The sequence below is a fragment of the Castor canadensis genome, chromosome 5, assembly GCF_047511655.1.
Source record: "Castor canadensis chromosome 5, mCasCan1.hap1v2, whole genome shotgun sequence".
In the NCBI taxonomy this organism is placed as follows: domain Eukaryota; kingdom Metazoa; phylum Chordata; class Mammalia; order Rodentia; family Castoridae; genus Castor; species Castor canadensis.
Window position 1 is genome coordinate 130,147,550 of NC_133390.1, and position 144,179 is coordinate 130,291,728.

At 36.7% G+C, this 144,179-nt stretch overlaps 1 long non-coding RNA gene across 2 annotated transcripts; it reads right to left on the reverse strand.

Moving 5' to 3' along the window:
- Positions 1-21,131: 21,131 nt before the first annotated feature.
- LOC141423107 (uncharacterized) lies at positions 21,132-53,734 on the reverse strand. 2 transcript variants are annotated; one of them, XR_012447763.1, is made up of 4 exons: positions 53,658-53,705; positions 30,536-30,590; positions 22,400-22,540; positions 21,132-22,014 (listed from the first exon to the last, which is right to left on the reverse strand). It is a non-coding gene; the product is annotated as an uncharacterized lncRNA (long non-coding RNA). The 2 variants fall into 2 exon arrangements; XR_012447762.1 differs by lacking the exon at positions 30,536-30,590 and having other exon boundaries at positions 53,658-53,734.
- Positions 53,735-144,179: the final 90,445 nt, after the last annotated feature.

Genomic DNA, 144,179 nt, shown 5'->3' on the forward strand with positions numbered 1-144,179 from the left:
TGCTAACCTTGAAACCTCCTTATACTCATTAGCCTTTGGTGGTTTCCTCTTATTTCACATTATTTCTCTGTTGTTCTATTAAGGTTCTTGTTTTCATTGCTCTGCTCTGAAAGGAGTTGTTTTGCATTCTAAAAGACAGTTATTCTTTTTTATTTTTATATTTTTAAAATTAAATTTCTTTCTTTTCTATTTTTTGGAGAGGGTGGTAATGGGGGGGTTGAAGTCAGGGCATTGTGCTTGCTAAGCAGGTGCTCTACCACTTAAGCCATGCCCTCAGTCATTGCTTTTTGCTTTGGTTAATTTTGAGATAGGGTCTGATGTTTTTGTTCCAGCCAGCCTGCATCATGATTCTCCTACTTGCAGATTCCCTGTAGCTGGAATGACAGGCATATACTACTACACCCATCTTCTTTTTATTGAGATGTGGTCTCCCCTGGACCATCTTTAAACTATGATCCTCCTGATCTCCATCTCTCAAGTGACTGGGATTACAGACATGAACCACCATTCCTAGCTTAAATTTCTTTTTTCAAAGGTACACAAAAACATAATATTACACATGTTAATGAGCTAACATAAGCTGTTTTGATACATGCAACATACTTTGTAATGTTTAAATTGAGTTAAACACATCTATGTCCTCAAACATTTATCATTTCTTTAAGGTGAAAACATTCAAATTCTTTTCTTCTACTTTTTAAAATTTACAGTATATAAGCATTATCTATAATCACCTTACTGTGCAATACACACAAGTACTTCTTATTCCTATACATTAGTGACACTTGATCAACCTTCCTCCCAATTTCTCCCCTCCTCCTACTCCCCAAGACTCTGGTAACTAGCACTCTATTCTTAACTTCTACGAGATCAACTTTTTTAGGTTACACACATGAGTGAGACAATGTGGTACTTCTCTTTCTGTGCCTGGCTTACTTCACTTAAGAGAATGCTTTCCAGTTTCATCTGTGTTGTTGCAAATGGCAGGATTTCATTATTTTTTATGGCTAAGCAGTATTCCATGGAGAATATAGACCACAGGTTCTAGTCATTCATGTTATAATAAAAGCCTCTCCTTTGATAGCATTCCTTGAGTTTCTAAGGTTTGACACATCCATTCATGGTTTCCACGGTTCCTGCCTCTGCTGAATCAACAACTCATATCAAAAATATTAGAAAAATGGCATCTGAACTGATGTTTTTCTTGCCATTATTCCCTAAACAATGCAGTATGACAAGTATTTATATAGCACTTACACATTTAAGTTGTATTAGGTGTTAAAAATAATTTAGGGATGGTTTAAAGTATTTGAAGTGTGTAAAATGAGTATGTGCAAATAGTGTTTCATTTTAAATAAGGGAATTGGGCATTGACAGATTTGCTATGTGCTAGAAATTTTGGAACCAGTGCCACACAGATACTGAGGGACAACTGTAAACATTTGTGACATTTAACTAAGTATAATTGCTATAACTCTTTAGGTTGTAATAAATACAAGAACATTGATAATATAATAGACTGCTGAGCCACCATCCTTTTCTCCACTAAATGACTTATGTAAAGGAATGTATCTTCACAAAGAATCTTAATTTCAGAAAATTTTAAACTAATGGGAGGAAAAACATTTTATAATATCTTCAATATCTGCATTAAGGACTATTATGAAGTTCTATTTATCTTAAATTCATGCAATCTGACGTTTAAGTGCTCTTTGGGATGGCTATGTTTAATGGATACAATGAGAACAGAATGTTCTTGACCATGTATAAATTTTGCTAAAGCACTTACAGCAGCGTTATTTAATTAGATTAAATATATGTACTTAAAATATTGCTGGTGCTTTTCAGTGGACTATGAAGTAATTTTAAACTAAATAACAGACACAAGAAAACCTAAATACAACTCAACTTACACTGATATCAATCAAAGGGATGACATTTTGTCATTTAATTATGCTTAGCCCTATAATGCTACCACTACATTTTAGTCAGAGTATAATACTAATGTTAATTAATCAGTAGCCATGTGCCCTACGTCTTTTCCAATAAAACATTTATTACATTTCCTATTTTAGATTGGAAGCTTTTGAAAGTAAGGAAGTCTTTTTTTTTTTTTTTTTGGCAGTACTGGGATTTGATTTGAACTCAGGATTTCATGTTTGCAAGATAGATGCTCCACCCCTGAGCCAGGCCTCCAGCTTTCCCTCCCACTCCAATGGTTATTTTGGAGCTAGGGTCTCACTTTTCCCCTGGGCCAGCCTGGACTCTGATCACTTCCTGCCATAGCTAGGATGATAGGCATGTGCATGTTATGCACCCAGATGGTTGGGATGGGATTTCACACACTCCTCCATCCCCCCTCTTCTCCCTAAGGCTGGCCTTAAGCCACATTCCTCCTGATCGCAGCCTCCCAAGTAGCTGGGATTTCAGGCTTGAGTCTCTACTCCTGGATAAAATAGGGAAGTCTTTAGCCTTTTGTTACAACTTTAATTTGGGGAGAAATAACAATGAAGTTCGTTTGACAATGAAGGTCTAGTTTGACATTTAGACAAAAGACTGACAAGTACCATGGTGCCCGCTCTCTCAGCATCTTGTGGAGGGGAGTTCTTGTGTAGGACTGTACTCCACTCAAGGGATCTATGCCTTCCTTTTCATGGGACAAGCATGACAGCAACCTTGCACCATGGATTTCGGCACTGAGCAGTCTGAAACAACACACCAGTAGTTCAACAGTCATAAAAATTACTAGACTCCGAGCACAACATGGAAAATGTGAGTGTTCGTGTCCCATGGGATTTGCCTCTGGTGCAGCCCTTCCCTCTGAAAAAGGAAGCCAGACCATTCATTATCAGGCAATCTGGGACAAAACCTGAGGTAACTCATTAGCAATTCTGGCTGCCAACTGCATGAGCACCTTCTCTGTTCATAAGACCTTCCTATTTTCCTGAAGGCTGAGTTGAAACTGGGTTCAAAATACTTTTTTTTCTTTTGTTAAGGAACTGAATAGAAGGTGGACCAGAAACTTAATGTGTTAACATTCAATCAGAGGAAAAAATTGATCTTTTAATGATATTGTGTAGATGAAAACCAAAAGGAAAATGACAAAATAACTATTCCTTTTGTGAACACCTGCTCACACCAGTTACATCGTCTGTTCCTTTACGATTCCAATGAAGTGGTTTCATTAATCATCTTTCAAAACCAAAAAGATGAGAATCAGCAATATTAGATTAGTGATCTGAGGCATCACTACTCATCAGAGGCAGTCTTGTCAATTCTGAGTGCAAATTTATGTAGGTCACTTCAAAATTGTCATGTACACAAAATATTTTGTTTTATGACAACTATACATGTTTATATGAATGATGAAGTGTTATTGGCAGGACCTTGCTTGCTACTTTTTCTTAACTTCCTCATATGATAATCCACTTCAGTATATTTGCTCAAATTCTAATTCAATAAAAATCACTGATTTATACACTTTTTCTTAATTAATGGATCCACTTTTAAAATTACAGTCTGTCAGGAATCCAAAATATGTAGATAATCAAAGAGGAATCACCCTGTTTGAATTTGGGATGGAGGTTCCAGAGACACACTTTCTCATCCTCAAATATGGGCTGCCATTGAACAATTTTTAGAATACTGGTGCTTCGTAGATCATGAGGATGAAAAATCTGCCTTAGTAAGGAAGTTTTTAGTAGGAAACACATGACTGTGTACAGCTAAGTTTTCTGGTTTCCCAAAGACTCTGTCTCAGACAAAAAGACCACACCCTGTGGGATATAAGATGGCCAATCCTGATCTTCTGAACTGCTGCTGAGGCAAACAGAGGACAATATTTTCTCTATAGTTTGACAAACAAAATAGGAAGCTAACTTCATTACCTTGGATACCTGTTGCTAAACCCAATTGGATTATGTACAAATGTTTGTGCCATAAAAATTATGCTCTCTATATATCATGTTGAAAATTGAACCAGTCTCACCTTTACAATAAGCTCTTATGAAATCACATGAATTTGCAGTGAGTGCATTTGTCATTTTGATCCATTAATAGTGCATTTATTATTCAGTGAACCCAAAATGATTTGCTGCTGTTTGTTTTCAACAGTACAGGTGACCAAGGCCATGACATTAGCTAATAAATCTCACGATGGGGCAAAGACTGTGAGCAGGAAAGAGGGAAGTAGAATCTCTGGGAGAATAAGCAACTCTGCAGAAGGTCACACTCAACAGAAATGCAATCACTGGATAAACTCACTTTGCTGTAGTATGTTTCTGCAAGCGTGAGAGACAAATGCAGCTTCTCAGGCACTGACAAGGAGTCAGTGTTCCTAGAGCCTAAGATAAAAGTAAATACTATGTTTGTTTTTATAGTTTGAAGGTAAGAAAAAAAACAACAGGAGTTTTGTGGTACCGGCATTGTTTTGGCTCCAATTTGTCCTGTAAATGCAACAAAGATATTATGTCCCTTCAATTTGGTGGGTGAATCAGTTGTTCATTTCAGAAACTGCAGCGTTGACATCATATCTCCATGGCTTTCTCAGCTATTGCAACCCATTTCACCGTTAAAGCAACATTGAAAGCAATTACAACCATCACAAACCTTTGACTTCTCTGTTCCTCCCATGCATTGTCTAGTTTCTCATTTCATTGTCAAGCAAGCCATCACTTGATTCAGTCTCTACAATGACACAGTAGCGTCACCTTCCAAACAGTAGCAGAGAGCATTACATCAGGAACTCCATGGAGTCTCTTAGGATTTCATACAGTTTTGACTTGGACTTGAACTTGTCTAGAGTTCATGGAGATAGGTCAGAAGCTTTCATGAGACAGAGAGACCATATCCAGGCAGAAGGTCTAACTGAGACAAGGGTTTTAAAGTGGAAACTAGGCAGAGCAGCACAACATGACTCTAGGAAGAAGCAGTGGGAAGAAAACCTGGGGTCCAGATGTGGAAATTTCTCCAGTCATTACAAAAATTCATCCACATGAATGGAAGCAAGGAATGGGCATTGCCACAGGATTTCCTAACATTTGTAGACTTTACTCTGGGGTAATCATTACCTGAAGGTAACAGTCTTAGGATTCCTAGAGGTAATTGAGGTAATTCGGATATGGTCTTCCCAGGTCCACTGGGCCTACAGTCTCCTCATCTCATATCACTGCTGGTTCAAGCCACCATACTACTGAAATCACTCCTGGGATTTTTAGCTTTCTTCCTCCTATAAGTTGGATGTTGAGAGTCCTTCAGTGGTCCATATGTGAAGGTCTGTGTCCATATGTGAAGTATTAGGAGGTGCTGTGGACCTACAAAATTTGGGACCTGGTGGGAAGTGCTTAGGTCATAGGGAACATGCCTTCAAAGGCCATTATGGGACCCAGGACTCTCTGCTCCAGTTGGAGATGTGAATATTTCTTCCTAGCTCATTCCTATCGTGCTGTATTGCTGTGAACTAAATAAAATTCCCTTTACTTCATAAGTATCCTGTGTCAGATATTTCATTACAATTATGTAAATCTGACTCACACACTTCCCAATAACTTAGATATCCACATTTTCTTTATAAATACATGAAGAAATTCTTCACAAAAAGTTTTCTTGGTTGCTGAGATGAATTTCCAGTTTGTCACACATTTTTCCATGAGTATAGTGTTGGTTACTTCAACATAAATTTCCAAACATAATGAGGGAAATAAGTCAGCAATAAAGCAATATTTTATAAACTCTATTTTGGATAATATCCACATTGTTCATTTTTTTTTTTTTTGTAATCCTTTTGATGAGAGGAAAAAGTTGTGAGAAGACATCCTGTTCAAGGAAACTGGATGAGGTATCAGCATTTGCCCACACATTAAGTGCCAACAGAATTCTTGTCCAGAAAGAAGGCCAAAGCTATGACCATTTCCCCTTCTACCCACTTTTAGACCTCCCTGCATAAAGTATTATAATTTTTAAAATGGATTTTACATAGTATTATAGACTAGATTCAAGAATAGCACTATCCAATTTAACTTTCCGCAATGCTGAAAATACATAACTCTGCAATCTAATTTGTTGCCCCCACTCACAAGAGGTTTTTAAGTTCTTGAAATGTAGAAACTGAAAAAAATAAATTTCTAGTGTTTGTAAATTGCTCAATCTCAGGTATTGTGTTCTAACTGCACAAACTGACTAAGCGAAGTCTTCTCACTATCATGTTTACAACAAAATTCTGATGGTGATTTAGACATTCAAGAATAGAGTACCAGTGGAAGAGACTACACCATTGTGCAGGTAAAATTACAGTGTGTATTGTTATTTATTGAGCCCAAATTTGTTTACTATTAGTACATGCAAACGGGAGACTGAATAATAAGAGCCAATGTGTGATTCCATTTTTATCTCTCTGTCTGTGTTTATCTGTCTCTATATCCAGAAGCAGACAAATCAGTGGAGCAGCAGAGCTCATCACTGGGTGATGAAATTATGGGCATATCAATTAGGGATCTCTGTTGGCAAGCACACAAACCAATTCCAGTTCCATTAGGCAAGCACTGTTTATTTAAGAAGAGACTGAAAAAATAGATTAGCCCATATTGAATGGAACTGAAGTCAGAATGAGAGACAGAGGAGACAAAATGGGAAAGAATATACATCTAATTGTGTATAAACACATAGAAAAATTATATGATGGACAGCTCCATAGCTTATGACAATAAATGTATAGACCTAGAGGCCTCTTAATGGCCTAGACATTAAACCTTTGTTGCTGCACTCTGTGATGGTCCAGGAGTTTTTTGGGAAAGAGTCCAGGTAGCAAGAGTCAGCATTTGGGGAAGAGTTAGTAACTATGTGCCAAACAATACAGAAGTATTTCAATATTTCAGCAACCAGTAAAATTCTACTACCATAAACACACTCTCAGCTGTGCATGGGCCTATGTCTACATGCTTCATGTGTATCATTTCTCCTCTTCATGAGGTCTCTATTCTGTTTGTTTGTTTACTTATTAGAAGCATGTTTCAAATATTTTTCTTAAAGACAGCATGGGATACGTGAATTATAAAACCTGAATAAACCCTCTAGATTTCATTCACTACACTCACTTTTTGTTGGCTTTTAAAATACATTGTAAGTACTTTTTAAATACCACAATGTACCCCCAGTATGACAATAATATGATAATAAAAATAAAATTAAATTTAAAAATTAAAAAATAAGTTAATTAAATAAAATAACCAACTCTGGGACTGGGGGCATGGCTCAAGTTGTAGGCCCTGAGTTCAATCACCAGTGTTGTCAAGGAAAAAGAAAATCTCTGGTGATCACGTAGTTAAGCAATATTTTATCAGTCTCCCACTAGCTTTGCTGTAGATAACCCCTCTGGCGTATGGATCACAATGACAAATATTCCCTAGGTTGTTTTACTGCAACTTTTGAGACACTGACCCTTCACTTAGGTCTGCACAAGTGTCCAACTGATGATTTTTGTTATTTTGTTTGTTTGTAGATACTGAGGTTTTGCTCTCAGGGCCTCGTACTTGCTAGACAGACTCCCTACCACTTAAGACACACTCCCAGCCCTTTTTGCTTTATTTTTCAGGTAGGGTCTCATGCTTTTTGCTGCACAGACCAGTCTTTGACCTCAATCCTCCTACCTATGCCTCCCTGATAACTGGGCTCACAGACATGCACTACCACACCTGGCTTGTTTATTAAAATGGGAATCTCACTAACTTTTCTGTTAAAAAAAAGAAAAGCCTCAGTCCTCCTGATTCTCCATCTTCTGAATAACTGGGTGATTTCTCTGACACCAGAGAGTCACTCTGCCCTCAGGTCATCCTAACCCAGCTAAGAAAATAGATTGCATATGCAGAGAACACCTGTTACCTCATCTTCAGCCACCTTCTCCCCTTCTTAGTCACCCTGTTTCTTTATCCCATGAACATCTCCCAATCCTATCTCAGGGAGGTTAAGTTGAGACTTGCTCTTTTGTCACTATGCTTGGTTGTCTTTTTTTGTCTTGAGTAAAACTTTCTCTTTTGCAAAGCTTGTAATTTCTGTGGTTGGCATATTACAGGACAAGCAAAACAAGCCTGGCTTAGTTACAATTATTCATAAGAATTCTTTAAATTTCTCAAAACCTACCTAAACAGACAGACATGTAATAGACGTAGATATAGATATATTTGTCAAAGAAAACCTTCCTGAACTTAAAACCCACTAACTGTAATTATTTTTAAGACATCACATAGGCTTTTCCCACTGACTTCTAAATGTGTATTCTGCAATTGAGGTATCTGAAAGAAGTCAGATTTTTGTCTCTTTGTTTTAGGTACTTCAGTCTTTTGACTGGAAAGCTTTTATATAGGTTTAGTCTTACAAATGACAGATTTTATCAGGCATGACTTAAAGTGTGATCTTTCTTTTTTACAGGCAATTTTTCTCTATTATCGGTTTAATTATTGCCTCTGCTTCTTCTTTCTTCTTATTCTAAAATGCATATGTTGGCATGTTGCAATTCTAGGTTATCCAAGGCTCTTACCTTCTTCCTTATGATTTTCAGCTCTTTTTTTTCTACTTGGTGCCATTATTTTTTTATTTTTATTTCAAGTACTTGATTAACTTATTTAGCTATTATTATTATTACTTGCAGTGCTGGGTATTGAACCCAGGGCCCCATGCTTGCTGGATAAGCACTCTACTACATAGCTGCATCTGCATTCCTAACCCTCCATTCAGACCAGTAGTTGCAGTCTCAAAGAACAACCTCTTATTCAATTAATCTAGAAGGTGTTGAATTGTGAACCCATCATTTATAGTCAGTCTCTTTGCTGCTATACTTGGTCCACTTAGATTCTTGAAAAAAAAAAAAAACAGTTTTTCCTCTGACTTCTAGCTGTTTTGTTTCACAGGTTCTGTTTATTTTTCTTTGTCTTTTCTCTCTGATCCCACTCTATTATAGATAGACAAGTAATGACTTCTGACAGCCTGCAGGACTAAACAATGGCTAGGGAGAGCCACAAGTGCTCTTTCTCCCCAGATCTGCTGTGGGGGACAAGACATTTCTCCAAAGATGGCGTAAGGTTGCAAATTTCTCTACATCTTTTATCCATTTTGAAATTGGATTATTTGGGCCTTTACTGTTGAGTTTTGAAGGTTCTTTACAGATTCTAGATAGCACCCCTTTCTTGGGTATGTGGTTTGCAAATATTTTCTTCTGACTTTTAGGTTATCTTTTCATAATCTTCATAGTCTCTTTCCTATGGAAAAAATATTTAATTTTGATAAAGCACAAGTTACAGATTTTTTAGTGGATTATATTTTTGATGTTACAACTAGGAATTTTCCCAAGTCCCAGATCCCACAGATTTTCTCCTATATTTTTTTTCTAAAAGTTCTATGCTTAAATTTATGATAAATTTTTTCATATATAGTGGAGACTTATGTTAGAATTCTTTTGTTTTGCTATGGATATCCAAAAGTAATTGTTGCATGAAAAGAATATTTCCCCCATTGAATTGCCTTTATAGCTTTGTCAAAAATAGCTGTGTGAAGCTATTCCTAGGTTCTGGATTATGGTTGGATACTTAATGACATTGGAGAAATAACTCATTTTGTCTTATGACTTCAAATGTACACCCAAAGTGAACTTGGTTGTCCCACTATATATACTTTTATTTTCTTTTCATTTCTTCTTTATTTTCCCCTGTATTCACCACAAATTTATCTCTTCAATGAGTTTTTAGTTTTAATCACATTATTTGTGAAGATACTTCTGTATTAGTGTTTTTTAGGAAAGAAGAAACCTAAAGTATTTTAGATAAGCAAATACACACTTTATTGAAGTAACATTGTTTTTAATATTTTTCATATCTAGTTGCTCTAGTCTGTTACTTAGGTACATTATTTATGCAAATATGCTCTTTATCTATCTTTTCTACATCCGATTTTATCTGGTAGTTCTTACCTATTCGAATTTTTACATTTTATGTTTCACACTTCCCAAGCTCACTCTCCATGAACATGCATTTTAATGATTTGTTCTCTATTTCCTCTCCACTTTTAGTGCAACTTTGGTTTCCAAAATGACTTTATTTTCTAGATCATCACCTAGTTGTTCACTTCCCTTCTTAGCTCCTTAAACATCATCTTATATTTGGTCTCATAACTTTTAATTTTCAACATATTTTGAGAGTCCATACTCGCTTTAGTTTTTGTAAAAGTGTGTATAAGTGTTTTGTGTAAACTTTCCTTTAGTTTTTAGGAGTAATTGTTCTGCTGATGTGATCAGATTGCCTGCTTATAGATCAGATTGCCTGGAGGTTAATCCCATCTACCTCTGCCTGGCTATAGGTTTTAGGCAACTTCCAATTTTTACATTTATAAAATAAATATTAAGATAGGGATTTAATTGTAAAAACCATACCCCATGCACTGGTGAAGAAAGCACTGGAATTACTGAAAATCTTTTCAGTGTAGAACAAATGGGAGAGAGAAAAGTGAAAAATGGAACTGGGTGCCATGACTTTAGTGTAAAATAGGATCCCTGAATGACAGATTTCAAGTAACAGTGCTATGTATTCACTCACATAACCACAGGATTATAGGAGTAGTCATAGTGTTTTGACCTACATGGGTCTACAGCATTGACTTATGTATTACTATTTACTAGAAGTTAAATATACGTAGGTAAGACCCAACTTGTTGGTTTGACTAAGTAACCAGAAAATAAAGCTTGTAGTTTTGGTGTGCACAATCTTGTTTAATGTCAAGATATGGAAAATTAGTGGCTTTTTTGTGGGTTCACACACCTAACTGAGTTGACCCAGAGATCTTGATGGAGGGAGAATGGGCACTTTTGTGGACAGGGTATGCTAGAGCATACATCTACACTACAAAACTTTCTTTAGACCTTTTCTCAGAAATACCTGCTGCTAAAAATTGGGTGGTATGCCCTGGGAAAAAGAAATATACAGAGTTTCTGTGGGTCATTAATACAGATTCTGAAACTGGGAGAGACTTTAAAGCCATTGTGCTTTGTAGGTATAACTGGGGCTCATGGAACTCAGGTGATAAATACAGTCTCTGCTTAAAACCATCCCACAGCAAGTCTAGTTTATCCAAAATCCTAAAATGAATTTATTTCACAGTAACTAGTATCTTGCAGATTTCTCACGTAGACTCTTTTACCAATAGAATAAGTATTTTTATGATAGAAAGTGTCATGAAAACATTTGGAAGCCTACCTTCCCCAATAAAAACAGAATGTATCACATACATACATTGAGGGAAGTTCACAGATTTTTGTCCTCTTCAAAGAGTTGATAGATGATTCCTACCACATTCTTACTGAAATTATCTACTTGGTCCACACAAAGACAAACGGCCTTGGATAATGATTGTGAACTACTAGTAAACTTAATGATATCTGCCATTCCAAATGTAGTCTATTTGTTTAAGCCAGTTAACAAAACTCTTGTTGCCTAGTTTGCACCTATTAACAGGATGAAACATATTTTCTACATTTTTTTATTAGAAGTTCATTGTGAAAGTCCTAGCTTTGTCTTCTCAGGGACAGCCTTATGCCTTCACTTTCTTGAACGCATGGTTATGTTAGCTGAGCTTCCTCTCTATAGAAATGTAGTCCAGAGGATCACAATCACCTTGAGATCCACAGAATATCTTGTTAAATAATTACAATGATAGCATCATAAATTGGATGTGAGAGAGCAGGGAAGAGCAAATGTCCTAGACACATATGTAAGAAAATGGTTATCTTTAAAGGCTAAGTTATGGGAAAGAACAAGGCAGACAGGATTAGACCAGGAGTGGAGGTAAGGCATCTTAATATACATGTTTTTATATTCTTTTGATTTTTGAATAAGAATGTATTCTCAAGTAAACATACCACAAAGCATAAAATATTAAACAAAGTAAAATTTAACAGCAACCCAGGTTCAATCCAACTCTCTACATCTTCCATAGGTGCCTGTTTAGCCAAATGAAACTAGGATAAAACACACACCTGTTGAAGGTTTTAACTTCATTAATCACCATTGGTCCCAAGCTAACCCTTAATTCTGCCCAGCAACCACACCCTGTTTTATTTATGCTCATACTGTCCAAGGAGACCACTTTGTACTTTTTCCTCTCTTTTCCAATATCTCACTCATTTCATACCCTTACAACTAAGGGTATTGCTTCCTAATCAATATTGCAGCAATCATAAGAAGTTGTTTCATGACTCTTATTTTTTTTTTTTAATATTTTATCTTTTTTTTTTGTCATTTTTCTTTTATTATTCATTTTTTTTTTCATTTTTCTTTTATTATTCATATGTGCATACAAGGCTTGGTTCATTTCTCCCCCCTGCCCCCACCCCCTCCCTTACCACCCAATCCACCCCCTCCCGCTCCCCCCCTCAATACCCAGCAGAAACTATTTTGCCCTTATCTCTAATTTTGTTGTAGAGAGAGTATAAGCAATAATAGGAAGGAACAAGGGGTTTTGCTGGTTGAGATAAGGATAGCTATACAGGGCATTGACTCACATTGATTTCCTGTGTGTGGGTGTTACCTTCTAGGTTAATTCTTTTTGATCTAACCTTTTCTCTAGTTCCTGGTCCCCTTTTCCTATTGGCCTCAGTTGCTTTAAGGTATCTGCTTTAGTTTCTCTGCGTTAAGGGCAACAAATGCTAGCTAGTTTTTTAGGTGTCTTACCTATCCTCACCCCTCCCTTGTGTGCTCTCGCTTTTATCATGTGCTCATAGTCCAATCCCCTTGTTGTGTTTGCCCTTGATCTAATGTCCACATATGAGGGAGAACATACGATTTTTGGTCTTTTGAGCCAGGCTAACCTCACTCAGAATGATGTTCTCCAATTCCATCCATTTACCAGCGAATGATAACATTTCGTTCTTCTTCATGGCTGCATAAAATTCCATTGTGTATAGATACCACATTTTCTTAATCCATTCGTCAGTGCTGGGACATCTTGGCTGTTTCCATAACTTGGCTATTGTGAATAGTGCCGCAATAAACATGGATGTGCAGGTGCCTCTGGAGTAACAGTCTTTTGGGTATATCCCCAAGAGTGGTATTGCTGGATCAAATGGTAGATCGATGTCCAGCTTTTTAAGTAGCCTCCAAATTTTTTTCCAGAGTGGTTGTACTAGTCTACATTCCCACCAACAGTGTAAAAGGGTTCCTTTTTCCCCGCATCCTCGCCAACACCTGTTGTTGGTGGTGTTGCTGATGATGGCTATTCTAACAGGGGTGAGGTGGAATCTTAGTGTGGTTTTAATTTGCATTTCCTTTATTGCTAGAGATGGTGAGCATTTTTTCATGTGTTTTCTGGCCATTTGAATTTCTTCTTTTGAGAAAGTTCTGTTTAGTTCACATGCCCATTTCTTTATTGGTTCATTAGTTTTGGGAGGATTTAGTTTTTTAAGTTCCCTGTATATTCTGGTTATCAGTCCTTTGTCTGATGTATAATTGGCAAATATTTTCTCCCACTCTGTGGGTGTTCTCTTCAGTTTAGAGACCATTTCTTTTGATGAACAGAAGCTTTTTAGTTTTATGAGGTCCCATTTATCTATGCTATCTCTTAGTTGCTGTGCTGCTGGGGTTTCATTGAGAAAGTTTTTACCTATACCTACTAACTCCAGAGTATTTCCTACTCTTTCTTGTATCAACTTAAGAGTTTGGGGTCTGATATTAAGATCCTTGATCCATTTTGAGTTAATCTTGGTATAGGGTGATATACATGGATCTAGTTTCAGTTTTTTGCAGACTGCTAACCAGTTTTCCCAGCAGTTTTTGTTGAAGAGGCTGCTATTTCTCCATCGTATATTTTTAGCTCCTTTGTCAAAGATAAGTTGCTCATAGTTGTGTGGCTTCATATCTGGATCCTCTATTCTGTTCCACTGGTCTTCATGTCTGTTTTTGTGCCAGTACCATGCTGTTTTTATTGTTATTGCTTTGTAATATAGTTTGAAGTCAGGTATTGTGATACCTCCTGCATTGTTCTTTTGACTGAGTATTGCCTTGGCTATTCGTGGCCTCTTGTGTTTCCATATAAATTTCACAGTAGATTTTTCAATCTCTTTAATGAATGTCATTGGAATTTTGATGGGAATTGCATTAAACATGTAGATTACTTTGGGGAGTATCGACATTTTTACTATGTTGATTCTACCAATCCATGAGCATGGGAGATCTCTCCACTTTCTATAGTCTTCCTCAATCTCTTTCTTCAGAAGTGTATAGTTTTCCTTGTAGAGGTCTTTCACATCTTTTGTTAGGTTTACACCTAGGTATTTGATTTTTTTTGAGGCTATTGTAAATGGAATTGTTTTCATACATTCTTTTTCCGTTTGCTCATTGTTAGTGTATAGAAATGCTAATGATTTTTCTATGTTGATTTTATATCCTGCTACTTTGCTATAGCTATTGATGATGTCTAGAAGCTTCTGAGTAGAGTTTTTTGGGTCTTTAAGGTATAGGATCATGTCGTCTGCAAATAGGGATATTTTGACAGTTTCTTTACCTATTTGTATTCCTTTTATTCCTTCTTCTTGCCTAATTGCTCTGGCTAGGAATTCCAGTACTATGTTGAATAGGAGTGGAGATAGTGGGCATCCTTGTCTGGTTCCTGATTTTAGAGGGAACGGTTTTAATTTTTCTCCGTTAAGTATAATGCTGGCTGTAGGTTTGTCATATATAGCTTTTATAATGTTGAGGAACTTTCCTTCTATTCCTAGTTTTCTTAGAGCTTTTATCATGAAATGATGTTGGATCTTATCAAAGGCTTTTTCTGCGTCTATTGAGATGATCAAGTGGTTTTTGTCTTTGCTTCTGTTAATGTGGTTTATTACGTTTATTGATTTTCGTATGTTGAACCACCCCTGCATCCCTGGGATGAAGCCTACCTGGTCGTGGTGGATAATCTTTTTGATGTGTTGCTGAATTCGGTTTGCCATTATTTTGTTGAGGATTTTTGCATCAATGTTCATTAAGGAGATTGGCCTATAGTTCTCCTTTTTGGAGGTGTCTTTGCCTGGTTTTGGGATAAGTGTAATAGTGGCTTCATAAAATGTGTTTGGCAGTTTTCCTTCCCTTTCTATTTCATGGAACAGTTTAAGGAGGGTTGGTATCAGTTCTTCTTTAAAGGTCTGATAGAATTCAGCAGAGAATCCATCAGGTCCTGGACTTTTCTTTTTGGGGAGACTCTTGATTGCTGCTTCAATTTCATTTTGTGTTATAGGTCTATTCAGGTGATTAATTTCCTCTTGGTTCAGTTTTGGATGATCATATGTATCTAGAAATCTGTCCATTTCTTTTAGATTTTCAAATTTATTTGAATATAGGTTCTCAAAGTAGTCTCTGATGATTTCCTGGATTTCCATGGTGTTTGTTGTTATCTCCCCTTTTGCATTCCTGATTCTACTAATTTGGGTTTTTTCTCTCCTCATTTTAGTCAGGTTTGCCAGGGGTCTATCGATCTTGTTTATTTTTTCAAAGAACCAACTTTTTGTTTCATTAATTCTTTGTATGGTTTTTTTGGTTTCTATTTCGTTGATTTCAGCTCTTATTTTTATTATTTCTCTCCTTCTATTTGTTTTGGGATTTGCTTGTTCTTGTTTTTCTAGGAGTTTGAGATGTATCATTAGGTCATTGATTTGGGATCTTTCAATCTTTTTAATATATGCACTCATGGCTATAAACTTTCCTCTCAAGACTGCCTTAGCTGTGTCCCATAGGTTCCGGTAGGTTGTGTTTTCATTTTCATTGACTTCTAGGAACTTTTTAATTTCCTCTTTTATTGCATCGATGATCCATTCTTCATTAAGTAATGAGTTATTTAGTTTCCAGCTGTTTGCATGTTTTTTGTCTTTACTTTTGTTGTTGAGTTCTACTTTTACTGCATTGTGGTCAGATAGTATGCACGGTATTATTTCTATTTTCTTATATTTGCTGAGGCTTGCTTTGTGCCCTAGGATATGATCTATTTTGGAGAAGGTTCCATGGGCTGCTGAGAAGAATGTATATTGTGTAGAGGTTGGATGAAATGTTCTATAGACATCTACTAGGTCCACTTGATCTATTGCATATTTTAGATCTTGGATTTCTTTATTGAGTTTTTGTTTGGATGACCTATCTATTGATGATAATGGAGTGGTAAAGTCTCCCACAACCACTGTGTTGGCGTTTATATATGCTTTTAGGTCTTTTAGGGTATGTTTGATGAAATTGGGTGCGTTGACATTGGGTGCGTACAGATTGATGATTATTATTTCCTTTTGGTCTATTTCCCCTTTTATTAGTATGGAATGTCCTTCTTTGTCTCGTTTGATCAATGTAGGTTTGAAGTCTACTTTGTCAGAGATAAGTATTGCTACTCCTGCTTGTTTTCGGGGGCCATTAGCTTGGTAAATCTTCTTCCAGCCTTTCATCCTAAGCATATGCTTATTTCTGTCGGTGAGATGAGTCTCCTGTAAGCAACAAATTGTTGGATCTTCTTTTTTAATCCATTTTGTCAAACGGTGTCTTTTGATGGGTGAATTAAGTCCATTGACATTAAGTGTTAGTACTGATAGGTATGTGGTGATTCCTGCCATTTAGTTATCTTAGTTGTTTGAAGGTTTGATTGTGTGTACCTAACTTGATGTTACTCTCTACTGTCTTGCTTTTTCTTATCCTGTGGTTTGGTGCTGCCTGCCTTTTCATGGTTAAGTTGGGTGTCACTTTCTGTGTGCAGGATCCCTTGCAGAATCTTTTGTAATGGTGGCTTTGTGGTCACATATTGTTTTAGTTTCTGCTTATCATGGAAGACTTTTATTGCTCCATCTATTTTGAATGATAGCTTTGCTGGGTAGAGTATCCTGGGGTTGAAGTTATTTTCATTCAGTGCCCGGAAGATCTCACCCCACGCTCTTCTTGCTTTTAATGTTTCTGTTGAGAAGTCTGCTGTGATTTTGATGGGTTTACCTTTGTATGTTACTTGTTTTTTCTCTCTTGCAGCCTTCAATATTCTTTCCTTAGTTTCTGAACTTGTTGTTTTAATGATGATATGTCGTGGAGTAGTTCTATTTTGATCTGGTCTGTTTGGTGTCCTGGAGGCCTCTTGCATTTGTATGGGAATATCTTTCTCTAGATTTGGGAAATTTTCCGTTATTATTTTGTTGAATATATTACGCATTCCCTTCGCTTGCACCTCTTCTCCTTCTTCGATGCCCATGATTCTCAAGTTTGGTCTTTTGATGGAGTTGGTGAGTTCTTGCATTTTCTTTTCACAGGTCTTGAGTTGTTTAATTAATAGTTCTTCGGTTTTTTCTTTAATTACCATTTCATCCTCGAGTTCTGAGATTCTGTCTTCTGTTTGTTCTATTCTGCTGGATTGGCTTTCCGTTTTGTTTTGCAGTTCTGTTTCGTTCTTTTTTCTGAGGTTTTCCATATCCTGGCTGTTTTCTTCTTTATTGTTGTCTATTTTTGTCCTGAGTTCATTTATCCATTTATTCATTGTGTTCTCTCTTTCACTTTGGTGTTTATACAGTGCTTCTATGGTTTCCTTTATTTCTTCTTTTGCTTTTTCAAATTCTCTATTTTTATTGTCTTGGAATTTCTTGAGTGTCTCCTGTACATTTTGGTTGACCCTATCCAGTATCATCTCTATAAAATTCTCATTGAGTACTTGTAGTATGTCTTCTTTTAAATTATTCTTGTGGGCTTCATTGGGTCCTTTGGCATAGTTTATCTTCATTTTGTTGGAGTCTGGATCTGAGTTTCTGTTCTCTTCATTCCCCTCTGGTTCCTGTACTAATTTTTTGCTGTGGGGAAACTGGTTTCCTTGTTTTTTCTGTCTTCCTGTCATTGTCCTTGGTGTTGTTACTGTCCCTGTACTGTGTGTAATTAAGTATTTTCTAGCTTGTAATAATAACAATGGTAATATTGAGAACGGAAGAGTGAGCTGAGATGGAAAGCAAGAAGTTAAAGAAAAGGGGAAAACAATTATACAGACAAGAGGGAGAAAGCAGAACAAGGTATCAGACAAGAGAGTTTCAAAGGTATAAACAGGGAGTGTTAGTGTACTAATCGACAGTAAGCTGAACAGACAATAGAGAGACAGAGAGAGGATTGAAAATCAAAGATAAAAAAAATAAAAAATAAGTATATGAAAGTAATATCTATTTATAAAAATGAATTAAAATAAAATGGAAAATAGGAAATTAAAAAAAAAAAAAAAAACCAAAAAACTTCCAAGTTTATATGCAATGCAATTTCAGTCTTAATAATTTGGATGTCCGTCTTAATCTCCAGTCCTGGAGTTGGTGCCTCAGATGTTGTTCTGTAGTTGTCTCATCAAAGGGGATGCATAAAGTAGAACAAAACTACACTCACACACACACAGAAGAAAAAATTTAAAAAAAGCCCCACCAAGTGTCCCCAGTTCAAATGCAATAGTTTCAGTAAGTTTTTCGGCTTGCAGGTGTAATTCGGTTGTTCTCTCATCAAAGGTAGGGAGAAAAAGAAAAAAAAGCGTCTGGAGGCAGTTCTGAGAGTGGTATCTGCAACTGTGGCTTGCCTGCCTGCTGCTCTCAGCCTGTAGCTGGTGGCGTTATTTATGCAGATCTCTGGGGTGAGCTTAGCACTCACCTGGTCCCACAGGCTTTGTTTGCTCAGAGTTCTCCTGTGCGGGGGAGGGGGGCCTCTGCTACAGGCTTTTCCCTTTCCAAGCACTGGGAAAGGCGACACTGCCCCGCGATGTCAGGCCTGCGTGTTTATTTACAGTTCACGTGGGAAGTGGGTCTTCCCTCCTCTCACAAGCGTCCCCGCTCCTGGTTGCTGGCGCGCCCCGCTCCCGCCAGAGCCTCTCCGGCCCGCCCGGCTCGTTTATTTACAGTCCCGGGAAGGGTTCCCTTCCCCCAATCTTCAGCGCTCAGGGCGCCCCACCCTCTTTCCAGCGTGTCTTAACTGTTCTTATTGCTTAGTACTCAGTTTCTCTTTTTTTCCCGGGTGGAGGTTAGTCTGTGCAGGGGGCTATGCTGCTCTGGCCCAGGCTTGTCTGTGGGGGAACCGTGGTACCGCGAAGCTCACCTGGTCCGCGTCTTCCCAAGCCGTATGGGCGCCGGCCACTGGCGGCCCCGGGGGCCTCCTCGGTTCTCCGTTTAACGTGAAGTGGAGATTCTCTGCGCCGGCTGGAGATGTGGAGGAGTCAAAGTTATGCCTTTTCTCGGTGATTATGCCTGCAAAGTGTGTCTCCAGTGTCTCTCCAAGATTTCACTATAGGAGGCTCGCTTTCTGCTTCCTACCTCTAGCCGCCATCTTGGAATCCTCTCTCTTTTATTATTCATATGTGCATACAAGGCTTGGTTTATTTCTCCCCCCTGCCCCCACCCCCTCCCTTACCACCCACTCCACCCCCTCCCGCTCCCCCCCTCAATACCCAGCAGAAACTATTTTGCCCTTATCTCTAATTTTGTTGTAGAGAGAGTATAAGCAATAATAGGAAGGAACAAGGGGTTTTGCTGGTTGAGATAAGGATAGCTATACAGGGCATTGACTCACATTGATTTCCTGTGTGTTTCATGACTCTTATAAACTCACCTGTATATCTAGCAGTGTGTACACAGGATACTCTGCCATCCTTCATGTCACAACAAATTAATTCTCCACCTTCATTTCTAAAAGCATTTTCTCACATCCCTTCTTGTTGATACAAGGACAACACTCCAGCATCACTTTCTTCTCTCAGCTATTACCAGTTTCCCCTCTCCATTGCACTACTCATATTAGCATGTGAAAACACTGCTGTTTCTTCTATATTAAAATCCACCTGAATATACTTTCCTCTCAAACTACTGCTATTTATTTTCTCCCCTTCTCATCAGAAGAGATTTTGCTATTCATAACACTCATCATCTCAACTCATCTCCTTCCATTGTGTCTTATACATATATTAATCAGTGATTTTCCCATTATTCCATAGAATTTTGTGTGTGTGGTACTGGGGTTTGAGCTCAAGGCCTCATGCTTACTAAACAGATGCATTCTACCACTTGAGCCATGCCCTCTCCCTTCCCCCATCCTCTTTTGCTTCAGTTGTCTTTTTCAGAGAGGGTCTCACATTTTTGCCCAGGGCCCACCTCATACTTCGATCCTCCTACCTATGCTTCCTACATAGCTGGGATTAAAGATACATGACACCACAGTTGGTTTATTTTACTGAGATGGGATCTTGCTAATCTTGTGCATGAGTTGGCCTCCAACCATGATCCTCTTTATCTCAACCTCCTGAGTAGCTGGACTACAGGCGTGACCAACTGCTCCCTGCCTAAAAACTTTTTTTAATAACTTTCATGCTACTAAATTAAATGTTCTGATCTTAATCCTTATCTTGAGAGTCAATCTAGGAAGAGCACTTTACACAGCAGATCCTTTCTTTTTCTAGCAACAGAATCAAAATGTGGCTGCCACTCTAGGTTTTCTTCCTATACCATTTGTTGCTCCCTCTTTGTTCCTTTGTTATTTTGCCTTCTTTTCCATGAACATAGCAGAATAGTGGCCCAGGATTTTTTGAAATTAAATTAATGCAAGTGGGACTGTTAGAGGACACTAAGGAAGGAGGAAAAAAAGAAAAGAATGAATAATATTGAAATACATACATCTGTGTAGGTGCAAGACAGAACAAAACACACAGAAAAACTGTTGAACAATACAGGGTAGTGGGGAAAGGATAAGGAAGAATAATAGAGCAGGTTTGACTAATTAAAGTACAATATATTTACAGGTGGAATACCAAGGCAAAACCCCACTGAACAACAAACAGATGCTAAAACAATGAAGGACAGGAATGTAAAACAGGTCATGTAAGGAGAGGATAATGGGGGAGACAGAGGGTAAATGAAGAGGGCAAGGAGGGTGAAGATGGTGGAGGTATGTTCTATGGGTGTATAACTATGGAACATTGAAAACTGTCAAAGTCATTTTAAGAAGGGGAGTGAGAGAAGAGGGAAAATAATGGAGGGGATGAACCAAATGGGTACGATATATGTACATATGAAAATGTAGCAATGAAACTCCCTATATAATTATGATATACAAATGAAAATGCTTTAACAAAAAAGCTAAATCAAAGTCACAGATTTTATCTTTCAACAACAACCAAGCCAGTCACATTCAGGTCTTTTTTGCCATCCAGGCACAAAGGCTTTGCTGTTTCCCATCAGAAATGCTGTGTACAGATCCGGGTTCTCGTTCTTTGTCAGTCCAGAACACTCACAGTGCTCCTCTGTCCACATCAAACAAAAGATGAGCCTGTAAGATATGTAGAAAAGTTGGAAGGCAAGGCAATACCAAAGCACTTGAAATTGAGAGGCAACAAAGCAGAAAAATGCCTTCCCTCTCCCCAGTTACTTAAATAACTGAACTCTTTCTTTTGTGATTCTAAAAGACAAATTTGGAGCCAAAGTATAAAAATGACTAGAATTGGCTATTCTTTCAAGTTCCCTGTAGTTAGAGTACCCACTTCCTATGCTCAAGAGAGAACATATCAATGTTAAGTAATATTTCTTCCTAGTGAGGGTGAATTTTTCTCACACTTGGGGGTTTCTTGGTAGGGATCCCTAATAAAAATTTATTATTTTTCTATTTTTCATTTTTACCTTCATTAGTTTCCTGTAGTGCTTCTCCCTATACCTCTTTTCATTTTATTAAAACTCATCTGTGGAAATTATCTTACACTACAGAGTATAAATAAACTTTTATTTAGCAAGCTGTGGAAATTAGAGAGACACAGAGAAAAGGATGGCACTCATTAAGCACCCGCACTCATTACTCATTCATTTCACTGATTGCTTTAGCAGAACAGGAGGCACCACCTCCCCCATGGATCATCAAATCATTCTCTGTGGGTGTCACAGAAGACAGAAGACAGGGCTAGCAGGCCCAGGAGCCTTGGAATTTCAGGAGAATCAACAGGAGGGCATCAGTCAGTAGCAGTGCCAGGCTATGTATTTGTTCTCTCCCTCTATAATGGAACAGAAGGAAGTGTAAGAGAAAGTGAATTTAAGATCTGCTTCCTAATGGGAGTTTATACTCAATATTTGATGGGAACAAGTTCAGTGGAATCCAGAAAACATCATTTACCATTTCTATTGTACAGTAGTTTATTCCCACTATAAACTTATGTTTATAGAGTCAGCTCAACACTGATTCTACCACTGGAGCTGTTAGGAGCATCCTTTAACCCAAATAATAGAAAGAATTGATGGAACACTTCACCACAAGCTTTGGTCTTGCAATATGGACAAATGAATGTTCAGATTCTGAGCCAGGTAAAAGGGTCTTTGAGCTCCTTCTGTATGCTCAAGGAGCAGATTGCAAAAAAGTATTATCTACCTCTACAAACGTACCTCTACAAACGTGAATCTGTCAGCTACAACATCACATGAAAATGGGTTGGCAGATTTGGAAGACATGTTTGATGAAGTGTGGCACCTGCATCATTGGCCTTCATCCTCCAGAGTAGCTGGTTTAGGCAAAGCAGTTCCTCACTAGAATGACAAGACAGAACACACCCAAGGTGGGCAGCCCCAAGTAGTGATTTACTTAGTAATGGCTAGTGATTCAATTCTCATGATAATATCATTGGGGACGAAACCCAGTGGCATCATACCACGAGCATTCTCTCAACTATCTTGATGTCTCAGACACAACCCTAAAGCTACCTGGTGCTGTCATCAATCTTCAAAACAATTTCATGTGTTAGGTACTATGATTAACCTCCCTCCTCCCCATTTCACCAGTGAAGAGAATAACAAGATGAGAGAGTGCAGGCAGCAGTGTGGGAATGAAGAAAGTTGAAAGCTATTATACTTTATAGTGACCTGCTAAGGCATAAAATATCAGCAACAGAAACAAGCCAGATACAGAAAGACAAATGCTTCCAGACCTTACTCAGCTTGGTCTCTAAAGAGGTCTAACTCATAGAAACAGGGAGTAGAGAGGGGGTTTCCAAGGGGAAGGGGTGGAAGGCATGGAGGGATTTTGGTTAAGCACTCAGTAATAACATGATTAAGTCCTGGGGATCAAATGTACATCATGATAACTATAGTTAATAATTTATTGTATGCCTGAATCACACACAGTAATTTTATGAAGTGAAAATGTGTTAATTAGTTTCATCATGGTAACAGCTTCAATGTAGACATATTTCTAAACAATACATGGTACCCATTAAGTACATATAATATATGTTTGTCAATTATTCCTCAGTAAAGCTGGGAAAGAATCAGCAACCCAATCTTTACTAATAGATTAGTTTAAAGAAATTATAACAAGCCAGAAAGGTTGAGAATGTCAGTTCCATTAAGATTAAGAGTGGAGAGATCAGAGGAAACTCATCCCTGAGCACTAAGCCTAAGCCAAGGGGGTAGGGAAGAACCAGGGTTACCTCTCCAACTTCTCTGTCATTTAGTCATAAAAAGCAATGAAAGCCAGGCACTTTAGCACATAACTTTAATCCCAGCTAACCCAGAGGCAGAAATAGGAAGATCACCATTGGAAGCCAGCCTTGGTAAAAATGTTAAGACCCTATCTGGAAAGAAAACTAAAAGCAAAAGAACTCAGGACATGGCTCAAGGCCCTGGGTTCAATTCCCAGTATTGCCAAAAGATACAAACAAGCAATGGAAAGGCAACTTGAATCAGAATAAGAAACCCATTACCTCACTGGTATGGGTTTTACCCCTATTCCTACTGTAAAAGTGGCAACAGGGAAGAAGGGAATGTGTGGAGTTTATTGATTTTCCAATGCAGAATACTAATTGGCCCTTCTCAGGACATCCAAAGACTATCTTAGCAAGGTAGCCATATGCAGAGGTAAATCGCTAGAACTCTATTACTAAATGAAGATGGATAGTGAGGGCCCAGAAATTGCCTAAATTAATCCTGCTCCACATCTAGCCCAAAGGAAGAACTACTTTAGTTAATTGATCCTAGAGAAGCCATGGCTGGATTCTTAAATTTGTTCATTAGGATAAAGCCTATATAGGTTTTACTTTATTTCCTGATTATAAATAAGTATATATTTATCCTGGTAATTTTTGAATGTGCAAAACTGTAGAAAAAAACATAGTCAGCCATATTGCCACCCATGAAAGGTAATTACTATTACCTGAGACAAGTTCTTCATACCCTTCAACTACTGCAAACTTCAAAACTGTGGTGTCTCATGGAAGACTGAGGTGTTCTAAAGGGGGTGGGTTTATAAATAACAAATGCCGTGCAACTTAGGCTGAAAATCTAGGTGAAAGAAATCCTCTTTCTCCTTCCTTTTAGGCTCTGAACAACCATTTCTTACCCTGTGATGGACAATTTGATTAAGGCTGTCTACACTAGAAGTAAGTTTGACATGTTATTGGAGAAAAGGATTTTGCTGTGGCCATTGGAGATAAGATTGACTGGTGATACAGCTATGTGTGCTGTTCTAGGATAGCCAGAGAAAGATCTTCTGATAGAAACCCTTTTGTGTGCTCAGACAAAACTCAGCAAAGTTCCTAAGGGAAAGAAATTAGTTGGCAAACTACTTGTTTATCAAATCTGTTCCTATTTCAGGGCTGTCAACCTTTGAGGGAAGATGGTAAGTAAAATAGATTCTTGGGCCCCAAGTGTTCTTTCTCCAGACCTTGTTACTTTGTGCTAGTAGAGAGCCCTTCTCCATCTCTCCCTTTGCTGAGACTAGCAGAAGGTGAGGTCAAGGACCACCTTCAGCAGCTTTCTCACTTTGCTATCCTATAGTGGCAGATGCTGTAACAACTACACATCTTCACACACATACAATATACAACCCTTTGTTGTATTTACCATTCAGCAAATATTTATTGACTTTCATCTGCATCTATATTCCAGTGTCTACTTTGTTGCTGATGTTATGGTAATGAAAACAAAAGTGTTCTGATCGGATAGGGCTTACATTTCAGTGAGGACTAAAGAAAATCAACAAATACAAATGTCTAATATAATTTGAAGCAATGCTAAACATACCTAGAGAAACTTAAAAGAATCGTTTAGGGATAATGGATAGTAGATGCTTTCTACACAGGACAGTCAGGGCAAAACTTTCTAAGAAGGTGTCTTGGAGCAGATTTGAATAACATGAGGAAGCCAGCCCAGGAAGGCCAGGTAGAAAACAAACCAGAGGCAAAGTAGGTGCAAGGGCTTTGGAGAGTAGAAGGGAGCAGGTCTGGCTTCTTCAAGAACCAGCCGGAGAGAGGCATTTGCAGCTGGAGTGAGAGAGAGCCAACTGGGATGAAAGGAATGACCTTAGGTATCAGATAAGTAGAGCCTTGAATGTTATGGAAACCACCACCCTGCTGTAGCCTCTCTCTGGTTTTTCAATGCTTTTGCAGCCCAGAAGCCTGACTCCCTCATGGGACACCCACAGTTTTTGCTCATCTGAACATTGCTGGACATCAGACCCAGCCTCAGTTTTTATTCATTGTGTTCTTCAGTTGTATTGGGCTATCTGAGTCACCAAATTCTCCAGGTTCTTCCTTGCCCCTTTGACCTTGCATAGGCAATTTCCTCAGCCTCAAATGCTTCTCTCCATATGAGCTTGGTAAGTGAAGAAGCTTCTGCCACAGAATACCTTTTGTGTGAGGCTTTTCCTGGCTCGCCACACTCATCTCTGTGCTATTTCTGCCTTATATCTGCTGGCAGCAATCACTCGTTCATATCACTGCTTCCCATAGAAGATGTACTCTTTACAGTCACAGACTAAAGCCTTGTCTTTACATTTCTGCTGCTTAGCATGAGGCTGTGCAATATGATAGAAAATTAATAAATGAATGAGCATGTGAGTGCCTGAATGAATGAAGAATTGTCTGAATGAATTTTGGGTTGTTTTACTTTAGGTCACCGGTAGACAAAGTCTCACAAAATGGACTCCCTTCCTTCTCATTCAGCCTAAAAGACAATTCTTGACTGAACTTTGTTTTTCTAATAGGAAAGTACAAGCAAAGTGAATGTCAAGAATGTTCTGTGCATGAAAAATGTAATAGCTGCATAATACACCTGTCAAAAGGGTGTTTAAAATGCTATCAAACCCATATAACTGAGGTGGTTTGTGGGAGTTGCTATTATAAAAGCAGTTTTGAACACTCTGCACAGAAAATTATCACCTACGGGAAACTTCCAGAGCAACTGTGACTTGTTGTTGCCAAAGTTGGCGTTACCACTGAGCCTTTCTAAACATCTTATCCATCTGTTCACTGGTTTCCAAATCTACAGAATGGGCAGCTCACATGTGTTCAAGACTCAATGTGAATGAGTGAAAAATATTTGAAAATATTTCAGAGTCTCAAAATACTGCCACTTACATAGGGTATGTATCTAAATCTAATATAGAATGTTAAGTGTGTGAAAGTATCATGTGCCTAAATATTCCTTAGGAATGATAAATGATTTTTCAATATGGTTTAATGATAGAATGAGCTTGGAAGTAAAGTTCACTTATAAAAGCTGAGATTTAAAAATCAGAGACAGGCTTAGGAAATGTGCTTGAAGGTGTTTTTCCTGCCCTGCTTATTTCCTTTCCTTCTTTTTCTTCTTTGTCACAATGGCCCTGCATGCTGTTAATCCTTTTCCCTCACTCTGAGCAGGAGAGGAGGATTGGTCAGTGTCTGAGTCCCATCACCCCCAGATGAAACTGAAGTGAACATTAAAATCATGAGCTTGGATAGAGCCAGTCCAGCAGAGAAAGCAAACTGGGCAACTTAGAGATGGAATTCTGAGTGCGTTAACAAACAGAGGAGCAAAACAAGGGATTGATACCTGGTCTCTGCAGCCAGGAGAAGAAGTAGGGAAAGAAGAAAGGGGGAGGCGGAGGGAGTAGAGCTAACTCCTTATCCAGTGCTCAATATATTGTCCAGCACTGTCCAGCAGCAGAGAGCACACAGCTAGCCAACAGCATCCAAGCACTATCTGGAGCTGAGCTGGTTATGTGATGAAGAAATTACCTGGCATAGCAGGTTTGGTTTACTGGAGAACTTATGAGGGTGACATGGAGAGTCATTATTTTCCATGACTTTGTATTGTCTAGGTTGTGTGCTTACCACTGGAGTTAGTTTCTCCTTTTCTGAGTTTTCAGTCTTTCAGTGTCATTGTGGATCCCTAAATCATATTCATTAACCCCCTGATTTTCTATAAATGTTTTCTCTTTCTAATTGAACAAAAATATTCCCAATACTTCCAATGCTATGGCCAATGATAATTCACAGATCTCTAGCCATTCTCTCTAAATACCATTTGGATGTCATACCATCATTTAAACTTAGCACAGTCATCCTTCTCACTTTCAAAGGTACTTCTCAAGACATTAATAGAATTATAAATTCTATAGAGATATTTTAGATGTATTCACTGTCTGTTTACCTTCCCTAAATTGCAAGTTGGTTGACTGTAGGGTTCATGTGTGGTGTTGTTTAGGGCACCTGCATAGGGCACCTGCACAGTGATGGGTACACTGAGTGACTCCTCATAGGATTAGTTAATTGAGGCAAACTAAGGGACAAGTAAATTTGAAGAGAACAAGTAGCTATGAAACACAACTTGTTAAAATATTTAATTCAAAAAATGTCTCCAATAGTTTCAACTCTAAAGTTTACATTTGTGAATTGTTTTCAATTTTTCAGGGAATAAAAAATTTGTTGAGCAAAAATACACACCAGACATATATGAAATAACACAGGGATTTAAGTTGGAGTATTACTTGTAGCACCAAGTAGAAATTCAAAAATATTCATTAATAAGGGTGGGTAAAAGAAACTATGGCACCTCAATAAACTGGCACACCACATTAAGCTCTAAGTCTGTGTGTGACTGCATGTATGTGTGCATCTTTGTTCAAGAGAAAAGCAAAAGGTGCAGAACTACTCATTAAATTCATTACCATTCTTTTTTAATTTACTGGAAGAATTCTCATAGTACAGGAAACTGGGAGACAGGATTACAGCTAGTATTAGGGTAAGCTTTGAGATAAGAGCTTGAAAGTTATGATTAAATTTTCATTGCATACTCTTTTCAACATTTGAATTTTTATCATCAATTAGCTTTAAAAAAATGTCTCTGATTTAAATAAAAGCCAAATCAAGTAAAAATGGCAGAGAAATTTGAGGCAACAAGGTTTAAATTCATAAGAAACCAGAGTAAATTTTAGAATATGCCTTCTGAAGCAGTCTTCTTTATAGATGTGACATTGCAGCTCAAGGGATCAGAGCCAATATTCTAGACTAGCTATATCTTTCTGTAATAACTTTCCGGTACTATTTGTTCCAAAAGAACCACCTTCAATGAGTATGTACTTGAAAGAATGAGAGAATTTTACTTGGTGTTCATTAGTTGTAGCCATAGCTGTGGATAAACAAAGAAAGATGAGACATTCTAATTTCAGTTTTATGTTGTTTAAAAATACATACAATCTGAGCAAGCATGCTTGGAATACTTGAAAATCATGGGCAGGTCAAAGTAAAAGGCCAAGGTGCCACACGAGACCGTGTGCATCCACAGCTTCTCTATTGTGCAAGTTGTAATGATAAATTACAGACTGAACAGTGCCCAAAGCGTAGGCATCCTACTTCCTATGCCTCGATGGTCTTGGGTCTGGACATTCCCAATTCCCAAAACTTATTGGTGTTCTTGCAGAAAACGTTTCCAATTGTTTTAGCTAACTGTTCTATCTTCTAAGTCATAAGTGAACACAGAATGAGTATGAATACAGCCTTACATTTACACAGGTGAACCAAACCATACAATCCCTCTAAGTCAAAGACAACTTCTGCGTATTGGCCCCTAGGTTATTTCTTCACTATAGCCCATATTCAAATTTTTACACATCACATTGTTTTAAATGCAGCCCAGGTAAGCAGAATGTTAGCCATTTAAAACCTGCTTGCTTTGCATACCCTGTAAACATCACTTGTCAATAGATAAAACAATCCCTTTGTCACAAGGACACCTGCCTGGTACTAAGCAGATAAAACCTGGACAGGTAAGTTTCCTCTCTGATGTTACCCTTCCCCAGGACTCTCTTGCCCTCCTCCCCTTCTGAGGAACCACCCCCACCCTCTGGACAGCTTTTGCTGCCACCAACTCATTCAGCACAAATCTGTCCAAACTACGTTCAAGAAATTTTGTGTGTGCCACTGCTGTACCATGGTTGTATCTTTTTACAGTAATCATCTCCCAAATCCATGAAACCCCCTATAATTTGAAATAATTTGTCTTGGACAAAAGTAATACCACTTTAAGATAGTAGCTTAGCTCTGATTAGAATGTTAATTTTAAGGGGAAAGTTTTTAACTTTCCTTGGGGGGAGGGAATTGAAGTATACTGACCTATCACCATAAAGAGGTTGATCTTTCTTACTTCTAATCTGTAGTCTGATAATGCGTAATTGTGAAGCAAGTATCTTCAGGTCAACTAATAAATAAGCTCTCAGATTTTGAATTTAGGATATCCTGACACAAAATCTGGGATGTTCCCTCTATTTTGCCAACCTCGTAAATAAATGCGATTATATTATCCTTAGCTTGTTATTTTGATTATTTTCTTTCTAAAACTATCTTTCACTTCCTTCAGAAACTGTTTTTATCTTCTTTCTTTTGTTAAATAATTTTAAACTGATGGAATTTGCTTCATTTCAAATTTTACCTACTATAAATAAAGTTGCAGCAAACATTCCTCTGCATTTATTTATTTATTTACTTATTTACTTATTAGCAGTACTGGGGTTTGAACTTAGGACCTAGTGCTTGCTAAGCAAGTGCTCTATGACTTGAGCCACTCCACCAGCCCTCTTTACTTTAGTCATTTTACAGATAGGGTTTTGCTTTATGCCTGGACGGGCATAAACCACAATCCTCCTATTTATCCTTACTGGGTAGCTGAGATGACAGACACATTACACAGAGCCCAGCCATTGGTTGAAATGTGATTTTCACTAACCTTTTTCTCTGGCTGCCCTTGAACCAAGATCCTCCTGATCTCCACCTCCCAAGTAGCTAAGATTAGTCTTGAGCCACCATGTCCAGCACTAGATATTTATCTTTGTACATATGTAGTTATAAATCTATCAGAAGTCTTATTTGCAAGCATCAAAAACCAAACCTGGTTCTCTTAAGCAACGGAGAATTTTCGGAGAGGCTATTTATACCACTCATAGATGAAAGGAATGTGGAAGAGTAGCTTGAAGACAGGCAGGATCCAGGAAGTCAGGGGCCTGGGCAGCAGGAAGCCTGGCAAAGTGTTTCAGCAGAGGCACTGGGATGACACCATTTAATCTTTTTTTTTTTTTTTTCATTTTTCTTTTATTATTCATATGTGCATACAAGGCTTGGTTCATTTCTCCCCCCTGCCCCCACCCCCTCCCTTACCACCCACTCCACCCCCTCCCGCTCCCCCCCTCAATACCCAGCAGAAACTATTTTGCCCTTATCTCTAATTTTGTTGTAGAGAGAGTATAAGCAATAATAGGAAGGAACACTTTCTTACCACGTGTGGCATTAACTGGAGACAATTTTGCTCCTTCCTGGCAGAGGTCTTGTGCCTATGGGTGAGGAGAGGGAGCATGTAACTGCTTCAAATTCTGTAGTAGAAAGTGACTCCTACCCTGCAGGACTCTCCAAATCCTCAGGTGAGAAGAGCTGTCCCCATACAGGTTTAAATTGAGTTTTAGGGAATTTGAGTTAAGATAAGCAGATTTTAATAATCAAAGTTATTGAAACTTCCATTTTTTATTAGAGTATGGATCATTTTCTTATTATGAAATTAATGAGTTCTTTTCATAAGACAATTAGTTCTGTTACATATAATCACATATTTTAAAAATTGGTTTGAATTTTTATAACACATTCTAATATGTATTTTTACATTTTGTCCTTGTATGTTCTGAGTATTTTGCCATTATTACAATGATAACTCCAAATGCAAGATTATAATAAAAAAGCAAAAGCCTGTGGTACTTACTTCTAATGTTTTTATGACTTTGCTTTCAGTGTCTAAAAGCTTGTACCCAGTACCTGGAATTCATTTAAATATAAAAAAGGTAGTATTCAAGTTTTTTATTTAAAAAAATTAATTTGCTCATTATTTTTTTCTCAAATGTGTTAAAAGGCTATTTCCTTCATAAAATTAAGCCTTAAATGTATTTAGATCTATTTCCAGACTATGCAATAGTTATAATTTATTTTAATTATTATACATTTATATGAAAAATCTTAAAATCTGATTGGGCTTGTATCTCTTCCTTATTCTTATTTTTATAACTTTCCCATGAATATTTATATGTTCATTTTTTCATGTTAGCTCCTAATGTAGCTTGACTGGTAACTTTAAGTAAAAGAATTGGGAATAGAGACATTTCACATTCATATATTAACTTACAGAGAACAGATAGCTCTTAAAATATTAAAACACTCAAGGAAATGAGTATCAAAATTTTCACATTAGGTATTGTATCACCATGGTGGCAATTGTGAATAACGTACTTTATCATATTTTCTTACTAACATTTTATTTTAAAAAGTAGATACTTTGGATTATTTTTTAATCAACCAACATTCTGATAAACCTAATATCCTTGGTATGGACATAGCACATTCTGTTTATCCTTTTACCACTGATGGGCGTTTGGGTTGTTTCCACTTAATGGTTGTTATAAATAATGCTGTTGTGAATATTCACTTACAAGTTTAATGTGTACATATATTCTCTCTTGGGTATAAACCTGCAAGCCATGTGTTAATGGCCATGTATATATCTTCTTTAGGAAAATGAATATTCAGATCCTTTACTAATTTTTAAGTTGGATTTTTTTGTCTATTATTGAGTTGTAAGGCCTCCTTATACGTTCTTGAGACAAGCCTCTTATCAAATACATAAATTTGTAAATCTTTTCTCCTGTGAGTATTCTGTGAATTGCCTTTTCATTTCCTTCATGCTGTCTTAGGCAGAACAAAAGTTTTAAATTTTGATGAATAACAATTTACCTCTTTTATCTTTTGTCACTTACACTTTTGAACTATGAGCTCCTAAACCAAGATTTGTTACAATTTTCTTTCTATTAGTTCTGTAGTCTTAGTCTTTCATTTGTGACTACAAGCCATTTTGAGCTCATTAATTTTTGTGTATTTTGTAAGGTTAAAGGCTCAACTTCATCCTTTTGCATGTGAATAGCCGGCTTTCCCAACAACATTTGTTTATATTATCTTGATATGGTAGTGAATTATCTTTTATAATAAATTATGTGTGGCTGTGCCTCCACATTTAAAAATTAGAATGCTACATCTTAAATTTTGTCATCATTACTATGTAGGATCCATACATGTTTGTAAATACTATCTCCTGTGAAAAAGTTTAATATAGATGTATATTATGTTTATAAATTAGAAGAAATTGAGACTGTTTAGCTTTTCTTAGACATTGTTGGTAGCCTTTCAAACATCCTCTATAATAATAATTTGTATTCATTTTTCACTTATTCTTAGGTAAACTTTGGTAATTTTCATTTCTCCAGTAAAAAATATATATTAGTATATATAATACATTATATATACTAATGTATATAATACATTATATATATTATATACATAATATAACTTATATATGCATATGTATAAGTTATATCAAAATCTTGAATATAAATTTCCAAGTGGTAGGATTTTTTTCTTCCAGTTTTAATTTAATTTCAGTTTTCCAGCATTGCAACCTAAAGGATATTTATTTTATTTACTTTTACTAATCTTACTTATTTGTTCTACTTGGCCTGTCAAGAACCAAACAATGAAGCATGGGATTTTCTTCTAGCATGTTTTTGTTTCTTTCTCTGCTTGAATTTTTTGAGGGTTTTGCCTTTTAAAAACTCTGGTGGACAGAAATTCATGAAGATTAGATTTTCTTAGTAGTCACTACCTTATTATTTTAAAATGTTCTTTTTGTTTTAAAATGTTCTTTTTGTTTTTGTTCCATACTTTAAATTTGATTTGAACCATGCCAAGTGTTCGTATCTCAATATTTTTCTCTTAATTTGTCTTTCCCTAATTTTTACTCATTATTTTATTTTTAAACTTTCTGAGTCATTTTATATCAGAAAATGACTCTTCTAGTTTTAAAAGTAGTTAGATTATGAACTAACTGAATAATTCCTTTGCTTATTTTATGATTTCTTCTCTCTCTCTCTCTCTCTCTCTCTCTCTCTCTCTGTCTTTCAGCAGTACTAAGGTTGGACGCAGGTCCTCACTCTTGCCAGGCAGGTACTCTACCACTTGAGCCACTCTATCAGCCCTAAATCCTGTATAATTTCAGCCGTTGTGTTTGATGTGTTCCTTCCATTCTGTCAACATGTCCTCCTATTGTTGCACAAACATATTTGTCCTTAGGTTTTCCCCTTACCACAGAACACTACTCTCACCTTTCTCCTGGTGTTTGTTGTGGCCCCTCCACAGCTATTCTTATGTTCCTTACAGGTTGCCTTTTTTATACTATCATAACAAGGGACTTACATGATGTGTAGCTTTTGGTGTCTGGCTCATTTCATTTAACAAAATGAATTATAAATTCATCCATATTGGAGCACAAATCCTTTTTAACTACTGAGTAGGATTGACTTGTATCAATGTACTACAATTCATTTATTGTTCTATTGAAGGACATATGAGATGTTTCAGTGTTTGCCATAAGCAAAATTGTCAGTTCTAGGAGCATTTTTGTAGATTACTTGGGGTTTTGTATATATATATAGTCAAACTGTTTGAAAAATATAAATTATGTTATTTTTTCCCTTCAACCCTGTACATCTCTCGTGATATATTTAGGTTTTCCAGTTCCACATTCAATAGAAATGGTATAAAACCCACTGACCTTACTTTCAATTTCTAAGGGAAAGATCATTACATGTGATCAATACATTTGAAATAAGATGTATATTTTAGTATGTGTGTTTTCTAATAGGTTAAAGATGCTACTTTCTAGCATTCTAGTTTACTGAAAGTTTTTAATTATTATTATGAATGGATGTTGAATGTGGTTGCCACTTAAACCAAAGACAACAAAATAATAATAAGGGAATACTATATAAAAAATTTATGCCTATGAAAGTACAATGTAGACAATATGTACCAATTCTTTCAAACTCAGATTAAAGTTAAAAATTCAAAAAGAAAAGATTGTCAGATCAGATGCTTTTTTTTTCTTTTTCTACTGAAATTAGATGGCTTTCTTACTTAACCTGTTTGGTCTGTAGAGTATAAGATTCAGGTTTTGATTGCTTAATCAGCTTTGCATTGCTAGGATGAATTTACCTAACTGTAACACTATTCTTCTTATGCATTACTATATTTGATTTGCTGACATTTTTTAAGGGTTTTTGGTCTATAGTCATGGGGGACATAGATCTGAAATTTTCTTAAAATGTCTTTGATTTTAGTATTAATTTGAGTATTAGACTCAAAGAATAGTTTAGGAAATGTTCTCTTTTTCTATTTTATGGAAGAAATTTTGTATAAGTCTGATTATTTATCTCATACATGTTTGGCATAATCATTCAGGAAAATCATCTAAACTGACTGTCTTTTCTTGAAAAAATTTTAAGCAACAACTTAATTTTAACAGCTATCAGGCTACTTGAGATACTCATTCCTTCCTGAGTGAGAATGAGTAGCTGGCATCATTCATGTCATCTAAATTGTGTGCTCATGGACATAGAATTTGTTGTAGTGTTTTCTTAATGTTCTTTATGTCTCTGGGGTTGATAGTGATATCCGCTCTTTCATCCTTTACATTGGTAATTTGTTTCTTATATCTCAATCTCACTAGAGATATTATCAGGCTTACTGGTCTTAAAGCAACCTTATGTTTTAATTATATTCTCTCTTCCTTTTCAGGTTTTGGTTTCACTCAATTTGTTCTCCTTCCTTTGTGTTTAATTTGCTCCTTTTACTTTAAGTTTTGAAGGCAGAAGCTTAGGTTACTGGCTTTTGATCTTTTATAATTTCTAATATAAACATTTGGTGCTATAAATTTCCCCCTAAGCACTGATTTAGCTACTTCTGATATAATTTTTTTGTGCTGTGCTTTCATTTTTACTTGGGTCATTTAAATTTTTTTCTTTGTTATTTCTTTTTAAATTATTTAGAAGTATATATTTAATTTCTAAATATTTGAGGATGTACATAGACATTTTTATTTAATTTTGTGTTGGTCCAAAAAGTGGGGATAGATCGATAGGTTAGATAGATGATAGATAGATGACAGGTCTAGATAGATGATAGGTTAGATAGATGATAGATAGATGACAGTCATAAAATTGATTTTATGACTCAGAATATGGTTTAGTTTGTTCCATATTCCAGGTGTTCTTGAAATGAATATGTTCTTTATTGTTTTTGGTGGTGTGCCCTTTATAAACATCACGTTGGTTAATAGTTTACTCTATATCCTTAGTAAGTTCTGTTTATTTGTTCTATCAATTACAAAGAGAAAATATTGTTTCTAGCCATAATTATCTTTAAACCTCTAGAACTCAGCTATTTGGAATGTTTTGGTGCATGATGTGGGGATAAAAATTTAATCATTTTTTTTTCAAAATATTTACCCAGTATTCCAGTGCCATTCATTAAGAACCTGTTCATTCTCTACTAATTGAAGATGTCATCTTTGTTGTGCATTAACATTCCTTTGTGCCTATGTATATATAAAAATACATATATAGCCAAAGCTTTATCTTTTGTTCCATTCATCTGTAAGTTCATTCTGAACAAATATGACACTGATTTAATCACAAGAACATTATAATTTGGTAGGCCTGTTCCACAAATTTCTCTTCTTTCTCAGGGTTTTTGTAGTTATTCATATCTTCAAGAATAGCACTGGCTTCAAATTGTCTGGGTACCAAAAATGATTGTCTATATTGTAAATCCCATCCAATGTATACATTTACTTAGGAAAGAATCTCTGGTCTCACTATCCATGAACACTTCACTTTTCTAATTGTTCAAGTCAAAATTTTTATAATGGATAGTTAAAATGTTTCTCCTACATGTTTTAAGTTGGTATAACAGATGAAGTTATTCTCATATAGGCTTTAAACATTTTAAGTTTTGTATCTAAATGTGTTTGTGTTTTCAAAATAGGTACATTTAAAGATACTTCTGGCCTCATTAAATTAGAGCACAATGCTGATTCTTTCCCTGGCACTTCACCATTTGGGCCTTCACTCTTTCAAGCTTCTTAAAAGAACCTTCTGATTCCAAGATGGCGGCTAGAGGTAGGAAGCAGAAAGCGAGCCTCCTATAGTGAAATCTTGGAGAGACGCTGGAGACACACTTTGCAGGCATAATCACCGAGAAAAGGCATAACTTTGACTCCTCCACATCTCCAGCCGGCGCAGAGAATCTCCACTTCACGTTAAACGGAGAACCGAGGAGGCCCCCCGGGCCGCCAGTGGCGGGCGCCCATACGGCTTGGGAAGACGCGGACCAGGTGAGCTTCGCGGTACCGCGGTTCCCCCACAGACAAGCCTGGGCCAGAGCAGCATAGCCCCCTGGACAGACTGACCTCCACCCGGGAAAAAAGAGAAACTGAGTACTAAGCAATAAGAACAGTTAAGACAAGCTGGAAAGAGGGTGGGGCGCCCTGAGCGCTGAAGATTGGGGGAAGGGAAGCCCTCCCAGGACTGTAAATAAACGAGCCGGGCGGGCCGGAGAGGCTCTGGCGGGAGTGGGGCGCGCCAGCAACCAGGAGCAGGGACGCTTGTGAGAGGAGGGAAGACCCACTTCCCACGTGAACTGTAAATAAACACGCAGGCCTGACAACGCGGGGCAGTGTCGCCTTTCCCAGTGCTTGGAAAGGGAAAAGCCTGTAGCAGAGGCACCCCCCCCCCACAGGAGAACTCTGAGCAAACAAAGCCTCTGGGACCAGGTGAGCGCTAGCTCACCCCAGAGATCTGCATAAATAACGCCTCCAGCTACAGGCTGAGAGCAGCAGGCAGGCAAGCCACAGTTGCAGATACCACTCTCAGAACTGCCTCCAGACGCGTTTTTTTCTTTTTCTCCCTACCTTTGATGAGAGAACAACCGAATTACACCTGCAAGCCGAAAAACTTACTGAAACTATTGCATTTGAACTGGGGACACTTGGTGGGGCTTTTTTTTTATTTTTTCTTCTGTGTGTGTGTGAGTGTAGTTTTGTTCTACTTTATGCATCCCCTTTGATGAGACAACTACAGAACAACATCTGAGGCACCAACTCCAGGACTGGAGATTAAGACGGACATCCAAATTATTAAGACTGAAATTGCATTGCATATAAACTTGGAAGTTTTTTGGTTTTTTTTTTTTTTTTTTTAATTTCCTATTTTCCATTTTATTTTAATTCATTTTTATAAATAGATATTACTTTCATATACTTATTTTTTATTTTTTTTATCTTTGATTTTCAATCCTCTCTCTGTCTCTCTATTGTCTGTTCAGCTTACTGTCGATTAGTACACTAACACTCCCTGTTTATACCTTTGAAACTCTCTTGTCTGATACCTTGTTCTGCTTTCTCCCTCTTGTCTGTATATTTGTTTTCCCCTTTTCTTTAACTTCTTGCTTTCCATCTCAGCTCACTCTTCCGTTCTCAATATTACCATTGTTATTATTACAAGCTAGAAAATACTTAATTACACACAGTACAGGGACAGTAACAACACCAAGGACAATGACAGGAAGACAGAAAAAACAAGGAAACCAGTTTCCCCACAGCAAAAAATTAGTACAGGAACCAGAGGGGAATGAAGAGAACAGAAACTCAGAGCCAGACTCCAACAAAATGAAGATAAACTATGCCAAAGGACCCAATGAAGCCTACAAGAATAATTTAAAAGAAGACATACTACAAGTACTCAATGAGAATTTTATAGAGATGATACTGGATAGGGTCAACCAAAATGTACAGGAGACACTCAAGAAATTCCAAGACAATAAAAATAGAGAATTTGAAAAAGCAAAAGAAGAAATAAAGGAAACCATAGAAGCACTGTATAAACACCAAAGTGAAAGAGAGAACACAATGAATAAATGGATAAATGAACTCAGGACAAAAATAGACAACAATAAAGAAGAAAACAGCCAGGATATGGAAAACCTCAGAAAAAAGAACGAAACAGAACTGCAAAACAAAACGGAAAGCCAATCCAGCAGAATAGAACAAACAGAAGACAGAATCTCAGAACTTGAAGATGAAATGGTAATTAAAGGAAAAACCGAAGAACTATTAATTAAACAACTCAAGACCTGTGAAAAGAAAATGCAAGAACTCACCGACTCCATCAAAAGACCAAACTTGAGAAGCATGGGCATCGAAGAAGGAGAAGAAGTGCAAGCGAAGGGAATGCGTAATATATTCAACAAAATAATAACGGAAAATTTCCCAAATCTAGAGAAAGATATTCCCATACAAATGCAAGAGGCCTCCAGGACACCAAACAGACCAGATCAAAATAGAACTACTCCACGACATATCATCATTAAAACAACAAGTTCAGAAACTAAGGAAAGAATATTGAAGGCTGCAAGAGAGAAAAAACAAGTAACATACAAAGGTAAACCCATCAAAATCACAGCAGACTTCTCAACAGAAACATTAAAAGCAAGAAGAGCGTGGGGTGAGATCTTCCGGGCACTGAATGAAAATAACTTCAACCCCAGGATACTCTACCCAGCAAAGCTATCATTCAAAATAGATGGAGCAATAAAAGTCTTCCATGATAAGCAGAAACTAAAACAATATGTGACCACAAAGCCACCATTACAAAAGATTCTGCAAGGGATCCTGCACACAGAAAGTGACACCCAACTTAACCATGAAAAGGCAGGCAGCACCAAACCACAGGATAAGAAAAAGCAAGACAGTAGAGAGTAACATCAAGTTAGGTACACACAATCAAACCTTCAAACAACTAAGATAACTAAATGGCAGGAATCACCACATACCTATCAGTACTAACACTTAATGTCAATGGACTTAATTCACCCATCAAAAGACACCGTTTGACAAAATGGATTAAAAAAGAAGATCCAACAATTTGTTGCTTACAGGAGACTCATCTCACCGACAGAAATAAGCATATGCTTAGGATGAAAGGCTGGAAGAAGATTTACCAAGCTAATGGCCCCCGAAAACAAGCAGGAGTAGCAATACTTATCTCTGACAAAGTAGACTTCAAACCTACATTGATCAAACGAGACAAAGAAGGACATTCCATACTAATAAAAGGGGAAATAGACCAAAAGGAAATAATAATCATCAATCTGTACGCACCCAATGTCAACGCACCCAATTTCATCAAACATACCCTAAAAGACCTAAAAGCATATATAAACGCCAACACAGTGGTTGTGGGAGACTTTACCACTCCATTATCATCAATAGATAGGTCATCCAAACAAAAACTCAATAAAGAAATCCAAGATCTAAAATATGCAATAGATCAAGTGGACCTAGTAGATGTCTATAGAACATTTCATCCAACCTCTACACAATATACATTCTTCTCAGCAGCCCATGGAACCTTCTCCAAAATAGATCATATCCTAGGGCACAAAGCAAGCCTCAGCAAATATAAGAAAATAGAAATAATACCGTGCATACTATCTGACCACAATGCAGTAAAAGTAGAACTCAACAACAAAAGTAAAGACAAAAAACATGCAAACAGCTGGAAACTAAATAACTCATTACTTAATGAAGAATGGATCATCGATGCAATAAAAGAGGAAATTAAAAAGTTCCTAGAAGTCAATGAAAATGAAAACACAACCTACCGGAACCTATGGGACACAGCTAAGGCAGTCTTGAGAGGAAAGTTTATAGCCATGAGTGCATATATTAAAAAGATTGAAAGATCCCAAATCAATGACCTAATGATACATCTCAAACTCCTAGAAAAACAAGAACAAGCAAATCCCAAAACAAATAGAAGGAGAGAAATAATAAAAATAAGAGCTGAAATCAACGAAATAGAAACCAAAAAAACCATACAAAGAATTAATGAAACAAAAAGTTGGTTCTTTGAAAAAATAAACAAGATCGATAGACCCCTGGCAAACCTGACTAAAATGAGGAGAGAAAAAACCCAAATTAGTAGAATCAGGAATGCAAAAGGGGAGATAACAACAAACACCATGGAAATCCAGGAAATCATCAGAGACTACTTTGAGAACCTATATTCAAATAAATTTGAAAATCTAAAAGAAATGGACAGATTTCTAGATACATATGATCATCCAAAACTGAACCAAGAGGAAATTAATCACCTGAATAGACCTATAACACAAAATGAAATTGAAGCAGCAATCAAGAGTCTCCCCAAAAAGAAAAGTCCAGGACCTGATGGATTCTCTGCTGAATTCTATCAGACCTTTAAAGAAGAACTGATACCAACCCTCCTTAAACTGTTCCATGAAATAGAAAGGGAAGGAAAACTGCCAAACACATTTTATGAAGCCACTATTACACTTATCCCAAAACCAGGCAAAGACACCTCCAAAAAGGAGAACTATAGGCCAATCTCCTTAATGAACATTGATGCAAAAATCCTCAACAAAATAATGGCAAACCGAATTCAGCAACACATCAAAAAGATTATCCACCACGACCAGGTAGGCTTCATCCCAGGGATGCAGGGGTGGTTCAACATACGAAAATCAATAAACGTAATAAACCACATTAACAGAAGCAAAGACAAAAACCACTTGATCATCTCAATAGACGCAGAAAAAGCCTTTGATAAGATCCAACATCATTTCATGATAAAAGCTCTAAGAAAACTAGGAATAGAAGGAAAGTTCCTCAACATTATAAAAGCTATATATGACAAACCTACAGCCAGCATTATACTTAACGGAGAAAAATTAAAACCGTTCCCTCTAAAATCAGGAACCAGACAAGGATGCCCACTATCTCCACTCCTATTCAACATAGTACTGGAATTCCTAGCCAGAGCAATTAGGCAAGAAGAAGGAATAAAAGGAATACAAATAGGTAAAGAAACTGTCAAAATATCCCTATTTGCAGACGACATGATCCTATACCTTAAAGACCCAAAAAACTCTACTCAGAAGCTTCTAGACATCATCAATAGCTATAGCAAAGTAGCAGGATATAAAATCAACATAGAAAAATCATTAGCATTTCTATACACTAACAATGAGCAAATGGAAAAAGAATGTATGAAAACAATTCCATTTACAATAGCCTCAAAAAAAATCAAATACCTAGGTGTAAACCTAACAAAAGATGTGAAAGACCTCTACAAGGAAAACTATACACTTCTGAAGAAAGAGATTGAGGAAGACTATAGAAAGTGGAGAGATCTCCCATGCTCATGGATTGGTAGAATCAACATAGTAAAAATGTCGATACTCCCCAAAGTAATCTACATGTTTAATGCAATTCCCATCAAAATTCCAATGACATTCATTAAAGAGATTGAAAAATCTACTGTGAAATTTATATGGAAACACAAGAGGCCACGAATAGCCAAGGCAATACTCAGTCAAAAGAACAATGCAGGAGGTATCACAATACCTGACTTCAAACTATATTACAAAGCAATAACAATAAAAACAGCATGGTACTGGCACAAAAACAGACATGAAGACCAGTGGAACAGAATAGAGGATCCAGATATGAAGCCACACAACTATGAACAACTTATCTTTGACAAAGGAGCTAAAAATATACGATGGAGAAATAGCAGCCTCTTCAACAAAAACTGCTGGGAAAACTGGTTAGCAGTCTGCAAAAAACTGAAACTAGATCCATGTATATCACCCTATACCAAGATTAACTCAAAATGGATCAAGGATCTTAATATCAGACCCCAAACTCTTAAGTTGATACAAGAAAGAGTAGGAAATACTCTGGAGTTAGTAGGTATAGGTAAAAACTTTCTCAATGAAACCCCAGCAGCACAGCAACTAAGAGATAGCATAGATAAATGGGACCTCATAAAACTAAAAAGCTTCTGTTCATCAAAAGAAATGGTCTCTAAACTGAAGAGAACACCCACAGAGTGGGAGAAAATATTTGCCAATTATACATCAGACAAAGGACTGATAACCAGAATATACAGGGAACTTAAAAAACTAAATTCTCCCAAAACTAATGAACCAATAAAGAAATGGGCATGTGAACTAAACAGAACTTTCTCAAAAGAAGAAATTCAAATGGCCAGAAAACACATGAAAAAATGCTCACCATCTCTAGCAATAAAGGAAATGCAAATTAAAACCACACTAAGATTCCACCTCACCCCTGTTAGAATAGCCATCATCAGCAACACCACCAACAACAGGTGTTGGCGAGGATGTGGGGAAAAAGGAACCCTTTTACACTGTTGGTGGGAATGTAGACTAGTACAACCACTCTGGAAAAAAGTTTGGAGGCTACTTAAAAAGATGGACATCGATCTACCATTTGATCCAGCAATACCACTCTTGGGGATATACCCAAAAGACTGTTACTCCAGAGGCACCTGCACATCCATGTTTATTGCGGCACTATTCACAATAGCCAAGTTATGGAAACAGCCAAGATGTCCCAGCACTGACGAATGGATTAAGAAAATGTGGTATCTATACACAATGGAATTTTATGCAGCCATGAAGAAGAACGAAATGTTATCATTCGCTGGTAAATGGATGGAATTGGAGAACATCATTCTGAGTGAGGTTAGCCTGGCTCAAAAGACCAAAAATCGTATGTTCTCCCTCATATGTGGACATTAGATCAAGGGCAAACACAACAAGGGGATTGGACTATGAGCACATGATAAAAGCGAGAGCACACAAGGGAGGGGTGAGGATAGGTAAGACACCTAAAAAACTAGCTAGCATTTGTTGCCCTTAACGCAGAGAAACTAAAGCAGATACCTTAAAGCAACTGAGGCCAATAGGAAAAGGGGACCAGGAACTAGAGAAAAGGTTAGATCAAAAAGAATTAACCTAGAAGGTAACACCCACACACAGGAAATCAATGTGAGTCAATGCCCTGTATAGCTATCCTTATCTCAACCAGCAAAAACCCTTGTTCCTTCCTATTATTGCTTATACTCTCTCTACAACAAAATTAGAAATAAGGGCAAAATAGTTTCTGCTGGGTATTGAGGGGGGGAGAAGAAGGGGGCGGAGTGGGTGGTAAGGGAGGGGGTGGGGGCAGGGGGGAGAAATGAACCAAGCCTTGTATGCACATATGAATAATAAAAGAAAAATGAAAAAAAAAAAAAAAAAAGAACCTTCCATTACTCTTAGACCACAGTCTCATCCCTGGTAATTCTGAAGTCTTGTTCACATACCAATGTGAACTACCATGTGGATCCTTCACAGAGTGGAACAGAATATACAGGAATCTTTCTTGCGTATATGTGCTAGTTGAACTGGCAAGAAATGTAGAGGAAAATTGATGGGTAGACTCAATAAGGTGAGTTCAAGAAGTTGCAATTTGGTTTGTGAAGCTCCAAGAATGTCAGCAGCCCTGCTTTTCATTTCTCCTCTCACATTCCTTTCCCACCTCATAGACTGCACCTCTCCTGGACAGACGTTTTGTCAGCAGAACATTCTGATACAAATTTCCCTTCACTTCAGTTCTCAGGATGACTACCATTAGGAACCAGCAATGAAAGTGGAATCAGGAAGGTATAGAGGGGTAAGAATGACAATCAAAAACTGAGATGAAGGCATTGTTCTGATGTTGGGAAAGGTGCTTTTGGTAATTACTGATATTCCTGTGAAAGCCACCTCATCAACTTATTCAAAATAAAACAGCCATTATGTAGAAACTGTGACACAGAAGGAAAGAACATAATGATCCTTTTGTTACAAACAGTTATAAATGAGCAAATAAGTCAAGATTTCACTCATGGTTCTCTAAAAGAAAGATTAATGATTAGAGCTAATGGATCCTTTAAAATGCCTCTAAATATTACAAAACTGTAAAATGATCTGAAGATACTTTCTCCTGCCTCTTCCTTATACTAATAAACCTCCTTAGAAGTTGAGTATCTGTCTCAGATAACATTACTTCTGGTTGACCCTGAGATCCCAGTTATTAAACACCAAGGCAGAAATAAATGCCTCCCCTCCAAAAGTAATAACACATCTGTTTTTGACCATTTACTGTTTGGTCAGCAAATGAAAATGCTCTCAACAACTATTTTTGCATAATCTTATAACCAGGTAAAGATTAATATCCTTATGCTTTTAGATTATTTTAATATTGACCATGACCTGGCTGTATTAATAATGTGCTAGGTAGAGTAAAAATAATATGGATTTGAGAGTCAGACCTGATTGTGACAACAAGCAAATAACACTCAGCCTCTCTGGGAGATGAGGAAAATATCTATCTTAAATACTGTGGTAAACATTAAATTAATTAATGTGTGTTCCAAATGGATATTTTCATGAACAATTTTTACGACCTCTAGCATATTTATCCTACATATGCTTCTCCTTATTATTTTTCAACCCCTTAGGTACAGGTATGTATAAGTGACTTGTATAATCGTTTGCCTAGCAAAGATTTAAATAGTCCCCAAATTTAAATATCATCATTCACCAGCTACTTTTTTTGTAATGATAAAAACTTAGGGTGATGTATTTAGTCTCAAGTCTCACAGCTGGCAAACTTGCAGTTGAATGGATGTTGCTATTGGAACACACACCAGAAGAATAATTAATTCATAGTACTACCTTCATTTCAAGCTCACTCAGAAACTGCCTGAGTTTTCCATCATTTACTCTGTCACCTAATTTCAAGCTCCTACATGGGGGCTCACTTTGTGCTATGCATTTGGCGGTGAGAAGAAAGAACCAATTATTAAATGCATCTTATTGTAGGCATATATAAAGCACTTCACATGCAGTTTTCTCACTGTTTTCCTAAACTGATTCTATGAAGTATGCTATTAGAATTTCTCACATAATAGATTACAAGACCAAGACATCCTATACATTAGTCCATTTTTCATAACTATAAGAGACTGGGTGCTCATAAAGAAAAGTGTTTTAGTCCCATGAGAATTATCTTACTCCCCTCTGAGGACAGCACCCCCAATCTCCACTAAACAAAAAATATTAAAGGTCTTTGACCATCCCAACATCACCACAGTAGAAACCAACCTTCCCACATGAACCTGTGCAAAGTATATATGTGGTGCAAGGTATATATGTGGTGCAAACCACATCCAAACCATATGTACTTTTATTACTTGTAAAAAACACATAGAAGGTAAAAATCACTGGGCTCTTAAATCCAACTGCATGTTATTCTTTATAGAGGATCACTAGGCTGCCCTTGACATTGACTAAGAACCACAAGGGAATGTCTTAGGACCAAGGACAATGCCTTACCTTCTCATATCGTGACACAGCCGTAAGATAGATGGCAGGTGGTCATTAGCTTCCCTTTGAATGAACTTTTAAGAGCTCTGAAGATAAACATTATAATGACTTTAATTTTGTCCTTCATTTTCTCCATCCTATTAGTGAAAAGACTCTAAATATTAAGATTCTGGATCAGCTACACTTACAACCTCTATAACCAGAGCAAGCTATTTTACCTGACATGTCCTTGGTTTCCTCTGCTGACAATGAGATTGGATAATATGATCACCCAGAGGTGTTTGGTTCACAAGTAAATTTTTATTTTATACTGCAAAATAAAACTCATTTCTATCTTTTTCCCTTGGCCTCATTTTGAAACCTTTTATTCATGTTTAGGACATTCTCCAAAATTTTCAACAAATCTCCATGTGAGAATAGATAATATACAACATATACACACACACATGAGCATACCCACCCACATCCCACATATGCATAGATTTAATGTGTGCCCAGAAACAAGGACCAGTGCAACCACACTATAAATGAATATGTGAGCGAAATGCAGTTGGTGTTTCATTAACCCATTTAGAACCTACGTACCCAGAGAGGCAGGTAAATACTATGATAGTTGAAAGTCTACACAAGATGATGAAAATTGTGTATGACATTACAGAAATCAAGGGAAAGAAAAATACTGTATACAAGGGTTTGAAAGTCTACTTAATTTTCACCCTTATATTCAGAACCTTGCAGACTAGTAAATAACTTCTGAGCCCTATAAATTATACTTTTTTCTTTCTTTAACTTCAAATAGGAATGCAGTAAAATTTCATGGGATCACAAAGAGTTTCGTAGAGGAAGCTATTAAGTGTGTGCAATATAAAAGTGAGATCGCTGGAGCTCAGAAGGTTAAAGACTTTGTTCTTCCTTCTGTAACTAGTAAGTGGCAGCCTTAGAATTCACTTCAAATTCTGTTTGGATCCAGAGACCAAACACTGTCTTTAACAAAACATTAATTATGATTTTGGTATGAGGGAAGACAAAGGTTATCACAAGGTTCTTTCCTAAAGTGGCATTTTATCAAACCTATGACCTCATGTTTCCTAGTTCATGACCTGCAAGAACCTCATGTAATTTTATAGTACTTGGTAATTAAAAGAGACAATTGAACTACTTTGAGAGTAGTTGCTACAATTCACCATGGGTAGATTTAATATAGAAAAACATTGAGGAGCTGTGTGCTGATAAAAGCTGGCAATCCTCTTGAGTAGCCCAGGAAATCTGATGCCCCAGGATTTGCTAAGGCAGGCCTTTTGTCCATTGTTTTGTTTGCTCTGTTTTGGTCCTGTGGCTTCTGAGTCTTCCCTGCCAGAAATCCACACTAGGTTTCTGAGAAAGAAAAGGGCCCTTACACTTTGGAAGCTATAGGAGGACTTGCTGGCTGTCATTCTCCACAGTCACTCTCAAAATATGATAAGGGATTTTAGGTCATGGAAGTTGGTTTTAGTAAGGATAGAAACAAGAAAGAATAAATGTGTGGTGACTTCTTATGGTCAGGCACTGTGCTCACACATTGTTATTTAATTAATGTACCATCTCTCTGAGGTGCTCTTATTTTAGACATGAGGAAAACTGAAACACTGAGTGGGGCTGTCACTGGCCCTTTTCTTACTTTTAAAAATTAATTATTATTTTAATGGTATATCTTTAAGAGGTATAGTGTGGTAATTTGACACATGAGTAAAAGTATAATGATCAGATCAGAGCAGTTAGTATTTCCATTTTCTTAGATGTTTTTAATGTTTTATTAGCTTATAATAATTGTAAATATTTATGCAGTATTTAGTGAGTCACTTTCTAAATGAAAAAAAATGTGGATTTTGATATGCCTTTGATAATCTTAATGATTGTGAAGGTTAATTTTATACTGACTTGCTGGGTTTTCTTTCTTATCCTCCTCCTCTTCCTCTTCTTCCTTCCCACTATTGAAAGGATTCTGACTAATTCATTAGCAATATTTTCAAAAGATTTTTTTAAATGCTTTAATAAGGTTGATTAGGAAAACAGTATAAAATTTCAATGAAGATCTGCTCAGTTTTCATCCTTGTAAATTGCCATCTACATCCTTGACGTGCCTCTGCTGGGTCTGTGTCTCTTCTTCACTTTGGCTTTCATACCCCATTAGAGAACAAAAAGTTGCTTCCACATGGAACACTCACTGCTTGGACGGGCCTCATGTTCCTTTTCAGATTATAACGCTGGTGCCTGCTACAGTGATTAGTACAATAGGTAACATGATTCTCATACTCTCCACCAGTCCTGACCCCTTTCTCACAGCTTCATTTTCAGATAGCTGGGTCTGTCTTTCAAATTTAAAAATTCCAATATCAGGTAACTTAAAAAGATGCAATATGGGATGATCCAGCAATTCCATTCCTGGGGATATGCCCAAAGGAATGCGACACAAGTTACTCCAGAGGCACCTGCACACCCATGTTTACTGCAGCACTATTTACAATAGCCAAGTTATGGAAACAGCCAAGATACCCCACTACTGATGAATCGATTAAGAAAATGTGGTATTTATACACAATGGAATTTTACTGAGCCATGAAGAAGAATGAAATCTTCTTTTTGCAGGTAAATGGATGGAACTGGGGAACATCATTCTGAGAGAGGTTAGCCAGGCTCAGAAAACCAAAAATCATATGTTCTCCCTCACATGCGGACTTTAGATCTATGGCAAATACAGCAATGTTGTTGGACTTGGGTCACATGATAAGGGGAGAGAACATACAGGGGGTATGGGGATAGGTTGGAAACCCAAAACATGAAAGTATTTGATGTCCCCACTGCAGAGGAAGTAATACATAAACCTTAAAGCAACAGAGGTTAACACGAGAAGGGGATCAGGAACCAGTGTAAAGATCAGTTAGAGATGAATCAACCTGGGATGTAATACATTTGTACACGAAAGCAATGCTAGGAATCTCTCTGTATAGCTATCCTTACCTCAACTAAGAAAAATGCGTTGTCTTTCTTATTATTGCTTATGTTTTCTCTTCAACAAAATTAAGATGAGGGCAGAACAGATTCTGCCTGGAAGCGAGGCGAGGTGGGAGGGAGAGTAAGGGGGTGGGGGGTAATGGGGAGAAATGGCCCAAACAATGTATGCACATGTGAATAAATGAATTTTTTTAAAAGATGCAGTATGGCAGTAAGAACAGTATATGAAAGAGAGCACAAAGCCGGAGAGAAGGTGGTCACCCATCGTCTGACACATGAGGTCCATGGTGTTTCCCAGTGCCACGTGCAATGAGGTTAAAAATGTCTCCTTGACAAAATGACAAGGCTTGGGAACTGGTGGTTCTGCTTATGCCCAACCTGTTACTGACAATGTCAGTTGCAACAAACATTCCAGAATCTGTCATTGTTTTAAAATACCAACCAGACGGTATGGCCATTTACTCATGTCTATGAATAGTTCATTGAATATTTCAGGTAGTGAAGTCACTAAGAATCGCAGGAAACTCAAATGACCTAACTCCTGAGTACTATTATTTTTTAAAGATGACACCAGGCAAACTAATTGCCTAAAATTTTGCTTGTTTTATTTAACTTACTGTCTTTACCACCCAATATCAGTACCTGCAAAAGACTGAACAAATGTTGAAGTCATTCTGACACCACTGCTCTAGTTTTTAAAATTTGAGCCAAAATGAATCAGGCTTTCCTCTCACACTTCTCTTTGATGCCTTAACATGACTGACATGCTTGGATATTAAACCAGAGCATAAGGGACTGAAAAATAGATTGGAAAACTTGAGAATAAACTGAGATCTTAGGCAGCAGCTGTTTTTACTTTTTGTAGGTGGGAACTCTGTTCTGTTAGAAAACTCCTAAATTTGGTAATGATAAGATGAGGTTTCAAATTTACTAGCTATATACCCTTGAGAAAAATCAATCCTACTCTCTAATCTTCTGTTTTCACATCTGTAAAATATGGGTATTAACACCTGCCTATATGAGTATTGCACAGATCAGTTGAAAAAAGATAAGGGAAAAACGTTATAAACCATAAAATAACATTACCTTTTATTGAAGTTAAGAAAGAGAATCCACCAGATATTTGGACAGTCAGCTCTCCACTTGAAGCTCAGGGTATTTTTCACTTTATTCATTAAATATGTGAATCACTTATTTTAAAAGATGTATAGGTATATGGAGGCAAATGAAAGGTTTCATCTTGTGAACCAGCCTAGGTTTTTCTTTCCCCAATATAACCACTATTAATAGTGGGAGGCATCTTTTCTTCCATCTGCCATAACCTCCCTCTTACATTTGAGACTGCTGTGGTTTGCCTTCTATGTGACCCCATGGTTGTCACTTTTCTGCTTGGAATGTGCTCACCTGTTCAATATGAATAAATAGAAATCTACTGCAAGATGGGTGAGGTGATGTCAAACACTGAATCATCACCATTCCCTCAGAAAAGCTTGTTTTTTGAAACAGTTTTCTTTTCTTTTTTAAATTTCCAGTGAAGAGAAAATTTCTTCATTACCAGTGATTCATCCATTTTGCACTGTCATTAATGTAAGTTTCAGAATGAAGCTGACAGGAAAGTAGTGCCAAGTCATTCACGTGGAGCTTGGAAATGCTGCATAATTTGATTATGCTGCTCTTTTCAGATAATGAAAGCCAAGTGATCCCTTTAAATCTATTGAATATGCAATTGTTTTGTGGAACTTTTTGAATCTTAAATTTCTGTTGCTGCCTTTCTACATTTGAGGCATATGGCTGAATATAAACACTAGCTCATTTATGATTTCATAGAAATTTGTGTCAGTTCTTAAAAGAAAATTTTTATTTTCAGATGCTAAAATTAATGCATATTAATTGTTATGAAAGACAATAACAATATAGCATTTTCTTTGTTTATCTCCTTTATTTTTTTCTTTGAGGGGTGGTACTGGGGCTTGAACTCAGAACTTCATGATTGCTAGGCAGGTGCTCTTCATTTGAGCCATGATCCCAACCCTTTTTGCTTCAGTTACTTTTCAAATAGGATATGACGTTTATACTCAGAGTGGGTCTCAGACCAGGATTCTCCTACCTACACCTCCTGCACAGCTGGAATTACAGGTATGTACTGCCACACCCAGTTATAGTTGATGTTTAATGAAACATTTTGTTAAAATCTAAGTAGTTATAAGTTGTAATTTGTAGCATATTAAAAATACAGACATTTTAAAATAAAACTTATTTCACTCTTTAAAATGTATTCAAGTTTCTAAATACCCAATTAATTTGATACTTACATTTATCAATTTAAACAAATAACCACACTCTTAACAGTCAAGTATTTTACATCTCTTTTGAAACTCATATTGATACTCCATATAACCCTGGAAAGATGAGGCACAGGCAGGTTAACTGACATACCAGAAGTCACACAACATGCATACGGCAGCTCAAGGAGGAATCCAGATGCTTTCCTCAGAGTCTGTTATTTATATTATTATTAACCATTGTTATTTGCATTATGGATTTAAATACAACTTACAATATTCACCTGCTATCTTTCAATAACAAGCAACTTGTGTTATGCTGCTGAAAGAATCAATGAGCACTTACATTTAAATGCTCTTACTAGAAGAACATGGTCCAGGAAAGCCTAGCTGATTCCATGCTTAAGAGATACAGTATGCATCTCCAGAAGGAAAGGCAATATATTCTTCAATCTTTACTTTCAACAAAATGTGGTGAGTCTTTGTGTTTATTACATTGTAGTATTTCTGATAATAAAAGAAAATGTTCAGTGACCCAAATGAGAAAGAAAATGCTTTGGTGTGTCTTTGTCAATCACTTTTTACTTTAAAAAGGGAGATTGACTTCCCTGAGAAGGAACCAGCACAAAGGTCATGGTCATAGAGCTTGAATTTGGATGACCCTTTTCTTCAGGGGCATTTCCTCCTCTGGTAGTGTGGGATCTCAAGTTTGCTCCTGCATTTTAAAATCTTTAAGGATTCTGACCTTACCAAGAAAGGGATAGAAAACCAGTAGGAGGCTACATAATGCTATTCTGAGTAGAAAAATCAAAGAATTTTGTTGAACATCTTTTCACAACTATTTCTGCTTTTTTAATTTCTAAATCTATTACGTTCTACCTTATAAAGCCAATTTTGGGGGCTGGAGATATAATGGAGTGGTAGAGTACTTGCCTAGCATGTGCAAAGCCCCAGGTTTAATCACTAGCACTAGGGAAAAAAAACCTTATTTATTGAGAACTTGGAAAGAAAAAAGTCTTACCCAAACTTTGACTAAAAAATGTTGGATATGAAGTGTCCCCTGAAGACTCAGGTATTTGTGCAGAGTAGCGTACATAAGCACAATTGTGTCAAATAAACTGCAGGCTGAGTTTGGCACAGGCCCAGCCACAGAAGTGGGCAAGATACAGCTCAGCTGTTTTTCCTAAGATGTTTTCATTCAGAGAGAAGCAGTCACAGGGTCCTCCTGTTCCCAGGAATTACAATGTCACTCCCCTCTCCCGAGAACTGTTGTTCCACCTCATTTTGCCACTGTATATAATAAACTTGCTGCACATGGAAGGTGCTGGTATGTCTCCATCTGAGCACCCAGCCTACCTGGCCCCAGCTTTGTGCATGTTTGGTCTTCTACCTTTTGTCCTTTCTGCATCAGCCATTGCCCCCAGTTATGTTTCTAGGATGAGCTCATGTGGGTATTGAAGGTTTGGTCCTCAGTGTTCAGAGATGGGGCTTTGAGAAGTGATTAGGGTTATGAAAATGCTAACCTCACCAATGGATTAATTGATTAATGAGTTCTTGGCTGAATGAGCTATCAGGAGGTGGAGTCTAGTTGGAGGTAGTGGGTTATTGAGGGTGTGCCCTTCAGGGTATAATTTTTCACCTGCCCCTGTCTCTTTCTGCTTTCTGGCTGCCAGGAGGTGAGTAACTTCACCCCTTTCCCTTGTTCTTCTGTCATGATGTTTGCCTTGCTATTGGCCTAAAAGCAATGGACACAGAACCATGCTAAAAGCATGGTTGGAACCAGCCAACCATGTACTGAAACCTCTGAAACCATGAGCTAAAATATTTTTCTTCTTTAAGTTGTTTTTATCAGGTATTTTTATCATAGCAGCAGAAAGCTACGACAAAAGTCAATTAATTAATAATGTCCATTTGTAATAATCAATGCCCATTGGTTACCAAGATAAGGATGAATGAACTCAAGTTATTAACATCTGACAGAAAATAGGTGACCTTGACTGCATTCTGCTGTGTGTCACAGAAAGCTGCACTACCACTTCTGGTGAAGGCTCTTTTTCTTTGGCTTTTCACTACTGGTTTGATACATTCCTTCTATCTTCATCATTCTCATCTTTTTCCTTGTCTCTTACATTGTTACCTCTTCTCCTTAGGACCCCCATACCACTTCATTTACCTTCCTTTTATTTTTCTCTTCCCTTATTTATTAACCTGCTAAGGGTGCCTGTTGTTCCTCAACTAAGAGCTGATTAAGTCTTGTGGTATCTCAAGAGTAATCAAGATTAAACTGAGCCTTCCTGTAGAAGTGACAACCCAGCTGTCAGCTTTTTGTGTCACCCACACAACCCATCCCACACTTGGAGGGTGAGAGGCAATTGTGAAGAGACATTGAAATTCAGTATTTACTGTGTACCTAACAATGTGCCACCCATTTCAGAATTTCGGAGACATAATCATATTAGATCCAGATTACATAATTCCTGCATCAGGCAGATAAAGAAACAGAAGCTTCAAATGCTGTCCAGGGCCATGGAGCAGAAATGGCCCTACATGTACCTGGTCAAGCCCATGCAGAACTAATTGCCTTCATCCTTTCACTGACCCTGGGTATCTGGTCATTCCTAACAAACCCTGATTGAATCATCTTACTTATCTTAAACTTATTTTCCATGAAGAGCATACTTGTAGATAACTGCTCAAACCAGGCTCTCACAGGTCTGAATTATGGCCAAACTCCAGCTCCTACAGAATATACCATACTGTGCCTTTGCTTCCTTAAGGTGTCAGAATACACTCCTCTCACTGTGTGGCAGTGCAAACTGGGCTTTCTCTTCATAGCATTGCATCTATTCAAAATAGCTTGTAAATGTAAAATGAACCTGCATTTAAATGGAGGATCTTTTCTTAACTTGCCATGCTACTATGCTAAATTAAAACGGTTCAAATTAAGGTCATACATACCCATGGAGTGAAATGGCAAGCAGTCAGAGATGGAGGGTCTCTCGCCACAGCCTTGTAGAGGTAAAACTGCCTCTTTGCTCTCCCACATATGGTCATGTGTCTTTCACTATGACATAAATACCATCATGCTCAGACTGCAGTTTCATTTATTCATTCCACCCTGACAACAAGCAACTAGAAAAGAGCTATGGGAAACTGCTTAAATGATTGATACAGCATTTCCTACCCAAAACACAAATCACGTTATCTCCAAAGATATTCAAATCTCCTTTCACCTCAAACGCAGGTAATAAATTAAATGTCACTAACAGTCTTTGCTTTAAACATTTGTTTTGAAAATTAAAGATGTGATCTGGGTCATGAGTCATACAGATTCTATTTTATCGCGAATTGCTGCACTATGGGAAAGGGGAAAGGCAGCTTGGGAATCTTCATCTCAAATATTTTAATGATACTTTTATTAGTGTGTCTTGGATAGAATGATACCATTTTTCTGTCATATGAGAAACATGACCTAAGACTGTACAAAAACCACAGGTTCTGGATTCAGGATCTGTCTTTGATGCTTGCTCTGCAGGGTTGGCAAAATTCATAACCTCAATGTCTCATCTATGTGATGGCGGGATGGTGGCACCTGACCAATAGAATTGTCCCAAGTATTAAATGAGATTGTTGATGTAAAAATCCTTAGCATTTTATCTGATGTGTAATTTAGTAAGGTCTTAACAAGTTGTTATTTTGGCTTGTATTTACAATTATTACAGACCAGAAGCTTGATCAGATTAAGACAGGCATTGAAATTCTTTCCAGAGGAGTCAGTCAAATACACTTTCAAAATCTTGAATGCTCTGAAAAGTGTTGCATTAAGTAATGCTCCCAAACCTTATTTAACCCAACACTTTTCAATGTGGTGAGACCGAGAACAGTTCCTCCCACATGGTTTCCCTCCAAAGCTTTGACATAATTATGCCACAGAAATTCAACAACGATCAGCACTCCAGTAACTGTTACTTTCTGATGGTGATTTATATTTGAGAAATTTGTTATTGTCTTCATTGATGATGGTGGAATTCTGTAGAAGTTAATTTTTATACTGGAATAAGTGTCGTTTATCACTGAAGGTTTAGAAAATTGAGAATACAAAATATAATAGCTAATTGACCTTAGACTCATCTCCCAAAGGAATAATTATTAACACAAAGTGGGTTACTTTCTATGTAACTTAAATTTCAAGGATTTGTTTTACTTATACTTTATTCAGCATATAAAATCTTGTATGTAGCTTTTTCTCTCAACATATTAACATGTTATTATAAACTCCTCATAGATATCATTTATTAAAGCTATATTGTTTTCAATTAAGTGGGGATATCTTAGTTTTTCTACCCTTTAATTGATAGTAATGCCTTTATGCTTCTACCAAATTTGACCCTTATAAATTAGTATTAGAGTCTTCTAAAGCTTTAAAATTCTAAAGCTTTTTCCTTATAATTTGAATTACTTATTTAAAAAATATATTTTTGGGTGGTACTGGGGTTGAACTCAGGGCCTCACATTTGCTAGGCAGGTGCTATTGTGAGAAGTTTTCTAAATGATACAATGTACTCCCAGCACAACAATAAAAAAAGAAAAAAGTCAGAAAATTAATTAATTAATTACTAATAGTAAAATAAATTAGCATTGGGTTATAAAGGATCAAAGCTGTATATAGTAATTTATTTGTTTAACAGATATATTTACTTATTTATTGGAGTATCTGTGCTAGATGTGAAGCTATGGTTAAGATCTAAGATTATCTAAATCATAGATCTTGACTTGGGATATATACTGTAAGATTTTTAGGAATCTGACAGATATAGACATGAGAAATTTTTGCACTGTAACAATTTCTGTTATGGCCTATAATAATTAACCTCTACAGCACCTGTATAACTACCTAGGAAAAATATAGATTAAACAGACACACGTATGGCTTTAGGTGTGCGTGTGCGTGTGCACAGGAAGCTATAGGTAGAAATTTATCTAGGAGAGGAGACAGCATTATAACAGAGCTACGGATGTCTCCATTCTTCTTCTTTCACCCAGTGCCAATTTTTAGTAGCTGTGTGGTTTGGATGTATGTCCCATGCATTATGGCTTGGTCCCCAGGGGGCACTATGGAGAGATAATGGAACTTCTAAGATGTGGGGCCTACTGGGAGGTTTCAGGTCATTGGGGCATGTCTTGGAGGACATTGAAGGATCTCAATCTCTTCCTCTTTCTTTTTTTTGGTTCTCTACCATGAGGTAAGAATCTTTGTTCTGCCACACGGATGTGCCGCCAAGGACAAAGAAATGAGGTCAGTAGACTATTGCAGGAAACATCCAAAACTGAGAAACAAAATGAATCTTTTCTCTTTGTAAGTTTGTTGTTTCAGGTATTTGTTACAATAACAAAACACTAACACAATCCCAGCCCTCTGAAGCCTGAGGCCAGATTGGGCTACATAGTGAGACCCCGTCTCATAAAATTGCCCTTAAATTGCTAATATATTTTTGTTGGGTTTCTCAAATCTCTCCAATATGACCTAGCTCTGGAGGAAGATTCACTTGCTTCCCAGTCCATAAATCTTCAGAGCTATTTAATTTTTTTAAATTCATGCAGTAAATAGTAAATAACAAAGTGTTTCCAAATGTGAGCTCCCCTCCAAATCCCCCCAGGTTGGTGCCAATGGTGCAGTATCTCCTCCTCCATTGCCATAGCAACTCAGAGGATTTCCTTTTCTGAACTCTCTCCCAAAAGAACTACCAGAGCCACACTCTTTGCACCTACTCTGATTGTCTCCCCTCTCAATCAGTAGCCTTCCATGACTCCCCAATAACCTCAGAGGAGAAAAAAAAACTGAATAGTAGTTTTTCAAACCACACTCCCTTCTTTCTGTTAGGCAACTCCAGTTCCAGCCAAATGCAAGCCCTCTGCTTGCCATCTAACCCTCTTCAACACTCCATCTCATTCCTCAGTTCAGTCCGTCTGGTTGGTATAGAAAGACCTATATCATCTACATAATGATAACAGCTATGCTGTAACATGTAGTCTATCTACTTTGCGATGTGAACTGAAACAGTGTTTCCAAATGTTATCTCATTTGCTTTAATCATCAAAGCCTCAATTTCACACATGCAACAAGAGGACTCATTTAAGTGGCATGTCCAAATTCACACAATTAAATTTGAAGCTCTACTGAAATCCAGAGCTCTTGTTCTTTCAACTTCAGTACATTCCATGTTCCAAATAGGATTTATTCCTCCATCTCAATTATCACCAAGTTCATGAAGTCTTTTCAGTTGTTCTACTTAAAAGTGACCTTTTACTATTCTGAGTTCTTGTAAATATTATATTATCTCTCTACCACACCATTGATTACATTACCTCTTAATGTATTCAAATGATATGTCTTCATTCACTTATCTCTCCACATTCAATTGTTTAGCTTATTAAATGACAAGGACTTTGCTAGACACCTGATATATACAATAAAAGAAACATGATTCTTGCTCTCACTTAGTTCTGTAAAATCAAAATACTTACCTATTTAGACATTTTAACTAATGCTGTGAAAGCCAATGCACAGAATACAATGAGATAAACAGGAAAGGTCATAATTAGGTGGAGAGGTTAGGTTGTGGGGAACTGGACCTAATAAGAAAGCAAAATGTCATAGAACACACGTGGATGAAAGGAAACCAGCTAAGTAATGAATTGGAGGTGTGGAAGAGAAAGCATAGGCAGCAATTTTGAAGCAAAAAAAGAACAGTGTGTTTCTAAAACCAAAACAAGGTCATTCAAGGACACAGTATAGAACCATGAAACTAGCTATGTGAATGGAGTCCATAGGGTTTGAAATGATTTGAGTGAGCGATTGAAGTGGGAAATAAACATCATATCAGAGTAGAAGGGAAAGCAGAGTCAGATTCTTCAACACCTGATAGTATTAGTGAGCTCTCATGTCATCTTGCACATGGAAGACTCTCACAGGATTTAAATCAGTGACTGCTGATTCTAGTTACCAGTATTTAATTATCTTTGGGAAGGTAAACAAGACAGCATTGTAGGTTAACATATCTATGCCTGCCCATGTCATATATTTAGTGTATTGTAACTTCATGTTGCATAAAATATTCCTTTGAGTCCATTGGCTACTTAACGCTTATATCCTAAGATACAGAACCAGTAAGTACCTCTGTCTTCTGAATCATATGTTTGTCACCATAACCATGCTATTTTCTTATACAATTAAACTAACTTTCACTACAGAGTATATTTGAAATTTTCTCTACCTTTTTTTGTCAGTTGATATATTTATAACTGTCTTCTCTCAACTTTGGACTTTCCCAAATGGCTGAGTTGAGCTCTTGATATTTCTGCCAGTTGAAAATGACTGCTTTAACTGTGAACTACAGACATTTGGTACAGTGACTGCTTTGACAGTTTAGGTATAAAAGAACTGTCAAACTCTTCATTCTAAGGCTACAGGTTACAAGACATTTCAAAAGTCAAGTTTAGTGTTCCTGTTGAATCAATTTGTCACAACATCTGCTAATCCCATGTTTTCTGAGAAGACTCAAGAAAGTTGAATTTGTAAGAATTCAGAGGCGGTAAAGAATCCTGGAAATGCCCTTGCTTAATTGGATATCCGCAAGGAAGACTGAAAATTTCCTAAAGTGGGGAGGAAAATTCATCCATATATCATAAGCCAGTGTCAATCAATTAACAATAGTTCTATTGAAAACCACATACAGACTGAAAAAGAGACTGTGTCTGGTTAAAATTTCTGTATGTTCCAAGGAAGAGGTGGAAGTTGAGTATATGGTCCCTTTTTTTTTCTGCCAATAGCCATTTAAAATAGCCATGTCCTCTACAAGTTTTTCTAATGTGGAAGAATTTAATCAAACACAAAAGCAAAAGGGGATATAAATCAAGATTCTTAAAAATGAGAAAAAAACACCAATAAAATTTCTGAAATTAAAATTAATATTCAAATAGTGTTGTTAAATTAATTTTTAAATGACCTCAGTAAAAACTTGGGTAGTGACCACAGGTAGATATGGAACTTTTTGAGTGTTCTTTCCATTCACTTCATTTGCTGACTTGTTCTTTAACTCTCTTAATTCTTTTTGATTTTTCATGTGAAGCATTTGTTAGTAATTACAACAAATTCCATTGCACCTTTCCAAGAGCTCAGTATCTTTTTCTTGTCTTATTGCATGTACTAAAACTTCTAAAAGAATATGAATAATGGAGAGTGAACATCCTTTGCTTATCCTTACTTTTAATAAAAATTTCTTTTACCTTTTAACACTAAGAAACAAATATTAAAATATATGTGATTTAAAAATCAGAACAGAAGTTGAATGCTATAAAATGATGTTTTCTGATACTGATAGCATTCATATGATTTTTTTCTCCCTAAAATTACTGAACTAAACATACTAGAGTATGGTATACCATTCATGTTGCTATGATTGATTTATCAATATTTTACTAAAGATCTTTGTTTCAATGTTTGAAAATGAGAATGATCCAAATATTTTTTCTTCAGAGATAATTGTTGGTAAGATTAATGAATCAATATTACACTGGTTTTATAAAACTCACTATTCTTATAGTTTATGTTTCTGGAAGCAACTTAGAGTACTGATCAATAATCTAGTCTCTTCAACCTGACAGATGTGGGTTAGAAATCCAGTTACACTACTTTCTGTTTGTCTCATCTTGATTACATAAATATAACTTAACATATTCCCCATCTGTAAGAAAAGAGATTGTTAGTATTTCATATGCTAGTCCATACAAAGCACTTACCAGGGCCTGTGACAAGTTGTAAGCACTCAAAAGCTGTATAAAAACATGCACACAACCACATTCAAAAAAAAAAAAAAACCACAAAATTTTGAAGGCTTAATAAAATTTTCCAGTAATGAGCACTCAATGTCTCTTGAGTCCTTAATTCTCTGAAAACTTGGTCCTCTTTCTTTCATGTATGTTTTGTCGTTCACGCTCTCCATCTCTTTTGTTTTGTTTGCTACTTAATTAGTCTTAGCTCAGATATCAACTATTTCCATGAAGTTTGAAAACTCAGTTTTACATGGCTTTTTAAAATGAGCTGCTCAATCCCCTTTGAAGCAATGCTATATGTCATTTCTCTCTCCTCTATATTTTTCTTCCTCAACATGATAAGAGCTTTGTTTATTAGTTTCCCAAAACTAGCTTTACTTCACATATTTTTTTTCTTCCTTTGACTTCCTAGTTTGTTGATTTCTATCTTTATTGATTTATTTCCCTCTTTCTGGTGTTTATTTTCTGGAATGCATGGTTTGCCTGGCTGAGGAGGCATGATGGGGTGGAAAGGGGACTGGGGAGGAGATAGTGAGTCTTCCTCTCACACTGCTGCTTACAGGAGGCTGTTGGCTGCTTCTGTCACTACACTAGCACTGATTCTGGGTCAAGGGATCTTGTGAGAGAGATGCTGTATGGGAAGAGAGCACAGGGGATGCTCCTGGCCTAATACAGGTAGTCTCTCATCTGAGTGTGAGCACTCAGATCACACACCTGGATTTGAGTCCAGGCTGTGTCACTTATCCTTGTGATTAAATTCCTCAACCTCATGGGTGCTGGTGGCTCACATCTGTAATCCTGGCTACTCAGGAGGCAGAGATCAGGAGGATCACTGTTTGCAAATAGCTTATGAGACCCTATCTCAAAAATACCCATCACAAAAAAAAAAAAAGCCTAGTGTAGTCGCTCAAGGTGAAGGCCCTGAGTTCAAGCCCCAATACCGAAAAAAAAAATTCCTCAACCTTTCTAAACTTCAGTTTCCTCATCTGTGAAAAGCTTAATAATAGCATCTTTCTCATAGCATTGTAAGGATTAAATGAGATAATGTAGGGTCTGTGTTTATCTCACTGGCATATCCCTACTGACATACACTGATGTGTGTGTGTATGTATGTATGTATGTATGTATAAAATACTTCTTGAATTAATAACTCAAAAATATTTCTTGAATGAGCCTTGGGAATCTCCTCCCAGCATTAAAACTCTGGTGTGTGTTACTAGGACCCAATCTTGTGGAGAGATTGAAGAGCTCACTGAACCTCTGCAGCTATTATGTGATAAAAATGATTGAAGTCACTTGCCAACATAAAAGTGCCTTGTGCACAGTTATTAATAATACTGAGCAGTGTCCATTATAGAAAACCTGCAGCTTTTATGCTTCCATAATTTTAGTCATGCTATCATCCTCTCAAGAAAGAAGAATCGCCCCCAACACAAATTCTTCCAGCTCTCTATTTCCCAATAAAGGAAGCCTTGCAAATGATGAAAACAATGCAGTTCCTTTTCACCAACCCTCCTCTGAGGCTGAGGAAGGATGGGGGTGAAGAATATTTACTATGTCTAACACAAATCATCACAGGCTCAGTTGTTTCCAAGCTAATGGTAAGAAGTTCCATTAACAAAGAGAGGAAGGGAGGTGCCCCTTCACTAAACAGCCATTTCTGAAAAGGTTCTCTTTTATATTAAAAAACAGCATGAAAAACTTTAGAGAAAAATAACAAAAATAGACTTCTAAAAGCAAGTTGCATATTCTTTTTACCTGGCATTTTACTACAATGTTTTATTTCAGGGAAGATTCTCAGAGAAAATCTTTAACATTCTAGAAGCTGCTCCTTTTTTTTGTCAGATAAGATTTCCATAATGACTCCACTTCCTCTTCAAAGGACAGGAAATTGTTGTTTATCATTCTGGATTGTTGCGTGTACAAATTTTAAAATTAGAATGTAATTTGTTGAGCTCATAGGAAATATGTAACATTTATAAGTAAATATAAAGTGCAAGCTGCCTCTACAAACTGCCTGTGGTGGTAGGAAAGTTACTGAGATAAACCACTTAGTTATGTTGAGCACACTGAGAAAAACCATTAGGGTTTGGCTTTGGAGAGGAAGGTTGGGAAGAAAAAATAGCTTCCTTTTAGGAAGAGGAGCTTCTGTTTTTCCTCTTGGTCACTAAGTCATCTTGGGGGTCTGTCTTTCACCAAAGACTTTAGTTAAAATTCAGTTAAATTTTGAAAATGACCAAAGAAAGTTGATGCATCTTCCTTTCATGGGGCTGGAGTCAGAGCTTGATTCTAATCTAATAAGATTTCCATCCTTTGACAAGTATCAGTTGTTTACATAATGGTGTGAAAAGATGAAAAGACATAGAAAAGTATTTCCTTGTCTTAAAAAGAGTTGAATTTGGAAAGGAATTGTGAAATGTTTCTGAGAGAAATTTGTTTTCCCTCTTACAGCCTTCCTCAGAAATGTTATGGGAAGATAAAGGATGCTGAATGTTCTTGCTTTCATGGTGTTATGGGAGCTATAATATCTATGAATCTTTTGCAATTTTTACCAGCCGGATTTGTCTTTATTTAACTTACAGAAGTGCTATAAAAGGTATTCGTAACAGCACCCACATGCAGATTTCACGTGTGGAACTGTCTGATAGAATCTGAAAAGGTTTGGGGTTTCAGCAAGCACAAGAAAAACCACAGACAACATAAGCACCTACCGCCCCCTATTGTTAAAAATGTATAAATCTAGGAATATATTCACTTAAACTCAGCATCAGGTACTTTTTTTATTTTTGATGGGTGTCATTACCTATGCAGAGACCTTCTTGTTGTTATTTTTACCACCAAGCCAGATGGCCTGGTCCACTGCATCCTTTCTTTGTTATTTTAGCCAAGTGCATCTTGTCATGACAGGCAGGAGGAAGGGACTGAGGAAGGCTCCAGTCAACACATGCTACTGCGGAAAGCCCTGTTAATTGTCCCATGGTCCAGCCTGGACGTCAACGTGATTCCCTGGCAGCAGTCCATATGGCTCCGGCCCCAGCTCCAAGTGTGTCAGTCCATCAATGAGGGCACTGCCACCTGCTCCAGGAAGAGAAGTGAGCCCATTAATTCTAATCACAAAGATGACACTGATTGAAGAGAGTAGGACACATGGGACTCCATGGCCCATTTCTAGAAGCAGGTCTCTGAGGCCTCTTTGTTCTTCCAGCCCTCTGTCCTCTGGCCTTGCTTACCACAGAAAGTTAGCTGCAGCCTTTAAACTCTATTTGCTCTCTAGTTTTATTGTTGGCAGAAAGCTGTGTAGTTCATCAACATTACCTCATATCGGCAGGTTCCAGACAGTGAAATGGTAGCTTTCGGGGCCATTAAGAGAGAGCTCCACACTCCGCCTGATGGAGAATTTATGGAGTCTCTCTGTGTAAGGTCCTGGACAGCACAGATCGTCTTATTAGATGAAATGACAAGCTAGTACTTCCAAGATAGTGCAATTCCAAGTACCAACAGCCTTCAGGTATGACTGGGCTTCTCAGGCTTGTTAAAAATGATGTTGATAGACTTTTAAGATTTTTATGGGATGCATCTTTTCTGTGTCCGTGACTTCAAGGAAAAATATGCTTTCCTCATCCTTGGAAACTCTTCCAGATTCTCTTCCAAGGAAATCCAAATTCCTATCTTGGAAAGTTGATAACTTTGCTCTCTGTGCTTTCTTGTACTTCCATATTGTGTGGAAAACTGTCCTTCAATATTTGCAAAGGATTGGTTCCAGGGTACCCATGGGTAAAAATTTCCTCAGATGTTCAATATATTTTATAAAACAACATAATACTTGCATATAACCTTTAAACATCCTCTTGAATTCTTCAAATCCTCTTGAGATTACTTAAAATGCTTAATAGAATATGAAGAGCTGTGGCACTATATTGTTTAGGGAATAATGACAAAGGAAAATGACTGTAAATGTTCAGTACAGATGAAATTATCCTAGAGGTTATCCACTGTTGGCTGAATCCATGTACATGCAAACCATGGACACAAAGGGCTGATCTGTGTGTGGTTAGTTTCTCAGAAGTGGAAACTGAGATGGTAATTTTGTGCACATGCTTTAGTGAGGAAAGGTGGCAAAAGGAACAAGGTTGTAGTCTTGGGTGGAGTCCACCCCCAACTAGATACCACAAGGAGTTCTGGAGCATGAAATGCAGTGGAGTTGGTCTCACCATACAGGAAGGGGGTTGACCTTTTACTCTCCATCAATCAGAAATAGTCCTCCACATGGAAGAAAGATAGTAGGGTCCTGCATAGCCCCAGGTAAAAAGGACTTAGTTTGGTCTAGGAGAGTGGTTCTCTGTAGACTAACAAAATCAATAGCACCTGGGTATTTGTTAGAAATGCCAATTCCAAAGGTATCCCCAGTTCTACTAAGTCACAAATTCTGGATGCGTGACCCAGAAATATGAGGGTCAATAAACCCTCCAGTGATTCTGATTCATAATAACATTGAGAGCCACTCATCTATGTCAGCTCTCCTGAGAAGGGGGTGTCTCTGAGCAGTCATCATTCATAGCAGCTGCTGGATGGTATACAGGCCCAATAAAGGGTAGCATTTCTATCAGGTCTCCGGAAAGATTTGTGCAAACAAAGAGAAATGTGGGATAAAACATTAAATATGAAAGAATGTTAGTCAGTAGATTTCTAGGCAGGAAAAGAATTGTGCATGGGAGTTTGAAAAGTTTAGAGAGGCTATATAGTACATTGGAAGAGGTTGCTGAGGAGCAATGTGTCAGTCACCAAAAGAAAGGAAATGATGGTGCAGGTGAGGATTGACAGGTAGGCAGGGTGTGAAGAGCATTTAGAATGGTTCATAATGGCAGTTAACAATTGCAGAGTATTTGCTACATGCCAGACACTTTGCTATGGGCTTTTTACATGACATCTTAATTCATCTTCATAAAACTCAAGATGTGGCTATAGAAAGGAAATTGAGCCTTAGCAACTAGTTCTAAGAGCACAGCAGTGAGCAGTGAGCTTGGTTTGTGCCTTCTCTGGATACAAAGTCCCCACTTCTAACCACCACCCATTCTGACATGGTTTGGAGTTTTGAATTCTTATCCTAACAGCCATGGGAAAGTGCACAAGAATTTAGTTGGGGGAAGTGACATATTCACAGTTGTCACCTTGCAGAGGATGGAGTGAAGGGTAAGGATGCATGCAGGATGCTCAGTGAAAAGGAACCTGTAATACAAGGGAAAGGAAGAGTATCTTGGACTAAAGAAGTAGCTCCTAAGATTCATAAAAGTGGCTAGATTGAAAAGACATTTTGGAAATAAAATCAGCAGTGATGAGGGATTGGAAATAGGCCTGGGAAGAAACTGGAGTAAAGTTCATCTCTCAAAATTCTGGTTTCCATATTATCCCATATTCCTTATTATGGTTCCATCCACTGAAATGCCAGTCATTAGAAGAGGATGACATTGTAGCAGGAACACATTGTGTTCAGATTGGAAGTACTGATTTTTGAGGTGTCCTTGGCACATTCAAATACTTTGGGGGAGGGGATAGTTACTGAAGTTTGAACCCAGGGCCTCAAGCACTCTACCACTTGAGCCACACCCCCAGCACTTTGGGAGTTTTTAAATTTTGTTTTTAAGATAGGGGCTCACTAACTTTGTCTGGACTCGTTCCTCCTTCCTCCACCTGACAAATAGCTGGGATTATAGATATGCACCACCATGTCTTGCTTCAAATAAATATCAGTTTATTTGTCTCTAGATGGATATAACAGTGCAGAGAGGCTGCATTAGTAATAAAAGATTGGGACTTGTTACTACAGGGTAAGGAAAGCAGAAAATAATGAATATACAATTGCTGAGAAAGAAAGCATGAACCAAGACTAAAAGGCAAGAATAAGTTGGCTAAGGAAATGAGACAATAAAAGGAAAAAGCTTAAAAAAAAAAAAAAGAAAGAAAGGTATGGCATCAAGTCAAGAGCAAAGAAGGTGTCTAAATGGACAAATGGTCAATGGTCCTGGATGCTGCTGACAGGCCTGGTATGAAGAGGCTGGGTTGATGTCTGCTGAATTTAGCTCTTTCATTGGCAGCAATGAGCACAGAAGCCACATTGAGAGTTAATATCATTAGTGCATTATTCAACTGGTTTATGAGATTAACTTTCCTTCAGAGGAAATACCATGCAGAGTGGACCTTAGCCTAATAAGCAAACGCTGAATTTCTAGACATCATCCCTGGTTTCCAGATAACTCACAGGTATCTGAACATGCTTTACCTGGCTTAAGGAGTATTATGTAGCTCAATGTGACTGCAGTGTTAGGCCCTCCATTGGAAGATACATTGTTTCCTTTATCAAATGCACAAATAATACCTGGCCCCACTGTCACCTATCTCTGAAAGTGATCAGAACCTGTTTCTTCTGTCTTAGCTCCAAAGCATCTTCTTACTGTTGCCTTTAGATGTCATTAAGTCCTGCTAAATCAAGCAGGAAAGAGAGGAAAATATTTTATTTCTTACTTAATTGAATTATTCATAAGCATGACCTATTTTTGCTCAAAGAACTCATTGTTTTGAAGAATTGCAAAAAGTAACATTTTTTTGGCATGTAGGAGATGGAACCCAAGGCCTTGTGCATTTTAGATAAGCACCCTACCACTAAGATACACCCCCATCTTTATTTATTTATTTATTTATTTATTTAAGACAGGGTGTGACTGTGTAGCCCAGGCTGGCCTTAAACTCTCAATCCTCCTGACTTTGCCTCTCAAGTATATCACTATCCCTAGCAAAGTGCTTATTACGTTTGTTTTTTGAGGAGCTAGAGACTGGACCCAGAGCCTTGTGCAAGTACCAAGCTCTACCACTGAGCTACATCCCCAGCAAGTATGAAAAATTTTGAATATAAGAGTTCTTTCATTGGGAAAATAACAGATATAGGTAACATTTCTTGCAGAACAGAGCCGTATCTCAGAAAACTTAAAGGTAACCAATGGAACGTATCTAATTTTCCTCTCTCAAAAAATTGAGACCTATGTATTTGGAATGAAAATATGTACATATTTGTTACACAACTGCAATTTACAAATTATAAAATTATCATTTTTATTTTTGCAACAAAACTGAACACACCTAACCAATTAATGCTATTGGCAATTAAGATAATCTCATAATAATTTCAGATTAAGCCTCCTGATACTAGGAAAAAGTTATAATGAAACATAAGATAAATAATGAAAAAAATGGATAATTAATAGTAATTTATGACTATAGAATGTATTGACTTCTTTCTGGCTTCTGCATTCTTTATAATTTAACAAAGAACAGATTTCCCTTCATTTGACAATTAATATAAATGATTTTATTTTATTTTTCTCTATTCCCAATTTTTGAAAGAAATCTTATTTATAAGATTGCTTTTACAAATATTGATTTTAGGCCAATAAATGTTATCTGATAATTTTTTATTAAAATGTTAATATTCAAAATAAAATTTGCATTAAGTTTATTCTACATATGAAATTTAACCTATAGAATGAGAGGAATGATAATTGATACACACAGTTCTTATTTTAATTATCTGCTGTACACCACTCCAAAACTTACAGCTTAAAAAATATATATATTCTCTTTGCACACTTCTGTGAGTTAACTTTCCTCTGTTATACAGTTCTCCTTGTGGAGACCTGGCATCTGGCTTAACTGAGATTAGACCAAGCAATATGGGCTAGCTTCCAAGACTTTCATGTGGTCTTCAGCATTTTGGTGGTCCACACTTGGACCACCAAATGTGTAAACTGAACTCCAAGAGGGAGCATCCCAAAGGATGAAGTCTAACATATAAGCACTTTAAGAATCAGCCTCCTTAATGTTCATTAGTAAAAGAAATTCATAAGAACAAGTCCAGAATCAATGAAGGAAGCAGCAACACAAGGGTCATGGTTAGTGGAGGTCTTTCAACAGGACTGTCTACCAGGTTCCATGATAGTGTTCATTATTTCTAACCAATATGGAATTGCCAAATATTGTCTGCTCAAATCTGACTAAACATCATAGTAGTTTAATTTTAGTGGCGCTACAATTTCAATAAGTTTGTTTCCTTCAGGTGAACATGGCACTATGTTTTGTCCCTGCATCTCATTACTGGCCATCTTTCTAAACCTCCAATGCCAGTTTACTCATCACCTACACTTCTTGTCAAGACAGTGTTTCTGTTCTGGTACCACAGATGCATACCCACAAAAGCATGTACATGAAGATGTAGATTCAGGTGATCCTGTGGCAAGTTCTCCTCCAAGTCTCTGCTTGAAGCTGTCCAGGTTGCTTTGATCTCAGGGCAACCCTATATTAATACAAGCTTCCACGAATGCACAGCAAAGGAAGAGAATGCAGGACAGTCAAACACTGGCCCGTAAAATGTTCAACCCAGAAGTAATGTGAGTTAATTCCACTCAAGGTTCATCAGTAGCAATTTATTATATTGCAATGTAAAGTCCAATGGAATGCATACCCAGAAGTATAAAGCAACTCTAATCCAATGAATATAATTCAGTAACCAAATAATATGTCTACTATGGAATACTATGCAATCCTTATAAATTACTGCATAGAGTTATTTTGATGATATAAATTTCATATGAGATATATTTTAACATCTAACTATAAACAATGTTTACAATATTCTAATAAATTCATTAATATATTTATAATGACATATATGGCCAACACTAAAATTATAATACTGAATTTTAGATTTTTGCTCTTAGGAAGGAGATCATGTAGGTTATGAGAATATTTTCACAATTCTTAATGTCCCATACTCTGAGCTTCTTAGAAATGAAAATTGCTAAATATAAATCAGTAAATAAATTGTTAAGTATAAATATAAATAAAAAAGAATTTCAGTCTGTGGATATTGTGGCTATAGATAATGGTCCATGCTCTCTGGCCCACGGCTTTGTTTTCTTTCACAATCCTTGAAGAAGGTTGCAAAAAGGGGAAGTGAAATGGTCTTTAAGTTTTCTCAGACTTAGGGACTTGCTGCTACCTGTAGTCCTTCCCACCTCAATCAGACGAAGTGGCAGGATGCCAGAAGCATGCACTGGCCCTGTTGGAGTAGTGTTCTTCACTCCAACTCCAGTGGGGACTTAAACGCCTTTATTCCTGGAGTGTTTAATTCATCATCTCAAAGCACAACTAGTTTGGCAAACTAGAAGTTGCAATTTTCTCTAGTTATGTCTTCTTCCAGTTGTAGCGGAGGGACTCTCACTCATGTAGGCCTTCAGAGGTAATGAAGAAAGATGACTGTCATTTCCTTAATTCTCTCAACCCTTTTTTAGCTTCTCTTTAAGCCCTGATCATCTGACAGTCCTCCTTCCCTACCTCCTTCAGCACATTCCAACCCCCCTCACATGCTCATGGAATATGAGCCCTTCGTCTTATATTATAAACTTGTATTAACTCAGACTTCAGCCAGATATCAGTGGGTCTTTTTTGCCTATTCATCTCTGGACCTATAGAAGATGGTCATGATTTGGTGCCGTTTGGTTAGAAATAGAGAGCAGAATTGTGAAGAAAAAAGTGGACAGAAAGTCCATATTTTATTTCAATGTGTTTCTCCACATTACCATTGGCTGTGAACCATTTCTCTTGAATTAATTAAATGCATCACACCTCAACAAGCATTAATTTACCTTCTTAAAGTCATAGAGTCCAATCTGACATTAATATGACCTAGACTCTTCTTTTCATGAAAATAACCTTAGCTAGTTATTCTAAAACAAAGGCATTCATTCATTCTGGAACCTGGGATCTGTCTGACAAAGGCTCTGTAAGAACTATTCTGACAAAAGAAGTTTCCCCAATAATTTCCTCTGTCTCTAAAATCACTCTTCTGATGCAAGTAAGAGATGAACTGATTGTATCTTCCCAGGACCAAGAAAGATTCATAGACAGACTGGAAACTACTAGTCTTCTGTCAAAAAAACTGGAATGGTACAAGCTGAAATTCTTGGGAAAAAAGCCTTCCACAGGGTTTCTTACCTGAATGAGCTAAACTTCTTTTGAAATCTTTAACAAGAGTTTACTGAGTACTTAGCGCCAAGCACCAAGATACTATGCAGAAAATTGTGAGAAATAAAAGCAATACATGAGTTTGTTCTTACAGTGCCATGCCATATTTTCTTGAAAGGCAGAATGGCCCGTAAGTGTTGAGAGAGAGAAGCGGAGAGTACATGGTAAATCGTTGTGGAGGTGGGGAGTGTTTTTAGAAGTGGCTCATCAAGGAACCTTCACTGAATATAACAATTCAATTTGAACTTTGAAGAAAGAGGGCAGTTTCCATTAAGTTAAAGTCGATAGTATTCTATTGTATAGAATTGCTTTACTTATTTTCTACTGGGATTTATAATAAAATTACTCCAACACTCAAAAATTAACAAGAAAAAGAGTAATGGGGTCTAGTGGTTATGGTGAATTAGGCATACTCAGGCAATACAATGTAAGTTAATATACTCTTTTACTTAAGGTAATTGGCAATAAGCACCAATAACTATAAAATCACTTACATTGTTACTTTCGTTTTTATGGGAAGATACGTTACAGAAATAATATGAAATTTAAAACTTTCTATACTTTGTTTCCTACAATATTATGTATATTTATGACAAGTTAGAGATAATTTGTGTGTTAACTTTCCATTTCTGTGACAAATACCTGAGAAAACAACTTTGAAGGACAGAATAAAACTTTGAAGATTTATTTTGGCTCACAGTATCAAAGGTTTCAGTCTGTGGTTGGCTTGCTCCATTGCTATGGGCCTGTAGTGAGGCAGAACATCATGGCAGAAGAAATGTGTGGTGGAGCAAAGCCAGTCAGCTCATAACAGAGAGAAAGAGAGGGGAAGAGGCAAAATATACCCTTCAAAACCACACTCTCTGGGACCTACTTCCTCTAACTAGGCCCCACCTCCTAAATAACCAATTCAGTATGAGTTATGAATGAGTTAATCCATTTATGACATTAGCACCCATGTGATTCAGTCACTTCTCAATAGTGTCACCAACCTTCAACACATGAGCCTTCTGAATAACACTTCATATCTAAGTTATAACAGCCCATATTCTTGGCAGTTGGAAATGTTTAAGTAAATTTTGGTATAAATATTTGATGAAATAGAATACTATGTTTGCAGACAATACTTAGATGAAAAATGCTTAGATGGTAATTGATAAACAGCAAGGTATATATTTATATATTCTGTGGTATTCTCTCTGCTTAAGAAAGAAAAAACAAGACATAAATAACATCTACAGGGTGAAAATAGACACCAAGAATATATATCAGGAAGCAGGCCAATGATAAGATGATTATTTTAGCTCTATTACCTCAGTAAATTTGCAAAATGGAGACCCATTTCCATTTCCAAGTAGAAGGAGACTACTCTGCAGAATTTGGGTTAGTCTACCACAATCAGGCAGACCCAAATTCTGCATCATGCTGTGAATCTCTTCAGGAGGTTGAACTACATGTATCCAGGTCCAGATTTTAGCTTAAGACACTCCCCTCCATTGAGCATCAGTAGGAAGAGGTTACATGTGGTATAGGGAAGCCACTGAGAAGGAAATTTCCTGCCCCTTTGAATATTAGGTTAAGTTTTTCTCCAATGAAGCATTTGATTTCAAAGACTTTCAGTGTTTTTCCAGTTGGATATTAATTTGTCTGGAAATAGCATTTCCTATCTTCTTGGCTCTGTTTTGCCCTGCCTTTCCTTCTCATCTCCATTGGCTCATTTCTGAATGGCTCCATCTATGGTGCATGCAACCCCAGTTCCTGTGCTAAGCACAGAAGTTTAAATGGTTTGCCAATGCTTCAGCCTGTCCACCTGCTGAGTTGTGGGAATTGAATTTCATGGCCCATGAAACTCAGTGTCTGTTTTTCTAAGACTGAGGCTCCTGCAGCCTAGCAATGCCAGCACTTTCTCCTCTGCAACTGAGACCACAGCACATGAGGGATCTCCTGCTTAATCTCGCTTTTATCTTTTTAAACTCATATTTCCCTTCAAAGCTTTTCCACTCTATTTTCTTCATATATGCACTAGCAGATAAGAATTTATAGCATGTTAGCTACTTTGTAAAGAAATGGGGATGTTGATAAATATTTTGAGTTATACAATCAAGAGTAACTTTTTATTTCATTCTGCTGTGCTTCCCATCCTAAGGAAGATTTTCCTTCTTGATTGCAAATTACTGCTTCTTCTGGCTTCCTTGTTTTTTCCAGAAAGCTTTCTACTCATCTTTTCCAAAAGATTTGGACCTATGCTGCATACTCCTAGGGACTGTCACACTTGTGCAACATAAGTGAATAGTAGACAGCAACAGCTAGGACAGTAGGTCTGCTGGAAAGAACCTGTGAAACAAAATGACTATCATTTTTCCTGTAACATCATCAGTAATTTATTGTGTTTAAAGTTATTTGGTTAAACACACACCTCCCCATGTGTTAAAACACAGAAGAAACTATTAATTCTCACATCTAAGGATTTTTAAATCATTTCCTGGCTGTTAAGAAAATTAGGCAGAAGCATGAGGCAAACATTTCTGAGAATAAGGCTTAGCCTCTGGGGAATGACTATGATGTTTGAAAGTTGCAACAGAGCATCAAACACCCTGGAGAAAGGGAATCAAGAGGAGCAGGAAGGGCCCAGTACCTGAAAGAGGCCATCACTGAACACCACCCACCTCCCCCATTCATGTATGCCAATGTGCCCTTCACCTCATTGAAACTGCCTTTGTTCCATAAGAAGTAGTATTTTGCCCTCAGCAAGGAAATTCAGAGGCAGAGACTACGGTAACTTTTCAAAGTAGCTGAATTAGGAGAGAAAACTTTTATTTCTAAACCTATGTTGTTGTTGTTTTCACGATGTCCCACAATTAGAAATCCCAGCTCTTGGCTAAGGCTTTCATCATGACCACCATCTGAGTGCTGGCTCCCCGCTGCTTCCCCAATCCCCAGAGGAGCTCTGTAGTATGTGCTGTGGAATAAGCAGAGGTATGGGGACCAATAGGACACTTCTAGAGAGTTGTCAAATTCTTAGAAGATATTAAGAGAAAGTGGAATGTATGATGTAATGGAGAATAATGAAAATTTAAAGATAAACCTTAAATGTGAACATTAATGTTTCATATAATGTAATTAAATGACCATCACTTTAAAAGACAAAACATGGGTTCAAGGACATTTTTCTCTTCTTAGAAACCTATGTCAGACTAAAACCCTGCAAGTCCCCCAGGACCACCTCCCCTCTCTGCTATTAGACCAGTCAGTGTCCAAAAGATTGGTAACCAGTGGCAGCTTTCAGAGTCTCTGAAATCTCTGGAATCTGTTTCATTTTGCCAATGATCCCATCCTTTCCATAGAAGTAGAGGCTGAGAGAGAGGTGAGGGACTGAGAGGTCCCTTAGGGACAGACTCATCCCAACACAGAGATGATTTTACAGATGTTATGTTTTAGGGCCATACCCTCCTCCCATACCCCTGTGTGTTTATGTTTCACATAGGTATTAACAGTGTTGCCTCTTGAAACGACTGAACTATGGTCAGTCACAAAGTAAGACTACAGTGTAACAACAGATTAAGGGAAGGTTATCTTTTAAACAGGGAAAATATTTGAAGGGTAAATCATTTATAAGAAAGATCCTTAGGGAGGGAGAAAAATAAAGGTTTCCTTAATTTTTAGAGCTTAGAAAAATGAGGAAACTGACTTCTGTTACATGTTTGAACTTTAGCATGACTCCCTAAGAGGATTGCATTAATTCAAGACAGGCAGGGAGTCTTGAAATTGATGTCCAGCATCCCAAGATGATGTTGACTTGCTGGCTATCAAAGTCAATTCCATGCCTGGCATTTAAAACCTTTGCCTCGTTAAATCCATGTTCTATTATCATTGTTATTTCTCATTATTCCCAGTGATTTTCATTCAGTTGCTGCCTGGTCTCTCAGGACATTGATTGCATGTATTTTCAGTGCCCATTACTCCCGGCAGGAATTAGTTGCTAAGTTAAGTGCATCAAAACTAGACCTATCTTCCTCTAATAAGTGTCAGTGCCTTTGTGCAGCTTTCTGATGTGTGTGTGTGTGTATTTATAAAAATCTTAATTATAAAACTGAAACTAGTTCCTCAAATGGCTATGGGGGAAGTGGAAGATAACCAAGCCTCCCAAATAGAAAAAGTAAGGATTTGGTGAAAACTTTTTTTACTTACATTTTACTTATTTTTAATTTATTGGGATACATTAATAGTACAAAGGGGTTTCAATGTGAAAATTCCATGGATGTATACAGTGTATTTTGAAGAAATTTACCCTATTATATTGCTTTAACCTTCTCTCTCTTCCCCACCTTTTCAAGAAGTATTTTGTAGGTTTCATTATGCTTTCTTCATATACATACATACATATATGTACTTTGATCACCTTGACCCCAGTACCCTCTCCTCCCTCTCCCTCATTGATTCCCCCCACCAAATACCCTTCCTTTTACACTCATGCCTCATTATAATTGTCATTATTTTGGACACAGATTTCCCATATGAGTGAAAACATGCAACAGTTGGCTTTTGAGCTTGGCGTATTTCACTCAATATGATTATCTCCAGTTCAATCCATGTTCCTGCAAATGACATCATTTCTTCTTTATGGCTAAATAACACTCCATTGTGTATAAACACCACATTTTCTTTACTCATTGGTTGTTGAACACCTAGGCTGATTCCACAGCATGGCTATTGTGAATAGTGCTGCAACAAATATGGTTTTGTAGATGTCTTTCTTGTACATTGATTAGCCCTCTTTTGGATACATAAGCAAGAGTGGTATTGCAGGGTCATAAGGCAGGTCTAGTTTTTGATTAGCCATTTGTACTTCTTTCGGGAACTGTATGTTTAATTCAATTGCCCACTTACTATTGGATTACTTGTTCTTTTAGTCTTTAATTTTTTGAGCTCTGGTATATTTTGGATATTAATCTTTTATCTGAAAAATTGCTGGCAAAGAGTTTTCTTCCATTCTGTAGCTTGTCTCTTCATTCTGGTAATTGTTTCCTTCAATATGCACAAGGTTTAATTTGATGCATTTCCATTTGTCAATTCTTGTTCTCATTTAACAGGCAGTTAGAAACCTATTCAGATAAAAAAAAACTGCATATGCCTGTATTGTCAAGTGTTTTCCCTATGTTTTCTGGATGTAGTTTCAAAACTCTTGATCTTTCATTAAAAACTTTGATCGATTTTGATTCTTGTAAAGTGTGAGAGATAGGGGTTTAGTTTCAGTCATAGCAGTCTGTCAGTAGGTAACAAGTTTTCCCAACACCATTTGCTGTCTTTTTCTCCAAGCTATGCTTTGGTTCCTTTCTCAAAAATCAGTGGTTGTTGCTGTGTGTGTTCTGTATCTTCTATTCTGTTCTGTCAATCTTTATTTCTGTGCTTGTGCCAATACCATGTTTTTGTTACTCTGTAGTATAAATTTGAAACCCAGTGTTGTGGTACACAAGCATTATCCTTTTGCTCAGAGTTAATTTTGCTATTTGGGATCTTTTGTGTTTCCATATGAAATTTAAGATTGATTGTTTTCATTTCTGTAAAGAATAACATTGGAATTTTGAAGGGAATTGCATTGAATCTGTAGACTGCTTTTGGTAGGATAGCCAATTTCACAATATTAATTCTGCCAATGCATGAGCATGGAGGTATTTTCATCTTCCTGTGTCTTCTTAAATTTCTTTTTTCAAGGTTTTGTAGTTTTCATTGTAGAAGTCTTTCATCTCTTTTGCTAAGTTTATTGCAGGTAATTTTGTTTTCTGAAACTACTGTGAATGAAATTATTTTCCTGATTTCATTTTAAGACTGTTCATTGTTGATTCATATAAAAGCTACTAATCTTTGTATGATAACCTTATATCCTGCTACTTTGCAAAGTGTGTTTTTCAGATCTATGAGTTTTTTGGTGGAGATTATAGTGTCTTTTAAGTATAAGATTATAGCATCTGCAAGTAGTAATAATTTGACTTCTTCCTTCCCTATTTGAGTCTGTTTTCTTGCCTTATTATTCTAGCTAGGAATTCCAGTACTATATTGAATAAGAGTTGGGAGAGTTGGACTCCCTTGTCTCATTCTTGACTTTGAATTTTGTCAAAGGCTTTATATGCAACTTTTGAGATGATCATGTGATTTTTGCCCTGATTCTGTTTATGTGCTACATCACATTTATTAGTTTGCATATATTGAACCATTCTTGAATCCCTAGGGTGAAACCAGACTCATCATGATGTATGATCTTTTCCTAAATTTTATTTTACCATTTTTACATTTACTTACATGTGCATACTTTATTTGGGCCATCTCCCACCCCACTCCCCGCTTCTGGGAAGAACAAAAGATAATAAGAGAAACATAGCATGTTTGCTACTTTGAGATAAAGACAGCCATACAGAGAGTTTCCTTGTGTTATTTCCATGCATATGTGTATTTCAACCCATATTTGTTCATCTCTGCCAGACCTCTTTACTACTTCCTAGTTCTCTTCCTATAGTGGCCTCTGCCAGTTTAAGATTGCCTTATTCACTCCTATACAGTTAGCATGTCAACCACATTCAAGGTTTTGGTTTCCATTTCTTTCCCTATCCTTGCCATGCATGGTCTCCCTTTAGTGTGTGACCCATGTCCAATAATATTACTGCATTTTTTTAGGTCTAAAATCGGCATATGAGGGAGAACATGTGATTTTTGGCCTTCTGAGCCTGACTAACTTCACTTAAGATGATGTACTCCAGTTCCATCCATTTGCCTCCGAATGACAAAAAAATTTCATTCTTCTTTGTGGCTGAATAAAATTCCATTGTGTATAAATACCACATTTTCCTAATCCATTTGTCAGTGGTGGGGCATCTTGGCTGTTTCCATAGTGTAGCTATTGTAAATAGTGTGGCTATTGTAAATAGTGCTGCAATTAACATGGGTGTGCAGGTGCCTTTGCAGTAATCTGAGTTGCATTCCTTTAGGTATATCCCTAGGAGTGATATTGCTGGATCATATGGCAGGTGTATGTTTAGTTTTTGGTTGTACTAGCTTACATTACCACTGGTAGCATATGAGGGTTCCTTTTTTCCTGCATCCTCGCCAATTTGTTGTTGGTGATGTTCTAACAGAAGTGACATAGAATTTTAGTGTGGTTTTGATTTACATTTCATTTATAGCCAGGCATGGGGAGCATGTTTTCATGTGTTTTGGAGGCATTTGGACTTCTTCTTTTGAAAAAGTTCTGTTTACTTTAGTTGCCCACTTTTTATTGATTCATTGATTTGGGGAGACTTCAGTTTTTGAACTCCCTGTATATTCTAACCAGAATCAGTCCTTTGTCTGATGTATAGCTAGCAAAGATTTTCTCCCATACTGTGGGTAGTCTCTTCATTTTAGAGACCACTTCTTTTGTTGTGCAAAAGCTTTTTAATTTCATGTAGTCCCATTTGTTGATCCTTTCTCTTAGTTGCAGAGTCACTTGAGTTCTACTGAGAAAGTCCTTGCCTATACCTATTGCTTCCAGTGTATTCCCTATAATTTCCTGTACTAACTTCAAGGTTTCAGGTCTGAAATTAAGGTTCTTTATTCACCTTGAGTTCATGCTAGTCCAAGAAGACAGGCATGCATCAAGTTTCAGTTTTCTGCAGGCAGATAACCACTTTTCCCAGCAACATTTGTTGAAGAGGCTGTCTTTTCTCTATCATATGTTTTTAGGAACTTTGGCAAAAATTAGGTGGGCATAGATGCCTGGATTCAGTCCTCTATTCTGTTCCACGGGTCATCATATCTGTTTTTGTGCCAGTACCATGCTGTTTTTATTGCTATGGCTCTGTAGTATAGTTTGAAGTCAGGTATTGTGATACGGCCAGTGTTACTCTTTTTGTTCAGTATTTCCTTGCCTATTCGCAGTCTCTTGTTTCCCAATGAACTTTAGGGTAGAATTTTTAGTCTCTATGATGACTGTCATGAGGATTTTGATGGGAATTGCATTGAACATGTAGATTGCTTTTGGTAGTATAGCCATTTTTACTATGTGGATTCTGCCAATCCATAAGCATGGGAGATCTTTCCACCTTCTGTAGTCTTCTTCAATCTCTTTCTTCAGTGGTTTGTAGTTCTCCTTGTAAAGGTCATTTACATCTTTGTTAAGTTTATTCCTAGGTGTTTGATTTTTTTTTTAGAGGCTATTGTAAATGGAATTGTTTTCCTATATTCTTTCTCAATGTGTTCAATGTTGGTATATAGAAAGGCTACTGATTTTTGTAAGTTGATTTTGTATCTCCCTATATTGCTGAAGCTATTTATGGTGTATAGGAGTTTTTTGTGGAGTTTTTTGGGTCTTTAAGGTATAAGATCATGTCATCTGTGAATACAGATAGTTTGACTACTTCTTTACCGATTTGTGTTCTTTTTATTTCTTCTTCTTGCCTTATTGCTCTGGCTAGGAATTCCAAGACTATATTGAATAGGAGTGGGGAGAATGGGCATCCTTGTCTTGTTCTTGACTTTAGGGGAAATGGTTTCATTTTTTCCCCATTAAATATGATGTTGGCTATAGTTTTGGCATATATAGCCTTTCTAGTGTTGAGGTACAATCCTTCTATTCTTAGTTTTCTTAGAGCTTTTATCATGAAATGGTGTTGAATCTTATTGAAGGCTTTTTCTGCATCTATTGAGATGATCAAGTTGTTTTTGACTTTGCTTCTACTAATGTGCTGTATTACATTTATTGATTTGCATATGTTGAACCACCCCTACATCCCTGCGATGAAGCCAACTTGGTCGTGGTGAATGATCCTTCTGTTATGTTGTTGGATTTGATTTGCCATTATTTTATTGAAGATTTTTGCATCAATGTTCATTAAGGAGATTAGCCTGTAGTTCTTCTTTTTGGATGTGTCCTTGTCCAGTTTTGGGAGGACTATAATACTGGCTTCATAAAATGAGTTAGGCAGTGTTTTTTCTCTTTCTATTTAGTGGAAAAGTTTAAAGAGGATTGGTATTAAGTCTTCTTTAAAGGTCTGGTAGAATTCATCAGGGAATCTGTCAAGTCCTGGACTTTTCTTTCTTAGGAGACTGTATTGCTGCTTCAATTTCACTACATATTATAGATCTGTTTAGGTGGTTAATAGCCTCTTGATTCAGTTTTGTATGGTCTTAAGTATCTAGAAATGTGTCCATTTCTTCAAGATTTTCTAATTTATTTGAATATATGTTCTCAAAAGTAGTCCCTGATAATTCCCTGGATTTCCTTGGTGTTTGTTGTTATCTCCCTTTTTTCATGTCTGATTTTACTAATTTGGGTCTTTCCCCTCATAATTTTAGTCAGATTTACCAGAGGCTTGTCAAACTTGCTTATATTTTCAAAGAACCAGCTTTTTGTTTTGTTGATTATTTGTATGGTCTTTTTTGATATCTACTTCATTAATTTCTGCCCTTATTTTTTATTATATTTGTCCTTCTGCTTGTTTGGGTTCTGCTTGTTCTTGTTTTTCTAATACTTTGAGATGTAGCATTAGGTCATTTGAGATCTGCCCTTTTAATATATGCACTTATGGCTATAAACTTTCTTCTTAGGACTGCCTCTGCTGTGTCCCATAGGTTCTGATAAGTTGTATTTTCATTTTCATTAAATTCCAGGAAACTTTTGATTTCCTCTCTTATTACTTCCATGACCCACTGGTCATTGAGCAATGTAGTGCTCAGCCTCCAATTGTTTGCATATTTTCTGCAGTTGCTTTTGTTGTTGAGCTCTAGTTTATATTATATTGTGATCAGATAGAATGCAGGGGGTTATTTCAATTTTCTTATTTTTGTTGAGGCTTGCCTTTGTGCCCTGAGATATGATCTATTTTGGAGAAAATTCCATGGGCTGCTGAGAAGAATGTATATTGTGCTGTTGTTAGATGAAATACTCTGTAGACATCAGTTAAGTCCATTTGATCTATGATGTCATTTAGGTCTAGGTTTTCTTTGTTGATTTTTTGTTTGGATGAGCTATCTATTGGTGATAGAGTGGTATCAAAGTCTCCCACTACCACTGTGTTGGAGTCTAAATGTGCTTTTAAGTCCTTTAGTGTGTTTGATGAAATTGGTTGCACTGACATTGGGTGCATATAGGTTGATAATTGTTATTTCCTTTTGATGTATTGCCCCTTTTATCACTATGAAGTATCCTTTTTTGTCTCATTTGACAAAAGTAAGTTTGAAGTCTACTTTGTCTGATATAAGTATTGCTACTTCTGCCTGTTTTCAGGGACAATTAGCTTTGTAAATCTTCTTCCAGGCTTTCACCCTAAGCCAGTGTTTATTTCTGTCAATAAGGTGGGTCTCTTGGAAACAACAGGTTGTTAGATTTTCCTTTTTAATCCACTTTAGCAAAAAATGTCTTTTGATGCAGAAGTTGAGTCCATTGACATTCAGTGTGAATATTGATAGGTATGTGGCGATCTCTGCCATTTAGCTGTTTTTATTGTTTAAGGATATGAGTGTGTGCAACAAAATCAATGCTACTCTCTGATTACTTGTCTTTTCTTCTGCAGTTTTGTTTGTGTACATCTTTTGGATACAGAATTCCTTATAGAATCTTCTGGAGTGGTGGCTTGGTTGTTATATATTGTTTTAGTTTCTATTTATTGCAGAAGACTTATTGCTCTGTCAATTTTGAATGGTAGTTTTGCTAGGTAGAGTATCCTAGGGCTGAAATTATTTTCATTCAGTGCCTAAAATACTTCGCTCCATGCCCTTGATACATTTAAGGTTTCTGTTGAGAAATCTTCTGTTACTTTTATGGGTTTACTTTATACGTTATTTGTTCTTTCTCTCTTACAGCCTGCAATATTCTTTCTCTGTTCTCTGTGCTCATTGTTTTAATGATAATATGCTGTAGAGAGATTCTTTTTTGGTCCAGTCTGTTTGGTGTCCTGGAGGCTTCATTTACCTGAGAGTGTGCTTCATTTACCTGAATGGGCAAAACTTTCTTAAAATTTGGGAAATTTTCTGTTCTTTAAATTTTTTTAATTAAATATATTACTTATCCCTTTGGCTTGCACCTCTTCCTCAATGCCCATGATTCTCAGGTCTGGTTGGTTTTTTTGATGGAGTTGCTGAGTTCTTGCATATTCCTTAAACAGCTCTTGGATTGTTTGACTAGGAGTTCTCTTTTTTCTTTAATTTCTATTTTATCTTTGCACTCTAAGATTTCATCTTCCACTTATTTTAGTCTTCCATTAAAGAGACTTTTTATTTCCAGGATTTCAGTTTGATCCTTTTTTCTGAGGTTTTCCATATCTTTGTTCATTTACTCTTTTATATTTTGTGTTGTGTTCTTTATTTCATATATCTCTTTTTTTTTATTCTGTCCTTTGTTTAGCTTTGGTATTTGTTGAAGTCCTCTCTGTTGTGTTTTTTATTTGTGGTATCTTGAAATTTCTTGAGTGTATCTTGTACTTTCTGGTTAACTGTGTTTAGTACAGTTAACCAGAATTGTGTTTCTCGTAACCTCTCCCATGATTTCCTCTCAGGGATATTTTATGGGTGTTACTGGGCTCATTAGTGATATTTATCATTGTTTTATTGGGGTCAGGAACTGGGTATCTATTTTCTTCATTTCCCATTAAATCCTCTATTGAATTGGTTTTTTGGGTTTTTTTTGGAAGAGTGTAGTTTCCTTCCCTTCTTGTTCTCACCATCTCTCCAATTGGTGCTGTGTAACTATGTTCTTGATTGGCTAGTTGGTGGTTTAATTGCCTGTTTTCTTTTCCTTGTTTTAATTTTTGTGTTGTGGCTGACTTGGTTATTAGCTACATTGATGTGCTATATGTATTCCTGGCCTGGAGGTATAAATTTACAATAAAAATTCACAGGTTCAATGCCAGACCAGTTATTTACGTATTATACAGAAAACCCCTTGGTGATAATATCTATAAATAGTGGGAGTTTGGAGGGTAATGGTTATTTGGCTAGAGATAGGAACTTGGATAATTAGTAAAAATGGCACTAAAAAGGGGGAGCAGGAAGTGTATATGGGGTTGTTCGGTTTTGTGGCCCTTGTGTGTATTTTGGTGTATTTCTGCTGTTGTAGTGTAGGGTGCTTGTGTCAGGGATTGCAGGGAGCTAGAGGCATGTACAGTCAGTATAGTAAGCTTGTCAGCAAGTGGTGATTGTGTATGAAGGAGGGGTAGTATGGTGACAGGTTGGGGAAGGATAGGAGGGGGAGATGAAGATGGGGTGAGGGTGGATGAGAAGGGCAGAAAGAGTAGTTGGGAGGGAAAATTATAGATTGTAGCAAAAGAAAAGGAGGGAAAGTGAAGGGGGTAAGAATAGGAGTAAGAAAATAGTGATGGTAAAGTTAATACAAAAAAAGAAAACAGGTACAGCTGCAACAGAAAGTTCAGTCCCCTCTTGTCAGACAGCTTGAGGTGGAGACAGCTGGGGGTTTTCCTCTCTTTTTTTCCTGTTATCCTTGGTCTTACAGGTTGTCCGTTACAAGCAGGAGCTCTGATATGGTCTCACCAGGTAACTGGCTTGTGAGTAGTATTTGTTTCCTTCTATCCACAGGGCAGTTTGCAATTGGGACCTGGGGTGACTCACTGCCAGTTCATGCAAGGTGGTCAGATTTGTTGCTGTTTTCAGCAGGTGGCAGCTGCAACTGTCTGGTCAGCTTCTCTCCCAGCAAGATGGGACAGTTCAGTTTTGAGTACTGACCTCAGTCCCACAAGGCCAGCTCAGGGATCCACCACCAACCCTGCTTTGGGTGGTTGTGGGAGGTTGGCTTGTCGCACCACCCCGACTCTCAGCCTTTGTTGCTTTTCCTTCCTTTGTTCACTGAGAGTTTGGCTCCATGCCCTACCCCAGTTCTCCGGGACAGGTTCAGTGTTCCAGTCCACCCCCACTGTCAGTGATAGATTAGTTTGCTGTTTTTGCTTTTCAGATATGTTGGGGGGAGTGTTCATCTGCCCGGGGGCTGCACTGGATTATGTTCCCAGGGGGATGTAGGGGGGTCACGTGTGGTGCATGTTGCTCACCTGTTTGGTCTGCAGGTCTACTCCTGCATCTTTGAAACTAGCCAGCAGGGAGAAATAGCATGCCACTGTTCTCAAGGCAGACACTTACTGGGACTGGGTTTAGGGAGGTAGGGCAAAGGGAAGCTTTCCACTGGTTAGGGGTCCAGGATGTCACAGAGTTCAATTCTGATTGATGCTCTGTCTTCTGCTTATTGAGAGAAAAAAAAAAAGAGGAGGAGAAGAAATAGAAAAACGGCCAGGAGGCTTTTTTCCCAGGGCAGAAATGCCCTGATGGCAATGCCATGCCAGGGTTTTCCAGCTGTTAGGTGCAATTAAAAGCTTTTTTATGGGTCGGTCCTTGAATTTTATGTGCACTTCTTGAGATGGTTTCTGGAGTCATAGAGATCAGGAATTCTGATTCCCTACCACAACTGCCATCTTGGATATCATGGTATATGACCTTTAGTTAGCAAGTATTTTATTGATAATTCTTTTATCTATGTTCATCACAGAAATTGATCTGTAATTTTCTCTTTTTTGTTATGTCCTTATTGGGTTTTGGCATCAGAGTAATATTAGTTTCATAGAATGAGTTTGGCAGTATTCCTTCCCTCTCTATTTTATAGAATAGTTTGAGAAGAGTTTACATTAGTTCTTCTTTAAAAGTGTGGTAGAATTTTGCAGTGAATCAACCAAATCCTGGTCTTCTTTGTTGGGAATCTCTGTATTACTTCTACAATCTTATTGTTTGTTATAGATCTGTTTAAGTGGTTGATATCCTCTTGTTTCAATTTGTGTAGGTCAAATGCATCTAGTAATTTATCCATTTTTTCTAAATTTGGCAGTTCATTAAAATATAAGTTCTTGAAGTATTCCCTAAATATCCTCTGGAGTTTATTGGTATTTGTTATGATATTCCCCTTTTCATTACTTATTTTATTAACTTGAGTCTTCTACTTTTTTCTTTTGGTTAGTTTGGTTAAGGGTTTATCAATCTTATTTACCTCTTCAAAAAATCAACTTTTTGTTTCATTGATTCTTTGTATTGTTGTTTTAGCTTCCATCTGACTGATTTCAACACTAATATTTTTTATTTCTTTCTGGCAACTGATTTTAGGTTTGACACGTTCTTATTTTTCTAAGAGCTTGAGGTGCATATTAGGTTATTGCTGTTTTTTAAATGTAGATACTCATAGCTATAAACTTTGCTCTTAGCACTGTCTTTGCTATATCCCAAAGGTCCTGATAAGCTGTATTTTCATTTCCATTGTATTCTAGGAACATTTTTGATATCTCCTTTATTTCTTTGATGAGTTTCACCAATGTATTGTTCAGTCTGCCTGTGTTCAAATATTTTTAGTAATTTTTTGTGCTCTATTTTTATTCCATTGTGATCTGATAGAATACAGGGAGTTATTTCAGTTTTCTTATATTTGTTAAGACTTGCTTTATGTCCTAAAATATGACCTATTTTGGAAAAAGTTCTATGGGCTGCTGAGAAGAATATGTATTGTGCAGCTGCTGGATGAAATATTCTGTAAATGTCTGTTAAGTTCATTTGTTCTATAGTATCACTTAATTCTGAAATTTCTTTGTAATTTTTTTTGTGTAGATGAACTATCTATTAGTAAGACTGGGTAGTTAAAGTCTCCCACTATTATTTTGTTGGACTCTATCTGTAAGTTCAGTAGTCTTTATTTATTGAAATGGTGTGTACCAATGTTTGGTGTGTATATGTTAACAACCATTGGGATGGAATGTTCCCTTTGTTAATATGAAGTCATTTTCTTTGCCTCTTTCAAATAAATTTTGTTTGATGTCTTTTATCAAATATGAGTTTAGCTACTCCTGCCTGCTTTCAGGATCCATTTGCTTGGAAATTTTTTTCCATCCTTTCAACCTCAGCCAATTTTATCTTTGTCACTGAGATGCATTTCTTTTAGATAACAAATGCTTGGGTCTTACTTTTTAATCCATCGAACCATTCTATGGCTTTTGATTGAGACCATTAACATTCACTTTTAATATTTAATTGTGGTCATGAATTCCTTCAGTTTTTGTTTATTGTGGATGATTTTTATTCTCATTCAATTGTGAAGGATGGCTTTGCTGGATATGTTAATCTAGGTTGACAGTTATTTTCTTTCAGAGCTTGGAATAAATCATTCCATGCCTTTCTTGATTTTAGAATTTTTGTTAAGAAATATGCTGTTATTCTGATTGGTTTGCCTTTATATGTGACTTGTCACTTCTCTCTCACAACTTTCATATTCTTTCTCTGTTCTGTGTATTTAATAGTCTAACTATAATATGTTTAGGGATGCTTCTTTTGATCTTGATGGTTTCATGTTATGAAAACCTCCCATTCTTTCTCGAGACTGGGGGAGTCTTCTGCTATTTTTTAAGTAAGTTTTTACTTCTTTTCCTTTTTCTACACCATGATTCATAGGCTTGATTTTTTGATAGTGCCCCAGATGTTCTATTTGTTTTTTAAGTATTTTTCTTTGTCTTTGATCTAATTTCTTGACTTTATCTTCAGTTTCTGATACTTTCTTTTCAACTTGTTTCATTCTAATTAGCAAGGTTTTCAACTTAGTTTTTTTAATTGGGTTATTGAGCTCTTCATTTCTAGGATTTAAATTTGATTATTTTCAGAATTTCTTTACTGAATTCTTCTTTCATTTCTTGCATTGTCTTCCTTATTTCATTTAGTTATTTATTGGAACTTGAGTTCAATTATTTGAATTCAGTCAGGTGCTTATATAAGTCCTCTTTCATTTTTTTGATCATTTTTATCATTATTCTTTTGAGTTCATTGTTTGAAATTACATCTGCTTCACTGTCACTCAAATCCTTTAATGTGGAATTGTTGACTTTTGGAGAAGATATGTTGCATTATCTTTTCATATTACTTGTTTTTCTACATTATGATTTAGATATCTGAGGTCAAGTTTTTGGCAGGAAGTCTTAAGATCCTGTGTTATTTCATCTGGAGTTTTTACAGTGTTTAGGTCAGACTTGCTATTGACTGAGTTGTCGTGCATTTTCTCATTATTAGATTGAGGTAAGGAGGTGGCTTACTAGTCAAGCATTCAACCACAGTACTCAGTACATTTGGTCCAGTCCTCTGCTCCACTCAGGGAAAGGAAGCTTAGCTGCAGAAGGGAAAGTGGGAATCAATTGACCATGTGAAGTAGAAGAAGATATTTTGAGATAACAGCATTCCATTTGTAAACTTTGAGGCAATTTCCCTGTTTTCAGTCGCAAAACTACTTCCAAGTTCTGTGGTACTGGTCACCTGTAAATTCTGAGGTAAGAATATCAGGTGATATTCTTACCACAAATATCTTCCTCTGCAGGCACTTAGTTTTTCTATGCTATTTTCTCTAGTGTCTCAGTAAGGTCTCTCTGCTGTTCCATATGTACATCATCTCCCCAAGAGGTGTTGAAATCTCCAATTCACTGTTGTCACATTGCCTGTTAAATTTGTTCTTCATATTTATTTATTTTTACTCTGTTATTAATGTTGATGCAGGCTTGATTGAAAAATGATTTCTTTCCTAGTAATTAATAGGAGATAAAAATGTAAAACCTGCCTCATGTTTAATTTTTTATTACTACAAGTCCTGGTTATGACTGAGTAAAATTATTTTTGCTCAAATTTTCAATCCTGAAATCCACTAAAAATTAAAATGTTGAGCAACATGTTTAAAGAAATAGGAAACTGCCACAATTCAATCCATAAACTCTAAGCCATAGCTTTCTAAAAAAATTATATAAAATATTCACTGACATGAAGACACAGACAGTGTTATTTAAAACTATTGAATTTACAGTTCCCCCCTGGTTCTCAAACCTAAGCATCACCAAGCCTGGCCTGACTGATGTGCTGATTGATGTGCAGCACCATTATAACAACATGCACATGTAGCTGTGATGGTTAGTCCTGCTTATCGCTCTAGCTGGATTGAGAGACATCTAGAAACATAGTAAAGTACACTTCTGCATGTGTTTTTCTGCTGTCACCTGTGGGCTTCAGACTCTTTAGCGTTTAGACACAGATTTGCATCAGCAACTCTCCAGGGGCTTCCAGACCTTCAACCTCTGACCACATCACCGGTGCCCCTCATTCTGAGGCCTACAGTTTCTTGGACTGAGCAGCTAATGTTTTCCCCAGATCCCCAGCATTCAGGCAACTATTATCCAGTTTCATGGAAGTCAGTCTAATGGTCCCTTCTTATAATTATAATTCTTTGTTCTAATGGTTGTGTTCCTCTGGAGCATCCTGACTAGTACAGTGGCATTGTCAGAGCAATTGGCTAGGAATGTGGAGGAAAGTGATATTAGAAGCTGGAAATGGAAGCTTATGTTATAATGAAAACTATTCTATAAATAGTAATCTATAATATATTGATAGGTAGACCACTTGGGTACTGCACTAAAAGCAATTAGGTGCATTTGGCAAGGGATTAAAAGAAAGATAAAAGCTAGTTAAAATAATTGGATAATTTGAAAGAAGAAATGAAAGGGAATAAAGTAAGCCCAGAAATTTGAGGTAATGTAACATTAGAATGGCTGATTGCTTTTAGATTCAAAATGTAAAAGATAAAATTAAAAAACCCTTAAAATCCATTAAAATTTAATCTATTGGAATGAAACAAATTAAAGATATGCTCTTTACTTTTTTAGTATTGAAATATATAAGTGAATTATGATGCTTCAAAGCAAATGTGAGAATAGGGGCATAGCATTTCCAGAATAGCTAGAGAGAAATAAAGGCAAAAAAGTAAAGAGGCACATCTTACACTAAAAGTGTGTTCCCAAGGAGATTGCCAGCATGTGCATCTTGCAGGAATAAAATGGACACGAAATCTATTGTTTTGAGAGAATTGTATCTTCAAAGAAGTTGTAAAATATATTAAAAGTCCAGTGACTGAGTCTTGGAAAACCATCATGAGCAGAATGCAGGCTGAGACAGCTGTGCATCCTGTAAGCAGGTGTTTCCCCAATACCCACCTCAGAGGAGCCAAGGAGAATACCATACAGAAAGAACCCCCACAGAGCAGTTGGGACCACATAAAACAGGGGTGAGGAAGCATTTCCTGAGAGAAAATTCAGGGCCTAACCAAAGAATATTCTTCACCAGGGACTAGGCCTTCAGAATTTTTCCAGGCTAGTATCACAGGTTACCTTTCATGTTTCTGATTTAAAATAAATCAGAAAACTGATTTTATAGAAAGTTTGTAGAATTGAAAATTCTCTTCCCAGCTCTGATGTGCAACATCTCCATAAGCCTTCAATGAGGCTTATCTTGAACTTCAACATGATTCAGTATAGCGAGCATAGGGTACCGTTTTCTGGGTGGTATGTTCCATCACTGATTTCTCCAGGGACAGGAGCCTATACATTGAGCTTGGTCAAAGTTAATCTCTGTATATAGAGCGCATGACAATGATGGTGACTAAACAAGTCAATAATTTGAAATCCATTGATCAACTATTCTTTAAATATTTGTTAGAATTTTTGTGAAGGTATTAAAGATCAATTTTATATTAACAAAACTTGTATTCCCCTTTCTGTTTCATCAAAATAAGTAATTTTTACATGTGTCAGATGTATTGTATTTGTTTTTCACCTTTTCCCCCTATTGTATTTGGATGATGTTATTCATTCATGCTCATTCAAAAATAATGTTAATATATGAATATAATTACAAAAATCATGGGAAAATTATTTTAAAGTTTCTTTCTAGCTGTTCATCTTTTTCTTAGTGATTTTCCAAATGAGGATCATTTTGGGAATCAAATGGAAAAATATTAAAATTCATATTGGTATAAATTGTTTCTTCCCAGAACACATTACTATCATATGCATGAACACAGGAGGTTTTAGGAAATCCAAGGATAGTGAGCACAGAATATAGGATTTGGCCAAAGGTTAGCTGTAGGTGGTGCCATGCCAACATGAAACACTTCTCAGAAATGGGTTCTTGCTAGCAAAGATTTAATTTTTTTTTAATTTTTAAACTCACACTGTAGGGTTCTGTTTATTTCAGCAGGACTGAAGGTACTGACTTAAGAACTACACATGGAAAACAAATTTATACTTGTGGTGTTTTTGTGCTCTTATGAATAGTTACCTGGGAATTGCTTATCTGGCTTATGCTCCAACCCATTCTTGGCCCCATTATGCTCACTGAGCAAAAGCTTATTATTTGGAAGTTCTCAGAAGTTTCCTATGCTTAATCAACTTGGTAATAACTTGTATTCTGACCCTGTCACAATGAACACATGATGAAGTTGGCCTCAGCCTAGAGCAACAAGGTGGTACTGGTTCATACACTTGGCACTAAGTACCTAAAAACATGTAGAAGCTTTGTGGAAAGAGAGGGAAGGGAAACAGCAATTTGAAGAGATTTCTTTTTGCCCTACTGACTTAAATCTTCAATACATTTGCATGTATGAAAGTATCTCTATAAACAGAGGTGCTTGTTTACTGTTAACATCAGTGCCAATTATTTTAAATAGCTGCCCTTCTATCACTTGGAATGGAAATACTTTAGAAAAGTATCAGCTATTCTACAAAAATCAGTAACTTCTTTGATTTTTCTAACCTCTTTTATTTTCCCCTTATTATTTCTCACTAGGAGAATATTCAGGAAAGCAAATGGAAAAGTGAAATTGTTATTTAGTCTGCACTTAGATGGTATAAATATTTTAAAATACTTTTTCCTTTCTATATAGTTAGTTGAACAATTGACAAGTTATCAAGATATTTTAAAAAGCTGACCTTTCAGGAAGAAAGGATGTTCTTGCTAGTTTGGGAAATAGAAAATAGATTTTTTTAAAAATTTAAAATGTCAAACTTCAAACTTGCCTGGGGCTTCTCATAGTAGGGTAGAGTCTCTTGGTACTTGGTATGTTAATAAGAAAAAAGTGAGACTCAACTCAATATCCTCAGTTATTCATTCTTAGAAACTTAAACCAAATCTCGTAACGTTTATAAGGTATTACTAATTAAAACGGACCTTGGTGTGATAGCAAACACTGAGATTTTTTGTTTTACAAGATTTTGTAACTGTCAAGACCTCAGACCATAGAAGGATGCATTACATTTCTAATGAATAAGCTAAGATAAGCAAAGCAACGTACATGGTTCTGATGTGGACATTTTTTGCAAAGAGTAAAGCAAAATTGAAGGTGAGAAATTACTATCCACAGCATCTACTAAGGGATCATGTTAGATGGGCTTCTAGTCATTTAGGGAGAAAGGATATAAAGAAGCAGAAGCACACATTGGGATAGGCTTGAAGGAGGGAAAATATTTCCTTGAATGTGAGCTTCCAACAGAAAGTGGAAGTCATATGTAGAACTAGGACAAGACTGTAAATGAGTAGGTAAGTGGCAGAGAGTGGAACTGGGTGCTGAACATTTCTGCACAAATGTGTGCATTGCCTAATGTTAAGAACAATATGCAGAGGGCTGACACAGTGGCTCAAGTGGTAAGAGCACTTGCCTAGCAAGTGTGAGGCCCTGAGTTCGAACTCCAGTGCTGCAAAAAAAAAACCAATTGTCATTATGCAGGAGCAATGTTCAGTTATATACCTTGACCTTTGACCTTATGATTCAGTGATGGGCACAAAATAGCTCACCAGAGACAGGAGAGGAGAAAAAGGAAAGCCTCATTAATACATTCTGGAATGTAACTATTCTACATGCCTTGTCTTATTTTGATAACATGCACTATCTTTCTCTGTTATGATCCTTTAAAAACAAAAAATATAGGAAAAAATGAAAAATAGTTATGATATTACCTGAGATTGTAAACAACATTGGCTTTATAGAATTCATGCAGTACAACGCAGCATTTTATACGCAAGTTTGGTTTTATTCTCACTTGCATAGTTATTGTCACATTATTATTCTTAGAAACATTAACTTTTAATGATATCCATTTTGACAATTATCTTATAAATTACTTAGGAGATGATATCAGAACCACTCTCAACTTTATATCAAATATTTATATTTATTTTTAAAAATTTCTGTCTTCAAAATGCACTACAAGAATTAAAATAGAGCCAGGTGCCTGTCTGTAATTCTAGCCCTTGGGAGGCTGAAGCAGAAGAATCATGAGTTTGAGGCCATCTGGGTCACATAGCGAGTTCTGGGCCAGCTTGACTTACATGGTGAGAGTCTGTCTCAAAAACAAACAAAGAAAATGGGAAAAAGAGAAGAAAACAATTTAAAAAAATAGCATAGCTACCTCTAACTTCTCCTACTACTCTCCTATATTGAGATATGAGGATCCACTAAGAATGAGCCCTACCTGATTACATGACTAAATGATTTTGTCACCATGTGATACAAACCTTCTTTGTGGCTAAAGATGATAATTTTCAAAAGCAGTACTTTGACTCAGGCCATTTGTATTATTATGGAATAAAACAATTCCCTGCTTAATATTTCACACTGTGTTCTGAATATGAAATACTTATTCATGGAGCTGGTTATAATTATTTCAGGATACTGGGTATGGTTATATGCAGTAATTTAAAGGGGGTAATGTTGATATGGTAATTTTATGTGGTGCCTCAGTCATCTGGGAACTATGATAGCCAAGCTGTATTAGCATGCTATCACTACTGACTGGAGTTAATATTATATCGTATAATATTGGAAAACAGCAAGCTAAGTTGGGCTTCTAAGATAGGCCAGTCAGAAGAAGAATAAAGGTCCATGGGCTTCCATTGTGAAAAGTTTTCAAATAGAAATGTTTTAACTGTATTGATGAAAACTATAGTTACATTTATGATATAAATAAATATATCTGTTCTTACAAACAGAATATGTGTTTCTAAGGTTCAGAATGCTTTTGGTGGATGAGATGATATGTTTAGGTATGAAAGAAAAAGTTTCACCAAGCCAATACTTACTTAATTTAGGGATAATCTGGAGTCCATACATGTGTTAACAGTCTAAGACCAGAGTCAGCATGTTTTAGACATAGGCATAGGATTCAGTTCTTTAGATTGCCAGTGTAATACATTTTGCTCCGTATTACATAGCATCTAGTACAACCACACAAAGTTGGTGAATTTTACTGAGCCTTTATCCTTCCAGTAAAATAGGGGATAGCAGGCAAACAAGTGAGAACTACTTTTTTTTTCAAGAAAGTTCTTTCAATAGAAAACAAAGAGGAAAATATAATTTAGACTGGCAGAACCTGCTCTTCTAAGTCCATATTTCGTGTTTATTGGACCCTTAGTATTTTTCCCTTATAAGAAATACCTTCCCTTTCATTTTCCTCTTCTTTTGCAATGAACAGCTGAGCAATGAGAGAGAATAAAACTAAAATTCACATAGAAAGACTTTTACAGAGTTGGATAGACTGAACTGGTTCTGTTTAAGCCTGGGAAGATGAAGCTTTGCCAATTTGAGGTAGAGCTGTACTGAGGCTACTACAACTCATTTATCTTACAAGACTCAGAGAAAGAAAGTCCAGACTGCCTTGGGAAGTGGCCCTGGACCTGCTGGTTTTATCTGTTTTCTCTGGTGGCGGCAGCCCTGAGAACGTACAGGACGCGCGGCGCCACACGGACAGGAGGTGGCGCTCTCCACCAACGCGAACTCCGGCGCTAGACAGCAGATTAGCCTCCTTTTGTGTTCTGCAAAACTCAGACTCCGGGAACCAGAGCTGATGCGATCCCCATTATCAGTTACTATGGCAGGAAGTATTCAAGTGAGAATCAAAATCCTTGCAGACTTGGGATCATTAATCCAAAATGATCAGAAGTTGGAGAAGATCTGCGTTCTGGGATTCTGAGGTTCTAGAAAGTACTGGAGCCTCTCCTCCAGGAAGAAGCGGGTCCCTAGTACAGAGCGGGCGGCATACACTGCTTGTCCCAAGAAGATGCTCCATTGTGTGCGTAGCACGTGCGCGCGCGCGGCAAAGTAAGCGCAGGCCCTCTTAATGTGGTCCACCGACAGCTAGCAGTCTCAGGTAGCCCCTGCACAAGCAGCCTTAAGATTGCTTCAACCCAAACCCTTCATAAAAACTATGGAGGCTCTACTGGGTCTGGGGGTTTCCCAAGGTTTAGTCTGGGGATTTCCTGAGGTTTGTGGGTGCCTGCTCTCGCTCTTCCCCTGCTGACTCCTAACCTCCTGAGGATGCTCTCTACTCTTCAATGTCCCCAACTCGCTTTTCCATTTTTGCTGTAGGTACATTTACTCCCACTCCTTTTCTCTCTTTTTTTTTTTTTTTTTTTTTTTTTTCTGTTTGAATGGTAGAGAATGATTTTGCACGTAAAACCCTCACAACTCAAGGGCAGGAAGAAAAACAGCTGAGCTTTAAGACATCACTCTGTGGAACATCTATCTATCTATCTATATATATATGTATATATAAATATAAACATATATCTATATAAATATAGATAGATATAGATGTAGATACACGAGTAAGTAGACTTTCTGGACTTTTCTTCCTGAATCTGGCCATTCGGCGTTTGTATTTCCCATCCATGCATGGTCAGTCTTATGCAGGCTGAGAGTCCATCAAGACCCACTGCAGTTCATGGGGAAGTTGGAGAGGCTCCCACTAGACACACGGTGACCTTAGGTAGGGAGCCTCAGAAATGATACTAAGTAGTTCATTCTCCTTGTTTCACCCCCAGTGAACTCACTGAAGGAGTGGAAGCAAAACGCTAGCCCTATGAAAAGTGGACAGGGGAGGCAGGTTAGATCCCTACTCTCATATCGGGTTTCGCAGACTCCAGTAAACCCCATGTGTAGAAATGAACGAGTTTCTGGCCATGCAAACTGAGGACACTCACCTGCCACCAGTTTTGTGAGCCCTGGTGAGTCTTCTTATTGCATTCTCTAGGGGGCAGTGCTCACCTTTCTTTTATTCCAGGTTAGAGGAGGGCCCCAGACGGTGTTCTTGGGGTCCTGCTGAAATAGCAACACTAAGGGAAATGGCCTGATGATTATCTACTTACAATCATTAAAAGGCCATGAGGTGGAGCTGCTACCTCAAGTGAAACCATTCCATGGAACACACCACGCCAAATGTGTTGTCAGAAAAGTACTTAGAAGATGGTCTTGTCCGGTGAATTGAACAATGCAACCATCTGGAACTAAAAACTTGCTGTGAATGGAAGAAACATACATACATGATACACCGTGCATGAGAACTGTGACAGGACACAGAACAGAGTGTCAGAGCTGGTAGAGGGGACATGGGGGCTTTCTGGAAGTGTAGTCTGTATTTTGAAGAATGAATAGGAGAACCTCGGGCTGACAAGAGTAGAGAGAGAAATTGCAGGCAGACAAGAGGAGGGGGCATGTTCCTGAGGAAAGCCAAGAGGCAAGAAAGATGAGAGTTTGGCTTGGCAGAGTGGGAGATAACAAGGTTGGGAGCATGAGATGGATGCTTTGGGAGGGCCTGCTTTTGCTAGCTGATACTCATCCCTGATCCTGCTGGTGAGGGGGTCATGGTGCATGGTTTGTAGATGGACTCTTAAATTTCTCTTACTGTGTCAGAAGGAAACAGAATACTGGAGTTCTAGTGCCTCTGTAGGTGTGGTAAGGATAACATTTTGTTTGGAGTTTTAAAGGGTAATTTGAGGTCATTGTGACATATATTTTCAAATTGGTCTTTCATATTTTTTTCTTAGAGTAGCTAATTAGATACTGCAAATGATGTAATATATTTGATTTGTGACAAGCCGCATTTTTAACTTAATAGAAAAAAATTAGATTTTTTTCTGAAAATATAACATGTTCCTTTTCTATAACAAGATAATCTATAATTATTTCCTTTTCTATTGGCTGCAAAAAAAGCACTTATAATTAATCCCAATGTCCACATTAGTTTGCTGTTCTGCATATTTATGTTCTATTATTGCCCCTTTAGTAATTCTACTTAAATTTTAGCAACATTACAATGAAGGAGTTTCTATTAAAACTGAGTTTAAAATATTATTTTTCTCCTGTCTTCTTTCTTTTACAGAGAATTATATTGCCAGGTGCTTCTAGTAAAAGAAGATCTGAAACTTACAGTGAAACCTGTGTTTACTTGCCCATGAAGAGTCTCTCCAGCAGTTCACCTCAGCTATATAAATGCAGTGCTGCTAACCATTATTATTACTGAAGGAGCGATTTAAGAAGGGTGACACAGAGATGTCAAGAAACGCTGGGTTCTATCATGGCCGTTCAAATAGCCAAATCTATCAAGTGAAAATGTAGATTATTTTGAAGTGTTTTCTGGAAGGGGAAATATAAGTATGCATAACACATCAGAATTGTGTAAATGTTAAAAGAGATCCTGAAACTTACCAAGTATGAGAATATCTTTTTACATATGAGAAAATGAAAGTACCAAGGGATTAAATTATCTTCTCAGTATCATCCCAGAGATATCCCTGGTTCAGTCCAGAGCTGAACCAGGACTGGAATATTGGAACATGAGGGTTTTTTTTGTTTGTTTGTTTGTTTGTTTATTCACGAATGTTTTGTTTGTCTTGGAAATATTATAAATAACTAAATTTTTAGAATTCTTATAATACAATTTAAGGATTAATATAGAATTGGTTAGCTTTAATCAACTTCAAACCCTGATTTGCACGCAGATACAAATCTGCCTCAGAACTAGAAAAGAAAAAATGGAGGCAAATGTCTTCAATTGTGAAAGTATGCTGTTCCCCAACCACATAATCCTGATCCTATCTTCCTGTCTATCTCTTCAGGTCTTGCTAAGAAAACTGACTCCCCTACCCTAAGTCCACCCATGCCGCTGTGTTCCAGTTCAGTGATCTTCAGTTATTCTATTTCAGAGAGGTGTCCTACTTCTCAGCAAAGGGAATTCTTAGAAAATTATTTGGCGACATAATCCCAGAACCTTCACCTACCCAAAAGTGCTTAACAGATAATTTCCCACATTTCTTAAGGAATAATGGAAAACAATCTCTTATCAAATTTCATGAAGTAGCGATTTATGATTCTGAAAAATTAACAAAAATAAAAATATAAAAGCATAGATAATGTGTTAAAAGATATTTGATATTACATTGGGCAGACATTAAAATATGGCAAAACACAAAACTTCACTGTCAAAAAGCAAAGAACAAGACAAAAATAGATACACTATCCCTGATGATAATAAGGAATAAGTAATTAAATTTTCTTCTAATAATTTTGTGTGTTTACATTTCTCTATGAGGAACATACTTCATTTTATAACCAAGAAATAGCTTAGTGAATAGCAGATGGAAGAAAAAAAAGCACAGACTCTTAGAGGCTACAATGCAGAGTGGGTGGAGAGGAAAAACGAGTGTATAAAAACACTGTGCTTTTCATTTTAGGGGGCTGGAGGACCTAATGTAAATTCATTTGAGCTCTCAATATTACTACTGCTTGTGAATTCTGCTCTCATTTTTAATTCGATGGAAAAATTAGATTTTCATTATTCACTGTCAATGTCTCACTTCTGCTCTGTCACCCTGACCCTACCAACATCCTCCCTCTTTCCTCCCACTACATTTCTCCCAGGATCCAGAAACAAACTTCATGGAGGCTTCAAGGTTTGGGCGTTCCATTTTGAAAACACCAACCATGGCTGTAGGAAGCCATTCATTCTGATCAAAATGATCAAAATGAAATAATACCTGTCCTGGTGCATAATTTGAATTATGTGACAAATCTGTCCATTCTTCCCATTTCTGTTTTACCTCAGGAAGTCATTTTCCTTTACCAAAATTATTGTTAGATAATGCATGGCTATAGAATATTAATATTGCAGAAGATGATCCTTTAAAACTATCTTTTCTACCTGTTAAACTTCATTTATCACAGTTTTGGATAATTTTAGTTCTTTCTCTATAGTTTTACATAAATGGCACACCATGGCACTCAGGTGTCGGCAAAGTTTCTCTGGAAAGGCAGTAGTGCATGTTGCGGGCTTTGTGAGAGGTTGGAAAAAATGTGACTTGATAGACAATTCCTTCTGGTTTTGTGTGTGTGTGTGTGTGTGTGTGTGTGTGCGTGCGTGCGTGCGTGTGTGTGTGTGTGTGTGTTTGTGTGTTGCAAACTAAGAATGGTTTTTATACTTTTATATGGTTGAAAAAATCTCAAAAGACTTTTATCATAGACAGTGAAGATGTTTATCATAGAGAATAAAGAGATTATTGACTTGGGAATGTGTTTGTCTAATTTGAATTTCATATGATTTTAACATATCAAGAATCTTCTTATTTGCAGCTACTCAGATCGGATAACTGCAGCCCGAAAGCAGTCGTAGATAAGACAATACATGAGCCTTGCTGCTTTCCAATAAAACTTTATTTTTAACACTGAAATTCAAAGTACTTATGATTTTCACCTGTCAAGAATCTTATTCATCTTTTGGGAATTTTTTTAACCATCTGAAAGTGTAAAAAACACTCTTAGCTTGCAAAAATTTTCTTAGCTTGGAAACAAACAAAAAACAGACAACAGGAAGGAATTGTCTGGCAAGCCACATTTTTCGAACCTCTAGCCATCTAGCCATAAATCAAATAGGAACACACTAAGTGTTGGGCAAAATCAGGGATTTTGCTGAGAGCAAAACAGTCTTGGTCCTTAATGTCCTGGCTTTCTTCAGAACTTTATCTTCCTTCTCACCTAGACACATTCCCAAGAGACTATTATCTAAACATCTTCTCTCTCTGTGATAAATTTCTCCAGGGCTACACTTCTTTCCAGCTCCTATTAGGAGATGCAAGAGAGAGAGCAAACTTACCTAAGCAAGCAGGCTTCATGATTTATTTTGCCAATAGAATATTACATAAGCAGAGCCAGGTGGGGAAGCATAGGCAGGAGGATGCAATTTCACTGCCAGCTTTGGGCTACATAGAAAGTTCAAGGCCAGCCAGGGCTACATAATAAGACCCTGTCTCCAAAGAAATAAGTACAGAAAAAGCAATATAGTATACAGCTGATCCTTTGCCCATTTCTGCCCTAACTCATAGAATGTGCTCTGGTCATGAGACCATTACTGCATCCCTTACTGGAAGATGACAAACCTCACAATAAACAAACTAACCATACTAGCAGACAACAATGGACCAAAACAAGAAGCTTTGTTAATTGTTTTGTTGCAGTGCTGGGGATTGAACCCAGGGCCTTATGCATGCTGGACAAGTGCTGTATCACTGAGCTCCACACCTTGCCTCCAATGAACCAAAACAAGTCAGCAAATCCAATAAGATCTGATAAGGGTGCCCCAAATCAACACACCAGCCCATTAAGCCCAGCCCAATTTGCCAGTTCATACATTTCTGAGCTAAATAATTAGTTAATGTTTAACCCACTAAGTTTTGGAGCAGTTTTTGAAACCTAGAAAAAGCAGACAGATACATGTTGGCTTCTGCCTGTTATATGAAAAGATATTTATGGAAATACCTAGGCAGAATGTGAAGGATTATATGCAATTCCTGTATAAAAGACTTCAGGAGATGAACTGTATATGGGAGAGGAGAAATGAAACAAAGAGGACAGATTAAATAAAGAACTAGCATTTAGTGGGTTCCCACAGGTCAAGACACAGCTTCAGGCTATTTATTCTTTACCTCCTCAAAACAGCCCTAAGAGGCAGATATAAACAAGGAGGTTACATAGTCCCTTAAGTTCAAACTGGTAACCAGAGAAACAGAATTCAAACATTGCCCTGTTTGACTTTGAAGTTCTAAGACATCATGTTCTTATTTCCTACATCATAGTGTGATTTAAATTCAAATAACCCAAAGTGATAAAGATCTTCAGTGGTAATTATGTTTATAGATTTTATTATCATTTTATTAATGATATATTTATTGCTTAGTATTCACAATAGCCAAGAAATGGAGACAAACTACATGTCACTCACCTGATGAATGGCTAAAGAAAATGTGGTATAGATACATATGAAAATGATGAAATTGTCATTGGTGACAAAATAGATGGAACTGAAGAACATCATGTTAAGTGAAGTTAGCCAGACAAATGAAGACAGAAACTGCGTGATTTTATTGCCTTTTATTTTTGGTAGAATCTAAAAAAGGTTGATTCTGTAGAAGTGATCATAGAATAGTGATTACCAGTGGCTGGAGAAAGTAGAATGCGAAAGTCTGAACAATAGTACTAAGTTACAATTAGTTAGGAAAAATAATTCTGATGTGCTGTTGCATACACAATGATAATGTGTTATATATTTCAAAAAGACTGTTAGGAAGGATTTTGAATGTTTCAACCACTAAGAAATGATGTGTACTAAGATATGCTTACCATCACACCATGTATATGTGTATCAGAGTATCGCAGGGTATCCCATAAATGTGTACAATGGTATGTGTCAATTAAAAATAATAAATCTAACTAGAAAGATGGATGACATTACTGTTTTCTTCCACAATTTAGAATTCATTAAAATGACACTACATGCATAGATTTTAAGTGATTAAGACTGGGAGAACAAACAAATTGAGAGCATATTCATTAAACTTATGACCAAGAAAACATGGTAACAAGTGGACCAGGGCAGGAGAAAAGAGGCTAGAGCTTTCCTGGAGAGGAGGGGAGATAAGAGTGTACAATCTCTAGACTCCCAAAAAGGATCCAAATGTTGATACACTTGTTTTGATGGTGAGCAGAAGTGAAAACATATTGCAAAACCAAAAATGAAATAATTGACCCTCTAGCTGTCTCCACACGTGCAGAAGTCCCAACACCCAGAAGTCCACATGCTTTGTCATGGGAGAAAACATCAATGTATCTACTTCTAGAGAAAATGAATGACTTCACAGACTTCAAAACTTCAGGTAGTGAAGAGGCTTGATGTTAAGAACCATTCCCAGAGCTACACTGCCAAAAAATAACCATCCTGTACATAGAGCCCTAACATATCTGATTATTATGAAATATATTTGTTTGGAACCACAATAAAGAAGGTAACATCATAGAATAGGAAACAGAACTTTTGAAAACAATGTGTGTTGAAATAAAAAAATCAGTCAAACAAGTCTTTTAAAGATACAAAACATTCCAAATGCTGACATGGCAGAAGATGACAGTCCCATTATCTAATAAACAGGGATTCCAAGGAAAAAGAAATAGAAAACATTGAAAAATTATGAGAACTTCCCGAATCAGAAAAGCAGATAGTTTCAAGGTGAAAAGTTCCACTTAGTGACCAAAACTAAAAATGAAATTATATCCACACTTACATTCATTTTCAGTCTTTCAGAGCAAAGATAATAAAAATATTTACATATTGGACAGGAGAAAATAGTAATTTTCTGTTTACCAGAAAAATTAGCATCTATTAAAAATGGTGGTAGTAATTTATCTCCTTAAAGAAGTTTTGTAATAGGTTTGTCTCATCTTTTGATGGATATTTATTTCAATGTTAAAAAATTTTATAAATTACACTGAAACCAGAAAACTCTGAACTTGGTCACTCATGACAATGGTATCTTAGAACTCAGACATGGATTTTTCTTTTTCAAAATTTTCTTTATCTTTACCTGTGGAATTCATAAAAAAAGAAAAAAGTCATTGGAATAAGTTTAGGAAGTAGACGTTTTCTAATTTTCAGTTGATTAGTAGTCAAATATGTTACTTTTTAAAATCAAAGAAACAGCAGAATCAGAGCAAAACTTTTTGCTGTTTGTTGAATGAAGAAAATGTAGAATGAGAATAGTATCTCAGAAGTGTATTTAAGGGTCATATATGTATTTATGTATGCATTTATCTTTTAAGTTTAGCTTCAACATCTGAAGGGAAACATGTAATCTTTGTCCTTCTGAAGTGATTACTTTCCTTAACATGATGCTCTCCAGTTTCATCCATTTCCCTGCAAACAGCATAATTTCATTCTTTGTGGCTAACTGATACTCTATTGTATATACACACCACATCTTCTTAATCCTTTGATCAGTTGTAGGACATCTGGATTATTTCCAGATGAATAGTGCTGTAATAAACATGGCTGTGCAAGTGGTTCTATGGTATCCTTGTTTATATTCTTCAGGTATATATATACAGGAGCAGTATTGCTGGATTATATGGTAGCTCTATTTTCAGTTTCCTGAGGAGCCTGCATACTGCTTTCCACAACAGTTGTAGTAATTTACTTTCCTACCAACTGTGGCTAAGGGTTCCTTTCCCCTCCACTCGCATCCTCATCAACATTTGTTTTTGTGTGTGTGCTACTGATAATAGCTATACCGACATGAGTGAAGTAAAATTTCAATGTCATTTTGATTTGTATTTCCTTTATAGCCAAGGGTGTTAAACATTTCTCCATTGGCCATTTCATATTTCTCTCTTATTGTCTGTTCAAGTCATTTGCCCATTTACTCAGTGGTTTGTTGATTCTTTGCAGGGTTATATTTTTTTAATTTCCCATATATTCTAGTTATTACTCCCGAATCAGATGTATAGGTAGCAAAGATTTTCTTCAATTCTGTAAGCTGTCTCTTCAGTCTGGTGAGTGTTTTCTTTGCTGTGCAGAAGCTTTTTTAGTCCCACTTGTCAATCCTTTTTCTTAATTGCTGAGCTATTTGAGTTCTACTCAGGAAGTTATGCATACATGTTCTAGTGTTTTCCCTATTCTTTCCTGTACTAGTTTTATAGTGACAGATATTACATTAAGATCCTTGATCCAGTTTGAATTGATACTAGAATAAAGTGAGAGACTGGAATCTGGTTTCTGTCTTCTGCAGGTAGATATCCAGTTTTCCCAGCACCATTTGTTGAAGAGGAGATTTTTTATTCAACATGTGTTTTGGGTTCTTTTGTCAAAAATCAAATGGTTGTATCTGCATGAGCTTGTGTCAAGGTCTTCTATTCTGTTCCATTGGTCTTCATGTCTGTTTTTGTGCCAGGTCCATGGCTCTGTAGTATAGTTTGAAATCAGGTATTGTGATACCTCTTATCATTGCTCTTTTTTGCTCAAGATTCCTTTGGATATTCAAGGCCTTTTGTACGTCCATATGAGCTGTAGGATTGATCTTTCTATCTCTGAAAAGTAAATGTATACATATATATATATATGTATATATGGTCTTGTATGCATTTGTATATGAAGAAAATATAACAAAATGCACTGAAAACTGCTGAATAATAGGGGAGCAGGACACTAAAAAAAGAATAATAGAAGATTTAGTCTGATTTAATTATTATTATATATATACATATGTGAAATAGCAAGGCAAAAATCCCCTTAAACAATCAATATATACTTTAAAAAATGAAGGACAAGAAGTTAAAACAGATCATGTCCAGGGGAAGGTACCAAAAAAAAAAAAAAAGAAATGTGTTTAACAAACTATGAGATGCATGAGGAAGAATGATTACTGATTGAAGATTTAGAAAGACTTCAAAGAATTTGCCTTTTTGTTAGATTTTGAAGGTTGGGAAAGAGCAACAGGAGATGAGGGAAGGAAGGAACCTGGAACTACACCTGGGAACCTGGAGTGGCCCAGTGAGATATGAAGACAAGGTGTTTACTGACAGAAGAAGTTAATGATAACAAATAGAAATTTTCTTGAGAGCAGATATGTAGGACTTGGGAGTGCTATCTTTGCTCAGTTGGCTCTGGAGAACATGGAAGATTTCTTAGCCATACTGACTTAACCAGGGCTGGATTGTAGGAAAAACTGACTTGGCCATGGCTTGGGGATGGTCAAGGGACAAACCCAGGGCCCAAAGCGGCATGAGGGAAGGTACTGCAAAAGAGAGGATGGATGGCCTAAAGAGGCTGGTTGGGCTCTCCAGCATCCAATGCTCCAACAGGGATTCTTTTCAAACAACAGATTGAAAGATGTGCTCAGAAGAAAGGAAGTAACGGAGCAGGAGAGGCCAGGGAGGACGAGAAATGACATGATTTCAGTCAGTCTGGACTCATGCTGGTCTCCTTGGGAGTTCTGAAGTTGGGCTGTACCACTAAGCTGGTCCCACTGGTCAAGAGTATGGCCTATAACCACCAACAACAGGTGTTGGCAAGGATGCAGGGAAAAAGGAACCTTCTTACACTGTTGGTGGGAATGTAGACTAGTACAACCACTCTGGAAAAAAATTTGGAGGCTACTTAAAAAGCTGGACATCGATCTACCATTTGATCCAGCAATACCACTCTTGGGGATATACCCAAAAGACTGTTACTCCAGAGGCACCTGCACATCCATGTTTATTGTGGCACTATTCACAATAGCCAAGTTATGGAAACAGCCAAGATGCCCCAGCACTGACGAATGTATTAAGAAAATGTGGTATCTATACACAATGGAATTTTATGCAGCCATGAAGAAGAATGAAATGTTATCATTCGCTGGTAAATGGATGGAATTGGAGAACATCATTCTGAGTGAGGTTAGCCTGGCTCAAAAAACCAAAAATCGTATGTTCTCCCTCATATGTGGACATTAGATCAAGGGCAAACACAACAAGGGGATTGGACTATAAGCACATGATAAAAGCGAGAGCACACAAGGGAGGGGTGAGGATAGGTAAGACACCTAAAAAACTAGCTAGCATTTGTTGCCCTTAACGCAGAGAAACTAAAGCAGATACCTTAAAGCAACTGAGGCCAATAGGAAAAGGGGAACAGGTACTAGAGAAAAGGTTAGATCAAAAAGAATTAACCTAGAAGGTAACACCCACGCACAGGAAATCAATGTGAGCCAATGCCCTGTATAGCTATCCTTATCTCAACCAGCAAAAACCCTTGTTCCTTCCTATTATTGCTTATACTCTCTCTACAACAAAATTAGAAATAAGGGCAAAATAGTTTCTGCTGGGTATTGAGGGTGGGGGAGAGGGAGGGGGCGGAGTGGGTGGTAAGGGAGGGGGTGGGGGCAGGGGGGAGAAATCAACCAAGCCTTGTATGCACATATGAATAATAAAAGAAAAATGAAAAAAAAAAAAAAAGAGTACGGCCTATAAGCTTTTCTTCACATGAGCCAGTCATTGCCTAAGATGCAGCCTGGGCCTCCAGTCCCTAGACGGTGAGTTTTGAGACCAGAAAGAGGAATACCTCGGAGCCTTCACTATCCAAAACACAGCACCTCTAGAGGACAGAAACAAAAGACTTGCAATCAAACACACCCACAGTTTCAGGATGAAGTTATGTATGGTATGGTTACATTTTGGAATGGCCAATCCTTATTGTTTTCTGTGAGCTTCTTTAAATGTGCTCCTGCTTTTAGTGAATCATCAATAAAAATTCATTGTCCAAATAGATTATTTGTAGAAACAAGTAAAATGTTGCTTTTGGAAATGTTTTCCCTATAATGAGCTTGGCACAATTACACAAATAATTTCATTTCTGTGAGTCTAAGTCCTATTTCTGTGAGTCTAATTGTTGTTTTGGAGTTTTTGAGACAGGGTCATGCTGTGTAGTCATGGCCAGCCTGGAACTTATGATCCTCCTGTCTCAGCCACCCTAGTGCTGGGATTACAGGTGTGTACCACCACACCTGGACTATTTCCTTTTTTTAAAAATCAACTCTATAGTGTATATTTGAAGTGCACAATATGATATTATGGGGTACATATAGATAGTAAAATGTTTACTATAGTGAAGTACATTAACCTATCTACCATACCACAAAGTTGCTTTTTGTCGCTTACTTATTTACAAAATTGCCTAATACAATACAATTTTATTAGCTTTGGTGCTCATGCTGAAAATTTTCATTCTACAAATCTGCTATTTTTGTATTCTTTAACATAGTAATTTTAATTTTAAGATATGTTCCTTCACAAAGATGAGGATTCTATCGGATAATGTACTCATCATAGTGACTGGCTCAAAGTGAATATAATCCAAAAAGGTAACTGCAAAAACAAATTTAATATGACATTAGTCCAAGTCTTCATTTTATAAGGAGTTCTCTGGATGAGAGAAAAACTTTGGGGATTAAGTTACTACATGATATTTTGGAATTTGGAAGAAAGATGGCTGATTTTAGATATTGTGCCACTAAAATCCAACAGAAGGACATGGCAAGGAGACAGGATTTTGTTTCTTTATTGTAAAAACTTTATTGACATACAATTGACATATAACAAATTCACATATTAAAATTAGTATGTTCTGAAATGTGACTATGAAACCAAGACATGAAATTGGAACACAATCAACTGAGCAACTATATCCATTCCACCCCAAAGGTTACCTGTGTCAATTCATCATCCCTTCCTTCTGCTCTGTGCTATGGTGCCCCAGAAATAAATTCTGATTTTCCCTATCAACGTATATTATTATTTTAATTTTCTATAATTTTATATAAATGAAATTACACAGTATGGATATGATTTTATATGACTTCTATCACTATTATTTTAAAACTTATCTATGTTGTCATGTGTATCAATAATTTGTTTTTTATTGCTAAATAATATTCCATTTCATACCAAAATTTCTCTGTCTTCTCTGTCTCTTTCTCTCTCTTTCATATCTCTTGGTAGTTGTGGGAGTTGAACTCAGGGTTTGGAGCTTGCTAGGCAGGTGCTCTATTAACTGAACCTTCTCTGTTCTCTTGTTGGTAGGTTTTAGTGTTATTTCCAGATTTGGGCTATTAGAAAGAAATCTACCATGAATATTCATGCTCCAATCTTTGTGTGGACATAAGCTTTTATTTCTCTATGGTAAACTCTTAGAAATGGATGGCTCAGTAAACTAACCACCTGCTTTCCTAAATGGTTGCATGATTTTACACCCTGTAAGCACTACAGGAGAGGTCTAGTTCCTCCATGTCTTTGTCAACACATTTCATGCTCTGGCCTTTTAATTTTAGGCATTTTAATAGGTGTGTACTAGTATCCCATTATAGCTTTATTTTCCATTTTCCTAATTTTGAACATGATTGAGAAATTGTTTATTTATTATTGATTAACTTCTTAGGCATGATGTTTGTTCAATTTTTCTTTCTTTTTCATATTGACTTGTTTGTTTCTTTTTTATTGTACTTTGTGACTTCTTTATATATATTTTGTACACAGTCCAATAGTAGATATGGGACATGAATATTTCACAGACCTTGGTTTGTCTTTTTATTTTCTTAAAATTGTCTTTTGAGGAGCAGGAGTCACAGTGATATGTATCAACATGTTAATAATGGTTAGCTCACAAGTAATTTAGGAGGCACATTCACTTTTCAATCTTTTTTGAACATTTTTCACAGTAATAATAGAAAAGCTAAAATTATTTTAGTGAAATGATGAGGAAGTGAGGTAGTAAGAAAAAGATCAAAAGTACCAGGTGGTATATGATAGGAGGACATACTAAAATTGATATGTGGAAACAGACATGGAAGATTTAAATATCATTTGGGAAAGCAAAGTCTAATTACATTCAAATGATAAAGCAGATCTTTGGTCCCCCTTGTATATGGTTTCCTCCAAGAAGATAGCCATGAAGGAAAAACCATGAATACTCAGTATCCATCAAGTTCAGTATTCCAAAATTATTCAGTTTTCCTATACCATATATACAGTAGGTCTGAGTCTCCATCACTTGAAACCTCACAGAACAGGCTATATTATTGTCTCAAAAATTACTGTTGTATTCATTAATACTGCTCACCAAAACTGGATCTTATTTCATGCTCTTTATCTCAAGTACTGTGGATACTTGATTCATTTTTCTGATAATGTCACCCAACTTCTGCTAAAGACAGACCACTTTCAACAAATCTCAAGTTATCACTTTCACATTTCAATTAAGCACATTCATTTTTACCTTGCTTTTGGGGCACCTTCTTAGGTGTTCACCAAAATGAAGGGCAGAGAAACACCAGATCACACAATTTAACCACAACTGACAATAACATGGGACTGACCAAGAGCTTCTCTGCATCAACTAACCTGCAGAATGTACATGGAAATTTAAATTTTTATTTTTGAAATTTCCTTTTTTAAATTATTATTTATTTTGACCACACAATCAAACTTGCATATAATAAATCCATGAATGAGGTGGGCTTACTGTACAAGAGTGTCAACTTCTTCTTATCTATTTGAGTCATTGTAGGACTATCTTTCTCTAACACAGATCCAAGCTCTTTGCAGGAAATATTGTGCTATTCCCATGTATTTAAAAATCATAGGTGTCTCCCTTTGCATGCTTTGTCATCTTTTAGTAAGAAAACTATGGTAGAATAGCCTTCTCTATGCAATTGATTAACTGTGAAATGTTTTCTATTCTTTTGAAATTCTTTACATGCCACTTCATAGGACAGGAAGCACACTTGAGCTAGAGCATCTCTCATAACCCTAATCACCCGGAAATCTCCAAATACACTCACACTGGAGGTTAGGGCTTCAATATGGGAATCTTCAGGGAGCACAAACTTTTATCTGTAATGGAGGGCCATCCCAATGCTAAATTTAGGGTAATTGATTCTTGAAAACAGTTTCCTTTTATATTAAAAATCTAACCAAGTTTTAAAATCCATATAATATGCTGTACTTACATGGGCACTTGTGACTTAAAAAGAAAAATCCAGTTGGGAGAGAGGAGACCAAGATGGCAGACAGCAGATAGACCCTGGATCCCTGAGCTCTCAGAATCTCTAAGAAAACTTCAGATTCCTGGTAGCAAGGATAGGGTAACCTGGCTTTTCTTGCCAACTATGATACTGCCAATACTTAAAATGCACGTAATATACAATGACGAACGTTTAAATTAGCGTTATATACCACATCACAGCCCCAGAAGCCTGGGTGCTGTGGACTGGCAGCTGACTGCTACACCAACCTGCTGGAGAGCAGTCTTTCCCTTTTTTTTCCCCATCTCTTTAGTTGAGCAAAAATCTCAACTAAAAGAACCTCCAAAGGTGTACTGAAAGTACCTGGATTGTCCTGGACCCACCAAGGTTCCTGGTTGCAGAGCTTCTGCCTATTCATGACTGTGACCAGGGCTGCTGACTCCTGATACCACCAAGAGAAAGTACAACCCTTCCAGGTGAGCAGGCCTCATCATCTGCTCTGAAGGAAACCATATATTCCAGTGTACCTTGCCAACAGATTATACCCCTGCTGGACAAAGCTGTGACCCAATAAACAGAGAAAATTCCATCTCCATCTGTGGGGGGTGGGGTAGAATGCTGAGCTGATCCACTCTGTGTCGGGGAGCGCTGACTCAACTGCAAGGGTAGGGGGATGACAGCACATTCAAATGCCTTGGAGAAACTGGTGGCAAGCTGAAACTAACAGCCTTAGCAGAGAAAAGTACTTGACCAAAAAGCTCAATTCCAGCTTCCAGTCTTGCACAGGGACCAAAGGTATTGCCTACTGCTAACACACCAGCTCCTTCTGGGACCACTTTAGCGAACTTGCCTACTCAAACAAGCTGACCCTCACTGCCCACCTCCCCAAGAAGATAGACAGATCATTCAGACTAAAAAATCAACAAAGAAACTAGAATTGAATGACACCATAGATCAAATGGACCTGACAGCATCCTGCAACAGCCTAATATATATTATTCTCAGCATCCATGGAAATTTCTCTCCAAAACAGATTATATTTTAGATCACAAAGCAAGTCTTAACAAATATAAGAAAACTGAAATAACCCCCTGCATACTGTCTGATCATTATAGAATAAAACTAGAACTCAACAATAAAAGAAATGGCAGAAAATACTCAAACACCTCGAGGCTGAATAACACATTGCTCCATGATCTGAAGGCCATCAAAGAAATAATCTCTCTGTATAGCTATCCTTAACAAGCAAAAACACTTTGACTCTCTTATTATTGCTTATATCTTCTCTTCAACAAAATTAGAGATAAGGGCAGAATAGGTTCTGCCTGGAAGTGATAGGGGTAGGAGGAAGAGGGAGGGGTCAAGGGGAAGAAATGGCCCAAACAATGTATGCACATGTGAAAAAATGAATAAAAAATTTAAAAAAAAGAAATAAGGGAGAAAATCAAAAAGACCCTGGAATTAATGAAAATGAAAGCATAGACTATCAGAAACTATGGGGCAGAGCAAAGGCAGTGCTAAGGGAAAAGTTTATAGCCATGAGTGCATATATTAAAATCATAGAAATATCTCAAATAAACAACCTAATGTTGCACCTCAAACTCCTAGAAAAACAAGACATATTAAACTCAAAACTAGTAGAAGAAGAGAAATAAAAAAAAAATAAGGGCCAAAATCAATGAAATAGAGACAAAAAATATCATGCAAAGAATCCACAAAACAAAAATCTGGTTCTTTGAAAAGATGAATAAGATTGATAAACCCCTAGCAAATCTGGCTAAAATGAGGAGAGAAAAGACCCAAATTACTAAAATTGGAAACAAAAACAGGGAGAGCACAACAAACATTGCAGAAATCCAGAGAATCATTTGGGATTATTTTGAAAATTTATACTTAAATAAATTGGATAATCTAGAAGAAATGGACAAATTTCTAGACACATATGACCAGTCAAAATTGAACCATCTATAATAAGCGATGAAATTGAGGCAGCAATAAAGAGTCTCCCAAAAAAGTAAAATCTAGGAACTGAGGGATTCACTGCTAATTCTACCAGACTTTTAAAGAAGAACTAATACCAACACTCCTCAAACTTTTCCATGAAATAGAAGGGGAAGGAATACTCCAAAAATCATGCTATGAAGCCAGTGTTATACTCATTCCTAAATCAGACAAGGACAAAGCAAAAAAAGAGAATTACAGGCCAATCTCTTTAATGAACTTAATGCAAAAATCCTCAATAAAATACTGGCAAGTTAAATTCAAGAACATATCAAAAAGATCATACACCATGATCAAGTTGGTTAAATCCCAGGGATGCAGGGATGGTTCAACATATGCAAATCATTAAACACAATGCAGCATATTAACAGAAGCAAAGACAAAAATCACATGATCATCTCAATAGATGCAGAAAAAGCCTTCAACAAAATTCAAACTTTCATAATAAAAGCCCTGATGAAACCAGAAATGGAAGTAATCTACCTCAACATAATAAACACTATATATGACAAGCTTATAACCACTATCATACTAAATGGGGAAAAACTGTAACCATTTCTCCAAAAGGCAGGTACGAGACAAGGGTGTCCACTCTCTCCACTCTTAGTAAGCATAGTCTTGGAATTCCTAGCTAAAGCATTAAGACAGAAGAAATAAAAGGAATTCAAATAGTAAAGGAAGATGTCAAACTATCCCTATTTGCAGATGACATGATCTTATACCTAAAAGACCATGAAAACTCCTAGACATCATAAACACCTTCAGCAAAGTAGCAGGATACAAAATCAATTTACAAAAATCAGTAGCCTTTCTATACATCAACAACTAGCAGACTAAGAAACAATATAGCAAAACAATTCTATTTAAAAAAGACTCAAAATAAAAACAAAATACTGAGGAATAAACTTAGCAAAGAAACTGAAAGACTTCTACAATGAAAACTATAAACTATTGAAGCAAGAAATAGAAGACTACTAAAGATGGAAAGATCTTCCATGCTCATGGATTGGCAGAATCAATATTGTGAAAATAGCTATCTTACCAAAAGCAATCTACATGCTCAATGCAATTCCCATCACATTTCCAATGGCATTCATCACAAAGATTAAAAAATCAACCCTAAATTTTATTTGGAACACAAAAGACTGCAAAAATCCAAGGCAATACTGAGCAAAGAGAGCTATCCCTGAAGTATCACAATGCCAGACTTCAAACTATACTACAGAGCCATAGCAATAAAAAACAGCATGGTAGTGGCACAAAAACAGATTATGAAGATCACTGGAACAGAATAGAAGACCCAGGTATGAATCCATGCATACAGCATCCTGATCTTTGACAGTCACCCAAAACATATGATGGAGAAAAGACTGTCTCTTCAACAAATTTAGCTGAGAAAACTGTATATTGCTGCGGAAAAGTGAAACAAAATCCATGCCTTTCACCCTGTACAAGTATCAGTTCAAAGTGGATTAAAGACCTTAATGTAAGACCTGAAATTTTGAAGCTAGTGCAGGAAAGAGCAAGGCATACAATGGAACTAGTAGTCATAGGCAATGACTTCTTAAATAATACTCCAATTGCTCAGTAACTAAGAGAAAGAATTGACAAATGGGACTACATGAAACTAAAAGCTTCTACACAACAAAACAAGTGATCACCAAGTTGAAGAGGTAGCCCACAGAATGGGAGAAAATCTTTGCCAACTATACATCTGACAAGGGATTAATAATCAGAACATATAAAGAGCTCAAAAAACTAAACTCCCCTAAAAATCTATGACCCAATGAAATATGGGCAAATAAACTGTACAGAGATTTTTCAAAGGAAGAAGACCAAATGGCAAAAAAGCACATGAAGAAATGCTCAACATCCCTGGCTATAAAGGAAATGCAAATCAAAACCACGTTAAGATTCCATCTCACTCCTGTTAAATGTTGGTGAGGATGTGGGGTAAAAGGAACCCTCATACACTGCTGGTGGGGAGGTAAATTAGTATAACCACTATGGAAAACAGTATAGAGTTTCTCAAAAAATTAAAAATAGAACTGCCATATGATCCAATAATACCACTTATATTCAACGGAATGTAAGTCAGGATACAATAAAGACAACTGCATGCCCATGTTTATTGCAGCATTATTCACAATAGCCAAGCTATGGAAACAGCCAAGATGCCCCACTACTGACGAATGGATTAAGAAAATGTAATCTATATGTATAAATGTATATGTATATACAAATGTATATATATACATATAAGTGTCTCTCTATATATGTATATATATAAAGTTTTATTCAGTCACAACGAAGTATGAAACCACATGGTTTGAAGGTAAATGGGTGTAATTGGAGGACATCATGTTAAGCGAAGTAAGCCAGGCTCAGAAAGACAAAAGCCGTATGTTTTTCCTCGTATGTGGGAGACAGACACAATATAAGCAATATTATGATAAACAGGTTATGCTAAAGGGAAGTCACTAATGGAAGAGGGAGGGTAAAAGAAAGAAGGTGAATGTGGGTGATACATTTTCTATGTAAGAATGGATGTAGAATTTTAAGACCTGTTGAAATCATCATCATAAGGTGCCTAGGTTGAAAGGAGAAAAACAGAGGGGATGAACCAAATCTGACTACAATACATGAAAATGTCACAATGAAACTCCCTGTATAGCTATCTTAAACAAGCAAAAATGTCCTTTCTCAAAAATGGAGAATAGGAAGGTAAAACAGGTCCTGCCTAGGAGCTAGTGTCAGTGGGATGGGAGAGATAATAGAAAGGGTGTGGGAGGGTGAATGTAGTGGAAATATTATGTACTCCTGTATGGAAATGGAAAATGAGACCTGTTAAAACTATTCCAGGAATGGGGGGGGGGGAGATGGGTAAAGGAGAATGATGGATGGCGTGAATTCAACCATGATATATTGTAAGAAGGTTTAAAATTGTAATAATGTGCCCTAATGTAACAATGTTAATAAAAAAGCTCCAGTTGCAAAAAAAGCCCATTAGAAGCAAAATAAATGTTACTATCTCCATGTCCAGATGATGAAAACAAAATACAGAGAAATAAAATGCTTCCAAATTACTTTATCAGAAGTCAATTCATTGTCTGAAGAATGTTTCTTTCTTATATTCAACCCAGAGCTATTTCCATCTACACTTTGTCCTAAATTTCATGGATAAATTTTGATTACACTAAATATTCTTGGGAATGTTTATTACATAAATCATACAGAACATACTCTTCTTTGTTTTTCTGACTTGAACAATAAAAATTAATTTTCTAGTTTGGGAGTTAGAAACTTCAAGTCAAGATGTTGGCATGGTAGATTTAAGAAACATTAATGATTTCATAACTCAAGAATTAAGGAAACTACCTTGTGATTTGTAGAATGTCTCCTAACTCTTGAGCTGCAAGATAGGGAGTTCACTGAGGTTAAACCAAAGTTTTTAAATTACACAATTACTTGAAATTCTGATTATCTGTGTGCTTAAAATTAGTTTAAAAATACAAGACTGTTTTGTCTATATGATGGAAAGTTAAAGATTTAAAGATATAGAAAAAGACTGGTGCAGATACAGTTTTACCACTTGCTACACATCAGGAAGTGCAACATGAATAAATATACCCAACTAAAGCTATTTAAAAGGTTAACAGTTTTAGGGGAAGGCATTTGAAGCCATAGGTAAAATGGTGAAAAAAATAAAGGTTTAAGCTGCTATGGTATTCCCCTTATCCATAGGGGATATCATCTGGGACCCTTGGTGGATGCTTGAAACCACTGATGGTACCAACTCTTATGCTGTTTTTTCCTGTACTTACATACTTGCAATTAAGTAAAGTAGGGGTCACTTGAACACAGTCACTGAAGACAGCTACTCAGTTTTGAACATGTGTAGCATATCAAGCGCATATAGTCTGGACAACAGCTATTCACATTCCAGGAAGGAAGGAGCCAGACAGCACAAGATTTTATCCCACTGTCCAGAATGCTGTGCAATTTAAAGCTTATGAATTACGTCTGGACTTTTCTGTGGGATTTTTTTGGATCATGGTTGAACTTGGGTAACTGCACTTGTAGAAAATGAAACCGTGGTTAAGGGGCACTACTCTACCTTAGTCTGGAAGAAGTAATGTGGGACCAGAAGAATGGATATTGGGTAAAGCCTATGACAGACAGGCTTTGAGAATTTTAAAATCAGATACTAAATCTTAACTATTTCAGTGAATTCAAATGTACCCTTGGAAAACCATGTTGTTTTTACTTATTGAATACTGGAAGCCAATTGTGACAGAATTAACAATAGTCTAATACCATTGTGACAGCACTTTTTGTTGTGCATATTAAAGCAATATGCATGGAGCAAAAATTTTAAAAAAAGAAAGTTACCTTTTTCTTTTATCTGAGTCAGTACAACAAGGGCAATGTTGAGCGACTTATCCCATATAATATAGCTATTTTGTGACAGTATTAAGGCTTTTGTTCTCACCAGCTAGGCCGTGCTAATTGAGTATGAATGATTGCACCACTTTCATCTTTCTAATGTAAAATGATGCTCACATTCATTTAAGGGTCTCCAGCATCCTTACCTTGGTATAATTTATGTAACATTTGTTTTGCACTTTCTTTTAAATTCACATGCTAGGGCTTCATTTTTCATTCAGAAAAAAAGGATTCATTACTGCAAAATATTTGAAATTGTTACAGAGGTCTCAAACTTAGTATAACTTCTTGCTAATTGCAAAACATCTTAGGAGACTATATACAAACAGAATAATTTAAAAGTTAATAATCTCCTAAGTAATCATGCTATATAATGTAGTTTTTACAAGTTGTCTTTGATATGCAGATTAGAGGAGAATTTGGGAATAGTTCTTACATAAGTGTACCCATCTTCATGTTACAAATTCGCAGAGAAAGAGGAATAAAATTAATCGAATGCTCAAAAGTAACAAAGTTCCTGTGTTGTCACCCATCTTCTTTGTTATTTTCTTAAACCTACCTAATGGATGATTGCCTTGCTATGCCATCAGGATGGTATGTTTTGCATTTTTGCTAGAAGTTACAGAAAGTTAGTGGCTGGGAGCCGGAGGTTGGGGGGGACAAGATGTAGGGGATGTAGAGATGGGAATGGAAATGTATGTGCCTGAGCAGAGGGCCTTTAAAACCTGGCTCTCATTACTCGAAGCCTTAGCCCACAAGACTAAGTATAAATATGTGAAATTAAGTTTCCTTTTTTACCTAAACACTTGTTTTTCATTTTGCACTATGTCACATTCACAGAGCACATTGTATTATAAAAATCTTATCTTTTATAAGTTAATTACCAATAATTTGTAACAAACTACATATCAGATTAAATCATATGAAATGCCAATATTAGACCTTATTGAAAAACAAAGATAGCAATTTCAAGTTCATGCTAATACTTAATATTATACAGGTTGTATAGTTATGTCCTTAATCATATACTTTCTAATCTTAGAATAAAGTTTTTATCTAGTCACTGTAGGCAGTGAAGAAAAATCTCAAATCACACACACACACACACACACACACACACACACACACACAAATAATCCTGCTAGGATTTGTGGTAACATCAAGTTTATGAATTTAACTCAAGGATAACTGGCATGTTTATATAATTAATTTTTAAGCTGTTGGCATGATTTATTTTTCTATTTATTTAAACACTTCATTTCACTGTTTTGCAACCTCTAGAAAAGGTTTAGCACTTCATTGATTAAATGTATTCTTCAGTACCTGAGTTCTCTGATGTTTTCGTAAAGGGTTAAAACATTATATTTTCTCATTATTTACTGCTGGATTACTTAAATACAATCAGTACTTTGGGTTGTAATTTTATCTTCATAAATTTTGATGGGTTTAAATTAATTCTATTTCCTTGTTTGAGGATTCACAGAACTTTTGATGTGGAAATTTATAGCTTAGATTTTACCTTTCCATCCTCACGTATTTCATTCCTTAATTTCTTTACTAGTTTTTAAGCAATGTGTTTATTTCTGTGGCTCATTTACTATAGTTATTTACTTTTGGGCAAGACATCTACCAGCAAATCAGTTAGAAGTGGTTAGTTATATTAGACATTCTTAGCCTGCTCATATTGGATATGTGTGTGTGATTGGAGAGAGAGATTTTCTGGTTATGTCCCACTGGAAATCGGATGTGGTTTCCAAATACTATTTTGCACTAAAGGAAGCAAGGCCCCTTGAAGAAATATGGTCAATCAGTTCTGGGCTGGAATCACAACAACAACAAAAAATAAGCCTAGGGCATTTCATTTATTCTAGCTGATCCCCTTAGAGTTGATATCTACTATTGCTGAGCACTTTGTATTAGCCACGAAGCACAGGTATGACACAGTCCTATGGCATACATATCTCTAACCTCAATTTATTGGATGGAGAATTGAACCTCATAGTATAGCAACTTTCCAAGGCCGCACAGATAATAAACTGAGGATCCCAGGATTCAAATATAAACCCGTACTTTTAGTCACTAGACATGCTGAAACTCTATCTATTGTGTTTTTATCAGAGCAATAACTATTCAAAATTATTCTTTAGATCCCATATACTTTTGTTTTTCCTTTATTAATTTCTTTGGAAATTAGGCTTTTATTTCTGTCCAGAAAAAAACAACTGTATGAGTTCTCACTAAAAGTACGTAGAAGAGGAAAACTTTCTTTCCTTACCCATTGTGAGGCTCATGGCTTAAATCCTTATAACAAAATAAAAGTATTAAAAAGAAAAGCACACTAATTCATCCAATAAGGTAACATGGCATGAGAGCCTTCAGAAATGAAAACCTGAGGGCCCAGAAAAACTGTGTTTTTCTGCTTCGGTTCAATGAAAAATGTATAGTTTTCTAGAAGTATGACAAGACAAAAATGGGGTATGAACAGATGATAATAAACTGGGAGGAACTTAGCAAGGCCTGTTTGTTTATATTCTCCTCTTTATCTCAGTCTTCATTTTTTCCCTTAGGGTATGTGACAGGACACCTGTCACATGAGGTGCTTTGGGAAGAAGGGAGGCAGAAGATCAGAGAGATACTTCCCTAGGCTTTATTCTCTTTTTTGTTTACCTCTACATTGTCTTCTCTATCACCATTCCAAATATCTCTTTTTGTTGTTATTCCTCAAATCCTTCTGAAATATCTAATTGTCAACATCCCTTTTAAACGCACCCCTCCCCAAATCTTTCCCTGAACTTTGATGAATGTTATTGGTTCACCTTATTTCAGAACTTCCTTATCTCTGAGTTCCTTAAACTGGTCCAGGTATTCTTACTTCTTTTTTCTTTATTCACTAAGAAAAGAAAAAAAATTATAGATATTTCTTGCTCTATTCAAAAACTTTCAGGGCTGGCATTGTGCTTAAGTCATAGAACACCTGCCTAGCATGCATTGAAGCCATGAGTTCAAACACAGTAACCACCAAAAAGAAAAAAGAAAAAAACCTTTCAATCCAGCTTTTACAGAAGACATATAAAGGCCTGTGTCCTCCATATTCCAAACACTGTTAAGTTTGCATCTCCTAGTAAGAATCCCAAGACAGATTTGTTTCTTCTCTCTATAAAATAATCTCTTCTCACTTTCTAACTGAAAAGCATAGCATTTGGGTATGCCTGTCATTTATTTGCCAGAACTGTAGATTTCATTTCATATTTACATTCACTTACCCAAACTTTAGAGTCAGGTTGCCAATTTCACTGGGATGATTTACACATCTCTTTTTTCTCAGGTAGATTATCATTTTTTTTTATATATTCACAGCCTAACTCTACAAAGGGGATGAATAAAGATGTGAGCTCCATCTAGCTTATTGAATCCCACAACATGATTTTGTCAGTCTTTTTTTTTCTCTTGGCATATTTTTAAAAGTTGACATAAATTCACTGCTGTACTGAAGTCACCTTGCAATTGGATGTGACCATGGGAGCTGCCTTCCTAGCACCAGGAAATTGAACATTTCCCTAACTCTGCTGTTTTCCTTTGGAAAGGAAAAAAAAAACCATGACATTACCCTAAATCTCTTTTGAGCACTTTCCTTTCTCAGTCTATCTCGTAATTGCAGATCTCCTGACCCATACTAAAGTCTTACCAGAATCCTGCCCTCAGGATGCTGCTCTTTTACAGCACACATACCTGCCTCCCTTCATTCGCCTCTTTTCCTGAACTTCCTGCAGCTGAAAGAGTTCTGTTGGCCAAGTGCAAAGGATAAATGAATGACCTCTATTTCCATCCTTTGGTAACTCTTGAACAATCACCACTTTTCTTCTCCAGCTTGATCCCTCTCCATTCTGATTTTACCTGCTTCTGGTCCTGTAAATTGGGAGTGGCTACAGTGTACGTAGACACCATCTTGATTCTCCTTCATCAGTCTTTAGGTTTGTTCTTCATTTTTTCAACTGAGCCAAGTTTACTGGATTTTTCATAATAGCTTCAAGAAGTAGGGAGGGAAAGAATTTTTGTCCTCATTCTCAGTTGAATTACTGAACTTCTATTATGGAACCCCAGGTTCTGAACACTCTGCATGCTATGACCTTAAGATGTAAGACCAAGACAAATAACTAGAGAAGTGGCAAAGGTGCCAAATTTGGAATTGATTCCTTTCTATTTACTGCTCAGCATTATATATAACCTGGACTCATATTAGAACACATTATCTCTTTGTGACTTAGTTTTCTTACCTACATATAGGTCTAATACAAACTCCTACATCATTACATTGCAAGAGTTAAGTACATTTATAAATGCAAGACATTGAGAACACTGGCTGGTGCACTCAGAATTCTCTTATTACTAACTATAATAAATAAAGTCATGTCTTTCTTAAAATGTGTTCATTTTTGGTATGCTTTATGCTTTTAGCACTATCCTTCTTTAAATCTCTCAAGTTGCTAAGCATAATAAACCATGACCTGCTCAGTCACATTCAGCTTCCAATAATATTTGTTGACTTTATCTTTGAAATACCTTTTATACCCATCTCTTCCTCTCCATCACTACTATAACTGTAAAATTAAATACATAATAATATATTAATATATTGTTTCTAAATGTCATTAATATGTGATACATAATGCAAATTTCAATATTATATATTCATAATTTAGACTTTGAGAAATGAGGCCTTATAGAAGAAACTTATGATTCAATGGATACATTGACAGTTTCATCTGGTCACACCCTACAGATAATTCATATTTACAGTGACATATTCAGAGTAGGGCTCCCTCATGAAGTGGGAGGAAACTTCAGTTTGTATCTGGAATGATTCAATCACTTCCATTCTCTTGAAATCTCTATTTACACAAGTCCAGAAACCTTGGTGCTGCTCATCAATTTGTTGCCTTGTGTCTTGCCCCATTAGTGTCAATCACTATTGCTAGATTTTGAAGTGGTAATACAAATTCCAATATCTTGGAGCCTTTAAAACCAAGGTTTTATTTCTTCCTCCTGCTAAAACTCACCATGAGTTGGTTGTGAGCTCATCCCCTGGATAGTCCTATTTAGGGACTGAAGCTGAAGAAAACTCTATCATGGATATTGCTGATTGGTCACTGTGGTAAGAGGAAGAAAGCATTGGAGCATCTTGACTGTAAATTAAATAATCCAGACCAAAGATAATACTCATCCACATCTGATCATAACCCAGTGGCCAAAAATTCTCATAGTATCCCACAGAATTGCAAGGAAATTACAAAAGCTAAACCCCTCCATGCTATGCAAAAGACAATATGAAGACATATGTGCACATTAGAGATCTCCAACATGTTGTGTTGGAAGATCTTTTTTCTCTCATTTTTATTAGCATACATTAATTGTACAGGGGCAATTCATTGTGACATTTCTGAAGAGCCTTACATTGAACATTAGTTAGGTTTGCCCCTACCATCTTACCCCCATGCCCCCCACTCCACATAAAACAGTTGCAAACAGTTTCTTTGTTCTATATTATATATATGTATATATACAAAGCACATCACCCATATTCACCCTTATTCCCTCCTTCATTTCCTCTATTCACCCCCTTCTACAAACACCCCCTCCCCACAGGACATATTTTACAATCCTGTCCTTCATTTTTAATTCCAAAGTCAGCGTTCAAAGAGTTTCTTGATGTATCTCAACTGTATGAATATACTGTATTTTGGTTTGTTCAATCTGCTCTGTTACTCTTCCTTACCAATTCACTCCTACCCCCTATTATTCAACAGCTTTCTGTATATATTGTCATATCATCTACCTACACAGATGTAATGTATTCAGATATCGTTTGCTATCTATCACTATCTTTTGATGAGACATTTTCCATCAGAACATGTCCTTTTGGGTAAATGATGTTTCAAAAGATCAAGAAGAAAGGTAGCTTCTACTGGGAGGGGCGGGTAAATGAAGGAAGTAAAGGGATGAATATGATTGATGTAGTTTCTATACAAGTATGAATATGGAACACTGGAACTTGTTAAAGTCACCACAAGAAGAGGAAGGAGGGAGAATAACAGAGGGGATGAATCAACTTGGGGTACAATACATGTATATATGGAAATGTCACAACAAAACCTCCTGCATAGCTATCATAAACCAAAAATGAGTGTTCTTTTTTAATAAATGAAGCACAGGATGGTTAAGAGAGAGAGAGAAACAAAGGGAAGGAAGGAAGGAAGGAAGGAAGGAAAAAGAATAAAGGAAGAAAGGTGGTTTCATCAAACTTGCTAAGGGGAGAAGCAAAAGTCCCTAAAATCAAAAGATATATTTAATTCTCATGAGATTTTCTTATCAGTCTGCAACATCATCAAGTAACATAGTTGGTCAGTCATATTGCTGTTTAAGTAACTCTCCTTTTACTCAGCTCTAACCTAGAAATTACATAGTGTGATACCACCTTAATTAAAACCCATAGAGACCAGGTTTTTCATCCAATTTGTTCTTATGTTATTACCAACTTTTGTTATTCCAAATACCCTTGTTTGTATTTTTAACTGTGGTGCTTCATCTTCCAACAGTTTAAGCAACAAACCCAAAACTGCTGCTTTTACTACTTGTCTCACACTCCCCAACACTGCTTCTGATGTTAGCTTTCTGCAGCACAAATATCATCTTACAACTTTCATCCTTAAGGTTTTCCATTATGTGTAAACTTGTGGAAATCTTGGCATATTTTCCACCAACTCATTCTTCCCTCCATTTTCCAACAAATTCTAGAGGATGCCTGGTATCCACTCTACTCTTTCTCTATGGATCATGCTGTGCTCTTCTTGAAGGAAGCAGTATAAAATGAAAGCCAAATTTTGGATTCCATCTGATTTTATTTCAAATCCACACCAACAATCCTCAGTGAATGAGCACTAGTGATCTATAAAATGGGAACACTGTTTCCTGAGATGTTGCAAATCTTTTGAGAATTCACATAGATAGATAGATGATGGATAGAGCACAGTGCCTAAAACAAAATTAATTACTCTATAAATCACATCCATAATTTTGGACCCCCCAGGATTGCATTTGCTATGCCCCATTTCCCTTGGATGGACCTTTAAACCTAGCAGATTCCATCTATTTTTCTAGAAATGGCTTAGACTTATTCCACTTCATCAGTAGTCTCCTGTGATGTCCTAATACTCATTCTTGGGTAATATTTTCAAAATATATCCAGGGTAGCAATTTGTATAAGATATGATTTTTGTTTATCTTTTGGAATTATAAGGATGATTATAGTTTATCTTTAAAAATTGGAAATTACAAAAACTCCATTCATTTAAAATCACTTTTATGCAATTCACTGTGATGTCTATGTTTACCTATTTAGATTCTTGCCAACTGAATTGTTTATAAAGATTTCCATATATCCACAAAATTACAGGAACATAAAGCGAGCCTAATGTACTCACCACCCAAATTTACAAATTGTTAAAATCTTGCCATATTTTCCTCAGAAATATTTATGTCACAGATGTGGCTAAAATTTCTCTTCTTTCTATTTACCATTCCCATTAGAGATATAATTGTTGGGATTGTATTAATAACACTGCTGTGAATATTCTTCTATGTATCTTGGAATGAATATGTGAGCATATTTATGGTAGCTATGTAATAATATGTGGAATTGCTGGAAATGCTTATTATTAGGTAGCACCAAAAATATTTTTGAAAGACACTGTATTAATTTATATTTCACACACATGCAGGAGAATTCTGACTGTTCTGCTCTCTTACTAAATAATTTGCATAAATCTTTTAATAACAAAACCATAAATAAATGACCACACCCAAAGAATTTAATATTAATGCATTACCTATTTTCTAATATATGTTTTAAATTCAAATTTTCTCAGTGCCCCAAAGATATTCTTTACAGTTGTTTTACATTAAAATAAGAACCAACTGATATTCATTCACATGTTATCATGTCTCTTTAGTTTTTAAAAACAATGTGATGGAATCTGGGAGTGGTGGCACATACCTATATCATCAGCTGTGAAGGGGGCATAGATAGTAGGACCATCATAAGAGCCTGGCACCAGAAAAGAGCATGAGATCTTAACTGGAAAAATAACCTAGAACTAGAGGGAGAAAGCAGAAAGCGTGCTTCCTAAAGTAAAATCTTGGAGGGACACTGGAGATGCACCTGGCAGGAAAAACCACCAAGAAGAGGCAAAACTCCAACTCCTCCACAACCCCAGCCCACGCATAGCATCCCCACTCCACATTAAATAGAGAAACCAGGAGGGCTTCTGAGCCATCAGATGCCAGCTCTGGCATCTTGGGAAAAGCAGACCACCAGGTGAGCTAAGCAGCACATGGTAAATAAGCATAGCCCCCTGGACAGACTGAACCCACCCAGGGAAAAAAGAGAAAAAAACAAACTGAATAATAAATAAGTAGCTGAATAAAAAATAAAATTAAAAGACACATAGCAAAGAGGGCAGGGTGCCCTGAGCTCTAGAGAGTGGGGGAAGGGCACTCCCCACTTGAACTGTAAAAAAACAAGCCAGCCAGAGAAGGCAGGAGTGGCAGCTCCTCTCCCAATGTGCTTGGAGAGGAAAAGGCTTGTAACAGTGGCTAGAGTGTAGCACATTCCACCAGAGAGTCAGGGAGGGGCACTCCTTCACATGAACTGTAAATAAACAAGCCAGCAGGAGAAGGTGGGTGTAGCGCCACACCCCCCACCCCCGTGCGCTTGGAGAGGGGAAGGCTTGTAACAGCAGCTAAAGTGTGGCACACTCCACAGGAGAGTGGGAGAGGGACACCTCCCCATGCAAACTCTAAATAACAAAAAAGAAAGACAGCAATTGCAACAGGCAGGTAGAACTGTATACTGGAGAAAAGAAAAAGGGCATGCGACCAGGAGAACGCTAAACAAACAAAGCCTGTGGGGCTAGGTGAGTGTAAAGCTCATTCCTGAAATCTGCATAAATAAAGCCTGCAGCAGCAGCTGGCTGACAGTAGGAGACAGGTGAGCCACAGCCTCAGATAGACATTCAAAAAGCTGTCTCCAGACTCTTTTGTTTGTTTGTTTGTTTCTCTCGTCTTTTGATGAGACAATGACAGAACTAGGATTGGATGCTGAAGGACTAACTGAAACTGTATTGAATTTGAACTTGGGACTTATTTGTTTTGTTTTGATTTGGTTTTTGGTTTTTTTGTTTGTTTGTTTTTTCCCTTTTGGTGAAACAATGAAAGAACTTAATCACAGATATCAACACCAGGACCTGAGGCTGAAGAACTAACACCAAAATTATTAAGACTGAAACTTTATTGCAGTTGAACTTGGGATTTTTTTTCTTTTTTTTTTCTAATTATTATCCACTCTCTGTCTCTCTAATGTCTGTTTACCTCACCGTTGATTAGTACACTATCTCTCCCTGTTTATTTCTTTGGCTCTAGAAAGGTTTTTTTGTTTTGTGTGTGTGTGAAGATGGAAAAAAGAGGGAAAACATTTTCCCCACAATAATAAATTAGCACAGGAACCACAGGGAAATGAAGAAAACAGATACCCAGATCCAGACTCCAACAAAATGAAGATAAACTATGCCAAAGAGTCCAATGAAGCCCACAAGAACAACCTGAGTGAAGAATTCCTGCAAGTAATCAATGAGAATTTTATAGAGATGATACTGGATAGGGTCAACAAAAATGTACAAGAGACACTCAAGAAATTCCAAGACAACAAAAATAGAGAATTTGAGAAAGCACAAGAACAAATAATGAAACTATACAAGCACTGCATAACCACCAAAGTGAAACAAAGAACATGATAAATAAAGAGATAAATGAACTCAGGATGAAATGGACAATATTAAGAGGAAGCAACTCAGGATATGAAAAACCTCAGAAAAAAGAATGAAACAGAAATGCAAAACAAATGAAAGGCCAACCCAACAGAATAAGAACAAGCAGAAGACAGAATCTCAGCTCAAAGATGAAATGGTAATTAAAGGAAAAACTGAAGAACTATTAGTTAAACAACTCAAGACCTGTGAAAAGAAAATGCAAGAACTTACTGACTCCATCAAAAGACCAAACCTGAGAATCATGGGCATCGAAGAAGGAGAAGAGGTGCAAGTGAAGGGAATGCATAATATATTCAACAAAATAATAACAGAAAATTTCCCAAATCTAGAGAAATCCATGCCCATACAGGTGCAAGAGACCGCCAGTACATCAAATAGACCACCAAAATAGCACTACCCAACAGCATATTATCATTAAAACAACAGGTACAGAGACTAGAGAAAGAATATTGAAGGCTGTAAGAAAAAACAAATAACATACAAAGGTAAACCCATCAAAATCACAGCAGACTTCTCAATAGAAAGATTACAAGCAAGAAGAGCTTGGGGTGAGGTCTTCCGGGCATTGAATGAAAATAACTACAACTCTAGGATACTCTACCCAGCAAAACTATCATTCAAAATAGATGGAGCAATAAAAGTCTTTCATGATAAGAAGAAACTAAAACAATATGTGACCACCAAGCCACCACTACAAAAGATTCTTCAAAGGATTCTGCACACAGAAAGTGAAACCCAACATAACCATGAAAGGGCAGGCAGTACCAAATTACTGGAAAAGAAAAAGCAAGAAAGTAGAGAATACCATTGATTTAGCTACACACAATCAAACCCTAACACAACTAAGACAACTAAATGACAGGAATCACCTCATACCTATCAATACTAACACTTAACGTTAACAGACTTAACTCCCCCATCAAAAGGCACCGCTTGACGAAATGGATTAAAAAGGAAGATCCAACAATTTGTTGCTTACAGGAGATCCATCTCATTGACAGAAATAAGCATAGGCTTAGGATGAAAGGCTGGAAGAAGATTTACCAAGACAATGACCCCCCAAAACAGGTAGGAGTAGCAGTACTTATCTCAGACAAAGTAGACTTCAAACCTACATTGATCAAATGAGATAAAGAAGGACATTCCATATGAATAAAGGGGAAATAGACCAAAAGGAAATAACAACTATCAACTTATGTACACCCAATGTCAATGTACCAAATTTCATCAAACATACTCTGAAGGACCTAAATGCATATATTAACTCCAACACAGTGGTTGTGGAAGACTTTAACACCCCACTATCATCAATAGATAGGTCATTCAAACAAAAAATCAATAAAGAAATCCTAGATCTAAAACATACAATAGACCAAATGGACCTAGTTGATGTCTACAGAAAATTTCATCCAACTTCTACATGATATACATTCTTCTCAGCAACCTATGGAACTTTATCCAAAATAGATCATATCCAGGGCAGAAAGCAAGCCTCAGCAAATATAAAAAAATAGAAATTATACCATGCATTCTATCTGATCTCAATGCAATAAAACTAGAACTCAACAACAAAAATAAAGACAAAAAACATGCAAGCAACTGGAAACTGAATAACTCATTACTTAATGAACAATGGGTCATTGATGAAATAAAAGAGGAAATTAAAAGGTTCCTGGAAGTCAATGAAAATGAAAACACAACCTACCAGAACCTATGGGACACAGCAAAGGAAGTCCTAAGAGGAAAGTTTATAGCCATGAGTGCATATATTAAAAAGACTGAAATATATCAAATCAATAACCTAATGATACATCTCAAACTCCTAGAAAAACAAGAACAAGCAAATCCCAAAACAAATAGAAGGAGAGAAATAATAAAAATAAGAGCTGAAGTCAATGAAATAGAAACCAAAAAAAACCATACAAAGAAATAATGAAACAAAAAGTTGGTTCTTTCAAAAAATAAACAAGACCAATAGACCCCTGGCAAACCTGACTAAAATGAGGAGAGAAAAAACCCAAATTAGTAAAATCAGGAATGCAAAATGGAAGATAACAACAAGCACCATGGAAGTCCAGGAAATCATCATAGACTACTTTGAGAAGCTATATTCAAATAAATTTGAAAATCTTGAAGAAATAGACAGATTTCTACATAAATATGATCATCCAAAACTGAACCAAGAGGGCATTAATCACCTGAATAGATCTATAACACAAAGTGAAATTGAAACAGCAATCAAGAGTCTCCCAAAAAAGAAAAGTCCAGGACCTGGTGAATTCTCTGCTGAACTCTATCAGACCTTTAAAAAAGAACTAATACCAACCATCCTTAAACTGTTCCACAAAATAGAAAGGGAAGGAAAACTGCCTAACACATTTTATGAAGCCAGTATTACACTCATCCCAAAACCAGGCAAAGACATCTCCAAAAAGGAGAACGATATGCCAATCTCCTTAATGAACATTGATATAAAAATCCTCAATAAAATAATGACAAACTTAATTCAACTACACATCAAAAAGATCATTCACCACAACCAAGCAGGCTTCATCCGAGGAATGCAGGGGTGGTTCAACATATCCAAATCAATAAATGTAATACACCACATTAATAGAAGCAAAGACAAAAACCACTTGACCATCTCAATAGATGCAGAAAAAGCCTTTGATAAGATCCAACACCATTTCATGATAAAAGCTCTAAGAAAACTAGGAATAGAAGGAAAGTACCTCAACATTATAAAAGCTACATATGACAAACCTACAGCCGGCATTATACTTAATGGTGAAAAACTGAAACCATTCCCTCAAAAATCAGGAACTAGACAAGGATGCCCACTATCTTCACTCCTATTCAATATAGTACTGGAATTCCTAGCCAGAGCAATTAGCAAAGAAGACGGAACAAAAGGAATACAAATAGGTAAAGAAACTGTCAAAGTACCTCTATTTGCAGATGATATGATCTTATACCTTAAAAACCCAAAAAACTCTACTCAAAAGCTCCTAGACACCATCAACAGCTATAGCAAGGTAGCAGGATATAAAATCAACATAGAGAAATCGTTAGCATTTCTATACACTAATAATGAACAAACTGAAAAAGAATATAGAAAAGAATTCCATTTACAATAGCCTCAAAAAAAATCAAATACCTAGGTATAAACTTAACAAAGGATGTGAATGACCTCTACAAGGAAAACTATAAATGTCTAAAGAAAGCGATTGAGGAAGACTATAGAAAGTGGAGAGATCTCCCACGATCATGGATTGGTAGAATCAACATAGTGAAAATGTCTGTACTCTGAAAAACAATCTACATGTTTAATGCAATTCCCATCAGAATCCCAATGACATTCATCAAAGAGATTGAAAAATCAACTGTTAAATTTATTTGGAAACACAACAGGCCATGAATAGCCAAGGCAATACTCAGGAAAAGAACAATGCTAGAGGTATCAAAATACCCAAACTTCAAACTATATTTCAAAGCAATAGCAATAAAAACATCATGGTACTGGCACAAAACAGACATGAAGACCAGTGGAGCAGAATAGAGGACCCAGATATGAAGCCACACAACTATACCAACTTATCTTTAACAAAGGTGCTAAAAATATACGATGGAGAAAATACAGCATCTTCAACAAAAACTGCTGGGAAAACTTATTAGCAATGTGCAAAAAACTGAAACTAGATCCATGTTTATCACCATATACCAATATTAACTCAAAATGGATCAAAGACCTTAATATCAGACCCCATACTCTAAAGTTGGTACAGGAAAGAGTAGGAAATACTTTGGAAGTAATAGGTATAGGCAAGAACTTCCTCAATAGAATCCCAGCAGCTCAGCAACTAAGAGACAACATAGATAAATGGGACTTCATAAAATTAAAAAGCTTCGGCTCAACAAAAGAAATGGTCTCTAAACTGAAGAGACCACCCAGAGAGTGGAAGAAAATATTTGCCAGCTACACATCAGACAAAGGACTGATACCCAGAATACATAGGGAACTCAAAAAACTAAATTCTCCCAAAATTAATGAACCAATAATGAAATGGGCAAGTGAACTAAACAGAACTTTCTCAAAAGAAGAAATTCAAATGGCCAAAAAACACTTGAAAAACTGCTCACCATCTCTAGCCATTAAGGAAATGCACATTTGGCCTCTGTCACGTTAAAGTTTCTGAATTAGTTCCTTTGCATTGAGGACATCAAATGCTATCATGTTTTTGGGGTTTCTTACCTATCCTCATACCTCCGTTGTGTGCTCTCGCCTTATCATGTGATCAAAGTCTAGTCCCCTTGCTGTATTTGCCCTTGATCTAAAGTCAGCATATGAAGGAGAACATACAATGATTGGTCTTCTGAGCCTGGCTGACCTCACTCAGGATGATGTTCTCCAATTCCAACCATTTACTTGCAAATGATAAGATTTCATTCTTCTTCATGGCTGAGTAGAATTGCATTTTGTATAAATACCACATTTTCTTAATCTATTCATCAGTAGTGGGGCATCTTGGCTGCTTCCATAACTTGGCTGTTGTGAATAGTGCTGCAATAAATATGGGTGTGCAATGCCTCCAGAATAACCTGTGTCACATTCTTTTGGGTATATCCCCAGGAATGGGATTGCTGGATCATATGGTAGATATATGTGTAGATATTTAAAAGCCTCCAAATTTTTTTCCAGAGTGGTTGTACTAGTTTGCATTCCCACCAACAGTGTTGTTCCTTTTCCCCCATGTCCTTGCGAACACCTGTTGGTGGTGGTGTTTGTAATGATGGCTATTCTAACAGGGGTTAGGTAGAATGTTAGTGTGGTTTTGATTTGCATTTGGCTACAGATGGTGAGCAGTTTTTCATGTGTTTTTTGGCCATTTGAATTTCTTCTTTTGAGAAAGTTCTGTTTAGTTCACTTGCCCATTTCTTTATTGGGTCATTATTTTGGGAGAGTTAAGTTTTTTGAGTTCCCTGTATATTCTGGTTATCAGTTCTTTGTCTGATGTATAGCTGGCAAATATTTTCTACCACTCTATGGGTGGTCTCTTCAGTTTAGAGACCATTTCTTGGTTGAGCAGAAGCTTTTTAGTTTTATGAAGTCCCATTTGTCTATGCTATCTCTTAGTTTCTGAGCTGCTGGGATTCTATTGAGGATGTCCTTGCCTATAACTATTACTTCCAAAGTGTTTCCTACTCTTTCCTGTACCAACCTTAGAGTATGGATCTGATATTAAGGTCTTTGATCCATTTTGAGTTAATACTAGTACAGGGTTATAAGCATGGATCTAGTTTCAGTTTTTTACAGACTGCTAACCAGTTATCCCAACAGCTTTTTTTGAAGAGGCTGTCTTTTCCCCATCATTTATTTTTAGTGCCTTTGTCAAAAAGAAGTTGCGTATAGTCGTGTGGATTCATATCCAGGTCTTCTATTCTATTCCACTCATCTTCTTGTCTGTTTTTGTGCCAGTACCATGCTGTTTTAATTACTATTGCTTTGTGATGTAGTTTGAAGTCGGCTATTGTGATACCTCCAGTCTTGTTCATTTTGCTGATTATTGCCTTGGCTATTCATGGTCTCTTGTGTTTCCAAATGAATTTTAGGGTAGATTTTTCAATGTCTTTGATGAATGTCATTGGGATTTTTATGAGAATTGCATTAAACATGTAGATTGCTTTTGGAAGTATAGCCATTTTAACTATGTTGATTCTACCAATCCATGAGCATGGGAGATCTCTCCACTTTCTACAGTCTTCCTCAATCTCTCTCTTCAGAAGTTTATAGTTTTCCTTGTAGAGGTCATTCACATCCTTTGTTAAGTTTACTCCTAGGTTTTTTATTTTATTTTGAGGCTATTGTAAATGGAACTGTTTTCATATAATCTTTCTCAGTTTGGTCACTATAGTGTATAGAAATGTTAATGATTTTTGTAAGTTGATTTTGTATCCTGCTACCTTGCTATAGCTGTTGATGGTGTCTACATTTTGTTCAGTAGAGTTTTTTGGGTCTTTAAGGCTAAGGATCATAGAGTCTGCAAATAGGGATATTTTGACAGTTTCTTTACCTATTTTATGTTCCTTTTATTTCTTCTTCTTGCCTAATAGCTCTGGCTAGGAATTCCAGTACTGTGTTGAATAGGAGTGGAGATAGTAGGCATCCTTGTCTCATTCTTGATTTTAGAGGGAATGGTTTCAATTTTTTACCATTAAGTGTAATGTTGGCTGTTGGTTTGTCATAAATAGCTTTTATAATGTTGACGTATATGCCTTCTGTTCCTAATTTTCTTAGAATTTTTAGCATGAAATGGTTTTGTATCTTATCAAAGGTTTTTTCTGCATCTGTTGAGATGACCAAGTGGTTTTTGTCTTTGCTTCCATTAATGTGGTGTATTACATTTATTGATTTTCATATGTTGAACCACCCCTGCATTCCTGAGATGAAGCCTACTTGGTCGTGGTGAATAATCTTTTTGATGTGTTGCTGAATTCGGTTTGCCATTATTTTATTGAATATTTTCACATCAATGTTCATTAAGGAGATTGGCCTATAGTTCTCCTTTTTGGAGATGTCTTTGCCTGGTTTGGGGATGAGTGTAATACTGGCTTCATAAAGTTAGTTAGGCAGTTTTCCTTCCCTTTCTATTTCATGGAACAATTTAAGGAGAATTGGTATTATTTCTTCTTTAAATGTCTGATAGAATTCAGCAGAGGATCCATCAGGTCCTGGACTTTTCTTTTTTGGGAGACTATTGCTGCTTCGATTTCATTTCTTGTTGTAGATCTATTCAGGTGATTAACATCCTCTTTGTTCAGTTTTGGATGATCAGGAGACAGAGATTTATCAATTTGATTGATCTTCCTTTCTAATTTCTTAACCAAAAAAATTTCTTTGGGAGCATTTTTTGGAAGATGGTGGACTATAGGTGTGCACCACATTCCTGGGTCTCCATGAACCAAAAATGAAACCTCATGTATGTGGTAACAAGGACAGGTGCACACATTATTAAGCCAGGGATGGCACCAGTAAAGGAACAGAAAGATAGTGTCTAGGGAACATTTAAAAACAGTGAACCTTAGATCTATGAAAGAAACAAAGTGAAAACTTTGTTCAGTATGGAGCCCAGAACTGTCTTATGGAAGCAGAACTGGATATACTCCACCCCTTGACCATTCTACCCCTTTTATTTGTTTGTTCTTGTTTTACTTTGTTTCCAGAAGGGACCACATGCATATGCCACCGTGAAATTTGAAATGGGGCTAAGTACAGGCCAGCAAGCTTTACCCCAGCCATTGGACATAGCCACTTGGGGCAGAAGGTGAACAGGACAGGATGTGGGGCAAGCAAGCCCAGCAAACTTCCCTCTACCTGGTTGCAGCTCTGAAGGCACCACCCGGTCCAGCATGTAGAGGTGAGTGCAGATGCCCATGAGAGACAGAGGCTCCCATACCTAGAGCTGATCCAGAGGGCAAGTGAGGCCATTCATTGACTGGGTCATAGGCCTGAGACAAAGGGCAAGCCAGGGAGGTGTGGGAGCACATAAGCCCAACAGATTTCCCTCTAATCAGTTACAGCCCTAAAAGCACCACTCAGACCAGTGTGCATATTTGAATATAACAAATACATACAGTGTATCCCAAGCTGCATATAAGCCAAAGCTCCCATTGGGTCACCTGTACAGGCGTGAGCTAGAGAGTTGTAGTGTGCTCCTGACCTACTATCAGTGCTTAGACACCCCTCATCACACACCCTGGGTCCACCTCACCAAACCTTGGCAGAGCACCCCAACCCTGAGAACTCCCACTGTGTCAGAGGACTTGACCTACCTAATCCCAGCAGGTGCCCCTGGTCTAGAGTCTTAACTGACTTTGGAGTACTATGCACAGGCTCAGTCCAAAGGGAAATACTAGGCAGTCCAGGGATCCAGAGTGGATATATGAGTAAGGACAATAGAACTTCAGACAGAAAGCTGAGGACCAGGGATTGCAGGAGAGCCTCCTATACTGATAGACATACACAACATACACAAACACTATTCTTTTCAACAAGGAACAAATACTGATTTTTAATTTTTCTATGTATTTCATAAATCTTTCTATTGGCAGTTTATTCTCCCTCCCTGTTTTTGTATTATTCTTAACTTTTCTTTGAAAACAATGACTATAGCATCCTTCTTCACAAGAATTGAACTATATCCCTGCCTATTATTTTATTTACCTTCAGCCCACACATTTTACTCCCTTTATCCCCATCTTTCATCTTCCTATTTCTTTGCTCACTCTCCTTATTTTTTCTACTTATTTTTTGTTGTTGTTGTGTTGGGTAGGGGGTACAATGTGACATTTACAAAAGTTCTTATATCAAATATATCATACTTGAATTCACCTCCTCCACTGTTCTCCTTTCTCCCCTCTCTCCCCTCATTACAGAAATAGTTTCAAATGATATTATTTTTGCATTTACATACATGTGTACACATGTTTGCACCATATTCAGTCTCCTACTCCTTTTCCCTGCCACTTCACCCCTCCCATTGGTACCAACTACCCTTCTGGGCAAGACTTGTTCTGCCCTCCTATTCTCTGATTTTGAACAAGAAAAAAAGGTGGGGGGAAATGACAGTTTTGGTTATTTGAGATAAAGGTAGCTACACAGGGAGCTTCCTTTTTTTTAAGGATTAATGCCAAAAATCTTTATTGTGGCATTAAATCAATCCATAGTTTTATTTATTGATTGATTTTTTATTTTTTATTATGTGCATACATTGTTTGGGTCATTTCTCCACACTGCCCCCCTCCCCAACCCATCCCTCCTCCCCTCCTCAGTTTCAGGCAGGTTCCATTCTGCCCTCATGACTGATTTTGTTGAAGAAAAGACATAAACATAATAAGAAAGACAAAGCATTTTTGCTAGTTGAGTTAAGGATAGCTGTACAGAAAGATTCCTACTATTGCTCTCATGTACCTCTGTGTTACTTCCCATGTGGAGTCAACTCTAACTGATCTTTACATTGGTTCCTGATCCCCTGTTAGTGATAACTTGTCATTTTAAGGTTTCTGCATTAATTCCTCTGAAGTGAGGATATCAAATGCTTTCATGTTTTGGGTTTTTCTACCTATTCCTATATCTCCCGTATGTGCTCTCCCCTTTTCTTGTGATCCAAGTCCAACAACATTGCTGCATTTGCCCTAGATCTAAAGTCTGCATATGAGGGAGAACATACAATTTTTGGTCTTCTGAGCCTGGCTGACCTCTCTCAGAATGATGTTCTCCATTCCATCCATTTACCTGCAAATGATAAGATTTCATTTTTTTTCATGGCTGAGTAAAATTCCATTGTGTACAAGTACCACATTTTCTTGATCCATTCATCAGTAGTGGGGCATCTTGGCTGTTTCCATAACTTGGCTATTGTGAATAGCACTACAATAAACATGAGTGTGCAGGTGCTTCTGGAGTAACCTGTGCTGCATTCCTTTGGGTATATCCCCAGCAGTGGGATTGCTGGATCATATGGCAGGCTTATGTTTAGATTTTTAAGAATCCTCCAAATTTTCTTCCAGAGTGGTTGCACCAGCTTGCATTCCCACCAACAGTGGATCAGGGTTCCTTTTTTCCCACATCCTTACCAGCACTTGTTGTTGGTGGTGTTTTGGATGATGGCTATTCTAACAGGGGTGAGGTGGAATCTTAGTGTGGTTTTGATTTGCATTTCCTTTATGGCCAGAGATGGTGAGCATTTTTTCATGTGTTTTTTGGCCATTTGAATTTCTTCTTTTGAAAAAGTTCTGTTTAGTTCAGTTGCCCATTTCCTAATTGGTTCATTGATTTTAGGAGAGTTTAGTTTCTTAAGTTCCCTGTATATTCTGGTTATCAGTCCCTTGTCTGATGTATAGCTGGCAAATATTTTCTCCCATTCCATGAGTGGTCTCTTCAGTTTAGAGACCATTTCTTTTGTTGTGCAGAAGCTTTTTAATTTTATGAAGTCCCATTTATTCATCCTTTCTCTTAGTTGCTGGGCTGCTGGGGTTCTACTGAGGAAGTCTTTGCCTATACCTATTTGTTCCAGAGTGTTTCCTGCTCCTTCCTGTAGTAACTTCAGAGTTTCAGGTCTGATATTTAGGTCCTTGATCCATCTTGAGTTGATACTAGTACAGGGTGATAGACATCTATCTAGTTTCAGTTTCTTGCAGACAGGTAACCACTTTTCAGGGAGCTTCCTTGTGATATTTCCATGTATATAAGTATTATAACCCTAATTGGTTCATTTCCTCTATTTTTCTTCATTCTACCTTAGTACCTTTCTTATGGTAGTTTCAGCCAGTTCGAGAATTCTACTTCATTCTTGTATAGAGAGTATATCAACCATATTCATCTTAGTTTCCTTCTTTTACACTACCGCTCTTGTATGTGACCTCCTCCCCTTAGTGTGACCAGTTTTTCATAATATTGCTACATTTGCATTAGGTCTATATTTCATATATGAGAGAGAACCTGACAGTTTGATCTTCTGAGCCTGGCTAACTTTGCTTACGATGTTCTCCAGTTCCATTCCATTTCCTACAAATGACAAAATTTCATTTTTTGTAGCTGAATAACATTCCATTGTATATAAGTACCACATTTCTTAATCCTTTCATCAGTATTTTGGCATCTTGGCTGATTTCATAGCTTAGCTATTGTGACTAATGTTGCAATAAAGATAGGTATGCAGATATTTATTGTAACCTGACTCACATTCCTTTGTGTATATCTCTAGGAGTGGTAATGCTGGATCATATGGCAGATCTATTTTTAGTTTTCTGAGGAGCTTCCATACTGTTTTCTATAGTGGTTTTACTAATCTGCATTCCCACCAGCAGTGTATGAGGGTTCCTTTTTCCCCACATCCTCACCAACATTTGTTGTTTGTGTTCTTGATGGTAGCTATTCTAACAGTAGTGAAGTGGAAGGTTAAAGTGTTTTTTATTTGAATTTCCTTTATGACCAGGAATGGTGAGCATTTTTTCATGTATTTTTTAGCCATTTGGACTTCTTCCTTTGAAAAGGCTCTGTTCAGTTTATTTGCCCATTTCTTCATTGGGTCATTGATTTGGGGGGAGTTTTTGCTACCTAATTTTTAACTGCCTTACTGTACTATATGCGAGAAAGCTACTGCTTTTCATATATAGCAAGATTGGTAGTATAGATCATGTTGCTAATACTTGTATGCTTCATATAAATATCTGATCTGGTATTGAGCTGGTGAATAGTTATTACTCAGTTATACCCCTAAGGCAATAGTGAGAAATGGCACATCAACCCTACCACTATCCAGTCCTACCAGAACATAAAGAATAATTACTTTAGGTGATTAAAACCTCTAGTCAATGACTGGACTTCAGATGAACAAATCTCAATCAGAAACAAGAAATATGAAACTGCCAGGCATTGTGACACCTCAATAAGTCAACAGTCATACAACATAGGAGCTCAATGATAATGAAGTTGAAGAGCTCTCAAATAGTAAGCTAAAAGAGTGATGACAAGAATGATCAACAACATGAAAGAGGACATGTATAAACACCCCAATGAAATCAAAGAGAATATAAATAATTAAATGAATTCAAAGGAAACATATTCAATAAAGTAATAGCAGAAATTTTTCCAAATGTTGGCAGATACCCATCCAGGTACAGGAGGCCTTTAGGACTCCAAACAGTCAAGACCAGAATAGAATATTTCCATGTCATATTACAATTTTAAAAATTAAGTAAAGAGAACAGGGAAAGAATATTAAACACTTCAAGAGAAGCAACAAGTCACATACAAAAGCAAATCCATCAGAATAACAGCAGATATCTCAACAGAAACCTTAAAACAGGAGGACATGAAGCAATACATTTCAAGCTCTGAAATAAAATATCTGCCAACCTAGATTGCTATACACAGTAAAGCTATCCTTCCTAATTAAAGGAGAAATAAAAACCTTCCATGACACACAAACTAACACAATTTATATTCATTAAACCAACACTGCAAAAGGATACTTAAAGGATGTCTAAACACAGAAGAGGAAGTTAAATGCAGCTATAAAAATATGAGACTAAATAAATCACACCAGTCAAGTAGATAAGAAAATTGGAGTAGGGAATAATCAAACAGAAAAATGACAAAATGGCAGCAATTACCATGAATCATTCAAAACAACTCTGAATGTTAATGGTCTCAATATTCCAATCCAAAGACACAAAATTTGGACTGGATTAAAAACAAGATACAACCATTTGTTGCCTACAAGAAATGCACCTCAATGACAAAGTCAAACACAGGCTTAAAGTGAAATGATGGAAAAAGATCGCCAAGCAAATGCAGCCCAAAGCAAGCAAGAGTAGCTATACTCATATATGACAAAGCAGACTTAAAACCAAACTCAATAAGAAGAATCACTTCATATCAATAAACAGAACAATTCATCACAAAGATTCAACTATTATAAATATATATGCAGTGAAATGTTTGCATTCTCAATTTTATTATGGAAACACTACTAGACAAACCTCAAATAGACCCCAAAACAAATAGTGAGTGATGACGTTAGTACCACACTAAGACCAATAGATCATCTAGAAAAAAGTATCAACAAGGAAACTTCAGAATTATTTGGCACTATACATCAAATGGATTTAGTAGAACATTCCACCCAAAAATCACAGAATGAAGCCTTTCAGCTGTCCCTGGAACTTTCTCCTAAATAGATCATATTTTAGGACATAAAGAAAGTCTTAACAAATACAAGCAAATTGAAACAACTTCCTGCATTTTATCAGACCACAATTGTATAAAATCAGAACTCACTCACAGAAAAAAAATCTTAAGATGTGGAAAATGAAAATTTTTACTTATGAATGATCAATGAGTTATTAACAAAATAAGGGAGGAAATTTAAAATTCCTAGAAGCAAATGAGAATAAAAACAAACTTTCCAGAACCTTTGGGATACAGCAAAGGCTGTGGTAAGAGGAAAGTTTATATTCATGAGTGCCTACAGATAAAAAAATCAGAGAAATTTCAAATAAGCAACCTAACAATACATCTCCACCTTATAGAAAACAAGAAAAAGCCAAACCTAAAAGTAGTAGATATAAATAATAAAGATCAAGGAAGATATTAATAAAATGGAGGTGCAAAGATCAATGCAAAGAATCAATGAAATAAAAAGTTGGTTCTTTCAAAAGATTAAAAAAAGATTGACAAAACATTAGTCAAGCTAATCATAAGAAAGAGGGAGCATGCCCAAGTTAATGCTTTTGCCAAAGTACTGGGCACAAAATCAACATTAAAAAATCAATGTCTTTTCTATACACCAATAATGAACAGGCTGGAAAAGAAATCAGGAAAGCAAATCCATTCACAATGGCCTAAAAAAATTGAATACCTAATAAATCTAACAAAGGAGGTAAAAGACCTCTACAATCAAAACTATAAAATATTGAAGAAAAAAAACTGAAGAAAACAGGAAGAAGAAAAGACCTCTCATGTTCATGGATTAGAAGAATATATGAAAATGTCTCTACTATTAAAAGCAATCTGTAGATTCAATATAATCCCATTACAATTTCAAAGTCATTATTCACAGAAATAGAAAAATTAATTCTAAAATTGATTTATAAGCACAAAAAATTCTGAGTAGCAAAAGCAATCGTGAGCAAACAGAGCAAAGAAGTCATATCTGACTTCAAATTATACTACAGAGCCATAGTAACAAAAACAGGATGGTATTAGCACAAAAACAGACATGCAGATCAATGGAAAGGAGTAGAAGATCTAGAACTAAGCTGAAAAAGTACATTTATCTTATCTTATTTTGACAAAGGTACCAAAAGACTACACTTAATAAAAGAGCATCTCTTCAAACATATTTGTTTTGGGAAAGCTGAATATCCACATGTAGAAGTCTGAAACTAGATCCCTGCCTCTCTCCCTGTATAAAAATCAATTCCAAATGGACCAAAGACCTTAATACAAGACAAGAAACTTTGAAACTTCTATGGAAAAACACAGGGAAAACCCTTAAAGGTATAAGTATTTATAAGGCTTTTCTGAATAGAACCCACAATTGCTCAGAAAACAATAATTAAAAAATGGATTGTATCAGGTTAAAAAGCATCTGCACACCAAGGGAAACACTTTCCAGAATCAAAAGAAAATCTGCAGAATATGAAAAAATCTTTAACATTTATTTATCAGATAAAGGATTTAACATCCAGGAAACATAAAGATCTACAAAAATCATCCCCCCAAAACATCAATATTCAAATAATAAACAAGCAAAAGAACTGAACAGTTTTCAAATGAAGAAGTACAAATGACTAATAAATACATAAAAAAAATTCAACATCCTTGATCAAAGCAGAAATGCAAATCCAAACATCACTGAGGTTGCATCTCATCTAATTCAGAGTGACTATCATCAAGAAAACAAATTACAAACAACAAATTCTGGTGAGGATGTCAGGGAAACGGTCCCTGTACACTACTGGTGCAAATGTAAGTTAGTGTAGCCACATGGAAATCACCACGGAGGTTTCTTAATAAAGACAGAGTTACTGTATGATCCTACTATACCACTGTACATATATCTGAAGGAATGCAAGTTAACATATAGTCAAGACACCTAATACACTCATGTTTATATCAGCACTATTCATAATAGCCAAAATATGGAATTAGACTATGTGCCCATTGACAAATATATGGAAAAAGAAAATGTTTATATGTGTGTGTGCATGTATGTATGTGTGTATATATATATATAAATGTATATATATATAGTGGAGTATTATTCAGTCATAAAGAAGAATTAAACTACATCATTTGTAGGAAAATTGATGGAATTAAAGATCATCATGTTAAGTGAAATAAGGCCTAGAAAAATAAATACTTCATGTTATCTCTCATATGCAGAGTCCAGTCCTTAAAAATGAATGGCAGGCTGGGAACCAGTGACTTAAGTCTGAAATCCTAGCTACTCAGGAGACAGAGATCAGGAGGATAATGGTTCAAAGACAGCCCAGGCAAATAGTTCACAAGACCCTATCTCAAAGAAAACCCATCACAAAAAAAAGTGCTGGTTGAGTGGCTCAAGGTCTACACCTTGAGCCCAGTACCCCCAGTACCCCCCCCGCCAAAAAATGAATGACAGGAATGTAAAACTGGTACTTTTTGAGGGTGGGTTATCAACAGGAGGGTGAAGGGTGAAAGGAGAAGATGAAAGGGGAATTGAATATAGTAAAGGTACTTTGTATACATGTATGAAAACAACAATGAAACTTCTTGAGATAGGTGAAGAAGCAGGGAATGGGGAGTAAAAGAAGGTGTGATGTTTGATACATATATGCATATTGTATGCATATATGCAAATATCACAATAAACCCTTTTGTATAACTAATATGAAACACAGGAAGAAAACCTTTATTTGAAAGCTTCATCTCTGTACAAAACAACTGGCTGCTATAAATTTCCCTGTAGTGCTTTTATGTACAAAGTTTAGACATTTTGTAGTTTTATTTTTTCTTATAATTTATTTTAACTTCTCTTAAGACTTCCTCCCATATCCATGGATTTTTGGTAGGCTGTCACTTAACTTTCATTTTCTGGACATTTTCCAGAAGATTTCCTATTATTGATTTCAAGTTTAATGTCAGTGTTCTAGGTATTTTCCATTTCTTTCCTCATTATGTAGATTTTCCTCTACTTTCTTGAACATAGAGCACATTTATATATAGATTTAATGAATTTGTATTCCTTTCAATGCTGTAATTTCTGGATGTGTTTCTATTGGTTAATTTTTTTCTACTGATTATAGGTCATATTGTTCTGCTTTCTTACCTACCTGAGTTTTGTTTGATTGGATGATAGATGCTGTGAGTTTTATGCTTTGCATACTGGATTTCATTGTATTCTTTTAAAGAACAATAAAATTTTTATGCATTGTTAAATTCCTCCAGAATTGGTGATCCTTTGAGGCTTCTCTAAAGATTGGTTATGATGGACATAGGGCATTCTTTAATATAGGTATAATATATAATATAAATGTACAATTGTTAAGGTAATAGACCTTAAAGGACTCTTTCTCATGTTTTATGTTTGGTTTGATGAAGTCTTTCCATGTGGCCTGATGTGACACAAAATCCCCTGCCTTATAAAACCTTCAGTAATTATTTGTCTGTTTCTCTCTGGAGTCTCTTGTCACAGTCTTGAATTTCCTTCCATGTGTGTTCATTTTGTGTTGCCAATAACATAGTACCATAGACTGGGTAATTTATAAAGAAGAGGTTTATTTAGGATAATGGTTCTGGAGATTCGAGTCAAGAGGATTCACTGGCTGATGGTATCACAATCTTCGGCTGTCAGAACCCTAGTTGGTTCAGGGTATCTCATGGCAAGAGACAGGTAATATGTACACATCTGTGTACATGCCTTCTGGTCTCTCCCCCACGATAATAAAGCCACTGAGATTCAATCATAGAGACTCCACCTTGATGATCTTATCTAAGTGTAATCACTTCCCAAAGTTCTCTGAACGCTGTAGTTGGATTAAGTTTCCACCCTCTTAATACCTAACAATGGTGATTAAATTTCAACATATGAAGCTTTGGGGACACACTCTAACTATACATATCCAATCCACAGCACCATGAATATGAAAATCAATATTCAGAACAAAATTCTTAGAGACACTGAAGATTTCTTTCTACAGAGTCTTCCTCTTTGGCATTCTTTTATAAAAATTCTCACCATCTCAGCTCTATGAACTTTGCTCTCTGTTTTCTCAACTCAGAAATATTGCTGGGCTCTGTTTGGGTTCACAGCCCTGCTCTGCAGCTCCAAACTAGATCCAAGCAGTGTTCTGGGAAAACCAAAGGGCTCACCTTATTTGTCACTCTACTCTTAGGATTATAATTTTGTTCCATTTCATACAATGTTTCAAAATAATTGTTCCATAAGTTTTTCTAGTTTTCTTATTGTTTACAAAAGAAACTTCTTTGTGCAAAGCAAGTCATCCATTGTAGTTCACATGCAAAATCAGAAATTGCAAATATTCAAAATTCACACATTTTAATCAGCACAACTTACAGCATTTTCTAACCAAATAAAACATATTCACCTATATGTCCTTCCATCCTGCTCTGCAGGATCCCCATGGTAATTGGGAGTGTGCATTTCCTAAGCACCATTGAAGAAGTTTACTCACCTTCCCCAAACTATAGCACTTTCATTCACATGGCTACCACTTCTCAACAGCTGCCTTTATTTTACTACTAATGCAGGATGGTTGCCTTCTTAAGTCACTACTTCAATTTCATTTTTACACAAACTCATCCATCTACTGTGCTCTGCTTTAAAGCTCAATGAATCACACCTGTTATTTAATTTGCCTGCATTCTGCACCTTTCATCTTATTCTTCTAATTTCTTTGTTACATCATCTTATTTCAATGATTTTTGTTACTTCTCTTTCATTTTTAACACCAAATATCTAGTTGATCCATCACTTTGTTCCTTTCTATATGTTCATAGCTCTGCAGTGAAAACACCCTGATATATAACCCATTTTATTATTGTGTATTTTATAAAACTCTTGATGGCAAATATGATAGAGATACTTTGCCAAAGCAGTTAAAATTTTATTCTAAGTTTGTGTGTTCAGTATGAATTATATGCACTTTGTCACTATAAAACTAGTGTCAAGTTCTATATCTATCTACTGTCATTACATAGACATGATACATAACCATAGTGTTTTCTCAGCTGGAAAGTGGAGTTGAATCTTCCCAAATTCCCAAGTCATAGAAACTCTGAAAATTTTTTTTAAATAATGAGTATTGTTTTAACCCTGTAAATATGGTAGCTTCATATGCAACAATTGCAACTTTAAAATGGTATATAGGCACTGGGCAAGACAGCTCATGCCTATAATCCTAGCTACTCAGGAAGCAGAAACCAGGAGGATTCTAGTTCAATATCAACCCAGAGCTAAAAAATTTGCAAGACCACATCTACCAATAAAAAAGCTAAGTATGGTGGCATGTATCTATTGTCTCAGATATACAGGAAGCACAATGGGAGGACCATGTTCCAGGCTGCCCTTGCCAGTGGTCAAAAAAGAGCATGGAGTGTGACTCAAGTGGTAGAACATTTGCCTAATCAAGTATGAAGCTCTGAGTTCAAAACCCAGTACCTAGATTCCAAGATGGTGACTAGAGGGAGGAAGCAGAAACCATGCTTCCTAAAGGAAACTCTTGGAAAGATGCTGGAGATACACCTGGCAGGAAAAACTACCAAGAAGAGGCAAAACTCTGATACCTCCACACCCCCAGCCCACACATAGCATCCCCACTTCATGTTAAACAGAAAACCAGGAGGGCCCCTGTGCCACCAGACACCAGCCTCTAACCTTCTTGGGAGACCACTAGCTCACTGTTGATTAGTACACTAGCTCTCCCTGTTTATTTCTTCAGTTCTGTTTTTTGTTTGTTTTGTTTTGTTTCCCTTTTTCTTTACCTTCTTTACTTTCCCTCTCCTCTCACCCTTCCATTCTTGATTTCACCATTGTTACTATTACAAGCTAGACAATACTAATTACACACAGTACAGGGTCAGTAACATTAGCAAGGGGAATGATGGGAAGACAGAAAAAAAGAGGGAAAACATTTCCCCCCCATAATAAATTAGTACAGGAACCAGAGAAAAATGAAGAAAACTAATACCCAGATCCAGACTCCAACAAAATGAAGATAAACTATGCCAAAGAATCCAATGAAGCCCACAAAAACAACTTGAATGAAGAAATCCTGCAAGTAATCAATGAGAATTTTATAAAGATGATACTGGATATGGTCAACCAAAATGTACAGGAGACACTCAAGAAATTCCAAGACAACAAAAATGGAAAATTTCAGAAAGCACAAGAACAAATAAAGGAAACTATAGAAGCACTGTATAAACACCAAAGTGAAACAAAGAACATGATAAATAAAGAGATAAATGAATTCAGGATGAAAATAGGCAACATTAAAGAGGAAGAAACTCAGGATATGGAAAATCTCAGAAAAAAGAATGAAAAAAAATGAAAAACAAAATAGAAGGCCAACCCAGCACAATAGAACAAACAGGACAGAATCTCAGAACTCGAAGATGAAATGGTAATTAAAGGAAAAACTGAAGAACTATTAGTTAAACAACTCAAGACCTGTGAAAAGAAAATGCAAGAACTTACTGACTCCATCAAAAGACCAAACCTGAGTATCGTGGGCAATGAAGAAGGAGAAGAGGTGCAAGCAAAAGGAATGTGTAATATATTCAACAAAATAATAACAGAAAATTTCCCAAATCTAGAGAAATCCATGCCCATACAGGTGCAAAAAGCCTCCAGAACACCAAACAGACCTGACCAAAGTAGAACTACCCCACGGCATACTATCATTAAAAAAACAAGTACAGAGACTAGAGAAAGAATATTGAAGGCTGTAAGAGAGAAAAAACAAATAACATACAAAGGTAAACCCATCAAAATCACAGCAGACTTCTCAACAGAAACATTAAAAGCAAGAAGAGCTTGGAGTGAGGTCTTCCAGGCACTGAATGAAAATAACTACAACCCTAGGATACTCTACCCAGCAAAACTATCACTCAAAATAGATGGAGCAATAAAAGTCTTCCATGATAAGCAGAAACTAAAACAATATATGACCACTAAGCCACCACTACAAAAGATTCTTCAGGGGATTCTGCACACAGAAAGTGAAAGGGCAGGCAGTACCAAACTACAGGAAAAGAAAAAGCAAGAAAGTAGAGAGTAACATAGATTTAGTTACACACAATCAAACCCACAAACAACTAAGACAACTAAATGACAGAAATTACCACATACATATCAATACTAACACTTAATGTTAACAGACTTAACTCCCCCATCAAAAGGCACCATCTGATAAACTGGATTAAGAAGGAAGATCCAAGAATTTGTTGCTTACAGGAGACCCCTCTCAGTGATAGAAATAAGTATATGCTTAGGATAAAAGGCTGGAAGAAGATTTACCAAGACAATAGCCCCTGAAAACAGGCAGGAATAGCAATACTTATCTCAGACAAAGTAGACTTCAAACCCACATTGATTAAATGAGATAAAGAAGGACATTCCATATCAATACAAGGGGAAATAGAAAAAAGGAAATAACAATTATCAACTATATACACCCAATGTCAACGCACCCAATTTCATCAAACATACTCTGAAGGAACTAAAAGCATATAGTAACTCCAACACAGTGGGTGTGGGAGACTTTAACACCCCACTATCATCAATAGATAGGTCATCCAAACAAAAATCAATAAAGAAATCCTAGATTTAAAACATACCATAGATCAAATGGACCTAGTTGATGTCTACAGAACATTTCATCCAACTCCTCACAATATACATTTTTCTCATCAGCCCATGGAACCTTCTCCAAAATAGATCATATCCTAGGGCACAAAGCAAGCCTCAGCAAATATAAGAAAATAGAAATTATACCATGCATTCTATCTGATCACAATGCATTAAAACTAGAACTCAACAACAAAAATAAGACAAAAACATGCAAATTGATAAATCTCTGTCTCCTGATCATCCAAAACTGAACCAAGAAGACATTAATCACCTGAATAGATCTATAGCAGGAAATGAAATTGAAGCAGCAATAGTCT